Genomic DNA, 144,179 nt, shown 5'->3' on the forward strand with positions numbered 1-144,179 from the left:
GCCTTGGGGAAAGATCTGGCTTGGAGTCTGGGAGGTGGGGCTGGCACAGATCCTCTTTAAGACCTTGTTTTGATCCTAAAGGGGATTTGGACCAAAGATAGGATCAAAAGAAGATAGTCCTGTGTTGTAAAACCCAAAGTGCGGAGGCTGTACTGAGCCTTTCAATCAGAAACTTCTTGGACTGGAAACCAGTTGTCACCACAGCTGTGGTCAAGGCCACCATTAAATAAACTAAATGTTCATGCGCCCACCTCCCCTCCCCTCTGCTGTCTGGTGGTCTCACCGCAGGATGGCAAGGCTTTTCTGTTCCTGAGGGTTGTGTGAATCAGCTTGCGTTACAACAAATTCTCGGAGCCACTGGGTTGGGCGTCGGAAGACTTAGGAGAGACACAAAGACCTGGCCTGCCTTTAAGAAGCTCACACGTTAAAAATTAGAGGAGAGACAGAGAGAAGGAGGAAGGAAGGGAGGGAGGGAGGAGGAAAAGAAAGATGTTTTATGTTCATCTCTATGATTTCATGTGGTGTTTATCAGTAAACCCAACTCTGGATTTTACTTTTTTTTTTTAAATCAATAGTCACCAGTTAGTATCCTAATGCAATTTGATTTAGTTAATCCTAAATCAAATTGCTAGCCCAAGCTCATAACAGAAAGGGAAATTTAGGGACAGGAATTGTTTGTGTGAAGCCCATATGATCAGCAAGCTTGTGGCTGTAGGTCACTGTTCAACGTGGAGCAGAAAAGATCAAGTTGCCCATCTGAATCCATCAGAAAGAAGCCCATGAGGTTTCTCCCCCTCTGGCCACGTGGTTTGGGTGGGCCTGACCTAAACCCCCAGTTCGGGGAAAGCACAGAGCCCAGTACTGGCCAATGAGACTACAATCAGGGACCGTAGCTGGAACCAGTGACAAAGAGAAGACTTCTCTTTCTACTGGACTTGAAGCGAGGTACACTTGGGGACCATCGTGCAGGAAAATCTGCTTATGGGCGTGGCCGACAGAAGAGAGGGATGCCAAAAGACAAAGAGACACAAAGCACTACTGACAGCATTTGAGCTTCTCGATACACTTGTGCCTGAACTGAATTACCTCTGGAATTTTCCATTAAGTGAATTAATGACCCTCCCCTTCTGCACATAGACAGTTTTGCTTGTTTTCTGTTTTTTTTTTTTTTTTTTACTTATATCAGTTTAAATCGGGTTTCAGTCACTTGCAAACAAAGATCTCAATGGACACAGGACTCAGAATTTGTTTGTTTTCAGCAACCACTATGCTATCCATGCGGACCCCCTTCAGCAGCAGGGCTGCTGTTTCGACACACCTACTTGTGCCTGGACCACACTCTCCGTATGTACGGACAAGGCAAATCCCTTTCATGTGCCAGTACACAGGCCAACTTTCTTTGCCACCGGCTTGCCCTTCGTGATGCCTCCTCCTCTGTCCTGTAACAATCTGTACTCTGACCCACCCCCAGCAAGGATCTGCTCCACCCACCATCTTGCTGCTCCTCAACCATCCACTCAAATGCATCTTCAGCTCCAGGACAATAAGCTTGACACACTGGTCACAGTTTGGCACACCTCAAAGGCATTCCCAGCTCACCGGGGCTCTGGGGTCACGCTTATCTCCCGGTCCACTTCTCCTTGCTTTTCGTATTTCCAGTCCACACAGACATGAAGGATTTTAACTATTACAGCAATATGCTCATTAGCAGATGCAATAACCATTCTAAATGATGCTGTCACTTTCTCCCTACTTGCTAATCTGTAGGGAATAAAACCAGGCACCGTGGGAATCCTCACAGCACCACCCAACCGAAGTCCCTATTATCCCACTGGGTTTTTCTGGTGGTATTTGTAAAAATTTACAAAGAACTTTACCTAAAACCTCCCAGTGGAGAAGACAGATGTGCCAAAACCCCACTCAACGTCCTCTTGCGTGTCACCTCCCCTCCCCCACTGCTTCTCTTTGCTCCCTGACACTCCAAAACTTTTCAAGCAGGGAGGAACACGGACAAAAGGAAGTGGCTGGTCACGTGCCCTGGATGGGGCTTTATCCCTATGCTGCTCCCCAGGCTGATGTATCCTGGTCCCCAGTCAGGGAGGCTTAGTTCAAAAGGCATCCCTTAAAAAAAAAAAAAAAAAAGGCATCCCTTAATTTTTATTATAATGTGATTTCACCTAAAATCACATCTTCCTGGTGTTTGGCCAAGACTGAAGTCTGTTTTTCAGGAAATGTAGAGAGACATGCATATATACACAGCACAGTGGTTTACAAGGTGGCCTCTGGAGTCAGATTGCCCGAGTGTAAATCCCAGGTCAACCATTCGTACATAAGATTTAACACACTTTTCTTGTTTAATAGAGATAATAATAGAAGTAGCACCATAAGGTTGCTGGGAAGGTCAAAAATGATAATGGACACACAGCACTCAGCACAGTACTCAGCCTAGAGCAAATGCTAGAGGGGCGTTCGCTAAGTGGGATGCTCTTTCCAATTGATGAAGAAGCCTGGTGGGTCCTGGTGCTCTTGATGTCCAAATGCTCTCAGTGTCCAATTATCTCCAAATGTGTGCCTATGGGTCTCAAGGAGAAGCACCATCTATGGCACTGGTTCTCAGCTGGGGTCAATTTTACCCCTGGGGCTCAACTGACAGCGTCTGGAGACATTTTTGATTGCACCAATTGGGAGGTGGAGGTTTCCATTGGCATCTAGTGGGTAGAGGCCAAGGATGCTGCTGACCACCCTACAGGATAGCTCCCCACAACTAAGAATCATCAACCCAAATGTCAGTGATACCAAGGTTACGTAACTCTGGTCTATGGCTACATCTCTTGAAGTTTGGTTCGTGGGTTACCTGCACCAGAATTAGCTTGGAGTAATAGAAATGCAGATTTTGAAGCTGAACCCCAGACCTACTCGTTAGACCCTCTGGGGCAGGAGGACCACGGTTTCATGGGACTCCTTCCACACATCATGCCAGTCTTCGTGGACACCCCCAGACCCATAATCCTGCTTCTCTCTCGCTGTTTTCCTGACTCATTTAGGAAGATTGCAGAGAATTAACGCTGAAAGCTGCTTTAGGTACCGGGTTCCAGAATGTGCTGGGGGTGGTGAGTCAGGGGAGGGGCTGTAACTGACTTGAAAGTCGGAAGGGACCAGTGAGATCACCAGTCCAGCCCCTTCTTTTTCAAAGAAGAAAACTGACATCATTAAGGGAAAAAAAAAAATCCATACTTGGTCAAATTCCAGAGTGGGTCACTGTTTGGTTTTTTTCCTATTTTTTTCTCCACCTTAATCAAAATCATATAAAACGGAAGTGGAGGAGGAAAAGCTGCATGGCTGGAGGTGGAAAGTGACGGGACTGGTAGTTGGAAAGGTGAGAATAATGTGAGTTTTTCAGTAATGGAAGCGGAGGCAGCAAGAGAAGAGATTTCAGGCTCCGAGCTCCCAGCCAGTGTAAACGGTAAGCCCTTGACCCCTTCCTCTGCCATCTCAGAGTAGCTGTGGCTCCTGCATAGTGTGGGGGCCTGAGGTGCCTCCAGCTGACAAGGCCATCAGCTCTGAACCACCAGGAAAATATCACTGGCCATATTTTTCTATCCTTCCTTTTAGCAAAGGAAAAGCAAGAGTATTATCAGCCTTGGATTATCACATAAAAAGGCAAACACCTTTCACATGCTTTTTATTCAGCAAGACCACCATCCAGGGAAAAACTTTATGTTCTGCACATACATACACACACACACACACACGAACACACACATATGCACACAACAAAGACATATATAGACACACACATATACATGCACACAGAGAGACACATATGTATACACACACACACACAGAGACACACATACATATGCACACAGAGTCACAAATACATATACACAGACACACAAGCACACATATAGACATACATACACACAGAGACACAGACACACATACACACACTCATATACACATACATACATAAGATACACACACACACACGCAGTCTTAGTAAAGACAGCACATGGACAGCAAACCTACTTTTTCCCTCCTTCAAGCCTATCTGCTCAAAGAACGTTCAGAAATGGCATCTCTACTAAGCGATCCATATGGCTTACTGGAAATAGACATCACAGTCCCTGCCCTCAAGGGACTGTAACATGGGAAGAGGGCAGATGCAGCCGCCATGAACACGGACAAAGCCACATGAAGCAAAGTCGGCTACGACATTAGTGGGGTCAGTGTGTGTGTTAAAGGGACCACCTTCATTTGTGTCCACCCCTCCGGGCCTAGAGCAGCCTTCCTGCCCCCAGTCTGGACTCTGGGCGAGCCCCAGAGCCTCCTACCCCTGGCACAGTAAGGAGGTACTGACCTGCTATAAATCTCAGGGCCTCAAGGATTCCCGCGTCCTTGACCTCTGCTCCCCACATTCTCTGCCACAAATTCCTTCAAAGGGGGCGCCATCCTGGAATGCCATGGTTGGAGCCAGGATTACACTGTGATCCTCCTCATGGATGGGAATATCTGGTTCCCCTTCAGAGGAAGAAGCCCTGTCTCACTCCACAGGACCACCCTGCCAAAGTGGAACGGGCTGTTGGGAGACAAATTTCCCTGTCTCTGAAGGAACCCTGGCTTCACCAGGTGGACTGGGTGCCAGGAGGGCACATGGCAGAAGTGTCCACCCAGTGCTCAGAGCACAACTGGGAGAACATGGGCTCTGGGGTCAAGTAGAATCTAGTTCAAAACCTCTCACTGTCGCTTAAGAGCTGTAAAATTTATGCACATTATTGAAATGTACTGAAGCACAGGCTTACTTTCTTCATTTCTTGGTTTGCCTATGCATTGTCTCTTTCTTCTTCTCCAGGTAATGGAACCATCATTTTCCTTCAGGTAGAAGGTATCTAACTACCCCATCCCTAGCTCTAGAGGTGGGCATGTAGCCCAAGAGGTCAGTCAGCATATTCAAGCCTCTCAGCCACATGGATCGAATCAGCAGGACCTATGACCCAAGTTAGACCAAGGTGATTCAATCCTGGGATTTGGAGTTGGGACCTCTGAGAAGGAAATCTCTCTTTTTACTATATTTGAAACTGAGAAGTCATAAACCTGAAGTTTCTGAGGCTGTCACACCAAGTAAGCCCACCAACACAGCAGAGAGTAGAACCAAGACCGTGAAATGGAGTCCTGATGACATCACGGAGACCCTAGATCCAGCTATGCCTGAAGCCTTAGAATTTCTACTTACATGAATAAATTCCTCTCTATTTGCCTTACACCAATTAAAACTGGTTTCTTAACATATGCAACCACGGGTCCTCAGTAATACACCCTCCAAGCCTGTGTTTCTTCATATTATAATGGAGACAATATCAGTTTTAATCTTATATGGTTGTGGGGTTTAATCAAGATGTAGCAATAAACAGAAAGTGCTGGTCTTTAATGCTGGTTTCTCTTAGGTAAGAAACTCAACTAGATTAGATTAGAGGCTGTGGCAGAAATAATCATGTTCCTCAAACATTCCCAACCCCCCTGCATTTAAGTGAGGCTATATAACCAGTCCTGGGCAATGAGCAGTGACCAACATTGCAGATCTGGTGTTTGACCCTCCATCTCTCTCATCTCTTGCCCCAGTGACCCAGAAGCTTCACGAAGAGGTGAAGCACCTCTGCACCACAAGATCAAAGCAGTCAGAAGCACTGAGTTACTGCACGAAGGATAGCTGCCCTGGAGAGCTGCTAGACCCACGTCTGCTGTGTTAAGTCACTGAGATTTGGACAGCATTGGTTATCACGGCATAGCCCATCCCCTACTGACTAACAGAGTTGTCTTCCCAAGAAAGACTTCCACAGCCAGAGGGATGAATGCAGTGAACGTTCAAGCCTGCACGAAGGGCAACCCATCCAAGGAGGTGGACGCTCCACCCCCAAGACTAACTTCACACATGTCCTAATTTTGCAGAGGGGCTGCCCATCCCCTCTCCTGAGGCTCCACCTCAAACATGGCAAGTGCTAGGGCAGGCCAGGTTTAGGTATCAACCAGAGGGAATCCACGGCTGGGAGGAGGGACAGAGGTTGGCAACGCTTTGGCAATGTTCTGATGATTAAACGTTCAATACTAATTCCTTACTATGACTCAGAAAACCCATGACTCCATGCTGCAACTCATGCGTGGCCCCTCAGTCACCACACCCCCACCTCATTGACCTTGCAATGATTTCCGGAGTATCTGAGTCTCATTACCTCCTCAGGGTTTGTGCACAGGCTGTGGCCTCCTTCAAATGCTCTTCACATGGTTGGCTCCCTTTTATTTTCCAGGTCTGAACTTTTTTTTTTTTTTTGCCTTATGCGGGCCTCTCACCGCTGTGGCCTCTCCCATTGCGGAGCACAGGCTCCAGACGCGCAGGCTCAGTGGCCATGGCTCACGGGCCCAGACGCTCCGCGGCATATGGGATCCTCCCGGACCGGGGCACGAACCACTGTCTCCTGCATTGGCAGGCGGACTCTCAACCGCTGTGCCACCAGGGAAGCCCTCCAGGTCTAAACTTTTATGGCATGTCCTGAGCCAGGTCTTCTTGATCTCTCTCGGAAGCAAGCCCCTTCAATGTTGACCCTCTCAGCATCCTTCTTATTCTCTCCTCCACCCCCCGCACGCCTTCCTCTTCTTCATCAACATAACTAACATTGATTGGTTGTCTCCTATGCACTGGGTGGAACTCTAAGCTCTCTACATGGATTATCCCATTTCATCTAGCAACAACCCTATGTAACAACTGGGCATCGTGATTTCACCGATAGAAATGAAGCCTATTCAGGCCAAAAATACATTTACTGGAGGGGTACTGAGTAGCTCACAAAATCAGAGGGATGCCTGGAACCAAGCAAGCCTGGAAGGTCAGAATCCCAGCCTTGGTCAAACCATAGGCAGGAACTGGCTAAGAACAACTGCCACCAGTGCTCGACATGGGTCACCATGGTCGTCACCATCACCCCTGGATCTGGATATACCCACTGCTGCCTCAATCATCTCTAACTGTTCTTGCACCTCTGAGGCACTTCCTTGCTCGAGTCAAAAACTTAAGCAGGGGCTTCCCTGGTGGCGCAGTGGTTGAGAGTCCGCCTGCCGATGCAGGGGACACGGGTTCGTGCCCCGGTCTGGGAGGATCCCACATGCCGCGGAGCGGCTGGGCCCGTGAGCCATGGCCGCTGAGCCTGCGCGTCCGGAGCCTGTCCTCCGCAACGGGAGAGGCCACAACAGTGAGAGGCCCGCGTAACGCATAAAAAAAAAAAAAAAAAAAAAAAAAAAAAACAAAAACAAAAACTTAAGCAGAAGCATCCAATTTTCCAAGCTAAGACCAAGGCCCTTCCCAGGCTGCCCTGGGGCAGGATATCATCCGGCTGAGTCAGCCCACGTGAATGGCAGCAGGGCTGCCTACTGAGATGCACGGTGGGAGAGTCACAAAGCAGAAGAAGGCGCTTCGGATGCCGTCCATGCTCACTCCCCTCGAGGCAGACAGAACATTCAAGACACAGTTTTTTTGTTTTGTTTTGTTTTTTTGCGGTACTTGGGCCTCTCACTGTTGTGGCCTCTCCCGTTGCGGAGCACAGGCTCTGGACGCGCAGGCTCAGCAGCCGTGGCTCACGGGCCCAGCCGCTCCTACGGCATGTGGGATCTTCCCGGACCGGGGCAAGAACCCGTGTCCCCTGCATCGGCAGGCGCACTCCCAACCACTGCGCCACCAGGGAAGCCCCAAGACACAGTTTTTAAAAATCCTTGCCAACACCAGTGACAACCCTACTAAAAAAAAAAATATGATGAACAAACATTTAAAGACTATCCATTTGAAGAAGGGTCTAATTTTTAGCCTGACGAGGGCACCCACACTTTCCAGTCTCATTCTACTGATGAGGGCAGGCAGAGAGGTTTCCCGGATGGATGTCTGCAGCCTGAGTTTCTCATGGATGTGTAGCTTCTGACGGCAGAGCCAGACGGCTGAGACTTCCAGGTCTTGCTACACAACGTGTGGTCCAGAACCAGGAGCACCACCTGGGAGCTTGTGAGACATGTAGCCTCTCAGGTCCCACTGCAGCCTACTGAATCCGAATCTACATTTCAGCAAAATTGCCAGTGATTCATGAAAGTTTGGAATGTACTGTCATGGCCCAGTGATTCCCAACCTCACCCACATGTTGGAATCACACGGGCAATTTGTACAAAGTCATCGATGCCGAAACCCACTCCCAGAGATTCCACTGGGATTGTTCCCAGGTGTGACCTGGGCGTAGAAATTTTGAAAACTCCCTAGAGAACTCCAATGAAAATCAAAAGTCAAGAACTACTTAAAAAGACATGATTCCATCCAACCCAGAATAGCCCTGGATTAAAAAACAACAACGAAACACCCCACAAAAAACATTCTTCCAAAAGTCATGTCAACACAGGGAGTCACTTTTCAACCTCTCCCTCCTAAAGCTTCCCTGAGCGTCATCCCTCACCAGAGGTTCATTCCCAGAGAAGTAATTCTAAAAATCAGAGGGCTCTGATCGGTCACTGCCACTTTGAGCTAATGATTCTAGGCCTTGGTGCTTTAATTTTTTTTTCCTGCAAGTGTTCAAGTTTAATAAATCAGTAAAAGAAATCCCAGAGGTCACAGGGTCTAACCCTCTCATTTTATAAATGGGTAAACTGAGGCACAGAGAAAAGAAATTGAGTTTTGAAGCATAACCAAGGATCTGGACTCCACTCTTCCGATTTCCTAGGCAGCCCCCTTCCGCCACACACACTGCCTCTCCAGTGAAACGTACTTATGAGGAAGGATGTTTGATGAGTGCATGGTCAAAAGTTCATCACCAAAACATTTATTATTAATAATGAGGTTAAAAGCTTTGAAGCCAATCCAGCGCCAGTGGCTCCCATGAAAGCCATTTTTCAGTTTGTTCTCATCTAATTACTGGTAGGTACAGTAATTGGAAACAGGCTGCATCCGATGGGCAGGGTTTCAGGAAATGAAAATCTCTAATACAATTCTGCCTGGGAAGAGTCAGCTTCCACCATCACGTGCAGCTGAGACTCTCACAAGGCCTGCCCTGCGGAGAAGGAAAAGAGAGCACATTCCGGAAGCAGGAAAAACAGGCATAAAGACAAGATCGTTGAGGTCTGGAAGAGTTATGGTCCCACCAGGAAAGCCAAGTGTTGGGCTCCCGTGCTGTGGGGACTTTGTGCTGTGCCGATGCTCCAGGGACCGTTGCTACGTCCGGGGTTGTGCGTGGGTGTGGTTGGTTGTGTCTTGAAGTTACACTTACTGAGTAGGGGCTAGGGACTAGGTGCCAGGTACTGAACTAAGCACTCTGTTTATACTACCCCATTTAATCCTTGCACCCATTCCATGAGGTAGGTAACCCCTTTTGACAGAGGAGGAAACCGAGGCTTAAAGTGGTTTAGTCACTTGCTCATGGACCCGCAGGTAGGGGTGAGCCGGGACTGGGATCCAGAGTTCTGGCACCCACTCTGCTCCACCGTCCATCTCTCCTCATTGCAACACTCTCAGTTCCTAATCAGGACTGGCCTGGTTCTCGCAGGTGGAGGCAAGCAGAAGCACCAGGCTCCATCAGAGCCAAAGGGCAGAGGCTGGTCAGAGGAAAAGAAGAGGAAGGAAGAAAACGGCACCCACAGAGCGAACAGATGAGCCTCTCAAATGCTCCGGGAGCTCCGGCAACGTGAGATCGGCTGACCCGGGAGCTGTCGACCCCGGCATCTACCGCAGCGTGCGCTCACTGCACTGGGACCCCGGGACCACCCCCGCCTCTCGCGCCATCTGGCCCCCCAGCGTCAGAGATTCCTCCACCGTTTGCAGCTGAGCGTGAGCTGCGCAGGTCTCCAGCGGCTACCATTCAACAAGTTCATGGCTCGGTGCTTCCCGAGATGGGTTACTCGAAGCCGCCTGCTCGGGTGCCAGATTTTCCGCCAAGCCAGCTGCAGGTGGTTTCTTATGGCCGCCATCAGCCTCGTTAACAGGACCTGACCTGTAGATCATCGTCTTCCCATCTGGCGCCCACCATCTGGGCTGCTGTCAGCTTGGGGATTGATTTTTCAATCTCTCTCTCCCTCCCCCTCCCTCTCTGCATTTTCCTTCCAAACCAACTTTCTCAGCACTTTAAAACACCATACCTCACTTCATCCCATTTGGTGCTTGTTTTCAAGCCCAGATCTGCACAAGCTAGGTGAAAATACTCCTTTTGGTTTGAGCAAGCTGGTGGAATACTTTCAGCTAATTCAGGCCCACCCTCCTTATTCCCTGAGATTGCACAGAAGGTTCAGGAAGGCCTACGCAACGCTGAGGTTGGGTGGGGGAGGGAGAAGAAAGGCCACCTGGATGTTGCCGGCACCTGCCCATGCAGGACACTGCAGAGTCATCTCCACCCCTACCCCTGAAGCTGCTCTTGGCCTCGTGACCCCCTAGAATCATCCACTGCTCCTTTTTCATTTTAGGTTGAGGATACTCTGAAGCTATCAGGACACTGCTTATCAAAACTCCTCAGGAAACCATTTCTTCTCTGAGGTCCTGCGGGCTCAGGCAGGAGTGTCCTCTGCCCTCGGCTCCCACAAGCACATCTGCATGGTTGCTTCTCCAGGGCTCAGCCAAGCCCCTCGTGGGGTCTCTCCATGTCTACACCATCCCTGCATCCCCTCCAAGTCGCCTCTCTGCCTGCAGCCCTGAGAGTCTTCTTCTGGTCAGAGATAGAAATGGAGAGGGTCTTCCTTCCATATGCCTTATTTCCTCCAAAATATTTTTCCTCTGATATGAGTCCTTTCTGGTCCTCAAAGGGTCTAGGCTATTGAAACTTGAAAGCCAGGAAGAGGGTTCCTTTTCCTTCCCCTTACTGCCGTCACAGGGAGGGATATGGGGAAAGAGAAGACGCACCAATGAATGGAAGGGCCAAGACGGAAAAGGAAATAACAGTTAATATTTTCAAAATGTGAGCCTGTCATAGGGTGATATAGTCTCAGAGACATCAGGCCTATTGCCCAAAGACACAGAACACATGTGTGTGGAGGAACCTGAACCAGAAATTAGCATCGAAAAGATGAGATATGAGAATTCAGACACCTTTAATCCAGTGGGTCCAGCTGTGAGTCAGAATCACCTGGTCTCACACGGAGAATCTGACTTTAACAAGAGCCCCAGGAAACTGTTCAGCAGTAATTCTGTACTCATTTTTCCAGATAAAGACACTAAGGCCCAGAGAGAACAGGCTCTCACAGTTAGTTAGTTGTCATTTACAATCTACCTCTGCCCAAAAAAATGGAGGCCATTCGTGACAAGTTCACGGCGTCAAGGCTAGAACATGGTGCTCAGGGCTCCTTCTTCCAGAAGCTAGCCTGTCTCTCCTCCGTCCTGTCTACTCCTGGCAAGGGAAAAGTTTTATCCATTTTTAATAAGTTGTAGCCAATTTATTCTCCCAAATTATCCAGGAGGCCAACAGGTTTGGAAGAGAAATGGAAGAGCTTGTGTCCAGGTGCAACTGCTGTGAGCAAGAAGTGACATAAACACACAGTCGGCGCTCATCTGTCCTCCAGGGCTTATGTCCATGTGTTTGGGGTAAGTAGGCTAAAGATAATCCAAAAACGCTGATCTGACCAGTAACTAATTACTCGATTAGTCCTAGGAAACGACTGGGCCATGTCATCCTTTTTTTTTTTATTTTGGTGAACAAATAATTGAACTCTTCCTATATGCCCAACCCCGTGCTTGGACATACAGGTGTGAATATGTCCTATAAGGCCTCTATGCTCTGGGAATTTACATTTTTATGGGAAGACAGATCAAAAATAAAAGTAAACATGAAAATATATACATTGATTTTTTTAATAGTCTTTTTAATTTTTAAAAAAAGTTTTTAGATTTTATTTTGTTTACTTATTTTTGGCTGCATTGGGTCTTTGTTGCTGTGCGTGGGTTTTCTCTAGTTGCAGAGAGCGGGGGCTACTCTTCGTTGCGGTGCACGGGCTCTAGGCGCATGGGCTTCAGTGGTTGTGGCTCACGGGCTTAGTTGCTCTGTGGCATGTGGGATCTTCCCAGACCAGGGATCGAACCTGTGTCCCCTGCATTGGCAGGCAGATTCTTATCCACTGTGCCACCAGGGAAGACCATACATTGATTCTTATATGTGAAAAATGATATCAAGAAAGCAAATAAAAGGCTGAGCTACAACAGGAGTCGGCAAACTTTTCCTAGAAGGGACCAGATGGTAAATATTTTATGTTTTGTGGTCCATATGGTCTGTGTCGCAACAACTTGGCTCTGCCATTGTAACCCCAATGCGGCCAAAGTCAACAGGTGAAGGAACGGCCGGGGCCGTGATCCAATAAGCATTATTTACAAAAGCAGGCTGCCGTCAGATTTGCCACGGAGTTTGGTGACCCCTGAGTACTGTGCGTGGGGGGTAGAGGGTAGACCTGCAGGGTCTTGAGGAAAAGCAGCCACAGAAATTGAGGGGAGCGCCTCGGGCAGGGGAGCCCATGGCAGGGGCGGGGTGAGAGTAGGGGAGGCCTGGCAGCGAGATAGGGGGTCGAGGCTGGTCAGGAGCTGCAAGGCTGTAGGCATTGACAGGGACCCTATCTGTGAGCTGTGAAAGGAGTGGGAATTTTATTCCAAGTGCAAAAAATGCCATGGACAGTTTTAAGCAAAGAACTGACATAATTTGAGTGACTTTCCTCCTAAAAGCATCGCCCCTTTTAAAGCTGCTCTGTGAAACATGGAAGGTATGGGAGACATGGGTAGCAGGAAGCACCAGTGAAAAGGCTTCTCTCGGAGCAAGATGATGGTGGGGCCTTGGTGATGGAGAGCAGAGGGGCATTGGAGATGCAGTGCAGAGATAAAGCCACAGCTCCAGTGGGTGGGTTGCACGTGGAAGGGAGGAAAGGAAAGACTCAACGATGACTGCTAGGTCTCTGACCTGGACAGATGTGGCGGAGGTGGAGATGCACTGCATGGTCCTCTTAGCTCTGAGATGCTGCATTTCTATAAATGAGGGAGACCATGATGATGCAGCGGATGGGTAGTCACCAAAACAATCATCTCAGCTACCAGTACTCAGGGCTGTTCATGGCCTCAGTCAATCTTAATTAAGCACCAACTGTGTGCCCAGCACAAAGCTGGGTTTTTAGGCTCCACTTGGATGAGGTGGGCTGCTGCCAGGACAAGGAAACGAGACCACAGGCCTCCTCTGGCCTGTGCCTCTCTGCTCCCTCCACCCCCGTCCATCTCAGGTTCCCAGACATCAAAGAATCAAAATGGCAGCGAAGCCAGAAGCAGAGGCTGCAGAAGGACAGGAGTGACCTGTCAGCACTGGCTACGTTGGTGGAAAAGCTAAGAAGTTTTAAAAAGTTTAACTTTTAAATAAAACAGAACTGTTACTTTTACTATCTTTTCTTTTTTGTTTTTTTGCGGTACGCGGGCCTCTCACTGTTGCGGCCTCTCCCGTTGCGGAGCACAGGCTCTGGACGCGCAGGCTCAGCGGCCATGGCTCACGGGCCCAGCCGCTCCGCAGCATGTGGGATCTTCCCGGACCGGGGCACAAACCCGTATCCCCTGCATCGGCAGGCGGACTCTCAACCACTGAGCCACCAGGGAAGCCCTACCTTTATTATCTTTAAGTAAAAGCTGGGCCAGTTCAAGTGATTTAAATGCCAGCCCTCCAGAAAGCCTAAGGAGGGGTTCTCTGCTTGGTTTTTGCTGAGTTATTTTAAGGAAAGGCCATGGGGAGGAAGGACCAGCCTAGGGAGCCCTGGGTTCCAGTCCTGCGCTGCCCCAGAGAGGACACCTGCGTTTGATGCCGGGCTAGTCACGCGCCCTCTGGGGCCTCGGTGGATCCATCTGTAAACTTGGAGATGGAGCAGAGGATCCCCGAGGCCCCGGTGTCTTGCCTGTGCCGTAAACCTCCTCTGTCGGGTGATGTAATTGCCCACAGTCGCTTGGCCCAAATGGTCCGAGGCTCGTGTAAATCATGATCACCTGCCCTCTGTCTGGGGCCCATAAATCACAGCCCAGAAAGCTGAAAGGCCGTTGCTCCTCAGACCAGGCCATGCCTCACCAGCAAGCAGCGCCAACTTCTGTCCATTTGGCAGAGGGGGCTGGCACGTAGCGATGAGCCTCCCCGAGTTTACAATGAGACAGAAAGCTGACACGGGCCCTCTTTCATCAGTGTCTTCCCTGGGGACTGTGGATTGGATCATTTGGAAATCATTTCTGACCTCCCTCAAACTCACAGGCCTCTCCTCCTCTCCATGTCCCACTGACCCCGATTTGACCCTCCGCACAGTCTCATCCCATGAAATATTTTCACTTGTACATGTTGGGCTCATTTATTCAGCAAATATTTATGAAGCACCTACGATGTGCCAGACACACAGTATAAAGAGCTGGGAATCCAGGACCAACAAGACAGACACACGTGCCCACCAGGAGCCCACAGTCTGGTAAGGAAACAGCATCGCAGTCTATTCAAAATTACAACTTGTAAAAAGTGCTATGATGGAAGTTAAAAACAGAATATCAGGGAGACAGGGAAACATGAGGTGTGAGAAGAGCACAGGCCCTGGGTGGCAGGACAGAGGGGCCCAGGCCTTGCCGGGCCTGGTGGGACGTGCCCATGGTTTTGGATATTATTCTAGGTATAATTTTGAACGCCATTTATTAAGGGTTTGGTTTCCTAGGGCAGCCATAACAAACTGCATGGCTTAAAACTATAAAAATTTATTCTCTCACAGCTCCAGAAGGTAAAATCTGAAATCAAGGTGTTGGCAGGGGCCGTGCACACCCTGAAGGCTCCAGGGAAGAGTCCTTCCATGCTTCCTCCCAGCCTCTCCTGCCTGCTGGCGATCCTTGACCTTCCTTGGCTTCCATGCATCACTGCGGTCCGCCTCTGCCTTCACGTGGCTTTCTTCTCTCTGTGTCTTGCGATGTCCTCTTCTCATAAGGACACCAGTCACTGGGTTTAAGGCCCACCTTAATCTAGTGTAACCTCGTTTTAATTACATCTGCAAATAACTTATTTCTAAGTAAGGTCACATTTTGAGGTTCCAGATAGACATGAATTTGGGGGGAACACTATTCAACCCTCTACAGCATTTTAGCTGGAGGAGGATTATTATGGGATTTATGTTACAAAAACATGACTCTGGCTGCAGTGTAAGAATGGATTAAAGTGAGTAAGAGAGAAGGTAGGAGTTGATGGGAAGCAGTGGGGAGATGATGGAGAGAAGGGGACCAATTTAAAGTCTGTTCAGGGGACTTTCCTGGTCCAGTGGTTAGGACTCCACACTTTCACTGCCGAAGGCCTGGGTTCAGTCCCTGGTTGGGAAACTAAGATACCACAAGCTGTGCGGCACAGACAAAAAATAAAATAAAATCTGTTTTAAATGTTGAGCTGACACAGCCATGGATTGGATGTGAGGGACAAACAAGAGGGGTCAAGAATGCCTCCCGGGGGCTTCCCTGGTGGCACAGTGGTTGAGAGTCCGCCTGCCGATGCAGGGAACGCGGGTTCGTGCCCCGGTCCGGGAAGATCCCACATGCCGCGGAGCGGCTGGGCCCGTGAGCCATGGCCGCTGAGGCTGCGCGTCCGGAGCCTGTGGTCCGCAGCGGGAGAGGCCACAGCAGTGAGAGGCCCGCGTACCGCAAAAAAAAAAAAAAAAAGAATGCCTCCCTGTTCTTTGTACTCTTGGTCATCAGCTGGCCATCGGACCATAGGCATGTTGAGATGACCCTTTTCTCCCCCAGCACAGAAGAGGTGCTTAGGAAATACCCTTGCGTTGATGGATGGCTCCCAGAGCAAGCATTTCAGATGCCAGGACAGGCATCTTAGAAGCTGAGCACAAGGCCTCTTTCTCCACTCTGCAGCTGACACCTCCAGGCTCAGTCTTCCGCCTGGATGGTGGTTTTCACCCCGTAGGAGAGCAGACCTGTGCTTCCTGACCCTCCCCAGCTCTCCTCCTCGGTTTTCAGGGCAACCCCAGGGACCTCTGGCTGGGCATCTGGGTGATGGTTGTCGCTACAGTTTCCATGTCAGTCTGCCCCATCAGCCCACAGGACCTCCGGGGTAGAAGCAGAGGTTCGCGTCTAACTTCTCAGCTTCGGAAGAGAGCTGGGGCTGAACAAGAGGAGGGGGTGGGAAGAGGATGCTGGGTTCTCAGATCTTGTAGGGTCCCTGACAGGAAAGACCCTGAGTCAAAATATGGGCAACGGAAGGAGGCGGCAGGAGGAAACGGGTACCCAGCCATCAAAATAAATTCTGTCTCCAGTGAAGATGACTTGTCTGAGGCAGCATCCCAGGGGACCAGCTTTGAGAAAGGGAACACTTTGTATTTGTTCCTCGACAAGTAGCCTTGAAGCAGTTTTGTAGCCTTGAGAGGAGGCTGTGGCCATGGGAGAGCAGTGGCTTCTAGGAGGTGGCGGAAGGGAGGAGATAACAGCCCGTGGGTACCGGCACGCGCGCGCGCACACACACACACACACACACACACACACACACACTGCTCAGCAGCCTGCCTTTCGATCTTATGCTTTGAGAATGCTGGTGCTGCGAAAATTGAACCTAAATCAGATCAAGCCTCCAGATCTAAGTTCCAGATTACAGGAAATATGGGGGACAGAGGAACAGGCTGTACAGGACCTCAAAGATGCCAACAGCAGAGCTAGGTGTGGGGAGCCACAGAATAACTGACCAGATTGCTTAAACAAGTACGCTGCAGGGGGAAAAAGAGAGGGAGAGAAAACCTGCAGCTCAAAAGAAACTGAAAAGACTTTGCTTGCCACGCGTGGCTCTTACTTGGATCCCGACCACCAGTTAAAAAAAACTGAGGTAACTGAACACTGACTAGAGTGATAATGACGCACCTGGTATCAGGTGTGATAATGACGTTGTGATTACGGTCTTAAAGGGAACCGTTAGCCTTTAGAGCTACCTGCCGAAACAATTATGGATGAAATGATACGATGTCAGGGATCTGCTTTGAAATAATCCACAGGTGGGAGAGCAGAAAGGATACAGATGAAATGGCACCGGCCCTGGGGCTGGCGGTTGTTGAATGTAAGTGATGGGAGCGCGGGGCTTGTTGGCTACTCTCTCCACTCGTGTGCGTGTGTGAACTTTTCAGGATGCAGAAATCTGCCTTCCGAGGCTTGCTCTGTCTCTGCTTTGCTGTATGGCCCTGGGCAAGAATCTCAACCTCTCTGAGCCTCTCCTCATCTATAAAGTCATACTTACAGTCACACTGCCTTACAGAATGGATGTAAATCTGGCCACTGCCCACTGCCTCTTGTTTCCTCCCGCAACCTGCATTCACAACGCGACCCCCTATCATCCTCGCCTTCAGAAGCATCACCATCTCCAACCCGCCGGTCCTCCCTTTCATCGGATCCCCTCGTGTTCCACAAGGGCTCTGCAGGAGTCCTCGGGCTCCGGACAATTGCTTTCACTAAGACTCTCATTATGATGGAAATCATCTGCCAACGATTTTTAAAATTAGCATCACAAGCCCATTACACTACTGGCCCCATGAGGGATTACTTTCAGACTGGAGAAAGGGCTGCTGGAGACCAGCAAATAAGCAGAGTCCTCCGGATGCAGAGCAGAAGCTGTACCCACTGGGAGAAGAAACTGCAGCCTGGCCAGCGTGCCTATAACCCACGTTATTAAGGCAGGAAACCCACGCAAGAACTCGGTGCAGCCCCACGGCCTGCGATGCTCAGAGATGCCGGCGACGAGAACCGCACCAACCGACACCTCTGCAGACGTGACGCCCGCACCTGCAGCCCTCGGGGCCTCTGTGGATCCCGTGGGGCACACAGGCCCCAGTAGCCCAGGACAGTCCGTCTCCCTGGCTCCTCCAGAGAGCTCGGCCCCATGGTTGAAGGCCAGAGCAAAATAAGGATAACATCCCCCCTTGGTTCCCTGGCCCAGAGCAGCCTGGAGGTTAGAAGGCTCTGGAAGCCAGGAGCAGAGCCAGCTTCATGAGTTCGTTTCCAGATTCTTAAACAGAAGCAGCTGGCGTGGCCACTGGGCCAAACCTCCTCTGGATGGAGACCCCCCCGGAGGTCGGAACTCTCGCCCGGCTTCCAAGAGCAGCTCACTGCCCTCTTCCGCCCCCTCCCCCTCCCCCCTCCTCTTCTTACTGCTGTTTTCCCTCCCCCTCCCCCCTCACTGGGTACCCCAGCCTTTCAGCTGCTTCTGAGCCCCATCCTGCAGGACCACCACCTTCCCACCCACTCACTGTCTCCCAGGCAGCTGCTCGCCGGAAGCCAGCACCCAGTAGGCACCCGGGGCCAGTGGATGTGATGAGTTCCTACCGAGGGCAGGACCAGCTAGGCCCTGAAGGGCAGAGGTACAGGCAGAGGAACACTCCAAAGACAGAGTCTCTTTCCCAGGAGAGTCACCCCACAGGGAGGAGGCCGCAGGCACCCCCAGGCTCTTGGGCAGGCAGACCCAACTGCGCACACGGGGGCCAGCTCCGGGAGCCCCTCTGAGGTTCGTCACAGCAGCCCAAAGCCCCCAGGCACCGGCCAGGGGTCCCCACTCCCCGGGGCTCATGTTGGCAATGGTGTGGCCAGAGCTGATCTGTGAGATGCCCAAGCAAACAGCAGCCACATCTGAGCAGCAGATAGGAACAGAGGGCACAGGGGATACAAGGTCGCAGTTCCAGGCAAGGTGGCATCTCTGAGGGCCCCGAGACACCCGAAACCTCTCCCACAATCAGTGGCCTTTGAAGCTGCACCAGCAACTGCAGGGTGCTGGCGCCCTCTAGTGGACGGGGTGGGGGCGGGCTCCACCTGGACCTTCTTCCCTGACTCCGGGAAGAAAGTGAAGGTTCCCAGAGAGGTGCCGGCCCAGGGCAAAACTGTGATGTACAGGACACCAGCTTTCCAGCCTCAGCACTGCTCCCCTTGCCCCTCCTCAGCATCTCCCCGTCTTCCCACTGGTCCCAGACACAGTGTGCCTTCTCCCTACGGCCCTTCCCAGCTTGCTATGTGGATCTCAATTTTACTACGGTGCAAACCTTACACTGTACGACTGACTGTGAAGTCAGTTTAGAGCCGGCAAAGTCTTTGTTAGGAGTGAAGTTCCGATATGATTCAGGCATCCAGGAGGCATTTCTGGGAAGCATGGGAGGCACCCACTCTCCCCTTCGGCAAGGCAAGCCAGACTACAGGACTCCTGAAACCATCAGCACCCCACTTTTCAGAGGAGAAGTATGCAGGTGGACCCTGAAGGGGGAGGAAGAGGGATTGGAGCTCACTGCTTAAGCAATAGCAGCGAGGGCAGAAAGGGCTTGGAGTCCCAGGCACAGAGCCAAGGAGAAAAGCCCGCCCTGGCCCCGTCACTCTGTAGCCACACCAGGCATCCTCAGTGCTCCCAAGACAGTGGGTGGCAGGCAGCAAACGGGGCCCTGCTTCAGTCCCCTTAACACCAGCGTCTCCAACAGTATCAAATCTTTATGCTTGTTCTACCAAAGGAAGGCCGCCCAGGAAATGCTTCTCATGGTGGCAACAATTAATCAAGCGCACTTCCTGCCCTCAGGGAGTTTTGAGTCCATTCATCAAATGTCAGATCCACTGTCCCTGCCGCGTAGTGGTCCCCTGCACCTCCCTACAGCTGGCTGCTCAGTCAAGTCACTCTGCTGCCCAGACTGCACGTGCTCGGAGCCCCTCCCTCACAGGTCTTGGGAGGCAGTGACCACCCCCGCACACACCCCCACCCCCGCCCCAGCCCCAGCCACCAGAGCTGGTATTCAACTTGACCCTAGGTCCCATGCCTTTGTGACAGGGCACACCTGCCCATCAATCTCCAGAGCGTCCCCAAATCCACCAGTCCCAGACGCCATCCTCTCTCACTGCACCTGTGGTTTCATTTCCTCCCCTTTCTCCAGGTCATGTACACAGAGCAGCCACAATACTCTTTAAAGGGCTTGAACCTTGAAGTTCCCCTCCAGTGGCTTCCCTGCTCTGGCAGCCTCGTGGCTCAGGGGCTGCCCAGCCTCTCCCAGCTGCTCTGTGGTCCAGTAGGGCTCTGCTTATGCTGTTCCCTCTGAGGAAACGACCCACCCCTAAGCCCCCTTTGCAAAACCAGCTCTTTCTCAGCCTTAAGGCTCTCAGCTTAAATGTCAACTTGCTCAGAGGAGACTCCCCGAGCCCACACCCCACAATTACACTCTCCCACAGCACCCCAATGGTTTCATTCACTGCGCTCATTACAATCTGCATTTTATTTACACCTCTGTTTACTCCTTTTAGACCTTTCTCTCCAAGGAGAATGTGAGCTCCATGCGGGCGGAGATGTCAGTATTGTTCACCACTGCATCCCCAGTACCTTGCTGCATACAGCAGGTGCTCCATGAGGACTGGAATGAATGAATGAATGAAAGGGTCCAGCGCCATAGGAGAGATGCATCGAGGGTTCAGAAGAAGGAACAATCACTTCCAGGTGACCCAAGGGGGAAAAATAAGACTTGAACACGCAGAGGTGGTGACAAAGAAACTCAGAAGCAAAGGCGTGGAGGAGGGTAAGGACGGGTTGGGTTTGACTGTAGTGAAGAGTGAGGGTAAAGAAAGGAGAGGTGGTCTTGGAGAGCTCCGGGGGTATTAAAAGAGGAGCAGAAAGGCGCATGGAAGATGAACTGCAAGGCAGAGGTGGGCAGGGGACCGGAGAGAGTGACAAAGTGACCAGAGCCTGGACTAGCACAGAGCAACTGGCAGAGACAAGGCCATAGACGGAGAGCAGGGGCTGCAGGAACCACGCCCGCTGCTGCCCCTTATACCCCATCCGTCTCCGTTCCTGTCTCTTCCTGTCCCTTTCCTCCACTTGCAGGATCCATCCCGGAGTCTCATTTGCGGCAATCGGTGAGAAGCCCCACTGCTAAGGAGCACCGAAAGCCCACCCCCCAGGAAGCACACAGTCCAGTCCCAGGGTCTGGACGGCGGCGTCCTTCTTTCAGCCCCGGGTTAGGAGCCCAAGATGAAGTTCCAGCGCCACCTCGTGGACGGAACTGGAATGCGTGGCGCGGCCACACCCTGCATCCCTGCGTCCCAGATTCAAGCAAAGTCGCCTCTGAAACTTCCCGACCTCAGGAAGGCTGGAGGCTGGGAAAGCACAGAGCACTAGGGTCAGGACCACGGGTGGCTTGCACAGCGTCTACCCGAATATTCTGCGAACGCTGGCTGAGGGAGCGAGAGGGCAGGTGGAGGTAGAGAAAGCAGAGGCTCCCAGGAAAAATTTTCTGAGTCATCAGAAAAGGGGAGGCCTTTAACAGGGTTAACATTTATAAAGCATTTACTATGTGTGTGCCAGGCTTGGTATTAAATGCTTCGTGAATATTCATTACTCCCTCGTAAACCCAGTTAAGTGGAGACGGTTAATCAAGAAACAGGCGCCAGGTCGCGGGGCTGGTGAGCGCGGAACTGGGATCCGAACCCAGGGAGCCTTCGCCAGATTCTGGGCACAGAATCCCAAAGTTATAAACGCTTCGACCGCAGGCACATCACAGAGATAACCCGGAAGCCCCCAGACTACTGCGCGGGGATCCTACCTGTTCAGAACTCCAGTTGGTTGGCGGGTCGGAGCTCTGTACCCCCAAGAAAGCCGTGAAAACGGACTCGCCCGTGACTTCGCGGTCATGGCCTTCTTTTCACCCCCCCCCCCCGAGAAGCCCCACCCCTGCGATTGGCCCGCGCATCACGTTCCACGCCAGCCCTCTATCCCCCTCCTCAAACAGCTGCGGCCTCTTTGTCCTGGATTGGGCACGTTTAACTCCCAAGGCAAACGTGTGGGTCCTGGGAGGCGGGCTTTAAATTACGGGGAAATCATAAAGCCCCACATCTTAGTGCATCACCCTCCTTTTTCCTCCCACCACCCTCATCCCTAACCCACCCCCAAATGTGGTCACAGCGGGGACTTATCACACCCAGATCATGAAATCCAAACAGGAAGAAGCTCAAGGTCAAGGAAACTCCCGGATGCCATAGCAAGAACAAGGGTTTGAGCGGCAGGTTGGCCATGATTCCCTTAAGATTCTCTTAAGATGCCTGAAGCGCTTCCCGAGACTTCCGCGCCTCCACTTCCGGGCGTGTAAAATGGGGAGAAGCTAGTCGTGCCTGTAAAGCTGTTAGCGCAGCGACTGGCAATTCGCTTATGCCCAATACGCATTACTTTATTCTCCTCACACTCAAAGGGCTTTCTTTTTTTCATTTTAAATAAAGACGCGCATTTAGAGGCTCTGCTCTTTGCTTTGGAAAAATAAAATAAACTGCACAAGCCCAATGATTCAATGACCCCTGACCTCCGTGCAGCAGCCAATCCAGGAGGCGGAACTGTAACAAGCATACCCCCTGTGAATGACCTCTATTCATTATTAACCCATTGTTCCATGTGGAGTACAGACCCAGTGCTGCCAGATCTTCTAATAGTTTTAACACAAGCTAGAATTTTGCTACCATTTTAGAGAAATCTGATATCTTGAACTTTGACTCCATTTGTTTGACATTTCGAAATTACCAAACTAGGCAAGTCTGCAGGATGAATTAAGGCTATGTACACAGGTCTTGCACATGGACTTTAATATTAAGTTTACTCAAATTTAATTATCAGGTGAGGTTTTGAAAGGACTCGTGTTCCCACTGTCTGGTTCTTGCCCTTCTTCCCAGGCCCCATTAAAGACTGACTCTGCCATGTGACCCCTGTCACCACCCAGATCTCCCAGCAAGTTCTGTCTTTGCCTCGACCAACTACAATATTATTAGCTAACCTCTCTTGGGTAAGGTCCTGGGTCCCCTAGGAGACAGTGCGCTGCTCCCAGGTGAGCACATGCTTTACACGTGGCCTCCTCTCCCCTGCCTACCTCTAGACTCTGTCAGTGTTGGTTACACTCCCCGAATCTTTACCACCCTGAATTCTAATCTAACCACCACGTTGATCCTTCTCACTGGCAACCAGCAAAGGAGGCAGGACAGCGTTTACAGACCCACTCATCACCATCTTCAAACACGGACGTCAAACCGGGAATTAGAAATGCCACGTTCTCTCTGGCTCTACTTATCCTGTGTCGACAGCGCATGGGTGAGTCCAACTTAACAGACTTTGGAAACACTAGCTCTTGATATCACTGTGCTCAGCGTCTAGTCAATGAAAAGTCGTGAGGACTCTGCCTCCGTTTCGGTTCCCCTGAAAACAGCTCCTGAGACAGGATTCGGCTGCCAGTCCTTGACGAGTGAGCTGATGTCAGGAAGCACCAGTAACGGACAGGCAAAGGGAGACATGGAAGGGGGAGAAGGAATGATCACACCCCGAGAAAAGGGAATAATGAGTGGGTCACCGCTATGGCCAACTGGAGCTTAACCCCACTGAGGGCCCTCTGAACTGTTCCAATGAGGGGCTGTTTATCTTCTAGTTCCACAAACCCAAACCCCGCTGGATGACCATGACTGCTGGGGTATTGACTCACCAGCAACTTCCAGCAGGCTCTGGTGGCTCCACGTACTCCCAAGTCAGGGACGGCCCTCAGCAGGGAGATCCAGGCAGACAAAGGTGCAGGAATGTCCACAGGTGACCCGATGGTGGCCACGGGCACATAGGTAGGGTCTTACAGGATCCACTGCAAGAACTCTGCCTCAGGAAAACCCAGCACCAGAACAGAAGCCAGTCTTTACGTTTAGAGAATAAATTACACTTTCAAGGCATCACCCACTGGCTCAGGTGGTTTTCCCAACACTCCCGTGATAGACGTGCTAGATGTGGGGACGTTATTTTTTTGCCCTAACTTACGAATGGGAGAAATCAAGTGTTTGCCCAAAGTCATATAATCAGTTACTAACTCTCATTTGCAGACTTGACGAACTTCTTATAACTAAAGACCTTGCCAGCGGGGTTACTTTAAATAGCAAAGCATGTAATCCTTTAGAATTATTTTGCAATTTTAAAAATTGATTTCCTAACGGCTTTTTGGGAATTCATCTGATTCTCGGCGCTGTCTGTCTTTGTGTGCTTGTGCGGTGGGCTTTGCCGCAGTGACTCCCATATTCAGTGTCTGCAACTTTCTGGCCCCTCACAGTGTCCTGAGACTCAAACGCCCTTTCGGACAATTACTCTTTCAACCTCTGCATTTTACCTTTATTTATGTAAAGTTATTTTCTGGGCACTGACAAGACTCTACTGTTAATTAAATTGACTTAAAGCAGGAACCATGGATACACCACGCAAGCCTACCTCTTGGTTCAGCAGCTTAGGGAAGCACAATGAATTTTCATCAAGAACGACCTAAATGCACGCTGTTGCCAATGAACTTAAGTTTCATCCTGATCAAAGACAATGGCTGTGTTCTATCACCCAACTTAGACATACTTTCCAAATTAATGTGTCTGCTTTATGCCTGCATTGTGCCAACAAAAAGAACGTCATTCGCCATCTGGCTCTACAAGGATTAAGTCATTAGCCGCCGCCGTTGCTGACCTTTAACATACCCTGAAAGGAGATTGGGGAGAGATCAGGAATGAGGCACTCTGTGCTCTGGGAAAACTGGCAGAACAGGCCTTCAGAGAGTTGGATATTTTCAGGAGAAAATTTTATGAACCCAATGTCTTGCATCTTCTCATACAAGCACTAAAGTCATTAACTGAGATACCTGTTTCTCGTGGCCAGCAACAACCTTCTGTGGAGGTGTGTGTGTGATCTCACCTACCCCTTCTCCAAGATCACTCCCATGCTGACCTCTCTCCCCGCCTCTTCGGAGCAGTTCCTCAGAGCTATCTGAGAGTCTGTCTCCTGGGCTATAATCCTCAGTAAGTCCCCACCTAAACTGAAACTCACAGCTCTCGTATTGTGGGTTGTTATTTCAGTCGACTATTGGGAGGGAACATCCATGGGGAAAAGTGAATGAGGCTGTAAGACCTCGACAAAAGAGATTTTGTAAAAATTCCCAATCCAGAGATGGAAGCAGACTTTATGTAAAGAAAAAAAAAACGAGGCAGGAATGTACAGTGGAGAAAGGACAGCCTCTTCAATAAGTAGTGCTGGGAAAACTGGACAGGTACATGTAAAAGTATGAGATTAGAACACTCCCTAACACCATACACAAAAATAAGCTCAAAATGGATTAAAGACCTAAATGTAAGGCCAGAAACTATCAAACTCTTAGAGGAAAACATAGGCAGAGCACTCTGTGACATAAATCACAGCAAGTTCCTTTTTGACCCACCTCCTAGTGAAACGGAAATAAAACCAAAAATAAACAAATGGGACCTAATGAAACTTAAAAGCTTTTGCACAGCAAAGGAAAACATAAACAAGGCCAAAAGACAACCCTCAGAATGGGAGAAAATATTTGCAAATGAAGCAACTGACAAAGGATTAATCTCCAAAATTTACCAGCAGCTCATGCAGCTCAATAACAAAAAAACAAACAACCCAATCCAAAAATGGGCAGAAGACCTAAAGAGACATTTCTCCAAAGAAGACATACAGATTGCCAACAAACACATGAAAGGATGCTCAACATCACTAATCATTAGAGAAATGCAAATCAAAACTGCAATGAGGTATCACCTCACACCAGTCAGAATGGCCATCATCAAAAAATCTAGAAACAATAAATGCTGGAGAGGGTGTGGAGAAAGGGAACCCTCTTGCACTGTTGGTGGGAATGTAAATTGATACAGCCACTATGGAGAACAGTATGGAGGTTCCTTAAAAAACTACCAATAGAATTACCACATGACCCAGCAATCCCACTACTGGGCATATACCCTGAGAAACCCATAATTCAAAAAGAGTCATGTACCACAATGTTCACTGCAGCTCTATTTACAATAGCCAGAACATGGAAGCAACCTAAGTGTCCATCATCGGATGAATGGATAAAGAAAATGTGGCACACATATACAATGGAATATTAGCCATAAAAAGAAACGAAATTAAGCTTTTTGTAATGAGGTGGATAGACCTAGAGTCTTTCATACAGAGTGAAGTAAGTCAGAAAGAGAAAGACAAATACCGTAAGCTAACACATATATATGGAATTTAAGAAGAAAAATGTCATGAAGAACCTAGGGGTAAGACAGGAGTAAAGACACAGACCTACTAGAGAATGGACTTGAGGATATGGGGAGGGGGAAGGGTAAGCTGTGAGAAAGCGAGAGAGTGGCATGGACATATATAAACTACCAAACGTAAGGTAGATAGCTAGTGGGAAGCAGCCGCATAGCACAGGGAGATCAGCTCGGTGCTTTGTGACCACCTGGAGGGGTGGGATAGGGAGGGTGGGAGGGAGGGAGACGCAAGAGGGAAGAGATATGGGAACATATGTATATGTATAACTGATTCACTTTGTTATAAAGCAGAAACTAACACACCATTGTAAAGCAATTATACTCCAATAAAGATGTAAAAAAAAAAAAAAAGACTTGCAGTTTAGAGTCTTTAAAGCGTTATAAAACTGTGGCCCTGTTGATACCATTACTGTCTCAGGATTGCAGATTTAGAAGTGATTTATGCAGTGCCTGGGAGGGAAGGGCTATCTCCTGACCCCAAGTGGAGAGGCCAGGACTGCAGCCTGCAGCGTGGGAGGCCAGGGTGGAACTGCACAAGAGGCAGAGACTTTTCCAACTCAGTGAACACAGTGGAAGACTTCAGACCAGCCCGGCCAAAGCCTGCCTTGTGCTCAAAACCCCTCCTAAGTAAAAGCCACCTCCAGACTCTGTTCCAGTGTTATTTGTTCTCTCTTCCAGATATGACCCACTGGGGAGGCTGAGTGCCTCCAATGAGCCCTTGTAAAATGCAGTGTTGAAGATCAAGTTTGGAAAACAGCCCCACAGCCTGCCAGCAAGATGACCGTGAGAAATAGCTTACATTCAGTTTCCTCTTAGGGTCTTTAGGACCCCTACCTCATGATCAGCGTGGCGCCCGGCACACACGTTCATAAAAATACTATTACATTGTTGGTTTGCAAACTGGCCCCTGTTCACAGAGGGCAAGGAGAGAACAGAGGAAGAGGCAGACTGTTCCAGATTGGTAGTGGCAGGTTTAATAAGGGAACTTACCTGCGAGGATTGTCTTGGGCGGTGCCAGACGGTAGATCTCTGCCCCCATCAGCTAGAATCTTAAAAGTCTATGCAGAGGCCTTAACTGGGTTCAATCACGTATTCAGTCGAGTTGGTCTCGGCAACACCTTACTCGCTCAAGGCTGCATGCTTGAAATGGCTGTCAGCATGGGAATAGTGAGCAGCACGTACATTCCAAGGACAGAGGAGGGGGTGAGGAGTCTCCTGCTGCCCGGGTCCAACTCTCCAGTCAACCGATGGTCACTTCCTCTCCGTGATCCCCTCCAACACATATGCTAATCATTGCTGAATTTGGGCTCTGCATCATGACAAATCCACAGTAAGTGGCGACAAATTCTTCAACCTCAAAAGCTCTCCTTCTGCTTACCTCTGTGCAAAGGGCACGGTGTAGGAGGGCTTCTGAGAAATCCTGCGAGCTGGATACATCACCTTGGTGACACGGTTGCCCTCTGAATCATACAGGGACACCCTTAACAGTGGATTTTTCAAGAGGAAATTAGGTGAAGGGAAAGGATCCTTACGTCCTTTTCCGCCTGTCCTGATGAGACATACTGCTTTCTGCCTTATTCCTCTGTGCCTGTCAGTTGTTCCGGGACAAGGGCAGAACTTGCAAACCCAGAGAAAAGTGTGTCACCGTGATGGAGAGCAAATCTGCACTCTGCCTTGGCAGAAGCCTTCAGCAAACTGCTTCAGCCCTCAGTTTCATCAGTGGTAAGATGGGGCTAATAGTATTGTACCTACCCCCGGAGGACTGAGGTGATGCATAGAAAGTTCTTAGTGCAGTGCCCAACTCTGTACCCACAAAGAAGTCCCAGGTACCAGCATGTCAAGCGCATTGTTTTGCTGGAGCCAATAAACTTCCTTCCAGTTTCACAACCTTATGTACCTATAACTTGCCAAGGTCGACACCAAACACAAGGATGGTCCCTACTTCACTGGATGGGACTTGATCATTTTGCTTTCTTGTTCACCTTCCATTTGGCTGGTGGTCACTGAAGTGGGATTGAAGTGGGGTGGGATTGAGGGTCCAACGATGCTGCTTCTGTTCTAGATTCTATCATCACTTACTGTGCGAGCACCGGTGATGTCCTCTTCTGTAAAACTTGGGTGCCAAATACCTGGTGACTCCTAATTTCCCTTTCAGAGCTACATTTTCTTTCCTAAGTAGGAAATCGAGAAAACCAAATACCACACAGTTGTAACACTCTTAAGCTTACAAAACACTTCTGCATTCGTTCCACCTTATTTCATCTTCAGAAATCCACTGTTGTCCCCATACAACACAGAGGACACCCATGTATGTTCACTGGGGTGAGGTGACCAGCTCAATGTCTTCCAGCATGTGCACAAGAGAGCCAGACTCAATCCTAAGTTTTTTGCTCCTCAAACCCCATGCTCTCTCTGGTATATTCCTTTTCTTAAAAATAATAACAACAGATTTGAAAGGCTAAATAAAATCCACATACAGAACACAACTTGGATGAGGCCTCCTTTTCCTAGATTGAGGGCTGAGAAGCATCCTGATACCAAGCTTTGTGGGACAAGTCACACAATGCAGGAGCTACGCTGGCATCTAGAGACGGCTAAGCGGTAGCCGTTGTGCGGACATCACAGATGCTGTGGACAATTCAGAAAATGCCTATTTGTGCATCGGAATTTTGCTAGTTAGGTGTGTACCAGACAGACTGTAAGGTGTTTAAAAGGGGCATAACTGGGACTACAATTCGTAAATATAGGACTAAACATTAAAAGACTGGACTTCAAAATTAATACCCACTTAAAAACAAGTGGTTGTAAAAGTTAGAATTTTGCCTTGATGAACGGAAGGCAAGGTTAAGTCCACAATGCAGGAGCAAGAAAGTCGCTAATGCAAAGGAAAGAACGAATACACACAGTCGCGGCAACAGCATCCCAGAGGAAATCAAAGGCGCTAAAGTACAAAGTTCAGATCGAGAAGCTGGAGCAGAACACATGGGATGATCCTGGGTGTTGATCAGGTTCACAGCCCTGTCACGCACTGTCATGCACCCAAAGGGCATGGATGGCATCACCAGGCACCTGTTTAACACCCTTTCCAGGGGGCACACTTTTGAGAGAAGGCTGCATTTGAGCAGTTTCAAATCATCCACAGAAAACTGTGCTCTAGTAAAATACTTGTCTTACTTGTCAAAAAAAGTAAACTATTTTGAGCAACTATCATGAACTAGTGGGAAAAACCTAAGACTTCAGTTCATGCTTTTATAAACTTAAACATATTAAAATATATCAGAAGCACCACGTTTAAAGGAATATTTACAGAAACCCAAAGAATCTCTCTGTGATGTGAATATTTACTGAGAAGGCCAGTAGCCAAGCTGTAGATATCTACATCCCCAAATGCCTGATCAAATTTGAAGAGCTCTGGGTCAATAATAAAATCACACACTGCAGGTTCACAAATTTATGTAAGATTATTTCTTATAAGCATTTTAATAAAGGCCTATGTGAAGTCAAACAAGAACCGTTTGTACAATGAATTATGTAGGGAACTTTTAACTACAAATGCAAGACGTCAAGAATATATTCACTTTTCGGTTTATTAAAACAAAACTACACTTCTGTGCTTCTTACAATATACTGACAAGCATAAAAATCAATCAATGTTTCCAAATAAGTTTCACCCACAGCGTCACATGGTACTTGATAATAAATCTTTTTATAACAATCTGACACTTCTCTGTACAATGGGCAAATAGTTTAACACCTTCCATCAAGGCTTTTCAGAACGTTAGACGTTTAGAAATAAAGTCAAAAGTCTCTTTCAAATTCAATCATTAGCTTGTATTAAACTGAAATGCCAGATGCTAAGTCTCAAGTTCCTAAAATGTGTTTTAAAAGACAGATTTACATCCCAATTAAATCTTATACACCTCAGTGGTAAGTCCTCTCGTTTCTAAACACTAGAACTATCTGTGGATAAAAAGCTGCATTCGATTGTACAATATTTTCTTCTAGGTTTGAATTAAAATCTTAATTTTTTATCCCAATTAATCCTAGTGTTAACTTTGCTACTTTCAGTGAAAAACCCAGATACATTAAGGGCTGGTCTTTCATCCAAGAAAAGAGCTCTGACCACCTACACTATAGTTTTCTGTGCTTATTGTCTCCAGGGGAGGAAATATACATCCCTTAAATGCAACATTTGATTATACAAAATGCATGCAAATTCTGCCTCTGTGCCACATGGCAGTTCTTGTTTTGACCCCTTACAGAACTACCTAACATAGTGTTTCCCAAAATGTTTTCTATGACCCTAAGGAGAGGTCCATAGGTGGCCCAAAGGGGGAAAAGGCCCTGGGATCACACAGATTGGGAAATGCTGGGTTAAACAGGCTTGGTACTGGCAGGCCCTGAGCCCTTACTGCACTAAAGTGCACTGTGAGTTTCTAGGAAAGAGGGTCCGTGTGCAAATTTATTTTACCAGCAACACTTTTTCTATATACAAAACACCTATGAACATCTCACAGAGCACTCATATACGTGGAGAACTTTGGGGAATGCTTTTCCCCTTGAGATTGGAAATTCCACAGTCTTATATTCATTGCAATCCCTGATGTTTCCTCCACTCACTCTTGTGGCTTTGTGAGACTTAATAGATCTGAACAGATCTGAGAAGACTCACAGTCCTAACTGTTACTAGTTCTACACACTTCATGCTAGTTCTTTCCCTTTGTTTTTCTTTAAATTTTGAGAGTGAAAATTCCTTCTCCTCTTTTGAATTTCTTAGGATTTTCTCATTTTCAAAGAGTGCATTTTCACATTGCTTATTATTGGGTCTTTTTGTTTGCTTTTTAACTTGAGTCACAGCTTGTCTTCCCCTGGAGGACATGCATTTCAGTTTTATAGAAATGCAATAGAGTAAACTGTAGTAAATTATTTACAAGCACCTAGTTTGTTTAATCTTACATGAAAGCCATTCGCTTTTGGAAAACAAGAATAAATCTTCGAGCAAACAGTGCTATCTGGAAGCCTTATTGGGATGATGGATGTTCGTTCAGTAACGAGGCACTCAAGAATGAGCTGTGCTAAAATTAACTCGAGGGTGAGCTTGTCTGGATGAGCAGAACTTTGGTTGAGATTTGTCTTCCTTAAAAAAGGTTTTCAAAGCACCAGTTAATTACGGAAAGCATGCATATTTATTCTCACAGTGAGTTAAGTGGCGAGAGAGCTAGCAAATCATATATTGCATTCCCCAAAGCATCTGAGTAGATTTCTAGAAAACAAACCAACTGAAAGGGAAAAATAAAGCCAGAGAAGCCATTGTTCCCTGCTCAGGCTGGTGCAGCAGTAGCTCTTAGCAGAAGTCACAGGCGGGGCAGCAGAATCCACTGGGAGGTCAGTCCCAACCTTGACTTAAAGGGTCTGAGTAATCCTTGGTCTATAATTTAGTGGATGAGTAAAAGAGACTAGTGAAATATTTGCTCGCCTAGACAAGGAACACACAAGGGGATAAATAAGCCTCCCTGGCTGTTCCCCCAAACACAGAGCTCCACCCTACTTAGGAAAAAGGAATGCTACATGGGGAAGACCCCACTTCACACCAGAGACGCTGCAACACTGACAACTGCTTAATAGTACATGAACGCCTATAAAGAAAACATATATTTTAAATGCGGAATTTGAGAAGAGTGGAAGAAAATCACAAAAGCATGGCATTATTGCTCTGAGTTTCAAAAGCTTCATACAATGTGAAATACCAATTAGTACCTTTCCTTCTCGCAACACACACAGAATATTCATGAGATATTATTAGTGTTTAAAATCCAAGCTGATGAAAGCACAAACTTAATTCTCAGTACTTTTCGATTAAATTCAACGATTACCTGCAATACTCATCATGAAAAATTCCTATTCCATAATACCATGGAGAGAAGAGAAGGAACAGTAAGCTGTTAGAAAACATTTAATATCACATGATTTTTAAATCACTATAATTACCACAATTAGCTAACAATTATGATCCCTGCTCACAAAAAGGCACCTACATGTTATGAACAATTTTTCATAATTATTTGCCACTATGTGGCATCGGGGTTTAGGAAAATAACCCACACACATTTTTAAAGAACCATGGTTTTTTTCTTCCTCAAAGCTAAAAAAACGTATAAACGCCTCCGACCATTTGCCAGTCCGCAGGGCTATCACATATACTGTCCAGGTTGTACTCTGCCCAACGTGAGTGGGTACCAGCCACCCAGAAGACGTGTAGTGCATGACCTGTCTGAATGGCATGAGAGGACTGGGTCAGTAGCCTGAAGCCAGGGCACTTTAACACAGGCTATCAGGCCAAGCTAATAAGTTAGTACAGTTGCTCTCTCTAAGAAACAGCTGTACCTGTGATAGGCAGGTACTACCTGAGGGGTGGGAAGGTATACAGACATAAAATAGGAGTTGTTCCTAAATACTTGCTGGTCATTTAAAACTCAATGGCACTTTTTCACATGAACAAACGTTTTCAAAGTCAGTTTTCTGGCCAGGTTTATCTTGAATTTCGCCAGCCAAATTTATTTCCTGGTGTTAGCTGTTTGGTCACATTATCTCTATTCCTGACCTAAACTAATACTGTGTCTTCACTTAGCTCCTAAAACACTTTTTGTATCTGACTGCAACAGACAGCACAGTGATACCTGGGTGTGATGTACATTAGCCCATTCATTTGTAAAGCACTTTAAGATGAAAAGTGTTCCCACTTAAAATTTAGCTACGATTGACAAGGATAAAACAAAAAAAACAAAAACCAACCAAAAAAATCCAGGGAATGGATGACGCAATTATTTTTAAAGGAAGCATTAACGATTAATCAGAAAATACGCCAACAAATTACCTGACAGCGTTAAGTATACTATCTATACAAGATTCAGTTCTAGAATCAACTACATTTTTGTGTCCATCACAGTAATTAGTCCTTAACAGTTATACTTAAAATGTAAATCTTTAATAAACTCCAAAATAATCGTTTGCGATTTCATTTTGTAATCTACTGATTATGAACTGTGAACGGAGGCTGAGGGCCCCCAAAGTGTGATCTGTAGGTGGCTGTGTCATCTCAGAGTCCGATGATCACAGATCATGGAGGGGAGAAGGCACTTGTCTTCCAGGAGGTCACATCAGGACAGGTCAGGCCCGACCACACGATGGCACCTTCCACTCTCGAGCCACAGGCAGGAGCCTACGAGGGACTCGTCCCACACTCGTCACTGGCCAGATGTGCCAGGAGTTACCTACAGCACCACAAAACTCAGAATATATTCTAGGAGTTTTTGCCGGTTGCACTGAGGTAGAAAAGTGCTGCTGAGTTCTAAAACAGACACTCTCTTTTGTTTGGTCTCTTTGAAAACCTAGAGAGAAAGTTTAGATTAAATTAAAGACAAACCAAAAAGGGTCGGCGAGGGCGGGGTGGAATTTCTATCACCAACCCTGCTCTGTGTCCTAGACCAGAAAATGCAGTAAGGCACGCAGAGCCATATGCGGGCTTGAAGTAAACGTCCATGTAGGCGTGTGCGAGTGTGGGGTGGGGAGGTTATGGGGGCAGGTGTGGGGTTTTGGGGGTGGAGTTCAACCAGTGTACTATATTTTTAAATTTATGTTGGAATAAAGTCACAAATATTCCCTTACAAAGGTCACTAGTACCTTCATGGAACTCATGTTCCAAATGATATGTGAAGATAAGGGATACATGAGGATACTTCTAGAAATATTGGTAAAAGCACAAGAAAATAACTGAAGGGACTTCCCTGGTGGTCCAGTGGTTAAGACTCCACACTCCCAATGCAGGGGGCATGGGTTCGAATCCCTGGTTGGGGAGCTAAGGTCCCGCATGCCGCATGGCGCAGCCAAGAAAAAAAAGAGAAAATAACTGAAAATCATATGGCATAATTAACATCCCCACCAAAACCGTAGTAGAATTTTGAAACACACTGACACCTTCGTTTGGAATGAAGATGAAAACCAGGAAAATTCTGAAACATTCAAATAAATCTGTGCTGATGGACCTCACCTTCAACGTGCCCCTTCTTCTCCCAACCCCCAGAAATGCCTGCATGATTAATCCAGCAGAAACTGCTTCTCCCAGGGTTCAGCCCAACACAAAGGTGCCTCACATAGACTAGATCTAAATGGAAAGAAGACAGACGTGAACACACTCTTTTATACCATAAGCAGGGGACACTCACCCCAATATCCTTAAACATTTTCACAGCATTCTTCACAAGACAATAGGTGGCACTCTCAGCTGTGAAGAAAGAAAAAGCCCCTGTCAAACGTTTAGGCCCAGCAACAAAGTAAACCCCAACACCCACAGTCAGAGCGCGGGAGGGAGGGAGAGGGTCAGAGCAAGTCCCAGGACTGGGTCAAGCTCCCTTTGGCTACCGGCAACCTGTGAGGCCTCAAAGGATTTGCCGTTCCTTTAAAGCTACTTTGTCATCTTTTAAGGAAAAAAGAGAAGGAGAGAGGGATAAGGAGAGAAACAGGGAGGGAAGAAGAGAGGGAGGCAGGGAAGGACAGAGAGAAGAGAAAGGGAAAGAGAAACACCCAAAACACCCATCTTGAAGGAATTTTGTAAGACTCAAGACAGTGTGTAGAAATTCTTTTAAACTCACAGTGATGCATACATGACTACTACACCAGTGGGACCAGAAAGAGCACAAGTCTAGAGGTTGGGAAAAAAGAATTCTAAACCCAGGTTGCCCTTTAACTAGCTATGTGATCTGGAATAGTGTCCTCATCGATAAAGTGAGGTGATTCTAGCTCTAGATAGCGATCTAGAGAGATATCTAGGGATATATCTACACATCTATGTATCTATCTATCTATAGAAAGAGAGCTCTAGATACCTCTAATAACTATAACTAGATATCTCTAGATCCCTCACGGCTCTAAAAATTATTGATTCAAAGTAGTTTCAGTCCTAAACCGTAACTGTATAAAATGCTACTCCCACCCCAATCACACCTCTTCTATAGCAGACAGTACCAAGTGCCGGCCAGTATGGGGGGCAAATGAAACACCCACTGCTACTAGGCGTGCAAACTGGTTCAGCACTTAAGAACCGCTCGGCAGTACCCACTAAAGCTGAACCCACCACACCCTGTGACTAGGCAATTCTCCTACACAGCCCAGCATAAATGAGTCCCTGTGTTCACCCAAAGGCACATTCAAACATGTTCACAGCAGCGCTATTCAGAGCAGCTCTGAACTGCAACACCCAAATATCCATCAGTGATGGATGTGAACAAATAAAATGTGCTAAATACTCATACAGTGGAATACTACAAAGCAACAAGAAGAGACAACTACATGCAACGACATGTATGAATCTCACTTACAAAGTTAAATGAAAAAAGCCAGACATAAGAATATCTATCTGTATCAGTCAATTTATATAACACACCCAAACAGGTAGTAGTAGCAATCTACGGAGTTAGAGGTCAGGATGATTTTGCATTCTCTTTTCCAATTGTCTACAATGAGCAGATTCCTAGAGTCAAAACGTGTAGCTTTTCAAAGAAGCCAAAATGGGCTCACACGTACCGTACACTGCAACGCTTCTCTCTGTCCTGGTTAGCAGGTATTTGTGCAGCTTCTGCAGATACTCAGGCTCTGCAACGGGACCGCTGAAGTTGTGAATGAAGATGGCAGCAGAGCTGTAGGCCTCCAGCAAAGGCCCAAGGAGCCTCTGCAGGAAGGTGATGAACTGCTGGTGCTCCTTGGACTGGCTCACCTGGGAGGGGAGGGGCGGGAGACCCAGTCACTGGGGGACACAGGAACCTCCTCAGAGCACCAGCGGCTCGAGAAGACGGCCTCTCACCGCCTCCACACAGAAGCGGCCTACTGCCCCGTGTGCGCAGAATCGCCCCTGGAAATGACTACTGGTTTTGACGTGCGTTCTTTATTGTAACCACTGACATTCAAAGTACTTGAGGTTTGCACTCGTTGAACAGCTGCCTAGGAGAAACTGTCATACTTGAGAAATTATGCCATACTGTCATCACTGAAAATAGCTGCTCCCGAGGCCGGACCCTCCAGACTTTGAAGCCTGGCTCGACGGTCACTCAAGTGTGCAAAAAGGCCACATGCCGAGACCCCTGAGATCATCTCAGTCCCTCTCATCCCTCACTGCCTGCCATCCCCACGTGGCTTCGGGCCCACAGTCCGGCACAGCGGGGAATGGTGGTGGTGATGACGGGGTGCTTTGGGCAGGAGGCGCTCTCATTGCACCCCTCCCCCAAAACATGCACGTTCAGACGAGCCTCTCTGGAGTGTGGAAGCAAGATCACTGCCCCATCTCGAAACTAATAATACCCAACATGGAAAGCCTCCAAAAGTCATTTGGACTCTCCTGTGTGTGTGTGTGTGTGTGTGTGTGTGTGTGTGTGTGTGTGTGTGTGTAAACTAGGGGTATTATCCCGCTGCAAAGAGAGTAATCCACTTAGGGTATTCAGAAAAGAAGGGTCATTATTACTAATTTCTAAATTTACAAATTAGACAAAATTGCTTTTTCTAAAGCAGGGCCAATCTTTTAAAAATCAAATTTTCTCCTGTGATAGGATTTGTCTTAATTGAAGGCAAAGAGCTTGATGTAGGAAATTTTGGGAGAGATGGCAAGACTGAGCATGGCTCAAAAAGAGCACCCAGGCCAGTGGCAGCTGAATATTAATTCTCTCCCATACCTGGTACGGTCCTGCCTTGCTTCAGTGATGACTGAACAAAACCACTCTGCCTCTTTAGGAGTGAGTGCAGGTGTGGGTAAACAGGTGTGCACCTGTGCATTCTGATGAGAGGGTCATGAAAGGTATCACCTATGATGTTCATCTTCCCGAATTTTCAGACTCTTGTCTCTTTTTCCATTTATCTATACCCAAACTGAACAATTTAAGGTATTAATTCAATTCAAACAGTTTCAGTATCCTAACTGAGCAGAAAGCACCCCAGATAGTTTGTGGGTGCTCTGAACGTGAATTAGTCACCAGAGTCCCAGTTTATAAGAACCTCATAGGGCTTCCCTGGTGGCGCAGTAGTTGAGAGTCCGCCTGCCAATGCAGGGGACACGGGTTCGTGCCCCAGTCCAGGAAGATCCCACATGCCGCAGAGTGGCTGGGCCTGTGAGCCATGGCCGCTGAGCCTGCGTGTCCGGAGCCTGTGCTCCGCAACGGGAGAGACCACAGCAGTGAGAGGCCCACGTACCGCAAAAAAAAAAAAAAGAACCTTACAACTTGTGGCAACATAAGCCTCAACTCATTACTGTCACGTCCACCAGAACTCCTCACCCAAGTACCTTCAGGTAGCAATCTCGCTGCTCCTCACCAAAATCGCTGTCTTCATCTTCTTCATCACTTCTCCAAGACAAAGGTTCAGGAAGCTTCTTGTCCCACTGCTGCTCAGCAACACCAGGACTAATATCTTCCTGATCATCTGGCTATGCCAGGGAGATGACCAAGAGTAAACAAACATGCACAGGCACGCAAACACCTGCCCGGCTGGACCCCAGACAAAGCAGTCCTCTCTCATTCCCTCCCCTACTCTGCTCTGTTTAGCCATTCACAACATCAATCCACTGCCCTCTCCAAACTCAAGATCACTCGGAAGACAGCAGGGGAGGGAAAAAAGAAAGAGTGAGGGCGAAAGCTACCAGACAGATCAAATAAAATACCCTTCCCTCTCCTAAATTGGTACCTATTTTCTCAGGCCATACCCTCTACACTAAAGGTGCCAAAATTAAAACAAAATCTCAAAAAAGAAAAATGCACATGTGCAAGCTACAAGCACACAGATATGCAGAAGAGCTGATCTTGGAAGGCAGACTTCTGGATGTCAGGGAATCTAGTCAAGATACGTCTTACACAACACCCATTACACAAAAGGAGCCAAAATATTAAGCAGTCCCAAAGGACATTTATTCTCCCCATTCTTATTTTTCTCTTCATCTCATCTGGACTCGACTATGTATCAAGTGGAATTATTGGTTCAGGTGGCTGGTAGGGAAGATACTGAAGAGCAAGAAACTAAATAAAGGCAAACAAAGGCAAGCATGTGCTCTTACCTCCGCCACTGTAAGAATGCCATACTGGATAAACCTGCCTACTGTTTCATGGCAAATTTGGTAAAACGTCTGGCAGGGCTAAAAAGAAAAGGCATTTCAATGTAAATGTCACTGTCCTCCACTTATTTTTTTAAAGACAGAAAATAGCATACAAGGTAGCTGCTGGATACTTCCCCAGTATCACCTGCCTCCCTCCACTGGGCAAGCCCTAAGAGTTCCGGCGCCCGCCCTCTTGATGAGTGCATGTCGTGGACAAAAGAAGAGACCTTGTAACCTGACTGGCAGAGCACCCAATGCAGCACCACCTGCAGAGGGGGCTCCTGAGCTGTGTCTCCCCGAGTGGAGCAAGGCCTTAGAAGGGCTGCTTGTCAGGACCCTACACCTGTTTCTTCCTTTGTAAGACAATTTCTCTGCAAAAGCTATCTTACAGTAAATGTTGTACACAAAGGTGGTGGATGAGGAAACACAACATGTATTCAAATAACTCAAAGAAGACCCAAGTGAAAGACAAGGTCAAACTTGAGAGCCTGATCTACCCTGTCCCCTCCCGCCCTGCCCCCAAGATTCATGCAAAACAGATTCCCCAACAGGACCACAAACATAACATATATAAAGAACGCTGTGGAGGAGAGCTGTACTCACAATACCTGTGCTCATAAATGTCCCAGGGCACATTCATATAAGTGGAAAAGAACAGACTTTAAAATATAAATTCTATTTGTTGATGATTTTGAGGAAAAAATCTCTCTACTGCTTAATATGTATGCCTCATTATAAATGTCTAGAAGTATTTAAATATAATATAAATGCTCATTAGTTCCGCTGGGCCTTGCTTTCCCCATTTGTAAAGGAGAAGGGGTTGAGCAGATGAGTTTTAAGACTGTTTCTGACTCTTATCTTCTACGGTTCTATCATCCACGAGTGGGCATGTTAATTATTTACAAAGCCCTGACCCAGTGGCTTAAGCACAGTAAGAGCTCAATACCTCTGGATCGCAGTGATAGAGGACGCTGAGCCATCTGTCCTATCACACCACACAGCACGCAAAGGGTTCGCTGGAGCACTGACCCCTGACCCCAAGAGCAAACCAAGATAGTAATGACATAATGGTCTGGTGGTCATGGAGACCCAGGAGCAGGATATAAAGCTTCAATAATGGGCCAAAAGCTCTCTAAAAGGAAAGCATTTTATGATTTCACAAAGACGCTCAAGAAAAAGAGAAGAAGCAACACTAAAGAGGCGTCACTTACGAGCGAGATGGTGCCTTCGTTGGAGAGCAGGTAGCACAGGCTGGCGGCCTTGCGCACCAGCTGTTCCTGGCTGATCAAGCTGGGAGACACAGGCGCTCCCGGGCCCCTCTTCTTCAGAACTGCGTAAAGGCTGCAGGCTGAGAAGTAAAAGCTCAATGAAGCCGGCAGCCTTGGGTCTCCAAGAACAACTTCAACTGGCTCAGATTAGCTGGATCACCTCAACAGATTATTAACACATCAAAGGTAATTATCTGCATTCACTGGAGAAATTTAAGTAAACCCCTTCAGAATTTTCTTCTTGTGATTCCATGTGATCCCAACCCTATCAAACCTTCCTCAGAAGCTTCCATCCCGTCCGCTCTCCGTCTCCTCTGTTGCCTCCACTCACTTCACTGTCGTGTATGTCTCATCTCACTTAGATTTTCAGCTCATGAACAGCAAGACATCTTACCTCTCCTCCCTAGTAAAACGTGTAATACTATGCATACAGTAATCCAGTTACTGCTTGTTGAACAATAAATGTAAGAATAAGCGATAAACAGTGACATAGCAGATGACACTTTTGTTTGAAAACTAAAACTATAGCAACACATTCCCTCAAACAAGGGGCTATCATCCAAACTGAAGTAGACACCACCATGTGCTTTTGGCCATTTTACTTGCCACGAAAATATTTCGGGGTCCGACATACCTATGATGGCCTCCATGATAAAGACGTGGAGCAGCCCATTGCTGTAGAAGTTGAGTTCAAAGACTGATGGGACAGTTGTGCTGGGAGTAATAAAAAATTCCTCATTCCTGCTGGCGTGTGTGATTGTGATGCAATTTCCCAGCAGCTGTATGGCATGCATGACTACATCTTCTGAATTTCCTGAGAAACCCAGGTCAAAATCGCGAGCCAGGACTTCCTCCTTCATCACAAAGAAGTCCTCCACCAGTGTGGAGAGATCAATTCCCTAGAGAAACAGACAGAAGTGGTCTCTTGAGAACAGAAAAACTCCTTCCCAAAAGAGGAAGAGACCGTTCCAAGGATTTTTTTTCTTGCCTTGGCTTTCCTGCAGCTCGCTGTTGGCACACACAGAAAAAGAGCCAAAACACCGTGTAAAGAAAGTCAGAAGACTGGTTAAAAAGCTGTCCCCCAGGAATGTCAAGGTACTCCACATCCAGAGACTACTCTAGCCACAACACGTGATACGAGCACGTAAGATCACAAAAGGGAGAAGCCACCATCTGAAAGTGAGAAGTACTTATTTTTTAGCAAGAACTTCCCTCATTCTAAATATTTATCTGACAAATATTTATTTGGTGTCTATATACTGGCACTATGTTTGGTGTTGAGAACATGAATGTGAGAGAGACAGACAGACAGACACAGTCTTTCCCATCACAGGGCTTAGACAAGTGTATTGTGGGAAGGCAGAGTGCAGGTCCAAAATACAAATCAAATAGCTTGGAAACCATTAACTATCAGAATACTTTCCGCATGTTGATGAGATACGCCTTATTTACATTAACTGCATTACTCAAAGAATGTCTTACTGTCATATAAAACAGTCTGAGGTTTTTTTATGTAGATTTCTTCCTCCATCAGGTGTAAGCTCCTGTCGGCAGAGTCCTTAGCTTATTTTACTGTTTATCTCACAGGACTAGCTGGAAGGGGGCCAAATCTATCAGTGGACAAGTATTTGAAGAGCTGACAAAGCATTTTCGTGCTTTCTATTGAACTCCAGGTGACACTGCAGACATACCTGCCTGTGTCTGTAGAGGAGCAGGCAGGCCACGATGTGTGTTGACATAATGGCACAGGACTTGCTAGCGGCTGGAAGGCAAACACAGATCTTTAGTTGCACTTTTTTTTTTTAATATAGCTAAAACTTTTTAAAAGTACCCAAATCTTAATCAAGAGTATTTAAGGGCTTCCCTGGTGGCGCAGTGGTTGAGAGTCCGCCTGCCGATGCAGGGGACACGGGTTCGTGCCCCAGTCCGGGAGCATCCCACGTGCCGCGGAGCGGCTGGGCCCGTGAGCCATGGCCGCTGAGCCTGTGCGTCCGGAGCCTGTGCTCCGCAACGGGGGAGGCCACAACAGTGAGAGGCCCGCGTACCAAAAAAAAAAAAAAAAAAAAAAAAAAAAGAGTATTTAAAATTATAAAAGTCCTCTGCCACATTTCCTATAACCCATTTACCAAAGGGAAGTTACAACATTATACCATGTTCTGGGCCAATGGAACCTCATTAGAGATCATTATTCATCACATAATAGACTTCAGTCTAAGACAGGTCCACTCTCAGTCCAAACCAATGGAAGTTAGTTACTCAGTGACCAAGAGACATCTTTATGGAAATACCAAGACCCAAAGCATGAGCCTATTCTAAGAGCTCTACAGGATATCGTACTTCAGTGTTTCTTGACTTGTTCCTGACCTCAGGCTACTACACCTGCAACTCTACTTCACTCCTCCTGCAGGTATTCACCACCACATTACAACAAAGTTGGGGCGGGGGGGGAAGGGGATGGGGACAGGTAGTTAAAGTCAGGAATCTGGGGTCAAATCCTAACTTCTACACTAATTTCATGACTTGGGGGAAATGTCTTAAATTCCCAAGCCTCAGCTTCCCTTTGGTACCATAAGCATCCACCTGGTTCACTGGGCTGTGTAAGCACGAGATGACTGACCTGGCACAGGACGCATAGTAATGGGTGCTCAATACATTTTAATTTCCTCTTTTCAACCTGGCCCAGAGGCAGGTCAGAGGTAGGAAGGAAGGGGACAGAAATACATCTGAGAATGACTATAGTCCATAACTCAATATTCTAAATTTGTAGAAAATTATTAATCATACGAATCAAATATGAGAACATCTACGGAATAATCTAAAATAAGATACCATCTGTGCGTTTTCTAAGATGGTAATGAATTCATGAATAAATACTTCATTCACAATTGATGTTGTCTCCAGTGTTTAAGAAACAAAAAAGTACCGAGTACCATATATATTTGGCCTTTAAAAAGGATATTTAAAAGGTTTTTTTTAATTATTTGCGTTATAAATGGAAAATAGCACAATACAAAACGGTAAAAAATATTTTTATAGACTAGACAGCAACACATCTGGTTATTTGGGTAGTGAGTTTTACCTTTGTTTTACAACTTTACAACATTTAAGGATGAATTCTTTTTAGCATCCAGAATTTAAGCAAGGGAGAGACACAATCCAATGTGCTCCAGAAAGACTACCCTGGCCCAGCGTAAAGCAGGAGTAGAGGCAGCTAGAGTGAAAGGAGCGGGAGAGGTGAGGAAGCCTCCACACTGGTGTCGGCAGGAAATGCTGAGAGTCTGACCTGACGGGGAGGAGGCACAGGGATGGCGAGGAGAGCGCGCCTGGTAAACCTAGATGTTGTACCACAAGTCAGTTCAAAGAGACTAATTCATAAGCAAAAGAAGCAACAAACCATTTTGGCAATTTTTTTAAATGCCTAAGAACTACCACGTGAGCACCTGCTAATTATTAGGCACGGTGTGAGATGTTTCACTGGGTTACCTCAAATCCTCTCAGCACCACTTTCTTTCTAATAACTTACCTATCAGCCCCTGTGTGTTAGTACTAGAACCAGAAGTGGACTCTAACTTTGGCAGATTCCAAAACCTGTATGGTTCGTACTGCATCACACCGTATCTGAATTATGGAATTAAAGACTGGAATTCTACTTACTGAAGAGAATGTGCTCAGCCAGATTTGCAATCAGTTTTCTTCGGAAGGATTCATCTGCTGCATTTCTGGACTCGTTAATGGACGTGTCTGTACCTTCAGCAGCAGCATCATTGGGTCTAAAAAGGTTTTGTTTTCGTTTTTTTAATTAGACTTCTATAACCCCGCTCTTTCACAAAGCATACTACATGGGCTTAAGATACAATGTATCAGACACTTTAAATTTCTACATATTCTAAATTTAAGCCACAGACAGATTATTTCTATGGGTTGTTTTACTCCATAATATACCTTATTAAGTTTAATACACTCTCTTGACCAAAACGTGTTACTTAATTATGACTAAATAGTCTGTTGGTACATCACTTCCAGAACTCACCGGCAGAAAGAATGCATAAAGCAAGACGCCTCATTTTAAAACATTTTCAAAAATTCAATACTTGAACATATTTTAAAGGAAGGGCTTAATATTCTATTTCTCTAAGTGACAATTCGATTTGAATTCTGGAAAATTCACATAGGAAAACTCTTTCATATGTTGCATGAACATGCAATATGCATAGCCTAAGTTACTACCAAAAAGAACATTTCAAACATTCAAAAATATAAATCAAATAAGAACTCTTACATGATTCACAAAATCAAAAAGATTTTATGATGCAAGTAATCAAAAACCTTCAAACTAATATGGAAACACATAATTTCAAGATCCTTTATCAGACCAAGAGAAAAGTTACTCAAGTGAGGAAGTAAAAACAAGAACATGAATGCCCTTAATAAAGTTAACAAATTCTTCCATGCAATAGAAGAAATAACAGATATTTGACGGGTCAGTATAAAAAATTTCCATGAACCTTACCTTGAAGGAAGTATAGCTGGTAACAACGCTTGCTCCAGAGAAAGTGGAGAAGAAACAGGTTTCTGACTTTGGCTTTCTAAATATTCCTGGAAAAATAAAATAAAATATTATCATTTACTCCCACTGTCTCACTTTCATAAACATATATAAAATATAATTTCACCTTCAAAAAGTAAAAAGGGAGATGTTAATAAAATGAGCCGTATAACATAACATGAGAAATACTTTCTATATCCTAAACTGTCTTCAGAATGGCAGAATAACTTATAGAATGTTGTTAAGCATGAAATCTAAGAACAGAAACTCCAAAAAATAGGATGATGCTTAAGTAAAATCATTTAAAAATTAAGGGGAAAATTTAACTTTTCTCATATCTTCATGAAATTATTTGGCATTCCCAATATTACTAACAGTGATAAGTCATCAACCATACCTTCTAAAGGAAATCTGACAACCTGAAGGTCACGTTATACTCAAAAGAACCTCAATTCAAAAGCAAATCATAAACAAGAGAAGCTGTGCAATATTAACAACAACAAAAAGTGATAAGAAATGATGAGGTCCCTAAGAGTCAAAAGCACTTAAGGCCAGAAAGCATTCATCTAGCATAGCAGTTTGACTCTTTCAAAGTAAAACCAAAACGTGGAACAGAAGGAGAAGCAGGACATCTCTGCACCTTATCTTTAGGTTCCCAACTCCCTATCCTTCTCTTCTCCTTTACCAATCTGAAAATCTTAAGAATTTAAAACTGCAGGACCTCAGGGACCCACCAGCCCCAGGCTTCTCCATGAGGATGGCACTATTCCTCTGACTATGTAGGTATTAGACTCCACTCAGTAGAATACGGCATCATCCTAGACTATCAATGTTACCCAGCTGTGAGATACGTTTTGAAAAATTTCTCTTAAGGGCAATTTTAAAACATCACATAGGGCTTCCCTGGTGGCACAGTGGTTGAGAGTCCGCCTGCCGACGCAGGGGACGCGGGTTCGTGCCCCGGTCCGGGAAGATCCCACATGCTACGAAGCAGCTGGGCCTGTGAGCCATGGCCGCTGAGCCTGCACGTCTGGAGCCTGTGCTCCGCAACGGGAGAGGCCACAACAGTGAGAGGCCCGCGTACCACAAAAAAAAAAAAGAAAAGAAAAAAAAATCATATAAAATACTGATATAGATAAAGCAACATGCAAAATTCTCATGAATTAAAAAAAAACAGCAATACATTTTGAGACTGATATCTCCCAAACATAGACATTTAGGCTCCTTTGTCAACAGGCACATTTCGGTGGAATAATTTAGGAAACACTATCCTTGTCAGAGTCCCCATTCTATAAGAGAAGAAAGTGAGGCCCAAACTCACATGGAGAGGAGGCATCAGAGGCCGGACTAGAGCCCAGATCTTGTGACACTGAGCTACACCAAGGCTGACACAGCTTCATTGCAACAGACACTCACCTTTAAGGAAAATGGTTGTGCAAAATCCACTCTGACACATCCATAGTTTTTTCGTAACATTCTGATAACGCCTCTTGCTATGCTCCAGAGGCTCTCATTCTTCTTAGGTTTTCCCTAATTTGCAATTTTGAAAGAATAGCATAGTAAGAAATAAAGCTAACAAATACACAAACATCATTATCCAAAGAATAAAGTTTATTAATTTTTTTATGGAAACCAATGATTTGTCTGGAAAAAGATAATAACGAATGAAGGAAAATAAGTATTCATTGACTGAGACCTGTCAGAAAATGTTTAGCACTCCAAGATGCTAAAAGATGTAATCACGCACTGGGGAGGGAATTTGGCCATTGAAAAAGGAAACATTTAACACAACTTCATTTAGTGCATTGTTTACATCATTCACAAAAATAGAATTGCAAACTACTGAAGGACAAAAATGATGTAACAGCCTGAAAAACTGTTCTGCAGTTCTCAGATAAAAATAAGATGTCGAAGAGGCACCTTATTGTGGTCTGATGATCACGATGGTCCAAGTATGTAACATTAGGCAACCAAATGCCAAATTCAGCCCCAGAGTGGCCTTTGAGCCAATTATTCATTCAGTAAGTGTTTCCTGAATATTTAACACACATAAGGCACAATGTCAGTTGTATAAGGGACACAGGACTCAGATATGATGTCATGAGACGCAGTCAGGGTGAGTGGAGCATATGTTCAGAATTGACACAGGCAACACAAGGAGGGGTCTCACAAGAGATAATAATAATAATCCAGGTCTATCACTTTATTTCTAAAGCCCCCAATTATTAGGAGTCCTTGAGCTTCTGATATGTTTTGGGCAATAAGCTCGAAACAAGTACCATGACCAAGACTTCCACACTAAATAAGAACAAAACTAAACTCCTCTGGAACTTGCACACTGCCGGGAGGAATAGTGAGTTGGTAAAACCATTTTGGAGAACTGTTTGGCAGCATCTACAAAGCTGAACATACATATACTTTATGATCCACTGATTCCACTCCCAGGCACATACCCAACAAAATGCATACATATGGTCATCAAGAGAAATGTACAAGAATGATCACAGCTGAAACCAGGAAACCAAACTTTTTTTCAGCAGTAGAATAGACAAATCGTATATTCATACACTGCAATACTGTACAACTATGACAATGAACAAATTGTAACTACCTGTAACAACAAACAGGTGTTGCTTGTGCAAAGGAAACCAGAGATAAAAAGTCCACACACTACATTATTCCATTTATATCATGTTCAAAAATGGGCAAACTAATCTATTCGGTAAGAAGTCAAGATAGGTGGTTACCCTTGAGGGGAAAACAATGAGAGAGGGATAAGGGAGGTTTCTAGGGTCCTTGACCTGGGTCCTGGTTATGTAGGTGTATTCATTTTGTGCTAATTCAAGCTACATGCGTATGATGGGTGCATTCTTCTGTAACTATTTACTTCAGTAAAAAAGTTCACTAAAAAAATTACTGCAGTCTCAAAATTAATTTGCAGTTGCTTTGCCAACATGATCCCACCAGTTCTTCAGGTTTAACTTAAACTCTACACATAAGCAATAAGCCCTGGGGAGACCGAGCCATGTATACCCTCCCCAGGGCAGAGGTGGCAACTCAGTACCAAGTATTCTTCCACTTCCCGACCCCACGACCAAGGCATGATTAATCTAATCATGCCACTTCCTCCAAATGCAGGAAATTACCACATCATCACTACCAATCAGGCTGCCATACGGGATGAAAGCCCACCCTACCAAGTTTCCTACAGTGTTATAAAATTAGAGAGTAACAAAAATATTCTCAACTAATTCTAAAAGCACTTATCTAAAAGCAAAAGACTGGAAAAGCAAAGATGACTTTTGTGCAGGTGGTCCTCTTACCAGTTGTTCGCCATTGTAATGACCCTCAATAATACGATCGTAGGAGATCCCAACAGGTATTATCAAGATGTCTGGGATGGTATTGGTAGACAGAGTATCTACTACAACTGACAAAAGTCCTGCCCGAGCACAGGAGATTTTTCCACTCCTAGAGCGTGTGCCTTCCAGAAAAATCTCTAAGAACTGCTGCTGTCGAAGTAGTTCAACTATATGCTGGAATATAAGGAGAAAGTAAAACATGAACTCATGAACTCAAGATCACCCAACTTAGAATAAGCTCAGCAAAGTTAAACCTAAAAAAACAAAACAAACAAACAAACAAAACCTATAACTTCTGACAAAATATTTTGCTCAATAGATAATATCAAAAGAGCTTCTCCAATGTTATATTTTGGTGATCACAAAAAGTAATCATCAAACCCATATCCAAGCAATAATCACTAAAATAATTACTCAGACAACTGTTTTTTAAAAATCTCAATCAAGGGGCTTCCCTGGTGGAGCAGTGGTTGAGAGTCCACCTGCCGATGCAGGGGACACAGGTTTGTGCCCCGGTCCGGGAAGATCCCACATGCCGCGGAGCGGCTAGGCCCATGAGCCATGGCCGTTGAGCCTGCGCGTCCGGAGCCTGTGCTCCGCAACGGGAGAGGCCACAGCAGTGAGAGGCCCGCGTACCGAAAAAAAAAAAAAGTCTGAATCAAGTCTCATTTTCTTCTACTGTGATAGCTACCATAATGACTTTAAGAGTAATTAGAGATCACACGTACCCCATGGAGCAAAGCTCTATAGAGAATATCTTTCCGTCCATCCGGCGTCTCATCTAGCCTCCGTCGTATGAAAAAGCCCCCAAGCTTATGGATCAGGGTACTATAAATTTAAGAACGCATTAATTTTTTAAAAAGAAAAATTTAAAAAGAGAACTCAAATTCCAAGTTATTCGAAACGTGTCATTTGCATATAAACCTCATGTATTGTTTGAGTTGCTGATTGTGAAAATGTGGACATTTTTCCATTTTCCATATATTGATGTGTTTCAGTCATTTACATTATTCATTAGCCTTCAGAATATCACTGTGTATAATGAAGCTCTGTTACATCTGTTCTAAGCCAAAAGGAGCTTACATGATATATTATCCCGCAAAGGTGCTGGTACAGACTTTAAGAGGATTATAAAATACTGCTAAATTTAAAAACCCTGTCCACGGTCTTAAGATACTGACCTTTAGACATCCCAAAATTTTCCTATGGCACGTTTACTACAAGATGAATGTGATGTTACAAAAGCTCCTTTGGGGAAACCTTCTCAAGTAAGTATTTCTTAGACAGTATCCCAGTAAGACAAGAGTAACTTTATCAAACTGGAACCAAGCATAACCATCCTCCCAAAACATGAAACCAAAATTTGCTTCATTTACACATACATAAGAATAAAACAATTCGCACAACCCCACATCTCTGTCTACAGCACTGATGAATTATTTTGATATGAGGCTGACACTTTCCAAAACTTAAGTCAACTTTTCCAAACTCAGAGCCGCCTCCTATTCTGTTCAAACAGAGTGATATTAATATAAATATTAATATATAGTTTTGGAATCTTCTACAGTCAGCATAAGGAGGCCACAGTAAGATATATCCAGAACTTAATGTCACTCTTTGAAAGTAAAACTCTGCAGAATAAATTCTTAATAAATGAGATGAACCATCCACAAAAATAAGCCCCCTTGAAAAGTGGTTTGTGAATGTACAGACTGGCATGTAACAAAAGAGCACTGCAAATAAACAGGCCAGGTTATCGAGATTCTGTCACGTCTGAAGGAATGATAAGCTGAGCAATGACTAGCATAGAGGTGGTGAAAAGGGAAGTTGGCTTATGAGAAATTATCAATGTTTATTAAGTACTTCCCCAGAGATCCACCTTGAGAACCAATCCAACCTGGAGGGAATGAGTACATGAGTTGTTCTGATTACAGAAGAGGCAAACTATTATGGGGCAAGGCTTCTCTAAGAGCCCAGCTGGAACAGTCTTCTTCACGCTTAAGCACCTTTCTGATGACTTTCTAATTCAACTTTCCAGGCTCCTTGACGCTGGGAAGAGGTACCCATGAGAGAAAACACAGATATTCTGATACTTGGAAAAGCATGTCTGCCCTGTAGGGTCATATCACGCTGGATTAGAGCTAGCTGTTTGCCTACATTCCCCATTATTTTATGAGCTATTTGAAAGTAAGGACTATGTGTCTTGTTCTCCCTTGTCTAGAGCACATTTGGGTAAGTACTGGCTTACTGCATGAATGAATGGCTTCTCTTCAGTCATCCACATGCATGCATCAGATTAGCTGCAGAACTCTGCGCCAAGGGATTAGGAAGGAGCTCCTCGTACTGCGAGGCTGAGGATCAGGTTTCATGGCACGCAAAGCAGTGACTGCCCCCTTGTGAAGCGCCACCTGCACAGCCCGCTTCCCTTCCGGTCGCTCCACATTCATCCTCCTCGTGCTCTCTACTACTCACAGAGCTGACCTGAGAGATGCTTTGTACTTTGAAGTATGAAACTAAATGCTTCTCAAATCTGTGACCTCTTCTCCAAGAGCACTATTATACTTTTATTTAAGCCTTCATTACCTTTTATCTGAACTACTGCGATAGAGTCAGAATTGATCTAACTCCCTCTAATCCAGAATGACTTTTCAAAATGCGAATCTGAACGTATCATTTCTCAAGTACGGGATACACTCTAAACTCTTGGCTTAGAAATTGTTTTGACCTAACTCTCACCACCTATGCAGTCACCACCTCCAGCCTCTGAACCCTGCTAACGCACCCTACATTCTAACCCTAGAGTCTAAGAATTGTCTGCTGGTTCATGACCATATCATGCTTTTAAATCACTCTGTCTTTTCACATACTATTCCCTCTGAATGGAATGCACTGCATTCCCCTGAAAACCTCTAAAACATACCTTTTATGTTACACTGTAATTATTATGTTTCTAGCTCTACTAAATTATGAGGTCAAAGTAACAGGTAAGGTTCTTTCTTACCTTTATACCATTACCACCTGCCTACCACCACCCTGACCCCACCTAAGCACTGCCAAGTCAGATATAGTAATTTGCTATCTTATCTTTCTAATTGCCTTTTATATGTTTGATAAATACTGCTGATAAGTTTAGCTATTCACAGTTCACCAAATATCCCATATAAAACACAGAAATGATGATGACAGTCTTTTGTTGTTGTTGTTGTTTTATTGGAGTATGGTTGCTTTACAATCTTGTGTTAGTTTCTGCTGTACAGCAGGGTGAATCAGCCACATGTATAAATATATCCCCTTTGTATTTCCTTCCCATTTAGGTCATGACAGAGCACTGGGTAGAGTTCCCTGTGCTATACAGTCAGTTCTCATTAGTTATCTATTTTATACACAGTAGTGTATATATGTCAATCCCAGTCTCCCAATTCATCCCACCCACCCCTTCCCCCGTCTGTTCTCTACCTCTGTGTCTCTATTTCTGCTTTGCAAATAAGTTCAAATGATGATGGTCTTAATGCTTTTTTGTACTTTCCAAATTTTCTGCAATACGCGTGCATTACTTTTATAATAAAAATAAAAAAGTTAATGTCCTCATTACAATAAATGTATCAAAAGGTATAATAAAAAAGGAAAAATTCAAAATATAATCTTCATACCTTAACTTTCAAAATAAGCTGATCTTACCTGAAGATGGGGATGTTGAGATTATTGCCTGAAGCAATGTATGGCGCTTTGATGTTATGGCAGAAGAGAATGAAAGTGAGCAGGAGATAGTCAATATGTGATCTATGAACTGGTAGAAATATAAGTGGCAAATTCATCTAGCAAAAGGAAAAACACCAAATTTAAAATTCAGATGGAAAGTTCAATTACAGTTTGCAACTTCACATTTGGTTAAAGTCATTCAAACACTAGCTACTTAGTGACTCATTCTTTAAAAACATTTTTCCGTAATAAGAACTTCTTTCAATTTGATATCATCCAGCTAAAAACAACTACACCAACAGAAAAGAATCAGGGAAGGAGGAGAACAATCAAGAGTTCAAGTTGACTATATATCTTCTGAAAGGAAGCCCTAATCATATAAAAAGAACATAGTTTTTGGCCACAAGCTTGGTTTGGTTTGAAATCCTGGGCAAGTGACTTACTGGCTGTGACTTGGGACAATTTCTTAATCTATACGTGCCTTTATTTCCTCATGTATAAAATAAGGATTGTTCTACCTGATTTTCAGAGTTATTGCAAGATAACTTACAGAAGGAATCCTGCATATTGCTGGAAGGTGCTCCTTTACCCCACTTATCTCCCACAAATACATAACTACTGTAGTTATCTTACACGGGGGAAAATCTTGCAAATGTGTAGGAATGCACAACAGTATACAAGAAAACATTTGAAAAAGAATTCCAAAATCACTCTGCAAATGTGGAGAATACAGAATGACAGATTCGCATAATTCTTGCCTCAGTTGCAGCTTTAACCATCTCAAGTTGACCCTTGTGAATCTGAATATTCCAAAAGAAGCTGTTGAACAGTTTCAGCAGCACCCATCCGGTCAGTCTGAAAGGAAGTTAAAACATTTTTTAATGTATATACATATATTTATATATATAAACATATATATTTGACATTTGTCTACCTAAAGTTTTGAACCTACAACGTGAGTGATTGTAATTGACTTTTTATGAGCACGTGTGCATGTATGTGTGTATGTGTACATCTGAATTGTGAACTTAAATAACTGACCTTACACATACTACTTATAGAAGCATCCATTTATTATGTACTAAAATCTTACATTTCATTCTAATTGCACACTTTATACTTCAGAAGCTAATGATCAAGCAAATATTTAGGTGAGTAGAGTGAGCCCGCTCCTGCATACAAATCCCTCCACGACATGGGCATGTGCAGATTCCTCAAGAAGAAAAGAGAGAGGGCCCAAATAAATAAAATCAGAAATGAAAAAGGAGAAGTTACAACCAATACTACAGAAATACAAAGGTTCATACAAGATTACTACAAACAATTATATGCAAATAAAACGGATAACCTAGAAGAAATGGACAAATTCCTAGAAATGTACAATCTCCCAAGACTGAACCAGGAAGAAATAGAAAATATGAACAGACCAATTACCAGTAATGAAACTGAGTCAGTAATAAAAAAAAAGAAACTCCTAGCAAACAAAGTCCAGAACCAGACGGCTTCACAGGTGAACTCTACCAAATATTTGGCGAAGAGTTAACACATATCTTCTCAAACCATTCCAAAAAATTGCAGAGGAGGGAACACTTCTGCATTCTGCTCATCTTATGAGGCCAGCATCACGCTGATAGCAAAACCAAAGACATCACAAAAAAAGAAAATCACAGGCCAGTATCACAGTATCATTGTTGAACATAGATGCAAAAATCCTTAACAAAATATGAGCAAACCAAATTCAACAATACAGTACATTAAAAGTATCATGCACCATGATCAAGTGGAATTTATCCCAGGATGCAAAGATAGTTCAATATCCACAAATCAATCAATGTGATACATCACATTAACAAATTGAAGAATAAAAATCATATGATTCTCTCAAAAGATGCAGGAAAAGCTCTTGACAAAATCCAACATCCATTTATGATAAAAACTCTCAACAAAGTGAATATAGAGGGAACATACCTAAACATAAGAAAGGCCATAAATGACAAACCCACAGCTAACATCAGACTCAATGGTGAAAAGCTAAAAGCATTTCCTCTAAGATCAGGAACATGTCAAGGATGCCCTTTCTTGCCACTTTTATTAAACACAGAATTGAAAGTCCTCACCACAGCAAACAGACAAGAAAAAGAAATAAAAAGAATCCAAAGTGGAAATGAAAAAGTGAAACTATCACTGTATATACATGGCATGATACTATACTTAGAAAATCCTAAAGAGGTCATCAAAAACTACTAGAACTCATCAATGAATCTGGTAAAGTTGCAAGATACAAAATTAATATACAGAAATCAGATGCATTTCTATACACTAACAATGAACTATCTGAAGGGAAATTAAGAAAAGAATTTCATTTATAAATGCATCAAAAAGAATAAAATACCTAGGAATAAATCTACATAAGCAAATAAAATACCTGTACTTGGAAAAATGTAAGACACTCATGAAAGAAACTGAAGATGACACAAGCAGATGGAAGGATATACTGTGTTCATGGACTGGAAGAATTAATATTGTTAAAATGACCATATACCCAAGGTAATCTACAGATTCAATGTAATCCCTATAAAATACCAATGGCATTTTTCACAGAACTAGAATAAATACTTCTAAAATTTGTATGGAAACACAAGACCCCAAATAGCCAAAACAATCTTAAGAAGAACAAAGGTGGAGGTATCAGGCTCCCTGATTTCAAATTATCTTACAAAGCTACAGTAATCAAGACAGCACGTACTGGCACAAAAACAGACACATAGATCAGTGGAACGGAACAGAGAACCCAGAAAGGAACCCACACTTATAAGGTCAATTAATCTATGACAATGGAGGCAAGTATACACAATGGGGAAAAGAGTCTCTATAATAAATGGTGCTGAGAAAACTGGACAGCTACATGCAAAAAACTCAAACTGGACTACTCTCTCACACCATGCATGAAAATAAATTCAAAATGGATTAAAGACTTAAATCTAAGACCTGAAACCATAAAACTTCTAGAAGAAAACATGGGCAATATACACTTTGACATCAGTCTTAGTAATATTTTTTTTGGATATGTCTCCTCAGGTAAGGGAAACAAAAGCAAAAGTAAACAAATGGGACTAAATCAAATTAAAAAGCTTTTTCAGACTGAAGAAACTATCAACAAAACAAAAAGGCCACCTACTGAATGGGAGAAGATGTTTGAAAAGGATACATCTGATAAGGGGCTTATACCCTAAATGTACAAAAAACTCAAACAACTCAACATCAAAAAACAAACAATCCAATTAAAAAATGCGCAGAGGGGGCTTCCCTGGTGGCGCAGTGGTTGAGAGTTCGCCTGCTGATGCAGGGGACACGGGTTCGTGCCGCAGTCTGGGAAGATCCCACATGCCGCAGAGTGGCTAGGCCTGTGAGCCATGGCCGCTGAGCCTGCGCGTCCGGAGCCTGTGCTCCGCAATGGGAGAGGCCACAACAGTGAGAGGCCCATGTAGAGCAAAAAAAAAAAAAATGCGCAGAGGATCTGAATAGACATTTTTTCCAAAGAAGACATACAGATGGCCAACAGGCACATGAAAAGATGCTCCACATCACAAATCATTGGGGGAACACAAATCAAAACCACAATGAGGGCTTCCCTGGTGGCACAGTGGTTGAGAGTCCACCTGCCTATGCAGGGGACACGGGTTCGTGCCCCGGTCCGGGAAGATCCCACATGCCGCGGAGGGGCTGGGCCCGTGAGCCATGGCCGCTGAGCCTGCGCGTCCGGAGCCTGTGCTCCGCAACGGGAGAGGCCACACCGGTGAGAGGCCTGCGTACCGCAAAAAAAACAACAACAACAACAACAAAAAAAAACCCACAATGATTGCACTGGTTCAAGATGACAGAGTAGAAGGACGTGCTCTCACTCCCTCTTGCAAGAGCCCAGGAATCACAACTAACTGCTGAACGATCATCGACAGGAAGACACTGGAACTCACCAAAAAAGACACCCCACATCCAAAGACAAAGGAGAAGCCACAATGAGACTGTAGGAGGGGTGCAAGGACAATAAAATCAAATCCCATAGCTGCTGGGTGGTGACTCACAAACTGGAGAACACTTACACCACAGAAGTCCACCAACTGGAGTGAAGGTTCTGAGCCCCACGTCAGGTTTCCCTACCTGGGAGTCCGGCAATGGGAGGAAGAATTCCTAGAGAATCAGACATGGAGGCTAGCGGGATTTGATTGCAGGACTTTGACAGGACTGGGGGAAACAGAGACTCCACTCTTGGAGGGCACACACAAAGTAGTGTGCGCATCGGGACCCAGGGGAAGGAACAGTGACCCCAAGGGAGACTGAACCAGACCTACCTGCTAGTGTTGGAGGGTCTTCTGCAGAGGCGGGGGGTGGCTGTGTCTCACCAATGAGGACAAGGACACTGGCAGCAGAAGTTCTGGGAAGAGTCCGCCATCACCCCCACCAAAGAGCCCAGGTAGGTTCCAGTGTTGGGTCGCCTCAGGCCAAACAACCAACAGGGAGGGAACCTAGCCCCGCCCATCAGCAGACAAGTGGATTAAAGTTTTACTGAGCTCTGCCCACCAGAGCAACAGCCCGCTCTACCCACCACCAGTCCCTCCCATCAGGAAACTTGCACAAGCCTCTTAGATAGCCTCATCCACCAGACGGCAGACAGCAGAAGCAAGAAGAACTATAATCCTGCAGCCTGTGGAACAAAAACCACATTCACGGAAAGACAGACAAGATGAAAAGGCAGAAGGCTATGTACCAGATGAAGAAACAAGATAAAACCCCAGGAAAAGCAACTAAGTGAAGTGGAAATAGGCGACCTTCCAGAAAAAGAATTCAGAATAATGATAGTGAAGATGATCCAGGACCTTGGAAAAAGAATGGAGGCAAAGATCGAGAAGATGCAAGAAATGTTTAACAAATACCTTGAAGAATTAAAGTACAAACAAACAGAGATGAACAATACAATCACTGAAATGAAAACTACACTAGAAGGAATCAATAGCAGAATAACTGAGGCAGAGGAATGGATAAGTGACCTGGAAGACAGAATGGTGGAATTCACTGCTGCAGAACAGAATAAAGAAAGAAGAATGAAAAGAAATAGACAGCCTAAGAGACCTCTGGGACAACATTAAATGCAACCGTATTCACATTATAGGGGTCCCAGAAAGAGAAGAGAGAGAAAGGACCCGAGAAAATATGTGAAGAGATTATAGTCGAAAACTTCCCTAACATGAGAAAGGAAATAGCCACCCAAGTCCAGGAAGCACAGAGAGTCCCATACAGGATAAAACGAAGGAGAAACACACTGAGACACATAGTAATCAAATTGGCAAAAATTAAAGACAAAGAAAAATTACTGAAATCAGCAAGGGAAAAACAACAAATAATGTACAAGGCAACTCCCATAAGGTTAACGGCTGATTTCTCAGCAGAAACTCTACAAGCCAGAAGGGAGTGGCATGACATATTTAAAGTGATGCCAGGGAAAAATCTACAGCCAAGATCTACCTGGCAACGATCTCATTCAGATTTGATGGAGAAATCAAAAGCTTTACAGACAAGCAAAAGCTAAGAGAATTCAGCACCACCAAACCGGCTCTACAACAAATGTTAAAGGAACTTTTCTAACTGGGAAACATAAGAGAAGAAAAGGACCTACAAAAACAAACCCAAAACAATTAAGAAAATGATAATAGGAAGATACATATAGATGATTACCTTAAACATAAATGGATTAAATGCTCCAAGCAAAAGACACAGACTCACTGAATGGATACAAAAACAAGACCCATATATATGCTGTCTACAAGAGACCCACTTCAGACCTAGGGACACAAACAGACTGAAGGTGAGGGGATGGAAAAAGATATTCCATGCAAATGGAAATCAAAAGAAAGCTGGAGTAGCAATACTCATATCAGATAAAATAGACTTTAAAATAAAGAATGTTACAAGAGACAAAGAAGGACACTACATAATGATCAAGGGATCAATCCAAGAAGAAGATATAACAATTATAAATATATATGCACCCAGCATAGGAGCACCTCGATACATAAGGCAACTGCTAACAGCTATAAAAGATGAAATCCACAGTAACACAATAATAGTGGGGGACTTTAACACCTCACTTACACCAATGGACAGATCATCCAAACAGAAAATTAAGAAAGACAAGCTTTAAATGACACAAGTAGATTCAATTGATATTTATAGGACATTCCATTCAAAAACAGCAGATTACACTTTCTGCTCAAGTGCGCACAGGATAGATCACATCTTGGGTCACAAATCAAGCCTCAGTAAACTTAAGAAAACTGAAATCATATAAAGGATCTTTTCTGACCACAACACTATGAGATTAGAAATCTATTACAGGGAAAAAAACGTAAAAAACACAAACACATGGAGGCTAAACAATACGTTACTAAATAACCAAGAGATCACTAAGGAAATCAAAAAATACCTAGAGACAAATGACAAGGAAAACACAACGATCCAAAACCTATGGGATGCAGCAAAAGCAGCTCTAAGAGGGAAGTTTATAGCAATACAATCCTATCTCAAGAAACAACAAACATCTCAAATAAACAACCTAACCTTACACCTAAAGGAACTATAGAAAGAAGAACAAAACCCAAAGTTAGTAGAAGGAAAGAAATCATAAAGATAAGAGCAGAAATAAATGAAATAGAAGCAAAGAAGACAACAGCAAAGATCATTAAAACTAAAAGCTGGTTCTTTGAGAAGATAAACAAAATTGATAAACCATTAGCCAGACTCATCAAGAAAAAGAGGGAGAGGACGCAAATCAATAAAATTAGAAATGAAAAAGTAGAAGTTACAACAGACATCACAGAAGTACAAAGTATCCTAAGAGATTACTACAAGCAACTCTATGCCAATAAAATGGACAACCTGGAAGAAATGGACAAATTCTTAGAAAGGTATAACCTTCCAAGACTGAAACAGGAAGAAATAGAAAATATGAACAGACCAATCACAAGTAATGAAATTGAAACTGTGATTAAAAATCTTCCAACAAACAAAAGTCCAGGACCAGATGGCTTCACGGGTGAATTCTAACAAATTCTATCAAACATTTAGGGAAGAGTGAACACCCATCCTTCTCAAACTTCCAAAAAATTGAAGAGGAAGGAACACTCCCAAACTCATTCTATGAGGCCACCATAACCCTGATACCAAAACCAGACAAAGATACTACAAAAAAAGAAAATTACAGACCAATATCACTGATGAATATAGATGTAAAAATCCTCAACAAAATACTAGCAAACAGAATCCAACACATTGAAAGGATCGTACACCATGATCAAGTGGGATTTATCCCAGTGATGCAAGGATTCTTCAATATACGCAAATCAATGTGTACACCATATTAACAAACTGAAGAAGAAAAACCATATGATCATCTCAATAAATGCAGAAAAAGCTTTTGACAAAATTCAACACCCATTTATGATAAAAACTCTCAGACAGTGGGCATAGAGGGAACCTCAACATAATAAAGGCCATATACGACAAGCCCAGAGCAAACATCATTCTCAATGTTGAAAAGCTGAAAGCATTTCCTCTAAGATCAGGAACAAGACAAGGATGTCCACTCTCACCACTATTATTCAACATAGTTTTGGAAGTTGTAGCCACAGCAATCAAAGAAGAAAAAGAAATAAAAGGAATCCAAATAGGAAAAGAAGAAGTAAAACTATCACTGTTTGCAGACAACATCATACTATACATAGAGAATCCTAAAGATGCCACCAGAAAACTACTAGAGCTAATCAATGAATTTGGTAAAGTTGCAGGATACAAAATTAATGCACAGAACTCTCTTGAATTCCCATACCCTAATGATGAAAAATCTGGAAGAGAAATTAAGGAAACACTCCCATGTACCACTGCAACAAAAAGAATAAAATACCTAGGAATAAACCTACCTAGGGAGACAAAAGACCTGTATACAGAAAACGATAAGACACTGCTGAAAGAAATTAAAGATGATATAAACAGATGGAGAGATATACCATGTTTTTGGATTGGAAGAATCAATATTGTGAAAATGACTAGAGTATCCAAAGCAATCTATTCAGTGCAATACCTACCAATGGCATTTTTTACAGAACTAGAACAAAAAATCTTAAGATTTGTATGGAGACACAAAAGATCCCGAATAGCCAAAGCAGTCTTGAGGGAAAAAAACGGAGCTGGAGGAATCAGGCTCCCAGACTTCAGACTATACTACAAAGCTACAGTAATCAAGACAATATGGTACTGGCACAAAAACAGAAATACAGATCAATGGAACAGGATAGAAAGTCCAGAGATAAACCCACGCATCTATGGTCAATGGAGGCCATAATCTATGACAAAGGAGGCAAGGACATACAATGCAGAAAAGACAATTTCTTCAATAAGTGGTGCTGGGAAGACTGGGCAGATACATGTAAAAGAATGAAATTAGAGCACTCCCTAACACCATGCACAAAAATAAACTCAAAATGGGTTAGAGACCCAAATGCAATACCAGACACTATAAAATTCTTAGAGGAAAATACAGGAAGAACACTCTTTGGCATAAATCACAGCAAGATCTTTTTTGATCCACCTCCTAGAGTAATGGAAATAAAAACAAAAATAAACAAATGGGACCTAATGAAACTTAAAAGCTTTTGCAAAGCAAAGTAAACTACAAACAAGATGAAAAGACTACCCTCAGAATGCGATAAAATATTTGCAAATGAATCAACGGGCAAAGGATTAATCTTCAAAATATATAAACAGCTCATGCAGCTCAATTTTATAAAAAAGAAAAACCCAATCCAAAAATGGGCAGAAGACCTAAATAGACATTTCTCCAAAGAGAACATACAGATGGCCAAGCAGCACATGAAAAGCTGGTCAACATCACTATTAGAGAAATGCAAATCAAAACTACAATGAGGTATCACCTCACACCAGTTAGAATGGCCATCATCAGAAAATCTACAAACAACAAATGCTGGAGAGGGTGTTGAGAAAAGCGAACCCTCCTGCACTGTTGGTGGGAATGTAAATTGATACAGCCACTATGGAGAACAGTATGGAGGTTCTTTAAAGAACTAAAAATAGAATTACCGTATGATCCAGCAATCCCATTACACGGCATATACCCTGATAAAACCATAATTCAGAAAGAGACATGCACCCCAATGTTAACTGCAGCACTATTTACAATAGCCAGGAAATGGAAGCAACCTAAATGCCCATCGACAAACGAATGGATAAAGAAGATATGGCACATATATACAATGGAATGTTACTCAGCCATAAAAAGGAATGAAATTGGGTAATTTGTAGAGATGTGGCTGGATCTAGAGACTGTCATACAGAGTGAAGTCAGTCAGAAAGAGAAAAACAAATATCGTATATTAACGCATATATGTGGAACGTAGAAAAATGGTAGAGATGAACCAGTCTACAGGGCAGAAATTGAGACACAGATGTAGAGAACAAACGTATGGACACCAAGGGGGGAAAGTGGCGGGGGGGTGGTGGTGTGATGAATTGGGAGATTGGGATTGACATGTATACACTAATATGTATAAAATGGATAACTATAAAAACCTGCTGTATAAAAAAAAAAAACCATAATGAGATATGACCTCACCCCTGTCAGAATAGCTATTATCAAAAAGACAACAAATAACAAGTGTTGGGGAGAATGTAGAGGAAAGGGAACCCTTGTACATTGTTGGTAGGAATGTACATTAGGGTAACCACTATGGAAAAGAATATGGAGATTCCTCAAAAAATTAAAAATACAACTACCATATAATGCAACAATTCCACTCCTGGGTATTTATCTGAAGAAAACGAAAACACTAATTAGAAGCCATATATGCACCCCTATGTTCACTGCAGCATTATTTATAATAGCTAAGATATGGAAGCAACCTAAGTGCCCATCAATAGATGAATGGATAAAGAAGATGTGGTATGTACACACATATACCCAAAAACACACAATGGAATATTACTCAGCCATAAAAAAAGAATGAAATTTTGCCGTATGTGACAACATGGATGGACCTAGAGGACATTATGCTAAGTGAAGAAAGTCAGACAGAGAAAGACAAATACTGTATGATATCACTTATACAGTATGGAATCTAAAAATCAACACAACATAATAAAACAGTTATAGATACAGAAAAAAACCAGGTAGTCGCTAGAGGAGAGGCAGGTGGGAATGTAAGAAATAGGTGAGGGAGATTAAGAGGTACAAACTTCAGTTGTAAAATAAATGAGTCACAAGTATGAAATGTAACATGGGGAATACAGTTCATAACTATGTAATATCTTCGTGTGTTGACAGATCATAACTAAACTTATAGTGGTGATCATTTTGAAATGTACAGAAATATTGAATCACTATGTCATATAACAGGAACTAATATAGTGTTGTAGATCAATTATACTTCCAAAACAAACAAACTCAAAAAAAGAGATCAGATTTGTGGTTACCAGAGGTGGCGGGGGAAGGGGGAATTGGATGAAGGTAGTCAAAAGATACAGACTTCCAGTTATAAGATAAATAAGTGCTAGGGATGTAACATACAACACAATAAATATAATTAACACTGCTGTATGTTATATATGAAAACTGTTAAGAGTAAATCCTAAGAGTTCTCACCACAAGAAAAAAAAATTTCATTCTATATCTTTGATTTTGTATCTATATGAGATGATGAATGTTCAGTAAACTCAGTGTGGTAATCATTTCATGGCATATGTAAGTCAAATCATTATGCTGTACACCTTCAATTTATACAGTGCTGTATGTCCGTTATATCTCAATAAAACTGAAAGAAAACAAAAAGACATGGGCACATGAAACCCAGCTCACAACTAGTCTAGAAGATGTCAGCAGTAATACGATGGCTGGTAACAGCTGACAGAGATTAATGCACCTTGAAGCCTCCCAAGTGCTACTTCTCATGACAGTTAAAGAATAAAAAGGGCTTCCCTGGTGGCGCAGTGGTTGAGAGTCCGCCTGCCAATGCAGGGGACACGGGTTCGTGCCCCGGTCCGGGAAGATCCCACATGCCGTGGAGCGGCTGGGCCCGTGAGCCATGGCCGCTGAGCCTGCGCGCCTGGAGCCTGTGCTCCGCAACGGGAGAGGCCACAACAGTGAGAGGCCCACGCACCACAAAGAAAAAAAGAATAAAAAGAGGAGTTGGTTTTTAACATCAGAATATGATAAAACCTCTTTTGGACCAAGAGCATTGTGCTAGGAAAGTGCAACGGTTCAGTCCTGTCTGCTCAAAACAGGATGACTCTTGCTGAAAGTTTTCTGCTTTGCTTTTTATACCTGATCAGGGCCGGTGAGACAGTGGCAACCATTTCTTGAAGGATCTTTCTGGCTTTCTTTTTCACTTTATTGACAGCTTTTGATTGCTGCTGAGCAGAACCATCAGGGTTTAATTCAGCAGCCACTTCGGCAATTGCCTCTTGTACTCTGATTTCAAAGTGGAAGACAGACAATGTAACTGGCTCTATGCTACATTCTGTATTATTTTCTAAACTACAGATAACAAATCACAAAACAAAATATACTTTCTCTTTTATGTGATGACACAAGAGAATAAGCTCAAGTTAGAAGTGCTTTCCTTGGCTGTCTATTAAATATTAAGGATATTATATTCCTAAATCAATGAATTCCTGAGGAAGCTGGAAGGCAGATTTGAAAATTTAATTCAAATTCACTGGGTAGCAACTATGTGAATTTGAATGTTCCAGTTATGCTGTGAGGGACACAAAGTTACACTGTGGCAGAAAGGAAGAAAAGGAAGATTATCCCTTTAGGCATATAATTCAGAGGTATCCCAAGCCCACTTGCCCAAGTAATGTGTGATTTTTCTTTTGAATACCAAATTTATTATTCATTTACATTGTGGCTTATTAGTGGAACTATTTGTAAAACTCTCTAGGAGGGATCAAAGGTGGACATAAATATTTACAAGTATTTTCCAAATCAAACCAGTAATTTTAAAAAGGCACAGCTCTAGATTTAAATAGCACAGACCAGTAAGCAGTAAGGTAAAAGGGAAGATTTAACCCAGTCTTGTAAATCTTCCACATGACTTAGGGAAGAACAAATGAGGTTTAAACCTCCTTAAATCACTTCTAAAATCCTAGTTATTACTCAAAATATCTGGATGGAATGAAACATACTTGAGGGGCTTTACCTAGAAAACAGAATATATAATAATCCAAGGGAGTTTCAAATAATTGTTTTTTTCTCCCAGTGTTGCTGATTTTAGGCTAGTGTACAGCAAAACTCCATAGAGCCCCATCATTCGTTACTACAGAAAGATCAACTCCACATGACAGTTATGCACCATCCCTAATTCTATTCCATGAATAGCATTTATTTCAATGCAGCCAGGAATGTTTTCACAAGTAATTCATGTAATTATTATATCTCCATTATCAACTATTCACTCATTTATTCAATAAATATAAAAGTACCTACTACATGCCACTACTATTCAGCCCTTAACAACCATACCACTGGGCTTGCATTTCTAAGCATCTTTCAATCCACTCTGGTCTCCAGCTTCCCAAATCCAGGTAGGTGTCTAACACAGGCCACAACAATGAGGTGGAATAGAAACCAACCTTCACCCAAACTCCCATAGTCTAATGGCTGAGCTTCATAACGATTTCCCCAATCCTTTTGAGTTCAAGTCAGTCTCTTCCATTTTTAAGCAAGATCCTCTGAGGGCAAGGACACTTATCTCATTCTCTTAAAATTTCTAATAATGACTTTCTAATACAAGAATTTGTGCCCAGGTACTAACAATTATTTGACAGAAATATCAAACTCCCTTCTCTTCTGGCTATAAAATAGGAAATGCATTGTCCCAAACATTCATATTACAGAACACTTAACAGAGAACTCTGAAAATATGTGCATATCTGAACTCCAACCCGCCTTTCATTTATTAGAAGCCCATTCAATTACTAATGCATGAAACAAGACTGCTATTCCCACATGGCACCAAAACCATCTGTTCTCTTGCCTTCCCTTGCTTTCTTCTGGAGCTTGAACATTGACCGTTTGGAAACACAAACACCTCTTGAGACAGAGTCCCAGAGAAACTAAAGGTTGATAAAGGAAATTACTTCCCCACACCCACCGCCCATCCCTACATTTCCCCTTTACAGCAGCGTCCCACCCTTACCTACTGCTGTTCAGTACGTTTTCAGTCACATTGGTGGCAAACATGCCTTTATGGACATCTCGCTCTTGAACGAAAAGCACGTAAGAAAGACGTCTTGCCAGCCATCCTCGATGCCTGCAACGTGAAAATGATTTAGCAGAGAAGTACTCTAGGAATACCTAAAGCAAGTTGCTTAAACTACACAGGTTCCCCTCCTGTAAAAACAAATCCTCATTTCATCTATTCCAGAGATTTAGGGTTCTCCTGTAGCAAATTCTCCTTAGTAAGTAGTTCAGGATGCTATGCAGACAGTTTTATTTCTAATTTCCTTCATGTACTCTCAGCTAAAACTTAAACTTGGAATTTATGTATTAATGCTTGAATAGTGTTACTCCGCAAACTAGTAATCCAAATATAAAAACAAAAGAAATAAAAGCATCTCACTTTAATACCATTTGAAAAACCAAATATGTTGAATGCTTTATATATAAGCTATATAGCTTATATCTACAGCTATGGGCCATAAAAAATAATTTGGGAGTCTTCTCCTACCACGAAGGGCTACTTTGTTGTTATTACAGTAATTCTTCTAAGGTGATCACTGACTGTCAAATTGAATTGACAAAGTTGATCAGTTGAGAGAAGTCAAGGAAACTAGACAGTGGTCTGAATATTTGTGCTCTGCGCTTATGAAGCCAGAAGTTCTTACTTTTTGGGTAGCTTTTTTGAAAACACATTCAGCATACCTAGGGAATAGGACATACTCCCATCAGGGACAGTGACTATGTGTTATCTGGATGGGGGTTAAGGACAGGGATCTAGAATAAGAATGCTACAAACTTCCATTATGTGGTGATTTGAAACCATTTGTAATGATTAGATAATGCCTCATTATCATGTCCTCCATAATAAGCATATAAACAGCAGAAGATTTCAATTATAAAGTAATTCTGGAAAGATCCAAAAAGACTTCAGTTGAGGAAAAGTAATTTGAGGGGGCTTCCCTTGTGGCGCAGTGGTTGAGAGTCCGCCTGCCGATGCAGGGGACACGGGTTTGTGCCCTGGTCCGGGAAGATCCCACATGCCATGGAGCGGCTGGACCCGTGAGCCATGGCCGCTGAGCCTGCGCGTCCGGAGCCTGTGCTCCGCTACGGGAGAGGCCACAGTGGTGAGAGGCCCGTGTACCGCAAAAAAAAAAAAAAAAAAAAAAGTTCCTTCATCTCTCCTTCCTGACATTCTTTTTCTTCCTCCTTTCCTTTGTCTCATTTCTCTGAAAACTTAGCCCAATATGTTAAGTGTTTAATTCTAAACTCTTCTATCAGTGAACATTGTCAAAATTATTACAGGAATGTACAAAGTCCAAACTCTTGATGAAATCCCTTCACAATGGACTGAAAGCAGTGTGTGTGTGTGTGTGTGTGTGTAAAAATGTTTAGGCTATGCTTCATGCAACACACAGAAGAGCTAAATAGCCAACTCACTTGCACAGGTAGCTTATTACACTGAATAGTTCCACACTGCCTGGTCAATACAACATACGCTAAAAAGTGTGTGTGTGTGTATGTGTATCTCATATGCTTTTTTTTCTTAACTGCCTCCAACTGAGGACCACAAATGAACTCCTCGGTTTTGTATGTAAAATATCTACTTACATGAAGAAAAGAATCAATGGGATTCTTTTGCTTAGGATCTTAATCATGTCAACCAAAGGAAAAAAAATTTCTTCTCTTTCCTTTAAACTTGAGAGCAAGAGAGAGAGAGAAGAAAGGGTAGCATGGAAATTGGAAAAAACACATCCCTTGACTTTAGTTCTATTTTAAAAAAAACTTAATATATACCCAAATATTATCATGCTCACTTAAATATCATCATCAAAATATGAGTAGTAAAATCAGAAAGACTTAAAATTTAAGTATTTGACTTCTTGGATCAGTTTTTTAATGGAATTTTGTGTATTTCTCATCACCTGAGTCTACTACTTACCTACTCCAGGTATTTAATCTTAGAATTATAAGGACTGGTAGCATTTTTAGCTGCCGTTTCTCTCTTGTCTCGCAGACATTCCCCCTCTTTCCTCATCCTCTAGACTAAATTCACTTAGAACAAAGCCTCTTTTCTCCCACTCTGATGCCTAACAGCCTATACCCATATGCCTGGAATTTGGAAGTAAGAATTCTAAGAAAAGTCTTAAGCTAATAATAAATCAAAGAACATCTGTTCAATAGAGAAAAATATCTTCCAAATCTCTGTAGATAGGCAGATTTCAAAAAGTTACACTTTCTTTGAGGTATAAAATAATAATAGATCATAAGACATTCAAACCTACACCTCTCCTCACACATATCTCTGTCACATTTTGGCACATTTCAGCTGCAGCATCAATATTTGAATAAGGTAAAGAAAGCCGTAAGTGATATATACATGCTCATGAAAATATTATATAATTACAGCAGGAAATAGCAATAGGTCTTCTCAGGTTCCAATTTTTAGATAAAGCCTTTTGTGTCAGAAGTTAGTATCTTATTAACTCTAAAAAAAATAAAGAGATTCATCTTAAAGTGTGTTAACTAGTTATTATGGAATTTTTCTCTTGACATGCATTAGAAGTATAAGAAATGTCTTTTTACCTTGTGTGAGTTTCATTGATATAAATAACATTCCGCAAACCCAAAGATGGGATACTGGGGTTGAAAAATTTATCCTACATAAAACAAAATAAAATTAGACATAAATATATGACTGGATTGCTGGTGAAGGACTCACATTATTAGTTCTTGATATAATTCAAGCATAAAGTAAGGCATTGCTTCAAAAATCTGAGATGAAGAAAAATGGTGTTTTATTGAAAACTACTTTTTAGCCTTCTAAGAAGGTCACAAACTCAAAACTAATCATCAGCAGCTTTCAAAGGAACTACTGTCTCTCACTTTCCTGCCCTACTCCCAACCCCCAACCAAAAAGAGTTAAAGCCAGAGACAGCTTAAGTCATTGACAGGAATACTGGAGATTTCAGTGTTTTCAAAATACAAAAATATTATGCTAAGTATCATGTAGTTATTGTGAGATTACTAAATCTCCCAATAATCCTGACACATAAGAATTATCATCCCCATTTTATAGACAGGAAAACTGAGGCTTGCAGAAGTTTAGGATTCAATCCCAGATCTTGCTTCAAAGAATGTGGTCTTTCTATTCCCCTAAAATGACTGTCTACTTAATGAGAAAACATATGGCTAAAGGTCACCCTCTTTACAGGTAATCTTGAAAGATAATCCAGAAATAGCTCTGCTAAAAAGAGAAAGGCCATAACTTTAACAATGTGGGCAAAAAGGTAAACTTTCCACAAATAAATGCTGAGAAAGCACAATGTACCCTCAACAAAAGATGTCAAAATACTTAAGTGATATCTCCTTAGAGAAAAGGAAAATAGGATTTCATAGAAAAGGTAGCAAATGTCAAAAACTTACTACAAAAATACTGTCAAACAAATTATTTTAGAAAAACATGCCATGGAAGAATATAAGATCAAGTTTAGCTCTATCAGGTACTATATGTAGGCAAAAATCAATTATCTGTTATACTACTCACCTATCCCCACCCCAGACCATCACCACCACCAAATAATTTCTTACACTCTCTTCTGACTGAAGAGCACATTAGAGTTAAGGTATTGTTTTGATCTTTTAAGCATTCAAAATTAGAATTAGATGAGATGCCAGATCTAAGGAGAAAAGCCACATGATCTATTTAAATCTTTATTTCTACTGGCCTATTAATCTGAACTGGCCTTACTCCTAGACTAGAAATGGCCATGATCCTTCACTTCCACCATAATCTTGCGTCAAGGCACTTGTGATTTAAGAGGAACAATATCTCTATCAAGATATTCTTGAGCAGACCTGAATATTTAACATAAACTGCTTGGGTGTCACACAAATCTCTCTCAGATTAGCAAATTCCTTATACAAGACTTTCTGCCAAGCCAAACCTGAGTGGAGAATTCTCACAGCACTGTTAGCTATTCACACAGGTTATAAGCAACTTCTATAGATTGCAGGGTTAATAAATGGCACTTAAATGTCCTGGTAACTGGCCCATCCCAGAGAGAGCTTACCATCCAGTTATACGTTTTAAAAGGTAAGTCTACTGCCTTAGAACACAGCCACATTAGCGTCTACATTCCTGTGCTAACTCATCCCTCTGGCAAAATGCCCTCAGAAGCATACTTCTCATCCAATCGACTCTTCCCAAACACTACACTCTAATGTGGAAGATTTTGTATGGCTTGTGTTTTTCCATCAAATACGAACAATAAGCGCCTGCACACTCCTTCTTAAATCTTCATCATAACATTCTAGTGACCATCCTTCCCTATCACAGAGTCAGCCAAAACCCCTCACTCCCTCCACCGCGGGAACAGACACTTAGCAAAAGGGCAAAGCCACTGCTTTAATTTCTTATTCTGTCCTGCTCCACGCTCAGGTGTGAGCTCTCTCTCACACACGCGCGCACGCTCTCTCTCTCTCTCTCTCTCTCTCTCATCCATCTTGCTAGGATTTTAACTTTCAGTGCTAAATTGCAACATCTTGAAGTTACATGAAGGTTCCCACCAACTCTTTGGAAGGGTTATCTTAAAGTAAGATCTACTCTCCCTCTAAAGTCATACTAAAATGAAAAAACAAAACAAAATATAGCCTGGCATCAACTACTAGACCAACATTCACTGAATAAATGAATGGAAAGAAAAACTGAGTCAACATCTTTACTTGGAATATCTGGTTTATAAAGATGGGCCTAAGTTCTAAAAATGCATTCAGTCCATTAAGACTACACAATAATAAAATTCACACAAAGTAGGAAATCTATGTCACATATTTCACTCTGTTTATTAAAGGTCAACAACGGTATTAAAGGTAGCATTCTTACCCAGCTCTGGGGAGTACAGGAATAACAACACCTTCCTACAAAGGGCCTTTTCCGGCTCATTAGGCTTTCTTTCCACTTCAAGGTTGCAGATCTGAAGACAGTCGGTCTGAAACCACACTCACCCTAATAAATATTAAGAAAAAATAGTGTGTCAGTAACAAGAAAATTATACTTGTCCACTTGATCTCTAAGCTACTTCAGATAGAAGAGAAACTTCTGACATATTTTCTTTTTGGTGGCATGTGTTTCTCAGAGTGATTTTTCATTCAAGGTGCTCCCTCTATGACCAACACTTGGAACATAAGCAAAAATTGAGCACCTAAGAATAGCAATAGCTGGCAACACTGAAAGCAGCATTCAAAGGTTTAAAAACTAAGTTATAAAAGGTCAGATAGCCTTCTGACAGTAGCAGAAGGAATAAAGTCAGACTCCTGGAGTCCTATGCTAACAATTCAGCTCTCTCCCTCTTAAATCACACACGCCCACAAAAGAACTACAAAGGCCTTACTCAGAGAGTAAACAAGTTGTTATAATACGGCTTAAAATATTTTACTTTAAATGAAAAACAAGGTAAACTTATATAATATTCCTTTATCCTAACAATAGAGTTTAAAGTCTGGAATTTAAATTATAGCCATACTATCCAATTAGGGTCAAACTCTGCTCTTCTGTTTTAAATAATTTTCTCTTAACTTTGAGTTCATCAGTTGCTCAAATCCCACTGATATCACATTCTCAAAAGTAAACCAAAAAACCACCCAAAACTCCAACATCATTTTTTATCTAAAGCAGATAGTGTTCAGGAAACATTTAAAACATACCATGTTATATTGACATAGGGAAAACAATACAAAAAAAAAAAAAAAGCATGCCCTTTGGATTGAGATACATACTAAAATCTCCTATTTTCAATTTTTGAAATAAAGTTTACTTCCATTACAAAATTCACACTTGTGAAATGCAATCATGGAAAACAGATATGAAAAGAAAAAAAAAATCTCTTTATAATTACACCACCCAAAACAACTAATAGGTTTTTTTTCCTATTGCTTTTTAACATAATCACTGTACTTAAATTTCCTACCCAATTTTCTCTTCCCAATAACATAATACCATAAGAATTTTTAAATATTAGACTTCATAAACAAATCTTCTAACAGCTGGAGGTAGTTTCTGTAGCTATTAACCTCTATTTGAATTTCTGTTGCTTCCAGTGTTTCCACCTTCATACACACTGAAATGAACATCTTTAGGCTGAATGCTTTTAACCTGTATCTTAAACTTACCCATTCCTCGCTTGCATGCTTACATCGACCAATACTGTATTCAGATGAATTTGGCAAATAAGAAACATCTATCATGCCAAGCATCAGTGCAGATTCATCCATGTCACAAAGCGTAATTCCCAAATCATGCGCTAAAAAAAATGTATACCATATAAGTTAACGAGGGATCCAGAGAGCAAATACTGGAACTCAAAATTCTGATTTCTATATTATTTTGCCCCATGATAGGATGTCAAATGAACTATGGAGGACTTCCCCATGTTTAGTCAATGTGTGAAAAAGGACTTTGATATGTATATATGAATCCAGGCCATCCTGATTTTAAAAAAAACAACATTCGTTATCTTTGGACTTCATGAACAAAACAGCTGTGAATTCACGAGGGTAAATAACAGCTGATTTCAGGTATGTGACAAATAATTATTTCACCTGTGTCACTGAATAGTTCCTGGAAGTATGAAGATACGCATTTATTAAATTAAAGTTACATGTATGCACACAAGTAGATAATTATGAACAATTATGTGCTGGGAATTTTTCGTCATACACACTATGCAGTGTAAAACGGGTAACGGTAATAAGGGCACCTCTCAAGTTTCCCACTTAAACTGAACTAAGCTCTGAATTTTCTTGTGCTGCCTTAAATGAAATGATGTTGGCAATTTTAATACATCTACACAGCTCTAAGACAAAAGTACACTGTTCTAAAATATCTGATTTATAAGTTTTCATATCTTTTCAATAAGCCTTTTCCTACCCTAGGAAAAAATGTTCACTAACAGTGAACTGCTAAAGAAAATAGATATTAACTTAAAATATAAGAATTTTCTAACATAATTCTCAAATTATTTTAGCATTTGACTATTTCTCACCTGGCCTTAAATTAGTCCTTTAAAACCTTGAAAGGTCATGTCCAAGTTAACAGTGTTCCTTGGAGGGCAGATGCCGATTTCTTTACAATCCCCATGTGGATTTACAGTGGTAACTGTTATCCTCAGCATGACTATACACATTCTTAACAATTTTATGTGAGTAACAATCTACCATAATAGGCGAGGGGAGGGAATAGTAAAGCAATGCACCTGGCATGAAAGCTCTTCTGTATTATAAAATAAAACTCAGCTATCAGTTTCAGGTGCAGAATGTAGCTACAACCGGCGGAGGCAGCTGTTGCCTGGGAGAATGAAGACTCGTCTGGCCCCTGTGACGAGGGCGGGACGAGAGGTGGAAACAGTTTTGTGCCAATAGTAAGTCCACGCTTCATCCCTCCCTCCCCACGTTTGTCCAAGGTTGAAAAGTACACCCCCCCGTAAAAAAAAAAAAAAAGAGAATCCTGGAGGCGCCACGCTGTGGGCTGAGGGGAGCCAACTGTGGGTTTTAAAAGCGACAGAGGCAGGAGGGCCAGCTCTGAAGCCAAACAGATCAGAGTTCGAATCCCCCCTGCTTACCATCTGTGTCACTTTGGACGAGTCGGTTAACTTCCATGCCTTGGTTTCCCCATCTGGAAAATGGGCATGATATGATAAATCTTACCTCCTAGGCTGCTGGGAGGACTGGATAATACCCCTAAGACGCCTGGCACAGTGTCTGACGCACAGTGAGTGCTCAGTTCAATCAGTGGTCCTCTGTCAACGGACTGTCCCCAGCACCAGCTGCTCCCAGAGCACGCTTGCTGCCTCAACGCCAAAGCCAATGACTCCACGTGCCCTTCGGGTGCGCGAGGGACTGAGCCCACAGGGACTTCCCTCTCGCCCAGGGGAAGCCTGCCGCAGCCGGGTCTCCCGGGGAGAGAAAAAGCCCGACCCCCACGCCGGCACGAGCCGGGCCCATCTCTCAGGGGGAACCCGGGAGCTCGAGGGAGAGGGCCGGGGGGAGCGGACCGCCCGGCAGCTTGCTGGAGTAGCGCCGGGCCCGGTGAGAGGGCGACCACGCACCTGTCCCGGCGCTCCCGGCGCGAGCAGCCTCCCGCAGCCCGCTCCCGCCCTGGCCGCTCGCACCCTCGGCTCCGCCGGCTTCACCTCTGCAGCTGTCTGCACTTCAAGCCTCCGCCGGCGCTGCTGCAACGTCGCGCCATGATGACGCAACCGGCGCCTGGGGTGACGAGCGCAGCCCGGAGCCAGCCACTTCCGGGAGGGCCAGGGCTGGGGCTAGGCGCCAGGGCCCACCGGCCGGGGCTGTGCGCGGCTCGTGGCCTCGTGCACTGGGGATAGGTCCAAGAGTAGAAGGTGTCCCGCAAGTGTGTCTGTGTGGCCAGGTACGGCGTGTGCTGCCTAAACACGCGGTGATTCTGCCTGGGCGCTGAGTCACGTGAGTGTGGGTGCATCTGTCTGCGTTGTGTGAGCTATGTTCCTCTAGAAGTTTGTATCTCCGCCCGGCTCTCCTGGGAGCCTGCACGTGGGCTGTCTTTTTATGAGATTTGTAAGACTGCAGAATTTATTGGGCATGAGGGAGGGAGGTAGGGATTGGGAATGACCCTGTTGTGTAGTTTTCCAAACAGTGGCTGAGTGCCTTTTCCTAAAGGAAGACTATAAGGAATTAAAAGAGAAATAAATAAGGTTTGGACGAGCCTGAGTCCAAATTTCTCTGCCTTTGGTCCTTGAAACAAATTAACAAGGAGCACAAAGAGTTTCTTTCACAGTATTTGTTGTACCATTGACAAGGCCAGTGGTTATCAAGAGATTAGCAATTTAGAAGGGAAAAGATAACCTTTTACATGCACTTAAGCAACAAGCATTAACTATGAACTAGCAGAAGGTACAAAGATCGTTAAGGCATAATCCCTGCCCTCACGCCTCTGCCACCAGCCCTCATCTCCTCTGCACACATGAACCCTAATCCTCTCTTCCAAACAATCTCTGCCCATGTCCATCCATCAAAAACCATCCACAGCTCCCACAGTCCAAATGCCTGAGCCTGGCATCTAAGGCTTACACAGAGAGGCCTCTACTTTTCCCACTGTTCTCCATCAAGAGCCCCTGCTTCAGCCTCTCCCATCGTCCCTTGTCAAGCCCTGGGCCCTCATACTCCTAACTGTGCTCACACCTCTCTCAGCTAAACTTGACAAGTTCTGTGTTGAACTAGGACTCCAAGCCTTCCCTGATGTCTCCAGCCCTCCATAAACACACTGTCATTTAAGTCTTTACTAAATTTGTTACAATATCGCTTCTGTTTTACATTTGGGGTTTGGGGCCACAAGGCACATGGGATCTTAGCTCCCCCACCAGGGATCCAACCCACACCCCCTGCATTGGAAGGCAAAGCCTTAACCACTGGACGGCCAGGGAAGTCCCAGTGCCTGTTTCTTAGGTATCACTATGATACTTTGTTATAGTAAATACACAACAGTAAACACAGTAACTACTTGTTGAAGCTAAGGAACAAGAAGTAAAACAAGAGTTCTTTCTCTGGCACTTCCTACTTCTGTTTGTAAATCCATCCCCAAACAATTCAAAACAGCAGGAATTGTTATTCATTTAAAAAAGATTTTGAGCTTCTTGAAGTCAAGGACCCTGTCTTTATTCAACCCCCCCTCACACAACTTAGCTCTAAGCACACACCTAAGTATTTAAGGCCTATGATGACTAGAATAAGATGAATTCTCATCCCAAAATATCATGAAATTTGTGTACAGATTACTGACCCCTGACATTAAAAAAAAAAGAAAGAAAATGAAAAGGAGGGGAGAAAATACAGGAAAGTCACAGGATTTGAAGTCACTGTTAAAGTAATGAGAAATGATGTAGAGCACCACAGGAATTAAAGTGTAAGCCAGAGGGGAAAATTAGGTTCTTATATAAACTTCATTTGTAGGCAACTCTTCTGCAACACCCACTGCACAAGAGTTTACAGTACTTGGAGGAGATGTGGACTGCAGTGCACAGATTACTAAATGAGAACTGTTTTGGAAGCAAGTGACACCCTTGGCAGTCTTTTATCAACAGAACCACAATAACTTATAGTAATCCAGATCCAATCTAGTCAGCCAAGGTGGAGCAACAAGGACTGAAGGATTGAATTTACTCTCCTGCTAAGATGACAACAACAAAAAAATTTTTTTAAAAAAGCAAAATATATAAAACAGCAAGCAGTGCAGGACTGTGGTCCATAAGAGAAAGGAAGTGAATGAGGTTAAGCACTATGATTGCCTCAGCCCACTGCCTAGAAAGAGTTGCCAGGCTATAGTGCAGACAGGGGTAATCCAGGAAGAGCTAGGTAGACTTTCTGAGTTGAGAAGCTAGAACTGGGAGACCAGGAAGGCCAAAACAGCTGGAATTGGGAGTAGAGTACCAGAGAGGTGTGCCTCTTCCCACAAGGCAGAGTGAAAAGATAACCAGTGAACATATGGGACCAGGAATAAGGCCTGGAAAATCCCATAATTCGCAACTCAAAAAGTCTTGCCTCAGTAGTGGGGTAAAATTAACCGTAGAGTAAAACTTCTCTGGGCCTACATAACAAATCTTAAAAGGCAGCCCCCAAAGGATCAAACTTCAGAAGAACAAAATATCCCAAAACAAAGTACAAGAATACTTAAAGGATATCAAAAATATCTAGCACCCAACAACGTAAAATTCACAATGTTACTCTTCCAATCAAAAATCATCAGGGATGGGCTTCCCTGGTGGCGCAGCGGTTGAGAGTCTGCCTGCCGATGCAGGGGACACGGGTTTGTGCCCCGGTCCGGGAAGATCCCACATGCTGCAGAGCGGCTGGGCCTGTGAGCCATGGCCACTGAGCCTGGGCGTCCGGAGCCTGTGCTCCACAACAGGAGAGGCCACAACAGTGAGAGGTGCGCATACAACAAAAAAAAAAAAAAAAAAAAAACATCAGGGATGCAAAAGGAAGCAGGAAAGAATGAACCACAATGGGGAGAAAAATTAATTAACTGAAAGAGTCCCAGAAATGACAGAGATGATAGAATTGGTAAATAAGGACACTAAAACATACTTACAACTATATTCTGTAAGTCCAAGAAAGTAGAGGAAAGATTGAGTTAAGTAGAGATGTGGAAAACTTAAAAAAGACCCAAATCAAACATTAGATATTATAAAACCATTGTCTGAGATTTTTAACACACACACATGCACACATCACTTGTACAGGATGAACAGCAAGTTAGACGTTTCTGGAAAAAAAAAAAAATTAACCAGAAAATGTTGCAATAGAAACTATCCAAAATGAAACACAAATAGAAAAAAGTAAAGACTGAAACTAGAAAGGAACAGAGTATCAGTGAGCTTAATATATATGCAACTGGCATCCCTGAAGAAAAGGAGAAATATCAGAAATACATATCTGAAAAAATAATGGCTGAAAACTTCCCATATTTGATTAAAACTATAAATTCACAAATCCAAGAAGCTCAACAAACTCTAAGTAGAAACAAGGAGAAAACTATACCAAAGAACGTCTCAATTAAATTGCTTACAACCAGTGATGAAGTGAAAAATCTTAAAAACAGAGGGAAAAAGACACGTGACAGTGCAGAGGAACAAAGATCAGAATGTCAGGAGGCTTCTCATCAGGAATATGCAAATGAGGAGACAATGAAGCAGCATCTTTAAATACTCAAAAAGAAAACTGTCCGTTTAGGATTCTTTCCCCAAACGTGTATTTCAAACACAAGACAAAATAAAGACATATCTGACACACAAAAGCTGAAAGAATTCACCACCAGCAGACACTACAAGAAATGTTAAAAGAAACTCCTTCAGGTAGAAAGAAAATACAGCCAGATGGAATTTTGAATCTACATAAAGGAATTAAGCGCTCAAGAAATCATAAATCTGTAGGTAAATAATTTTTTTCCCTTTTAAAACTCTTTTAAAAGATAATAGCTTAATGCAAAAATAAAAACAATATTGGGGGGGTTATAATATATGTAGAAATAAAATGTATGATGACAGCACAACATCCAGAAAGGGGGAAGTATCTGTTGTTGTAATATTCTTATATTAAGCATAACGTGGTGTAATATACTTGAAGGTAAACTGTGATAAGTTAAAGATGTATACTCCAAAAAATATATATAAAATAAAATAAAAAGATTTATACTCCAACTCTTAAAACAACTGCCATGAAAGTAAAACAAAGAGTTGTAGCTAATACATCAACGAAGAAAATAAAGCAGAATCATTAAAAAAAAAAAGTCACTCGAATCCAAAAGAAGGCAGTAAATGAGGAGAAAGGAAAGAAAAATGGATTGAGAAAGAAAAAACACATAGCAAGATGGTAGATTTAAATTCGTGCATATAAGTAATCACCCCAGTTAAAAGGCAAAGATTGTCAGACTGGAGAAAAAAGCAAGAACCAACTGTATGCCATGTATAAAAAGAAAAAAAAAATCACTTTAAATATAAAGACAAATAAGTTAAACGATTGAAAAACAATGTACCATGCTAATGATAATCAGAAGAAATATGGGTGGTTATATTAATATCATACAAAGTAGATTTCAATACAAAGAATATTACCAGAAATAAAGAGGATCATTTCATAATGATAAAGGAGTCAATCCATCAAGGGGAAAAAACAATTCTAAATATTCATGCATCTAGTACAAAGCTTCCAAATATATGAATCAAAAACGGACAGACTTTCAAGGAGAAATAGAAAAATCCATGATTATAAACAGTAATTTCAGCACCTCTGTTTCCATAACTGAGCAATTAGGCAGAAAATCAGTAAAGATATACAAGGCTTGTACAATACTGTCAACCAACTTGGCCTAAGTGACATTTATAGAACACTACACGCATAGATAGAATATCATTTTTTCAAGTGAATACGGAACGTGTCTTGGTAAAACCTGCCATAAAACAAGTCTCAATAGATTTATAAGGATTCAAATCACATAAAACATACTCTGACCACAATGGAAATTAGAAATCATTAACTTAGAGGTATCTGGAAAATCCCCAAATATTTGGAAACTGACATGCTTCTAAAAAACAAACAGAATAAACACCCCACCGTTTAAAGAATAAATAAATCAGAATGAAAATTAGAAAGTACTCTGAACTGAATGATGGTGAAAACACACCTTATAAAGGCTGGGACTCAACACCTTGAAATACCACCCTGAGATCAGTGATTTGAGTTGAGACCTGTCTTCTTTTCTAATACAAACATATTAGTGCTATAAACTTCTCACTAAGTTTTGCTTCAGCTACATCCGTCAAATTGTGACGTGTGCTTTTTTTTGTCTGCAAGAATATTATGAGGAACAGTGTCAACTGACATGCCGAAATCCAATGACAAAATATCTATGACACACCCTGATCTCAAATACAACAATTACTCCGTCAAAAACTTTTAAAGGATATAAAGTTTGGCCTGACTTACTCTTACTGAATCTATGCTGTGCTCATCATCCACTTTCCTCTAGATTTGTTTTCTTCGTTCATTTATTTAATAAATATGTATAGAACACCTACCGCCCGCCAGGGAGCATAAGATAAGATAGCCTGGGAGACTTACACACAACTGTTTGATAATTGTGTCCCAAAAGATTCAAAAATCAGCACCAAGTTCAGTAGCCTGTGGCTTCTACAACTCAGTTGATTTGGGGCAGGCAATGAGACCTGTCTGTCCAATACCCATTCCTTGTGGGGTCCGGGCTATTAGAAGCCTCATTTTATTGAGAGTGATCTCTTGCCCAGCCCCGAGAAAAGAGTGAATCAAAGTATCTGAGTTAATTATGATAATCTTGTTCTCTAATAGTCTGTCCCCCACAGCCAAGATGGTCTTATGACCCAGTTCTGGGCAATGACACCTAAGAGAAAATCAGACTTGAGGATTTCTGGAGAAGTGTTTCTTTCCTAGTAAAAGGGAACAGACACAGCTGGCACTGCTTCTTTTTCACTTTTTGCCCCCATTTGCTCTGTAATTTAATGTCCAAACCCCACATTACCAATCACACACCTCTGGATTTTAAGCCACTGAAACCTTTTTTTCTGTTACAGACAAATTGCATTCCTGACTCATATTTAATTTTTAAGCACAGTGATTCCGGCTGCTAGAATAACTCAAACATATGGGAGAAAAAGAGCATTGAGAAATAGTCCCTGCCAGTATATCACGCTGGGGGATGGCAATGGACGTGACCTTGGAGCCTGCCATTTAGAACGTACCTTAGGCCAGAATAGAATGGAATCCCCTCTGACTCACTTTTACCACGTGTGTGACAGAACAGGTACTTCAATTTGACTGAAAACTGCTTCATAGTAGATTAAGCCAAAAACTTCAAATAAGCCGAGCAGGAGGCAGTCATGCTTCTGGGAGAGCTGGCTTGGCATCTTCTACTGTGTGGGCTGCAGGACAAAGCTGATGCACCCACCCCAGGAAGCAAGGCCAGTGGGAGCTAGGTAGGGTTCCAGGCTTTCAGCCACAAGCAGGGCCTCAGGGCAGGGCACCAGCTCTAGAGTTGGAAGCAGGGCACTGAATCAGTAACTGCTAGAGCAGTAATTAAGAAATTAGCTTCCAAGTCAAGTTCTTTTGTTTACAACTGTTCGTTTATTCTTAAAAAGGAAAGTTATTTTTCCTTCTCCCAGGAGTATAGCCAGGCTCTGTGGTTTAAGTCCTGAGGTTCTGTCGAAAGAGGCTAAGTCATTGCCATTAGCAGCCTTTTTGTTACTGAAAGACAAAAATGAGAAACTATTGACTGTCTTTGGTCACCAGAGGAGACAAAACCTGAACGGGCCTTCGCTTTCTCTGTGGAATCAAGCTGGATTGTGTGACAGGGAGAGGTTGTCTGAGGCAGTAGAGGCCAGGAAGGCCCAGGTGCTGAGAAGGGGCTCAGGATGGAGGACTCTGCTGATGGATCTGATTGGAGATGGCTCCAATGTAGGCCCTAGAGGTGGCAGATCTTCAGAAGGAGGGTGAAAGTGGAAGCACTATGGAGAGAATAGAGAGTCTTGGGAGCCTCGGTGAAGGTCCCGGTGGCTGAGCACGTTGGGAAAACAGAGCTCCACGCACCGTGCAGGGTGTAGGCAGGGAACAGTGGTGAAGAGGGCCAGCCTGAACAGAGCCAGGGCCTCTGGCTCACAACACATGTGCCAGGGAAAGGGAGAGGAGGGGAGTCCCAACACTGGTCACCATTGGACTTCTAGGGACCCTTGACACGAGCAGTTTGGAGACAGATTAATTCAACATCGATTCATGCATAACACATTGACGGACAGCCCACTTTGTGCCAAGCATCTTTTTCAGGCACCGAGGATACACAGATGAGGCTGTCACACATAGATCCTGCCCTCACGGAATTAATAGTCTAACAGCCTATGGAATGTTGGGAGGGAGACAGTAGGGAGAGTAATAAACAAGCAAACAAATAAAATCATGACAAGTTTTGGAAACTGCAGTGAAGATCCAACAGCATCTGTCACAGAGAATAACAGAGGTGACCAACATTAGATAAGGTGATGGGAAGGGCCTCTCTAAGGGAGGAGCAGCTACCTTGAGGCTGGGGTGTGAGAAGGATATGAAAGGAGACCAGGAAAGATCTTTCCAAAAAGAGGGAACTACACCTGCCAAAGCCCTGAAGGAGGACAGAGCTTGGCAGACAGAAGTGAACAAAGGCCGGTGCAGGCTGGAGGGAGTGAAGGGGATGTGTCAGAGGGAGGGGTTGGGAAGACAGAAGGGGCCAGATAGAGCAGGGCTTTTTAAGCCGTAGTAAGAAGTTTGAAAAATGAGAAATAAAATGGTGACATGTCATACATGTCGTGGCGGAATCCACATGCCCTTTACCTTATAAAGAGTAGAAAAGAATGCATCAAAACAAACCCAGGTCTGTGGACCTGGACAGCCCAGGAGGAGGAGAAATGGGCATTGATTCAGGAGCTATGATGTGGGCAGGGGCCTACCTGCTGCAAACTGGCCTCAGAGAACCTAGGCAAGAGGTAAGTACATTTTGTAAGCTACCACTTATTGGGCACTTACTGTGTGCCAGGCACTGTTCTAGTACTCCATAGGCATTATCTCAGGCAATCCTTTGTATCAGGCATGGTGCTGTGTGAGAAAGAACCTGTGCCAGACAGCCGCTGGTGGACTTTAATACAGAACTCTACATAGAAAGGTCTTAGAAGGACTGAGAGGACAAAAGGGGATAGTGAGGCAGCCTGGAGATTAGCAACAATGGAAGATTACTACCCTCCCTAGGGCTGGAGTGACAAAGCCAGGTGCTAACAGAGACCCTAGGCAACAGCTGGGACCAAGGAGAGAGGGGCTGCCTAGGGGGAGCCGAAATCACAGAGCTGCCACCGCTGGAGATGCCCCCTGAGAAAGAGGGGGATACCCTCCCTGGCTTTTGCCTCTTTCTGGCCTCGTCTGCCAGCCCTCCTACTGGCTGAAGCAAACTGCAGGGGAATCTAAGGAATGAATTTGCAGGAGGCTACCTCACCCACCCACCCAGCCCCTCCCCAGACATAAAGTAGAGCAGAGAAGGATGGGGATTGGATCTGAGAGCAAATAGGCAAATAAGGTACCCATCGTCCCAGCAGCCCCATGAGCTAGGAACTATTATTACCCTGATTTTCCATATGGGAAAACTGAGGCACAGGGAGAGGTTAGGTGAATTTGGTATGTGGAAGAACCCTGATTTGAATTCAGATCCATCTGATTCTAGAGCCCAAACATGTAACTGATAGCGTTACTCAGCCAGCATAGGTGAGAGCCTGGGAGTTAGGACTGGGCCACTAGATCCCAGGTCTGAAAAGCTTATCTTTATGTTAAACCCCACTCCATGAAGGAGCTGAGGGTAGTGATACTAAGAGGTGGTTGGCTTACAAACTGAGCTGCTGCTAGTTGGGACATCAGTGGACTAACCCTCAGTCCTTCCAGCAGAATGTCTGAGAGTTGTGACAGGGCTCTGGAGCCCGACAACCTGGGTTTCAATCATGGTCTGCCATCTACCAGCTGTGTGACCCTGAGAAAGTTATTTAACCTCTCTGAGCCCCAAAATTCTCTCATTTTATAAGTGGATTTGCTAATGTTCACTTACTGGGTTATTTTAAGGTAAAATGGAATCATGTATCCAGATAATTAGCAGATTGCCTGCCACGTGGTGAGATTTACTAGATAGTAGCTATTATTTTGATGGTTGTTAGTCTCCTCTTGCGTAGACTCTGAAGACAAAAGAGAGGTCCTATTCCTTTGCGCTTGAATCCTAGTGAAGAATTTATCCTAAAATCTTTGGAACTCATATCAACCATTAACTTTACTTTGTTCTGGGAAGAATGTCTCTGTATCAGTCAGGATGGGCTAGGTTATGACTCAGTAACAAATGTCTCAGAGCCTTGAGACAACAAAGTTCATTTGTCTATGCTACATGGAAACTGCAGGTTATTACAGGGGCTCTGCTTATAAGGTCACTAAGGGAGGCTCCATCTTGACACTTGCTTCCTTGATTGCTGAGGCTGGGACCAGAGAGTATAGTGAACCATGCACTGGCTCTTAATCCACACATCACTTCTGTTCCCATTTCATTAGCTAAAGCATCATATAAAGCAAGAGAGTGAAGCAAGAGGTGGTGTAATCCCACCATGTGCCCAAAACAAGGTAACTAAACATTTAGGAACAACCCTAATGACTATCAGAACAACCTCAGTGAAACTTCTGGTTGGGCTGGATAAAGCAAAGGCCCCGATCTGGAATGAAGGGATTCAGGAGCCTCTAACAGGCCAGACTACCCTATATGACATCACAAAAGTTTGTCCTTGTTGTGCCTAGAATTGCATCTCCGAAGACATTGTCTTTTAGGAAAAACTTTTCTTCCTAAATATTGCTTAAGACCACTTCTCTGAAAACCGCTGTTGGTTCTTGGAACATATGATCCAACATGGTTTGTGGAGCTGAGATGCTGACTGTAAACAAAGCATCTTGTCTTCTGGGAGAGGGATCCTAATGTAGGCTAGATTCTTCATGCCCAGACTTACCCGGGACCTTTCTTCCACTGTTATATAACCTGATGTCAGATTACTGCGTACTTATGGCTCGTGGAGCAAGTTCAAGCTCTGGGTGTAAGCCTTTCCTCAGCTTTCACAACCCCACGTCCTGCTGGATTTCTTTCTACCTACCTGAATGTTCTTTCTTGGCATCTTTTGCTGGTTTAAAGCCCTCCTTCACTCTCATTCCACACTCTGTCCTTAGCAGACCAGGAACCTAGGAGTCATTCTTAACTGCTTCCCACATCCAATCGAATACTAACTTCTGGCAACTTTACCTTCTAGATAGCTTTAAACTCATCATCTTTTTATCGTCCTCTCTACTTGAACTGTCTTATTCCAGGCCACCACCATCTTCCCTGGGCGGCACAGCAGCTTACTACCTGGACTCCTCATGTCTGCTTTCTATACACCACCCTCCCAAACACCCCACATATCAGCCAGGATGAACATTTGAAAGTACAACACTGACGATGTCAAACACCCCCATTTCTCTGCCTGATCCCCACTCCAACTGATTAAAATCTTTTCAATTATTCCTTATAGTTTTTAGAACTGCCAATGCCTGGCACATTCCACCCTTGTTAATCTCACCACCCTCATCTCCTCCCACTTGCCCTCTTTTTCTCCAACTTCAGTCACCCTTTCTTTCTTTCAGTCCCCAGGAAAAACGGGCTTTACTCTTCCATTGCACAAACTGCTTTCTCTGCCAGCAGAGAGAGCACAGCCCTTTTTTCTCTCCAACTCATACTTCATAACGTAGCTCAGATCTCACCTCCTCGTGAAAAACTTTTTGACCCTCAGACTAAGGCAGGCCCCATATCATATGCTTCTTCCCCAAGGGACTTATCACAATTATAATTGAATATTAATTAATTGTAGAATTAGCCATTTAAGATCTGCCTCTCCCTCTTGAATGTCCATCTTGATTTCTCCCATTCCTTTCCTTTGTATTCCTAGCATCTAACAGTACCTTGTACAATACAGATTCTTAAGATCTATTTGTCAAATATCTAAATACAACAATACTAACAAAGGAAGGTGTGAATGGCTATGACAACTGTCAAGAGTCCTGGACAAGGGTAGCTCTAGGAACAGGAGTATTCAAGGAGAGATATATGAACCTAGAGTTTTGGGGGCTCAGGACTCACGGGTCTTGGGGAAGACATGTATCCAAGCTTGACAGGGAGATAGGAAGCAGATTTCCCATTCCTCTCCCACCCCAACTTCCTGAGCCAGAGTAGGCGGAAGAACATAATACAAGGGAGAACAGGGGCCCAACTCTCCAGTGGTAACCAGCAACACAGTGGGAGGTGGTCCACAATGGATAAGAACACCACAATTAAGTACAAGGCAGGGCTTCCCTGATGGCGCAGTCGTTGGGAGTCCGCCTGCCGATGCGGGGGACACGGGTTCGTGCCCCGGTCCGGGAGAATCCCACATGCCGCGGAGCGGCTGGGCCCATGAGCCATGGGCACTGAGCCTGTGCGTCCGGAGCCTGTGCTCCGCAACGGGAGAGACCACAACAGTGAAAGGCCCGCGTACCACCAAAAAAAAAAAAAAAGAAAGAAAGAACAAGGCAAAGCACACTAGTGCCCAATACACTTGAAGGAAGGAATTTGAAGATACTTGAGAGGAAAGCTAGACATGGCTGTAGACAGACTAATTTTTATTTTTCTTCCCTCAGAATCAGTCTTTGTCAAAAAAGAAAAAAAGTTTCATGAAGGGGACAAGGAGAAACAGGACTACTCTGCATTTATTCTTTTTCTAATGAGTTCAAAGTAAGCTAGAAACTTACTTATTAAGTCTAATTGAAAGGAAGATCAATTGAAGTTCAGCTGAGGCTCATGTTTAGAATACTTTTAAATAAATTTACTTTCATTACTTTTGGGGACATAGAAGCTCTAAGATCTTCTTCTGGAAAATTATTCTCCTGGGTATTCTAAACATACTCCTTAAAACTGTATCTGGCTTTTAACTTACAGATTTCCCAAAAGAACATTTTTCCAAAGTAAAGAGTGTTATCAACCCAGTTTCCAATGATCTAAATTGCCTGATATAAAGTGAAACCTGAATAAGCGTGATGCAGCTGACTGCGGTCTTAACCAGATATTTTCTGACGGTCATCATCATATTATTCCTTAAAATATTTGAAATTTATTACAAGGATGACCTCCAACATGAAGGTAAGATATTAGAAAACAGGCTTTCCATAGTTGAGGGTCACAGGGTGCAATCCTCTCTCCCAGCCCCGCTTTGTTATTCCGCTGTCTTGGGAGGGGATTAAGTCTGACCCTTCACTCTGTTAGGATGACTTACACCTCATCTGTTCCTGTTGCACATCCAATTCTGCTTAGGAGATGGCAAAACCTTTTCCCCTTTATCAAATTATTTTACAGTTACTTTTTCCAGAGGCTTTCTGTTCTGGTCCAGGGTTCCTGCTTCACCTCTATCTATAAATTTAGCCCACATACATGAATTGTAGAATTCCTAGTAACCACTATAGGCTACGGGTGGAATCACACAAACCTTAATACCCACAATGTTGGTTTTTCTATAGATTATTTATAAGTGATTTTCTTAGAGAATAGTCTGTCTACATTTCTAGGCCACCTGCTCATTAACTGCTGATGATATTGGGCTGTCCAAAAAGTGTCTTCGGTTTTTAAGTAAAAATAAAAGACACATTTTTCATTTTCACCAAGAACGTTATTGAACAACATATTCACCCTTTTGTTCGACTACCTTCTGCCACTTTTCAGGCAACTTCATAACTCCACCTTCCCAAAATTTTTTATCTTTTTTGAGCAAAGAACTGTTCCAGGTACCTTTTACAGTCCTCCAGGGAATGGAATTTTTTTCCATTAAGAGAACTTGGTAAAGACTGAAATAAATGGAAATCCAAAGGTACAATGTCTGGTGAATATGGCGGATGAATCAGAACTTCCCAGGCAAGCTGTAACAGCTTTTGCCTGGTCATCAAAGGAAAATGCGGTCTTGCATTATCCTGCTGGAAGATCATGCGTTTTCTGTTGACTAATTCTGGACGCTCTTCGTCGAGTGCCAATTTCACTTGGTCTAATTGGGAGTGGTACTTGTTGGAATTAATCATTTGGTTTTCCGGAAGGAGCTCATGATAGAGGACTCCCTTCCAATCCCAACATATACACAACATCACCATCTGTGGATGAAGACCAGCCTTTGGTGTGGTTGGTGGTGGTTCATTTCGCTTGCCCCACGATCTCTTCCGTTCCACATTATTGTACAGTATCCACTTTTCATTGCCCGTCACAATTTGATTTTTTGTTTGGTTGGTTGGTTTAACATCTTTATTAGAGTATAATTGCTTTACAATGGTGTGTTAGTTTCTGCTTTATAACAAAGTGAATCAGCTATAACACGTGGAAAGGTCAAGGAATGGACAACAATGTATTTGGGAGATACTTGAGCTGAGACCTCAGCCATCTCATCCTTGGATTTTTTTTTTTTAATGCTTTACAGAGAAGCATATACTTTTTTTTAACAGTGCAGCAATATCTGTAATGACTGAGAGGATCTGCCAAAAGAATAAAGCCTCCGACCACCCAGCCCCCCCCCGAAAATACTACTCTTAAAACAAATTGTGTGGATGGACCTAGAGTCTGTCATACAGAGTGAAGTAAGTCAGAAAGAGAAAGACAACATATGCTAACACTTATATATGGAATCTAAAAAACAACAAACAAAAAAATGGTTCTGAAGAACCTAGGGGCAGGACAGAAATAAAGATGCAGATGTAGAGAATGGACTTGAGGACATGGGGAGGGGGAAGGGTAAGCTGGGATGAATTGAGAGAGTCGCATGGACATATATGCACTACCAAACGTGAAATAGATAGCTAGTGGGAAGCAGCCGCATCACACAGGGAGATCAGCTCGGTGCTTTGTGTCCACCTAGAGGGGTGGGATAGGGAGGGTGGGAGGGAGATGCAAGAGGGAGGAGATATGGGGATATATGTATATGTATAGCTGATTCACTTTGTTATAAAGCAGAAAGTAACACACCATTGTAAAGCAATTACACTCCAATACAGATGTTAAAAAAAATAATAGTTACAATAATAAAATTATCTACTTGGTCAATAACCTCACTTTATAAACCACGGTGACTCTTAGCCAAATTCAAATTAAGTAGAGTAGTCAGCTGGCTCTCCTCTGCATGTGACATGCAATCTGTTCTTATTCACAAAACCAAAGGTGGCACAAATAGGAATCCTGTCATTAACCAGGCATGTGCTTCACGGTTTTACAACATGGCTGCCATTCAGACACATCCAAAATGATAATTATTCTGAGCCATTAATTACAGCTGGGCAAACTGTATTATGCAGACCTGTGAAGGGTCTTGGAATGTTGAGTATAAAGCTCATTCTATGGTTTTAATCTGTGTGTGCCCTATTTTCCTCATCTGCAAAACAAGTCTAATAATAGTACATACTTTATAGGGTTAATGTGAGGATTAAGAGTTAAAATATATAAGGCTCTAGGACAGTGCCTGGTGCATAGTGGGAACTATATAATGTTTGCAGTCATGATAAGAATCCCCAGGAGAATGTGTAGTCCTCTAAAAGAAAGGCTGCATTTGACCCAACAACCATCAATCCCCCTTGCTTTCACAGGTCATAAGTGATAAATGTGGTCTTTGAGAATCACAGGCTTGCCCAGCTCCAGCTCAACAAATGTTCCTTTTTCAGATAGAAAATGTCTAGGATTTTCCTTTGATAACCATGTTATAGATTGAGTCAGTAAAGTCTTTAAAGCAGTATTTCCTAACTTTTTAGAATCAGGGAACACTTTGAGAGTGTAATGAAACTCTAGACTTCCTCCTGATTAAAAAAAAAAAGCGTACATGTAAAAGTTTGCATTCCATTTCAGGGGGCTCATAACTGCCCCCTGCCATGATCATTCATGGACCCCAGATTAAGAATCAGTGTTCGAAAGCATGGCTTGGAAGAGAGCCACCTTTGGATCTTGTTCTTTTAAGGATGTCTGAAACAAAATGAGACAGAAACACATACTTGCACATTGTAAAGGAAGTATTAACTACTGTTAGCCAAGGGGGTTGATAAATAAGGGGTTCTGGTGAGGATAAAGGTGATGAAAGAGGAGGAGAATGAAGAGGAGAACACGAGGGGGAGGGGGAGTCACCCCAAATGGATCCAAGTTGATAAACTAAATGTACACTTTTACCTTTAAGCGAGCCAAGTATGCACACTGCTTGGAACTGGAACGTACTGTATGGCTGTAATTATTGGCAACAGTGGAGGCAGTTTATCTGATTGTATCAAAGCTTTCTTTTAAACCTCAAACAGGTAAAATATTATCACTGGGGCTCTTCACCCCCTGTTCAATGACTGAGATACAAAAGAAATGCTAATTATGGGAATTGAGCTGTGAATTTTGAGTGACCCTAGGGACAAAATGATTATCTGGTTGTCTTAAGTTGCGGGGAAATTTATTAGGGGGTTTTAAGATTACATTAACTGATTTTTACCTTAAGTGCTCCACCTGGAGAAGCATTAAAGTCTCCTGATAAGGAATGATTTCAAAGAGGTAATGGCATTGGCCAGAAGACTTTTTTTTTTGGTGAGTCAGGGGTACTGTAAGGAGAAAGCCCAAGTGAGGTGGATGTGTCCTGCTGGGGCCATGTGATGGGCTTGGCACTTCGACTAGGGCTCACTAGAGCCCCTAATCATCTCCTATTTCTGACAGTGATGAATGCCAGAGACCAAAGAGGAAGAATAATATATTTACAACAAAGGTCATAGAATGAGGCCAAGGACCCAGTTACATTTCTGCCCCATTATGACCTTAGATTGCATCCCTGCCTCTAAAAGCCAAACATCTTCTTAGGATCTGTGAGCGATGACTTGCTCTTACCTGTGCTGACCTCTGTTGCCTTGTCTTCTACCGTCTCCCCTACCCCAAAACCTCCACTTTGCCCCAGTCCCCAAGGCCATCTCTTTGTTCTTGGACCATCCCAAGCTCACCCCTGGCTCAGGGCTTCTGTATTTATTGTCCTCTCTGCCAGGAACATTCCTTCTCTAGATATTTGCATGGCTGACTCATTCTCATGTTTCAGTCTGAGCTCAGTTAGCAACTTTCTGTCCCCTGCTTTGGCACTTTCCTTCATACTGTCCTATTTTATTTATAGCACTTATCACTGTCTGAAAGTAATCTCTTGATTTATTTTCTTCATATTGTCAGTCTTCCCCATTAGACTGTGAGCTCCATGAGAGCGGGGATCGTCTATGTCTTGATCACTGCTGCAGCCCCCCAGGCTTAGCAGAGAGAAAGCACCAGAAATACACTTGGTGGGTAAAGGAATGAATGATCATCATAATAGCTACATTTATTGAGCTTTTCGTCTGTACCAGGCACAGGGCCGCAAATACTCTCTCACTGAATTCTCACAGCAACCCTCCAAGGTAGGTATTTCTTATCCCACGGTACAGATTAGGTTTCAGAGAGTTTATGTGGCTTTTCCAATGTCAAAGCAAGCAAGTAACTAAGACCTGATTTGAACCGAGGTATGTTTAACTCCCGCGTTACACTCTAAATCAGGAGTCAGCACGCTTTTTTCCATAAAGGGCCAGAGAGTAAATATTTAAGGCTTTATGAGCCATATGGTCTCCGTTGCAACTCCTCACCTCCGTTGCAGAAACAACCACGACTATACATATACAAAGGGGCGTGGCAGTGTGCCAGTACAACTCTATTTACAAGCCGTGGGCAGGATTTGGCCCAGGGACCATAATTTGCAGATCCCTCCTTTAAATCATCATTCTATCTGTGCTTTGCTAGAAGGGGGTTAAGCAAAAGAGGAGGAGGAAAGTAAAAGAAAAGCATTAAAATGCGTGCCCTTCAAATAAGAAAGACAGCAGGTGGATAGACTTAAGTTTTAAAAGGCAAAATAGGCAATGGAGTTCCGGTAAGAGTTATGACTCTACTTCTTCAACTTCTCAACTAACTTATAACCATCACTGAGACCACAGGAGAGTTTGACGCAAATACGGTACTCTGTTTGAACCAAGTTTCCATTCATATTGTAATTATCCGTGATTTCACCTGCCAACACCCTAATAGACCACACATACCCTCCATCCCAAGCAGACCCGAGATAGGCAAGATTGAAGGATAAAGTATCCCAAGGCACTGTGACGATTAAAACTCTTCCTCTCTCAACCACTGAGCCTGAAAACTTCAGTCTTTTCTTCTCAAGCGAAGGTATGAGTTTGTTGGCAAAAGGTGAAAGACAAGATATGAATCACAGGTCAGAGCCAGCCCAGAGAAATGTCCCGCAGCCTCGTCGAGAAGGTGAACATATTGGTGCCCAGGGGTTTAATCAGAGTGGCTCTCGAGACTGAATATCAGCATTAACGTGAAAGACCAACTCACCAGTCCCTTGAGCCTGGGCTGCAGGGTAAGGGCTGAACTTTGGGAAGGTGGGAGGTAGGGACAAAGGTGGTTTCTATAGAGCTTGGCTATGCCGGAGCCTTGGGGGCAAGGCCTCCTCTCTGCCCTGTTTTTCTCTCAGGCAGCCCTAGGGCATTAGAAACACTGTAGACAAAATACTCATTTCTCTCTTACCCTGAAGAAAGTGTCCCTCTGGAAACAGCACGTGGCTCTTAAACCAAGAGGTGCATTTTCCTCAATCTGTGTGCAATTTTCTAAACATGGGCTTTAAATGTTTGAATAGTGACAAACATTCAAACCTTAGTCAGGCTCCTGAAGCTTTTCCGAGGCCCATGTGTGTGCTTTCTTGTAAAATCCAGTTTTTCTAAGAACGCTGCTAAGTCAGTTTCACCAGAGCCCCCATCTTCGATATCTGATTGGGTTCCTTATCCTCTGCCATCCCCCAGGTGATATCTGACACCCGAGACTACAGCAAAGAATCCTGTTGGGTCAGTTTACCGAGAATCCCCCTCACCCATGATGTTTCTTCTTGGTAATTTTCCACCCACTGACCCCCAACCTGCCCCTTAGCTGTAAATCCTCACTTGCCCAGGCTGTACTTGGAGTTGAGCCCAATCTCTCACCCCCACTGTAAAATCCCATTGCAGTGGTCCCAAGTAAAGCCTGCCTTGCCACCTTTAACAAGTGTTGTTAATTTTTTCCCCTCTAACACAGGAAGGCAGCCCCAGCATGGTAGAACCAGCATCTAGAGATGCAACATCTGACCCAGCTCTGCATTAACCAGCAGTGATGTCCTGGGTACCCCTTGGCACTCGCTTCCTTTTTCTGAGCCTATTTTGTTATCAGTAACACAATGAGTCAATTTCATACCTTTTCATCCACCCAGAAGTCCATCTTTTTGTTGTCTGTTTAACATCTACTATATTTGTTGTTTTTAATAGCCACTATTTCAGATCATTTATATTATTAATAAAAATTGATTTCTATTGAACATTTAGTATTTACCAGAATTGTGCCATGTGCTTTCCATGTGTTCTAATATTTAATTCCTCATGAGGAGGAACCCTTGTGATTGCAGACTCATAGATATGACAGCTGAAGTTAAGGAAGGTGACATAAATTTCCCAAGGTCAATCAGAGAGTAAGTGGCAAAGCTGGGATTTGAGCCTGAACCTTTTTTTTTTTTTTTTCTGAGAACTACACTGCTTTCGTGAGCCCTGTAGCCCCTGGTCAGAGTCTGACCAGAGAGGAAAATGCAGATTCAAACTCCCTAGCTCTGGGCTTCCCTGGTGGCGCAGTGGTTGAGAGTCTGCCTGCCTATGCAGGGGACACGGGTTCGTGCCCCGGCCCGGGAAGATCCCACATGCCGCGGAGCGGCTGGGCCCGTGAGCCATGGCCGCTGAGCCTGCACGTCCGGAGCCTGTGCTCCGCAACGGGAGAGGCCACAACAGTGAGAGGCCTGCATACCGCAAAAAACAAACAAACTCCCTTGCCCTAACTTTTTTTTTTTAATATTTATTTATTTATTTATTTTTGGCTGTGTTGGGTCTTCACTGCTGCATGCAGGATTTCTCTAGTTGCGGTCAGCAGGGGCTACTCTTCGTTGCATTGTGCAGGCTTCTCATTGTGGTGGCTTCTCTTGTTGCGGACCACAGGCTCTAGGCACGCGGGCTTCAGTAGTTGTGGCACGCAGGCTTCAGTAGTTGTGGCTCGCGGGCTTAGTTGCTCCGCGGCACGTGGGATCTTCGTGGACCAGGGCTCGAACCCGGGTTCCCTGCATTGGCAGGCGTATTCTACTTTTTTTTTTTTTACGATACGCGGGCCTCTCACTGTTGTGGCCTCTCCCGTTGCGGAGCACAGGCTCCGGACGCGCAGGCTCAGCGGCCATGGCTCACGGGCCCAGCCGCTCCACTGCATGTGGGATCTTGCCGGACCGGGGCACGAACCCGCGTCCCCTGCATCAGCAGGCAGACCCCCAACCACTGCACCACCAGGGAAGCCCTGGCAGGCGGATTCTTCACCACTCTGCCACCAGGGAAGTCCCTGCCCTAACTTTTTATTACTATACCATGATGGTTTTCACTGGGTCAGGCTACAAAATACCAAGATGTTTTGCCTGGAGGAGATAGTGTAGGACCTGCCATGGATGTTCAATGCATGGTCTTTGCCCTTGAGACACTTAGAACCCAGGAGAGATGATAAAACCCACAGCCCGATCCATGCCCCAGGAGGAGCAGTGCTGATAACCCACAAAGTGGGAGTTCCCTCAGCCTCAATTCCTTATTGTCATTTTTGTGCTCAAGCCAACATGAAACAGTGGCATCTACAAATCTCCGCTTATTGGAGAATCTTTTTCTTTGCTAGGGAGAGGCAGTCCGTTTAAGGATGGCCCAATTCAACGATCCGGTGGTACAAGAGATCTGGGGCTCTCCTCGAAACAGACGGTTGAAGATTTGTTTTTGAGATGACATATCAGTGTCGGCTTGACAGGGAGGAGGTTGTGGGCACGTGGTGGGATAAGGATAGATGCCCAGAAACAGCAGAGCAAGGCTGGCAAAGTAACTGGTTTGTGCAGATCTGATTCTCTCGGGGTTGGGGGAGAGAAAAGGGGAATGAGTTTACTTACTGAGTGTCCACTGTGATCTATGCGCTTTTATGTACACTGAGCATTAGGTCCTCACAACAGTGTGTAACGTTGCTGTTTTACAGATGACGCCAGCAAGAATCCAAACAGGAATTCTAGCTCTTCCTTCCACGCTTTGCCTCAATGCGTGTGTAGATACCGTCCTACTCTAATTCAGCTTTTCATGAAGTAGATGGCACTTTCTCAATAGACTATCTGTAAAAAATATTTAGGCTGTAAAACCTAACACAGTGCACCACGCATAGTGGGAGCGCAACAAAATAGGACAAACGAACAACTCCTAATGTGGTTTCTCAAACATAGATATCATCGGATCCAACAGCTCTCAACTGGGGATGATTTTGCTCCCCGGGGGGCCATTTGGAAATGTCTGGAGAAATGCTTTGTTGTCACAAAAGGGGAGGAGTGCCACTGGTATCCAGTGGGTAGAGGCCAGTATGTTGTTAATCATTGTACGAGGCACAGGACAGCACCACAGCAAAGAATTATGACCCATAATGTGCTGAGGTCGAGAAATTCTGATCTAATCCAGCATGTTTCACGAGGAAGCCATGACCCAGAGAGACAAGGAGACTTGCCCAGGTTCACACATCAACAACTGGTTGATGACATCCCCCGGAGCCTTCTACAACGGTTCTTGCCAGACCTCAAGGCTAGCCAGCCAGAAGGCTGCCTGCCATAAGAGGGATGGGTTCAATGGGAAGGAAAGACCATGTTGGCATAATGGTCCAGGCAAACCAAACACAATTCCACAGGTTCAAAATGACCAAGACTGTCGCTCTTCCATCTGGATCATGCCCTGAATAAGCAGCCAAGGGAGGTTCTGGAACTAGGAGACCAAGACCCAGAACACAGAGTGCTCACCTAGAGGCCTTTGCTGCCACCAGCGTCACACTCCCACTCCCTCCTTTCCTTAGGGTTGCAAACCAAACACAAGGATCAAGTCCAAGAAAGAATTTTCTTTTAATAATTAAATAGGCAAGATAAAAATATTAATGATTGGGTGGTCATATGAGGTCAAGTAGATATTGCCAGAAACTGATTCTCTCTCAAACATATGAGTCCTTTGCATTGTCATTGTCGCCACCAACAATTTTTTGGCCTCTTATGTGCCAAGAGATGTGTTGGGTCCCAGGGGAGAGATGGGCAGCAGGAGAAGAGGTGTCCACTAACATCACACATAAGTTATATCCTTGACCCCAAGAAGTACTCAGTGCAAACATGAGGGTCTCCTTTGCAACCGCCTTCACAGAGCAAAGCCAACGTTGCAAAATGGGTAAAACAAAACCCTCCTTACAGCTAAATAGCGAAGCCCAGTACGATTCACTCATTTTAAACAGCTTTTAACACAGACACTCAACTTCAGCCCAAGAATTTGGACTTTACCACTTGTGTCATCGGGATTTGGTTTGCCTGGGGGACATTTTCTTCTATCCATCAAGCTTCATGGGGGACTTCCAATGCCCTAGATCACACCTAGAATGACAGGGTAACCAGATGCAATATGGACTTCACTTAACCAGAGGAGATGCTTTGACCCCGAGGTCCCCTAACCCAAGAAGGTAGACAGAGGGCCCCCAAAAGGCTACCCTGAGCTCGGGTACTGGCATCTTCTCCAGCAGTCTCTAAGCTGCCTCTCAGTGGAAGCTGGAGATCTCAGTTAACACAACTCTGAAGATGGACTTTTATCTTGAAATTTCCATGAAAAATTAAACATCCTGGTTACACTGAGTACTAATGGCTTTTATTTCCATTGCAACTGCTTTCTGAGACAGATAATTCCCCTTTAGATTTTCATGAGTTTGGCCCAGAAATCGGATATTCAAGGCATTAAACATACAGGAGCCTGGGATGCCAAGAAAACGGTAGTGTCTATTTAACGATTTGGCTGCCACAGGCAGCTAAGTGTCTTGGGGAAGTGAGTGGAATTTGAATATATCAGCTCTGCCACTCTGCTGCAGACTGGAAAATCAGATACTAAGAAAGACACCCCAGGGGCTCCTGCTTGGGTCCGGACATGGGTGCTAATTGCAGGGATGAGCAGCTTGAAGGGCAATGATTCCCAGACCTTGAGCTATCACTTTTTTATTCTGCCCAGTCATAATATTAAAATTAAACTGAACAGAAGTTGACAATCTACAAACAACATCATTTAATAAAGAAAGAATGTTTTAACAACCCAACAAGCAGGATGGACAGACTCTCAGAGCAAGGGGAAATTTCTCAGATTGAATACCCATAGCCATCTTAAAGACGTGCTACTTTGTCCTTAGTTCACATGTCACCAGAGACTGGAAAAACCTCATAGACCAGCACCTCTCTGCGGTGTAGAATCTGGGTACTGTGAGTAGCCACTGGAGTTGTGTGGAGAAGAATTAGACTTGAGACCCAGCTTGAATGGAGAAGATATCCCAGGCCAAGGATAGGGAGGGGGAGGGGTAGAAATGGGGGCACAGGAGTTGCCCTGAGAATAAACCACCGCTCTACGGAGGCACCCTCTACGCTGTAATGCTACAGAACATTGCTTGTTTAATCACCCGTCTCTTCCACTGTGCTTTAAGTTCCTTGAGAGTAGTGTCTGTACCTTGTTGCCCTGAGTCACAGAGCTAATTAGATGTGGTAGTATAGCAAGCGGGCCTTTGAAGGAGCAATGGCAAAGCACAAGGGACACACGGTGCTGCTTCCAGGACCCACACGATCTGAGGATTAGAAGGCACATTTTCTATTATCTAACCATGCACACAGTTTCTGCCTGGTGTAGTGGAAGGGGGCTCCACCTCCATCCTACCTGGCAGGCTCACCCTGAGCATCAGCCCACAAGATAATTAAAGTGCACCCCAAGGGGAGCTTGATGGGAGCTCGGACTGTTGCTGCCCCAGGAAGGTGCCAGGGGACCGCTGAGCGAAGGCTCAGCTCTGCTGCCTGCGTCTGAGCAGCTGTCCGAACGGAAGCAGGGCCGAGGGTGTGGGGCAGCCAGCCTCCTGCCTGTTTGCTGCCTGATCTTCCCGTCTCCCCATAGCCAAGTCTGAGGAGAGTTCTCAGTCCCGAGGTTTTCACTTTCCCCAGGCCCTCGTTCCTCATAATCACTTTCTGGAATTGACTCAAAGAAAACATCACCGACACAGTTACCAGGAGACACCAGGCTTCAGTTCCACAACAAGTACCCCTTCCCTGCAGAGAAAGTCCAGCCCACGGGGAACTGGATGTTGCTTTCTTTCAAGACTCATTTTGGGTGTCTTTTTTTTTCTTGAGCCCATCTGATTTTTGGCAGGATGTTGAAGCACAATAGAGCAAACCTCAGCTAGACATCCTGCCATCCCCACCGGGCACTGGGTGGAGGCCAAATGCAAAGCTTACCAAGCAGGTGCGCTGAGGCAAGGGGAGGATGGGGTGGGGAGAGGACTCAGGAGCCCAGGGGTGATGATGGAGCATTTTCATTAGCCAGCTCAGTGTGACAACCAGAGCCCCACTAAACATCTGAAATGCAGCTCGGCAGGTGGAGAACTGAGCTCCACCTTGGTGGGATTAGCAAGGCTGTGGGTTCTGGGAACTGAACGGTGAGAGTGAGTTTCCCATTGCAAATATCCTGCCATTTTCCTCTTACGACCTATTGGGGAGAATTTGCTTTGGGGTACTCCTCGCTATTCAAAGTCTTGTTGGAGGGCTTCCCTGGTAGCGCAGCGGTTGAGAGTCCGCCTGCTGATGCAGGGGACACGGGTTCGTGCCCCGGTCCGGGAAGATCCCACATGCCGCGGAGCGGCTGGGCCCGTGAGCCATGGCCACTGAGCCTGCGCGTCCGGAGCCTGTGCTCCGCAACGGGAGAGGCCACAACAGTGAGAGGCCCGCGTACCGCAAAAAAAAAAAAGTCTTGTTGGAAATGGTCTTGCGTCGCGTATTATTTATGGCATGGCATCTCTGTTCCTTTCTCACCATCCAATCCTCTGTGACTCTCCCACCAAACAGAGGATTTTAAATCCTGAATTCAGCTGAAGACAGTTATCTGCCTTGAGGTATCAATCCTACTGCCTGTCCTCCCACCATGACGGCTCCCTTCAGGCATCACTGGCTAAAACACTGATGACCCTGGGAGGTCCTACTAAGCCTTACTGTGGCGAGCAAGCAACAGGTGGGGGCTGGCTAGCAGACAGCTGAAGGCAAAAGAGTGAGGCCCCAGCTAAGGAAGAGGAGACGAAGGGAGAATTGATATGCCTCTGAGGGTCACGGGGACAGGGTCCCTCACGGGGAAGGTGGGAGAGAATTGAAGATGCTGACGCTGTTCTTTCAGGAGCCTGAGACTGACCATTTCCTTTCATCACTCTCTGCAGGTTTAGCCTCCCCATCACCTCTCAGAACTGGCTTTGTCTGGAAAAAATGCTAACCAGCTCCTTACAAGAGCCGTCACTGAAGCCCCTGCCAGAAGGCTCACAATAGACACCATGTACAGTGCGAAAGGAACACGGCGCTCCTCGGAGGCTGAGTGGGTGAGGAAGGGGCAGCCTTGGGCACACTCATGGACAGCCAGAGAAGATGATGGGCCCACCCCCAAATCCTCAGCTCCCTGCTCTCCTCCCAGCCTGCTTGTGCATGGAATTTCACCACCAGAGATGACCGCCCCAGGTGGGTTAGTCATCCAGGATGGACGTGTAGGAACCTGGGGGAGAAAGACACAAAGAGCCTCTTATCTGGCCCCTCCCACCCCAGCATCCCTGGGAAGGGGTTAGGGATTTTCATCTGATAGAAAAGATCCCAGGGGAGTGAGGATACTGGGCTCCAGCTGGGGAGTGGGAAGGAGGTGCTGGAGAAAAGGGATTCTAGGAGACAGAATCTGCCAATTCTTCCTCCTACCCTCCCTGAGTTTGGGCCCAGCCTCTCTCCAGCAGTGGAGGCCGCTGGGTAGAAGAGCACTGGACAGGGAGTCAGGAAGCTCCCGTTTGATCTGGCTCTATCCTGCTGTGGGTCAAGGAATCATAAAACACCAGCGAGCAGCGACTCAGTCTTAGGAATCATTCAGTTCTTCAAAGAGGGCTTTCTTGACTAGCTTTCCACCCCCATCCAGATCAGGTCCTTTGTTCTTTCTCTCATCACAGATGGGGATGACCTATTTATTTGTGTGATATTTTTACTGCCTATCACCTCCCACCCCATTTACCTGTAACCTCCAGGAGAGCAGGGAGCTTCCTCTGCCTCATTCTCCACTATATCCCAACGCCTCGCGCACAGCAGGCACACACCGCTATTAATGAAAGCAGAATCTCTATTCGCAAAGTAACCCCATGAGAGAAGTAATATACCTATTTTACAGATGAGGAACTTGGGGCTTAGACAATTTAAATAACAAGTTGAAAAAGCAAACTTCAGCAGTGGATCTGAATGACCCTTCCCCCATGCTGTACTACTCTTCTAACCAAGATTAGCAGACTAGGGAGATTCCCTTAACCTGCGGGCCTTGGCTTAGGTTCTGGGGGCTGTGATGTTCTAGAACCAGATGCCCAAGACATCTGGGAGAGAGGAGGAACAGGAGAGGGATGGCTCTAGAACAGAGGACAGCTCAGAGCTGGTGTCCCCGGGCAGGTGCCCGGTCTTACCAAGCCTGGTGCTAGATCAGGGTCCAGGAAGCATAACCCTGTGTACTGGGCTTATCCTCTACCTCTTGATATTTCTCTTGAAATTATGAGGGGGAAGCAGGATTCACTTGGATGAACTTCTCAGACCAATTACTCTGAAGAGTCTCAAGAAATACAATAGGGCCTCAGTAGAGAAAACTCCCCGGGAACCACGAAGCAGTCAGCAAGAAGAACGATGTTTTGAGCCCAAGCCTTGATAGCATCCTGCCGCAGCTGACAAAGCAGGGGCAATCCGTACACAAACGCTCAAGAGTTAAGACAACACAGATGGAAACATCTGGAGATTAAGACAGCCCCCAAGACTAGAGAAAGGAAACGCAGTTGGCATGGCTATCTCTTAACCTAAAATGCATAGGGAAAAATCAGTTTTAAGAATTGCCATTCAGCGTAAAAGTATTCTTTTCCAGTTAATGCCAAAATAAAATCGTTTTTCTTATTTTTGTATCATATCCTCCCCTCCTCAACCACCTCCAGCTAAACCTAACAATTAGAGAGGACGGAATCCATACTGTCATCTCCCTTTCACCTTCATTCCAAGTGACTAAGTCCCTGCTGGCACCGCAAGGAGCCCAGCTTCCATCCGTAGCAAGGAAGTCCTTTGACGTCAAGCTCTGTCTGCCCACCTCAAGCTCAAGAAACACCACCGAGGTGGGACTATAATGAGGATGAGAATGGACAAGGCACATCAGGTGCAGATCCCAGACAAAGCGGGAGACAAGTTCTCCTAAACAAGGAGCTTGGTCCCACTCTTCCTTCTCTGATGCCAACATCACGAGGATTGGTACCACCAAGTAGGGCTTCGAGGATCAGATTTGACAACGTTTCAAGCTGAAGCAACCGGATTTCTCATAAAGTGTGCAGAACCCTCTCAGGACTTTGGGGTTCTGAGCCAGCAGGAAGGATGACAAGGAGGCCAAGGGGGCAGCTAGACCTGGGGAAGGATTTCATGGGGGCAAAACACGCAAACCCGAACGATACCTCACGATTGCGCTTACAGCTCTCTCCAGCTGCAGACAGCACATCCCTTGGCTCTGCCGTTCTGTAGAATTCCAAGATTCTGAGTTCTCTTTCCTTCCACTTCCTTCCTCCACTTTCTCTGCCTTTCCTGCTTTCCATTTTACTGCCCCAGCCCTTTCCCCACCCCCATCTCTAATGTCTTGACATCCTAAGAAATTAGACCAACAGCCCCAGAAAAAAACATTTTTTTTAATACCTGTATCCTTGACTCTGTGCTGTTTGAGGAATTATTTCCAGCCAGTTGATTAGCAAAGCTGATGGAGACTCTGGAGAAAACAGCCCCAGCCTGAGTGTGGGGCTGAATGAAAATCTCTTCGGGGTGCTTGTTTGTACGGCAAAAGACTGAAGGACTTTGGGTGCTCGGTAGTAACCTCAGAAAAAGTCCCCAGGCAGCAGCAACTCTCCCAGCACAGTTTCGAAACACCACAGAAGGAGGAAGCCCTCTTTAATCAAATAATAACCAGTCAGAGATAAGGCCTTCTAGGCCGAGCTCAGCCAGCCAATCACACGCTTCCTCCTGACCCGCAAAGGCAAACAGACCCAGGGCTGAGTCTGAGTTTCAGGGCTTGTATAATTTAATGATGCTGCCGCTGGTGTCTTCTTGGCTTTGCCCGGCGGGATTTTCTGACTGGGAAGTGAAGCCCCAAGCTCGGGAACCTCATTGTCAGTGGAAGCACCTGGCCCAGGGGCTGCAGCTGAGGCCCCTGAGTGACCACGTGGCACCCAGCTCCCCGCACAGATGCCTCCACATCACCAAGAGGACCCTTGCTGCTGCTGGGAAGCAGGCTTGGGTCAGCAGGGGGTGAGCATATTTGACATCAGCTGTGCAACTCACTGACTGTGACCCTGAAGAGGTGGTGGAGACCCCAGTGACTCGCCCTCACGTGTTGGAGATGCTCCACATGCATTTCCTAGGGGTCCTTGATTAGCGGTGACTTTGAGCTTTTCTTTATTCTTCAGCCTTCCCAATCACCCTCCCCTTCCAGTGCTATCCGTGCTCTATTAGGCCACAGCGGTATCATAAAGAGGGTGGGTTCTGGAAGCTTAGCAGGCCTGGGAGTGAATAATGGCCCTCCATCTCTCCAGCCCTGAGCACGCCTCTTAGCCCCTTCCTCGTTGCTGCAAGGATTAAATGAGAGAACTTTGCCACTTCCCGTGAGGTTGTTACGGGCCCTGAGGAGGTGTAAACAAACCCTAAAGAGGTATTGATATATTAGAGGTCAATATCTAAAGGAACTTAAGGAGAACCCCTTTGTTAGGTGAATAGCACTGAGCATCGGCAGAATCCATTTTAGGGCATTTCATCACCCCCGCCTGTTAGCAGTCATGCCCCCTCCCCATACCCCAACCTCCCCATCAGCCATTCACTCAACTATATTTATTTGGCGTCTCTCACTGGGGGAGCACCAAGGTGAGTTCCCCACCCTCACGAAACAATGTTACAGCAGAGGAGGCAGGAGTTTTATTAGAGTCCTCAGTGCATGGAGTCAACGGCAGGACAGTGAAGGGGGCTTTGTCACGGGGGATTTGGTCCCATCCAAAGGGGACAAGGGAGAAACCAGCAACGGCGCACGGGAAATGGACTCAAGTCGGGGGGCCAAGTGTAGCCAAACTTTCTCCAAGGGAACTCCCTACGGGTATCAGACCAGGGGATAAAAGGGGAAAAGCAGAGTTGTATCGCCACTCCTTTTAAAAAAATATGTAACAGCCTCATGAAGATTAATTCCCATACCATACAATTCTCCCATTGAAAGTACACCACTCAGTGATTGCTAGTGTATTCACACAGCTGTACAGAATGAATTTCAGAACATTTCATCACCCCACAAAGAAACTCCTTCTCATTAGCAGTCATTCCGCATCCCCTGCCCTCCATTCCCACCTCTGCCAGCTCTTGGCAACCACCAATCTACTTTGTCTCCCACGACTTGCCTATTCTGAACATTTCACATAAATGGAATCATACACTATTTGACTTTTGTGACTGGCTTCTTTCACTTGCCATAATGTTTTCAAGGTTCATTTCATTGCTTTTTATTGCTGAATAATATTCCAGTGTAAGAATATACAACAATTTGTTTTTCCATTCATCCATTGATGGACATTTGGATGGTTTCCACTTTTTTGCTGTTACAAATAATGCTGCTATGGACATTCTCCACTCCCTTTTATCCACAAATTCACAATCTCATAGCAGGGAAATAAGAAGGAAACAAAGCAGGTGAGAGAAGTAGCTTTTGAAGGACATCTCTCTAGCCAGAAGAGAGAATATCACGACAGTAGCTACGTGTGATATTTGCACAAATTTTCACAACACATAAAGCACTGTCATACATTCCCTCTCGTGTAATCCTCCCCTCAAGCCTAGGGATGAGAGAGGTATTATTTTTATTGCCATTTTAAAGATAAGATCATAAATAAGAAGAAAGTTTGGGTAACTGGCCAAAAGTCACCCAGCCAAGAACTGAGCCAGAATTAAGTTCTACGTTCTTTGTACTGCAGCTCTTCACACACAAAACGAGCTTTATTCTTCTCTTACATACTCAGACTTGGCTTCCAGGAAGCGTAGTCCAAGGGAAAAAAAAAGAAGAAGAAGAAAGAAAGAAAGAGATTTGACATTATTTATGGAGAAAGTGGTAATTAGGCCAACAAATAGTTGTTACTGTCTGCATTTTAAAAATTTGTACTTAAGGCTCAGAAAGATTAAATATCTTATAAGGCACAGAGTTAGTGAGCCAGGCATTGCTGATTTAAAGGCAGCTAGGTGATCCGCAAACACAGGCTAGATCACCTTGCTTTCTTCCTAACATCTAACCAAGAGCAGTAACATGGCTGTTCAGATGGAAGGAACGGTAGCTTTGGAGGGGGCACTGCAGATGAGGTGGGCCTGGGTGAAGAAGATGCCATCCACAACATGGGGTGTGGAAGGGGATAAGGGAACATGCGAGTCTGAAGATGCAGAGACAGCTATGAAGACAAGAGCAGGAGGAAAGAAACAGAGAACGTGGGGAGAGTCCAGCTGAAAGGCTGGCCAAGTCCCCAGGCTGTCCCATGGCCAGGAATGTTTCATCGAAACCCTTATGGCCACTTGACAAACAATATGAACAGATGTTCTGAGTGGAATGGTGTGGGAAAGATATCAACCAGAGACAGAGCTAGAGAATCCATCCAGCTTCTTATCACCTGTCCAGGCCCAACCAAAGAGCACAGTCCTGTACCACGGGAGAGGGATCCTCCCAGAAACAGGAGGCCAAAGGTCTCCATGGGGGGAGATGAGGCCAAGCAGGCCAGGTGAGCACAGGAGATGAGCACAGACACAGCTCACCTCCCAGGTGGAGATTCCAGGGCAAAATACTTCTTACCTGGGAGTAGGGATCACAGCGTGAACAGCAGGAGTGTGGGCATGCCGGAGATCTGGAACCAGCCAGGTGTCTCATGGCTCTGGGTCTTGATTCATTGCGCCAAGGCCATGCCAACTTTATTGGGTTTCCTTGGGCCCGTTACTTGTAGAATTCAGTACACAGCAGGCAAAACACTGTCAGAAAAATTCAGTTCGAAAATCTCTCTAAGGTTAGGAAGCAGACCCAAGCTAGTCCCAGGCTCCTCAAAACTCTGAGCCATCTATAAGATCCACTTCTGGAAAATGAAAGGCTCCCTTTAGATCTCCTCCTGCATTGGAGCACCAGGGATTATTGGGCACCAGGATACAGAACGAGGCAAGCACTTATCAGTACGTTCATCTTCGTGGAAAAAAACACAATATTTTTTGGCACCTACCAGATAGGTGACCAGGTCCCAGACAGATGCCTTCCCTGTCACATTTTCTCTTCACAAAAACCTGTAGGGTAGGAATACTTATACCCATTTCACGGGATGAAAGAGTAGAACTCAGAGAGGTCAACCAGCTCGCTTGAGGTCACACAGTTAATATGTGGCAGAGCAGGAACTTGAGGCTAAGATCATCTGACTCCAAAGCCCATGACCTTTCTGTTATTTCACGTTACCACTTTCTTCTTAGATTCATTTTTTCTGTTTCTGATAAGCTGACACTTATTCCCATTCTTCCTTCAGTGACTTTTCTAGCACTCCCAAAATCATTTGTGTGCATGTGTGCATATATAATATGTATGCATATGCTCCTACATATCTGTGAGAATACATATCTGTTTACATATATTCACATGTAAGCCTCCTTGCTTTTAGGTACGTGCGTTCTGTTGCCTTCAGAGAAGGGTACAAGTGCCGTTTCTTTTAACTCCCTTGAGGCTGTCCGTCCTGAGATGGTTGATGGCACGATTGTGTGTCAGCTACTGAGCAGAGAATTTGGCTCCTGTGACCAGGGTTATTTCCCTACTGCAGGCATCTTCTGAGGACCTGGTCCTGGAATGGGGCTTTCCTAAGTGTCCCTGAACGGGACGCTCAGGCTTAAGATTCTCAAAAATAGAATTTTCAACAAGTAAGAGGAGATCAGAGAATTATGGCCCAAACCTAGAACCAGCAAAAGGCAAACGCTGGTGCACTTTGGAATGGTTCTACCTGCTTTCCAAAATCCTCTCCTATTTATTTTCATCGTGACAAACCTTTCAGAGCCAGCAATCGTCAACTGGATTTCACATAAAGGGATTAAAACTCCAGCAATCTTGCTTGGATATGACTCTCCTGATTTCTGTACCACCATTAGCTGTGTGGTCTTGGGCAGGTCCCTTAAGCACTCCACCCTTCTACTCATCTTTATTTGTTTATTTATTTTTGGCCTGCATGGCACGGCTTGCGAAAGCTTAGTTTCCCAACCAGGGATCGAACCTGGGCCCGCAGCAGTGCAAGTGCAGAGTCCTTACCACTGGACCACCAGAGAATTCCCCTATCTCCTCGTCGTTAAAACGGAAGTGCTCCGTAGGGTTGCTCTAAGCATTGGCTGTGTTAAGATATGTAAACTCTTAGAACAGAGCGCGGCACATGCCGAGCTCACAATAAATGTCGGCAATGTACCCTCTCAGTCCTGGTGTCCACTGGAGGTGCCCGACAGCTCTGCGGCCCACAGAGCTTCAAGCCCTGGCTTCCCGCTTCTCAAGACAATCCATCTAGTAGTAGTCGGTCCAGGCTTTTTGTTCACACAAGCGAGTGTGCTCTATGATCTTAGCCTCTTCTCATTTCAACAGTTGATCGTTGAATATTCAAGGCAATCCTGCCTTGAATATTAACTTTCAATGCCTCCTCAGTTTGTCTGTGTACTGGGATTAGGTCCCTGAAACCACAGACTCTGGAGCCAGAGGGCCTGTCTTCAAATCGCAGCTCTGCCACTTACAGGCTATGTGACCATGGTCACATCACTCTACCGTTTCGTGCCTTAGCTTTCACATCTGTAAAATGGGGATAATAATGGTGCTCACAGGGTCATTGTAAGGATCAAATGAGTTAACTTACGTAAAGTTCTAAAAACAGCTCCTGGATGGGACTTCCCTGGTGGTCCAGTGAGTAAGACTCAATGCTCCCAATGCAGGAGGCCTGGGTTCCATCCCTGGTCTGGGAACTAGATCCCGCGTGCATGCTGCAACTAAGGAGCCTGCATGCCACAACTAAGATCCCGAGTGCTGCAACTAAGACCCAATAAAACCAAAAAAAAAAACCACCCAAAAGTAAAAGCCAGCTCCTGGTGTATTGAAGTCTGTATTACTATTAGCATCATGACTCATTTTTACTACAGATTTTAAAAAATTTTAATTACGGTTAAATACATATAGCATAACATTTACCATTATTACTATTTAAATAAAATTTTATTGAAATATAGTTGATGCACAATATCACATAAGTTATAGGTGTACCATATATAATTCACAATTTATAGTTACTATAAAATAGTGGCTACATTCCCTGCATTGTACAATATATCCTTAGAGCTTATTTTACACATAATAGTTTGTACCTCTTAATCTCCTACCCTTATATTGCCCCTCCCCCTTTCCCTTCATCATCATCATTTTTTTGTTTATTTGTTTTTTGGGAGGGGTTTTTTGTTTGTTTTTTACATCTTTGTTGGAGTATAATTGCTTTACAATATTGTGTTAGTTGCTGCTGTATAACAAAGTGAATCAGCTATATGTATACATACATCCCCATATCCCCTCCCTCTTGCATCTCCCTCCCAACCCCCTATCCCACCCCTCTAGGTGGTCACAAAGCACAGAGCTGATCTTCCTGTGCTATGCAGATGCTTCCCACTAGCTATCTATTTTACATTTGGTAGTGTATATATGTCCATGCTACTCTTTCTCTTTGTCCCAGCCTCCCCTTCCCCCCCACTGTGTCCTCAAGTCCGTTCTCTACATCTGCGTCTTTATTCCTACCCTGCCACTCGGTTCATCAGTACTATTTTTCTAGATTCCATATATATGTGTTAGCATCCGGTATTTGTTTTTCTCTTTCTGACTTACTTCACTCTGTGTGACAGACTCTAGGTCCACCCACCTCACTACAAATAACTCAATTTCATTCCTTTTATGGCTGAGTAATATTCCATTGTATGCATGTGCCACATCTTCTTATCCATTCATCTGTCAATGGACATTTAGGTTGCTTCCATGTCCTGGCTATTGTAAATAGAGCAGCAATGAACATGTCTCTTTTTGAATTATGGTTTTCTCAGGGTATATGCCCAGTAGTGGGATTGCTGGGTCCTATGGTAGTTCTATTTGTAGTTTTTTAAAGAACCTCCATAGTGGCTGTATCAATTCACATTCCCACCAGCAGTGCAGGAGGGCTCCCTCTTCTCCACGCCCTCTCCAGCATTTATCATCATCATCAGTTTTAGTGCACAGTTCAGTGGCATTAAGTACATTCACATTATTGTGCAAACATCACCACCATCATCCACAGAACATTTTCCATCTTGCAAAATTCAAACTCTGTACCCATTAAACAACAGCTCCTCGTTTCCCCGCCTCCCAAGCCCTAGAAACCATTGTGCTACTTTCTGTCTCTGTGAGTTTGACTACTCTAGGTACCTCACGTAAGTGGAATTATATACAGTATTTGTTGTTTTGTAACTGGCTTATTTCCCTTAGCATTAATGTCTTCAAGGTGCCTTCATGTTGTAGCCTGAGTCAGAATTTCCTTCCTTTTTAAGGCTGTACAATATTGTATGTATATACCACATTGTGTTTATACATTCATCCGTCCATGGACACTTGGATTGCTTCCATCTTTTGGCTGTTGTGAATAATGTTGCTATGAACATGGGTGTACAATATCTCACTGAGTCCCTGATTTCAGTTCTTTTGGGTATATACGCAGAAGTGGAATTGCTGGATCATGTCATAATTCTATGTTTAGTTTTTTGAGGAACTGCCATACTGTTTTCCGTACCATTTTACATTCCCACTAACAGCGTTCAAGGGTTCCAATTTCTCTACATTCTCCCAAACACTTGTTATCTTCTGGGATTTTTTTGTTTGTCTGTTTTGTTTTGGTTTTTTCATAGTAGCCATCCTGATGGGTAAGAGACGGTATCTCATTGTGGTTTTGATTTGCATTGTCCTAATGATTAGCGATGCTGGGCATCCGTTCATGTGCTTATTGGCCATTTGTACATCTTCTTGGGAGAAATGTCTATTCAAGCCCTTTGCCCATTTTAAAATCAGGTTGTTTGGTTTTTTGTTGTTGAGTTTTCATCACGATTCCTAAGCACTGACCCCTGTAATTTATATTATTTGGAGCTTGGTATCACTCAGAAAATAAAAATTGCTCATTTTCCAAATGGCTTACAAGGAAAAAACCAACTGAAAATTGCTGACAGAAAATAAAAGGAAAGGCCAAGCTATTGAATTCAGTGCCTTTTCTTCTTTGCACTTGTACAAACCCTGAGACACAAGGGGATTAGCATGAAATAGTGTTTGCTACCAGAATAAAAACACTTCCTGCTGCTGAATAATCATCCAGGGAATTTTATATGAATGGCCAGTACTCTGAGGGAATTAATACAGATCTTGAGACATAAAGACCATTAGTAATAATATGAACTGATAAGACTGACAAAATTCAACTCAAAAGGTCAGTAATTGGAAATTATAAAAGCTACCACACCACCAAGTCAAAAGTGTATAAAAAAAGATGCAAGACCTGTGTGTGTGCAAGACAGATTTTATATGTTTGTGTGATGTTATGTGTAGATTGTGTAAGAAAGAAAGAATATATGTGTTAAGTGTTAAAAAAATTAAGGTAATGTAATTTAATTCTATTCAAAAGAAGAATAATTGGGCAATTCAAGAATTGGGATTCTGTTTGGTCCTTTGTTACCGAGACTAATTATTTAGGTAAGCATTTCTCCCTTGGTATAGATCCTGAACATATGAAAATGTCCCTGCATTTCATGGCAGAAAACCAAATTCACTAAATATCATTTCCCGTGCAAAGTGGCCTGTGAAAGCAGAACTAACACACACAACTAATATGTTTCTTAGTTTTTCTAATTAGACTGGAAAGACTGGGGTCAGAAATCACGCTTTGGGGTTCTTTTATTTTCCTCCACATTGCCTAGCAAAGATCATACACATTATAATATGAACATGACTGTGGTTAGCTACTAGACTAAGCACTCTATATAAAACTCTAACAGCTCTGCAGGATAGATATCATTATGCCCATTTGACAGATAAGAAAATTGAGGTTCAGGAAATTAAATGCATGATACTAGTATTGTGGATATGTTTTAAAAGAAGAAACAGCATCCTTATTCTTCAGAGACATATACTAAAATATTCACCAGTGAAATTATATGATGTTGGGGATTTGCTCCAAAATAATACAAGATGGTGGAGCTAGATGAGGCTAAAGGTGAAACAATATTTGCCGTGAGCCGATAATTGTTGAAGCTGGTTGATGTGTGTGTTCATGGTCTATTATATGATTTGTTATTCTAATTTTTTTTTTTTTTTAATTTTTTTTTTTTTTTTTGCGGTATGCGGGCCTCTCACTGTTGTGGCCTCTCCCATTGTGGAGCACAGGCTCCGGACGCGCAGGCTCAGCGGCCATGACTCACGGGCCCAGCCGCTCCGCGGCATGTGGGATCTTCCCGAACCGGGGCACGAACCCGTGTCCCCTGCATCGGCAGGCAGACTCTCAACCACTGCGCCACCAGGGAAGCCCTGTTATTCTATTTTTACATGTTTTTTCTATTTTTTTTTTTATGATGAATGGAAAGAAAAGACTTCCTACTACCACATCGTGCTTTACAGAGCTTAACAGGTATATGGTAATGAAGTGAATGGCTTTGCCATTGCTGTGCCTCACCATGGATATAAGCAGGACTTCCGTTGTTAGGAGCCCCACACAAAGTCACACATACTTCTACAGGTTTGTTTTTTGAAATGACTCATCAGACTACAAGGCCCTTCAATATTGTAAGCTTGTTGATGACTCACATGCTTACTGTTCCTGACATGGCGCCTCATGGTTGGTAGGTACTTGGTGAATGTCAAATGGATGGAGGCATCACGTGGGCATGGGGAAGGCTGAAATGATGCAGAACACCTGGCACACATGCCTGTCATATTGCCTAATGGGAACATCCCAAGCTTTCTTCCAGGGATCCCTCTTTGAACCACCAGCACACATCGCTCCCCACTGCTCCATTTCAAACTGCTCCATCACTCACCTGTTATTATTACCTTTGCTATTATTTAACACACATTCCCTCACTCAGGTGTGCATGTTTGGTCTTCCCAGCTGGACCATGAGCTCCCTGAGGGATGGGAACAATGTTCCTCAGATCTCTGTAGCCTCCAGGCCAAGCATGGAACCTGACACAGGGTGTGCAGGCAAACATTGCACGTTGTGGCAGCCACAGAGGTGCACAGCTCAGCTTCACCTTCAAGAGAACCTGCTGCAGGAGCATGGTTGACTGACAGCCTCTAGGTGCGCCCCTTTGGACCACCGCACATTCCCACCAAGGCCACACTTCCCCCAGGCTGCTGCTGGCTAGTGGCTGGACACAACGGGGGCCCTAGAGCCAGTCCTTTCCTGCCCCCCGGGGCATTCCTCCATCAGTCCAGCAGAGACGTTCCAGAGCTGCACTGTGGTCTGAGGCTCTTCCTACCCAATGCTCCCTTCCCTCTCTCCTTTCACAGGATTCAGACCTGCATCCTGGTCCAAGGCCTGCCTATACTTCTGCTCACTCTCCCTTTATCCTTCGGAAGCATCACCCCCGATAAATCTCGTCCACATCTACTCCTTTAGCACCTGTTTCTCCGAGGACCCCAACAATTAAAGTGCCTGAGCTCCACCAACGCCTAGGGACTTCCATACTTCCTTACACATGAAAAAGATGCTACTGACCTCCCAGTTTACATTGGAAGCAATGTAAAGAAATTAAATAAATTCTGCCCCACACTAAGCTGTTCTCTTCTATTCTGAAGCCACAAGCTACAGTAGAGTCAATCAGGGCCCCCATTCAGTTACATATGACAATTGTGACCTTGAGCAAGGCGGCTTTCCTTCATGGTGCCTCATATTCTTTATTCTTTAAATGGGGCTAATAAAAACTTCCTTACGTTGAAATAAATTTCTAGGCCCAAGATGGAGACACTCCTGTCTGGAGTGTCATGGTCAGCAAACTGAATCTTAGATGATGTTCATTTCCCTGTAAATGCTCTGCTTGTATAACCACTCACCCAATCCCCAAGCACCAAGCACCTCTGAGCTCTATACTTATTTCTTTTTCCCTTATTAAGGAAGGTCATCAATGGGCAGAGGATGGGAGGGGAAGGAAAAGGGATTTGCAGAGCACAGAAATTAGAATCCAGAGGCTGAAGGGGAGTGGGGAGCCGTTCCCACTGGAAATATAAAAGGAGGCTTGGAAGATATGTGGAAAAGGATTACCAGGCCCGGCATAAAAAAGCCAGGTTGCACCCTGAACCCGTATGACCTTGGGCACGCCACTCTCCCTCCCTTGAGCGTTTCCATAAAAGGCAGTTGGTAGCCTAAATGACCTCCAATCCCTTTATGTGCAGACATCCATGATCCTTTCTAACCCCAGCCAGCATCTTCCTCCTTTACTTCTTGTGGACCCTCTCCTGATGCCTCTATAAGAAAATGGACTTAGGGTGTTTCCGTAAATGTGGTCTCTGCATAAAGGAGAGTCCGTTAAACATGCACTTTTACTTCTTAAGGACAATTAGTTTGGGGGATGAAGGAGCACGACAGAATTTGTTTCTCTGTTCTGTGCTTTCCGACTAAGCCCTGAGGCCTCTCTCCTGCTTCACCCTCCCCTGGCACCTCGCCTTCCTGGATCCCAGCCATTGGCTGTCCTTGTTCTCTTGCTCAATTGATTCACCTAATGGGCTGTGAGGCCAAAGCCCCTTCGGCTCCTACAGTTACCAACTGGCCTTGGCTTTTAGCTCTCTGACCTCCCACCAGGGAGAAGCCAACAAGACTAACCTCTCAAGTGATATCTTCCTTGTTGTGCTGGTCCCCATGGCTAAAGAAGATGGATTGAGCCAGGCAAACAAGACACGAACTGAAGATACTCATTGAACAGTTGGCTCTCATCCTGCTGCTGCAAGCGGACAGGCAGAGGTCAAGGTTCCCACCCCCACTCCCAACCATTGCCCAATGACACACCAAGGACAGCTACATGGTGACTTTTGGAAGCACAAACAGTTCAGATCAATTTGTTCTGAAGACTTATTGGGCAACCACACTACCCTCTTCCCTCTTTGTCTGCCTTGCCGTGGGGCTCCCTGCTGACCCCACCGCCTGCTCAGACAGGCAAGAACACCAGACCCTCAATTACAAGAGACCATATGACCGAGCATAGCTCAACAAATTGACCACCTCCCATTTGTTATCAGGAGAAGACTTGAGCAGTAACATAGCTGCCTCACTAATCATTTCCAGATCTTTTCAAAACAGAACCTTTCGTTCAAAGGTTAATCTTACCACTGGACTGAGATATATTGCTGGTAATAATTAAATGATGGATGATGGGCGGCTGGAAATATTCCTTAAACAAAAGAGTACAGTAGGGTCATTTTGACCACTCTGCTTAGCATTTTAAAAAACAAACATCGTTTTGTGTTCCTGCATTCTGTAAAGATGTCTAAATCAATAGTCTCAGCAATTCTTACACATTCTGTAACCAAGAAATCAGAGAATTAAAATCAGACAATCAAACCACTCATTTATTGAGTACCTCCCTTTCACAAAGCACTGTGCTATGGGTTGGTACACAGAAATATACAGCTCAGCTCTTGACTTGGGATGGTAAGTTGGTCACTGAAGGGGGTTTGAAGACAGAAAAATTACAAAGCTACATAAAAATAATTGAGTGAAGATAGCCAGATGTTATGAACTCCCACTGAAATGAACAGTTGACGTAGGTACCTTCCTGGATTAAGCATATTATTGTGACCGTGGCCCCACCAAGTTCGAATATGAGAGTTGGTCATTTTGCATGGAGAGATAAAGGGCAGACTTGTATAATGCTGGATTTTATACACATCTCAAATCAGTTAGGAGAGCAATCACAGATAGTAACAGTAAAACTCACAAATAGTGGTTTAAACAAGAATGGAGCATATTTTTCTCACTCCAGTTCAGAGCTAGAGAAGTTATCATGAAAACCATCAACAGTTTCTACTATTTTCCTGCTATACTGTCCTTTGCTTGTGGATTTTGTCCTCGTATTTTCAAAATGGCTGCTGCATTCTAGGCATCACGTCCACATTCCAAGAAGGAAAAAGAAATGGTAGTGTAAAAAAAAAGAAAAAAGAAAAAAAGAAATGATAGTGTAAATGGCAAAAAGTCTTCTCTTTTTAAGTTATTGTCTTTTTATTTGGGAAGAGAAGGCTTTCTCAGGTAACTGCCTTTGTCCTATTGATCAGAATAAATAACGTGACCACCCTCAGCAACAAGGGAAGCTGAGTATTTTTCACTTTTTAGGCTCCATAGTAGAGAAAAGCAAGGGAGAAGGTGATTTAAATAAGTTTCACTGGAGCTACTGCCACATTCCTTCACATAATAATCATGTTGTATATGAAATGTACTTGATTTTAAATGGTCATATTATGAGAGACTATTTCTCTGGCCTCACTGAACACACCACATGGCTCAATTTTAATCCTTTTAAGAATAGCTTTTAGATATAATTATATTTTATATACATTAGGAATATGCTTTTAAAGAATAGTTAGGTACATATTGTATAGTGATTACCTCTGAATTGTGAAATTACAGATTTTTCAAATGTCTCTGTGCTATCTGGGTTTTTTTGTTCATTTCATTTTATTTTTTTAGTTCTCTATGGCAAAAGTGTATTATTTTGTAATAAGAAAGCAAAAACAATTTCTCTTCAGTAAGAATGTTCATGATGGTTTATGACATACTGTCAAATGAGAAAGCAGGATATATGACATGTTCCCAAATTTCATAAGCATATATGAGAGAAGCAAAAGCCTGGAGGTTTGCCTCTGACTGCTGGGAATATAGATTGTTTTAATTTCCTTAAAATTCTGCTTTTTGGTATTTTCCAAACTTATCACAGTAAAAAATATTAGAAACAAACAGCTATCTCAGGTTAAGAAGTTCTCTGCCTGGTCCTGGAGGAAAGACAGCCTTTGAGCATCACTGAACAGGCTTTGAGAATAAACTGCAGAAAAAAAAGCAACGCATTCTCCGGAGGAACAGGCCTGGTTTGTTAAGACCAAAAAGGATACAGGAAAATGCTTCCCTCCCTCCCTGTTTCCTTTCTCCAAAAGCACTTTCAGCTGGGAAATATTAAACTCCCTTAACATCTTCAGGGGATTCTCAAGTCCTAGGCTCAGAGCCCGTCAGAGGGGTATTTGTTCCTTTCTGGTGCATCAGCTGTGAAACGTGGCTTATTGTTTTTCAGCAAATATGGCCACCGGAAGGGACACTTTCCCAGCCTCCTTTCTTTCCAGGAGTGGGAGAAGCTGGGGAGCAGAACAGTGGCTGAAGGCTCCTTTGCCTTTCAGGTGGCCCAGTGCACATTCAAATCCAGCAACCATTTCCTTCTCTCTCTCTCTCTCCTTCTGTCTCTTTCTCTTTTCTTTCTGTCCACTGCTTTCTCCCAGAAGGCAAGAGGCCATCTACAATTCTCCTGAATGTGCAGAGCCAGATGCTGTAATTCCAAAGGCCTGGGAAATTAGCAGTCTGGTAAAAGATGCCCCCCTACTGGATCAGTCTCAATGACAGACAGCCCATTCCTCAGGCGTTCGCTCATTCGTTCATTCATTCATTCACTCACTCATCCAACCATTCAGCCACAGTGACTTGTCTGGGGATACAGTGAGAACAAGACGGACAAAATGTGGGAGTTTATATCTGGAGGGCATGGGGGTGGGGGAGCCAGACAATAAGAAAAAAGGAAACACAGCAAAAGAAGACACATGGTCTAAAAAACGTAACGCAGGGTAACTTTCTAGAGAGTCATAAAGGAGCAGAACAGTCAGGAAAGGGTCTTCCAGGAGGTGACATCTGAAATTAACTTGAACAGTGGGAAGTGGGGGAACCATGAGAAGCTCAAGCATGACACAGACAGGCTATAGCAGGAGATGAGATCAGAGCACTGAGAGCTCGGGGTCTTAGGGCCTGTGGGGAAGAGGACACATGACCATCGACAGGGTACTGGGGAGCCAGAGGCAAGGGCTGCAAGCAGCCATCCAGCTGTCAGCAACTATTTTCCAGCCCTGCTGGATGGGGAACAGAGAAGACTCCATTAGAAGTTTCTTATTTCCTAGGAGCATCCAGCCTCAGGAGACAGAAATGATGCCTAACGCAATTATGGAAGAATTCAGGGCTAGCTCTGTGGCTTTGATTCTACACAAAGGCATTTGGAGAAGGTGAGATCAGTGTCAGCAGAAGCAGTCAGAGGATTTCATGGGGGGGGGGAGGGAGCTAGACATAGGCAAGGGTAAGGGTCATATCAGGTGGTGAAGTCTTAACTACACACACACACCCCTCCTTCCATTGCAAATGCCTTCAACCATTCACAGCTCTCTTTCTCACTCACTTTGGTCTCCAAAACCTTCTCAGACTAGCATTCCAGGCAGATGCCTCCAGTTAATCTGTTAGCACAGGAGGAGAAATCTCAGCCCAAGCCAGAGAGAGTAGATCGGGGAAACTGCGGGGAGAAAGTGCCTCCCAAATGGAGAGGCCCAAGGATCAAGTGGGAGTTCCCCGAGTGAAGATGGGAAAGATGCTGGTTCCAAACAGAAGCACAGCACGTGTGAGGGATAGATGTGGGAAAGGGGGCAAGTGATTCCACGTGGCCAGGGTTATAAAGTGCAGTGGGCAGAAGGGCTGCAGAGATGAACACAGAAGGCGGTGAGAGTTATAGGAAGAACTGGGACTTTATAGGAGAGCGGTGGAGAGGCTTTGAAGAGCTTAAGCAGCTGGAGCGGTAGAGGGGGGCGGTGACCCTAGTCTAGCTCCAACCATCACTCTAGCTGCTCTGCAAACCAGGGAGGACACAGGATAGGGGGCTATTGCAGGAGGGCGTCGGGTGGGGTGGAGAGTTGGGTCAGGGTGGTATCCAGGGGAATGGAGACAAGTGGGTGGCTTGGAAGCAATTTAGGACAGGGAATTGCTCCGAACTGGTGATTAGATGTGTGTAGAGAAGAAGGTCAAGGATGGAGTCTGGCTTCCTCACACGAGTCCTCCGATCCTGCCACCAACAAGGGAGAAATGGAAACCGACAAATCCAACTGAGCTGGGCATTCAGATGTAAAACACCGACAGGAAGCCATCGGTGCCTGAAGCTTTGCAGAAGATGTTCACATCTCTACTGAGAACTGGACACACCAGATATTCAGCTGTTTCTCACTTCCGCTTTAGGTCTCAGGCAAATTGTACACAAAGGCTTTTACATCTCAGGCATCTCCTTGTAAAGGCACTGAGCAGTAGCCTAGCCTTTGAAAACCACTTGATATTGTAATTTGCCAGTGGATGATCTTTGCAGAGGATCAGCCTAAGGCTCAGAGAGGCTGGGAATGTCATTCAAGGTCACACAGCAAGCTGGAGGTGAGTAGAGAGAACAAACCAGTCCCAATTTATTAGACCACTTGCTGCTCAGTCCCCAAACAAACCCAACATCTTCAGTTATGCTGTTGCCTGCCTTAGCACATTTAAGCAGCCGTGTCAAGTGTAAAAGAAAAGGACAAAGCCCTCGTCCTCTATGTGTTGTGTCAACACCTCTACTGGACCCCCTTGCACGTTGTAAACAACCCTCAGGGTTTGCCCTGTAGAGATAGATGGGTGGGCAGGGATCTACAACATCTATGCATATACCGATTCCTTCAGATTCTACTTCTCCCTTCCTTGATGAGCTTTTAAAACCTAAAAGAAGGTGGAGTGGAGTGTGTTCAGATTCCGAAACATGACATTTGAACGGTACCTCACTCCCGGGATGGAGCTGTGAGCTGAGGTAACACCTCTGAATCTCAGCTTTCGTAGTGGCTCCTCTCAGCAAGCGTCTGAGCGCCTACCGCGGACGGGACTGCCATGTGCTGCACGCTTGTTACCATCGCACTGACGTTCGGGCAGGCCTCTGCACTTTGTGCAGACAGGAAAAAAAAAAAAAGGTTTTTTAAAGTTTGCCTTTTCCGGAACTCTAGGCGGTTTGTGGCTGCCCTCCTCATGTGGGGCATGCAAATTCAAAGGATCTGATGAGACATCTAAAGACCTGGGGGTGGGAAGATGCAGGGGAGGAGGAAACTGGTTTCTCAGAGGCTGGGAAATCCCCACTGGGGTTGGGACCAGAAAGCAGACAGTGAATATGACAAGCCAGACAATATAGACTTTCCCCATTCCCCACATCATTCATTCATTCATTCATTCACTGATTCAACAAATATTTTCACAACATCTTTTTTTTTTTGCGGTACGGGGGCCTCTCACTGCTGTGGCCTCTCCCATCGCGGAGCACAGGCTCCGGATGCGCAGGCTCAGCGGGCATGGCTCACGGGCCCAGCCACTCCGTGGCATGTGGGATCTTCGCGGACCGGGGCACGAACCCGTGTCCCCTGCATCGGCAGGAGGACTCTCAACCACTGCGCCACCAGGGAAGCCCCACAACATCTTGCAAACGCAGTTTCCCCGATCTACTCTCTCTGGGTGCTGGGGCTACACTAGCAAACTCAACTGATCAAAATCTGTTCTCCTGTAGCTGACATTATGGTGGGGAAGACACATGATGAAGAAGGATGGCAGATGTTAGGTAGTGGTACAAGCTGGGGGCAAACCTAGGTCAAGGGTGGGTGGTATGTGAGGGGGAAGAGGAGTGGTGTTGAGGCAGGCCAGGAAGTCTTCCAGCAAGAAGTGAGTTTTCATCAAAAACTAAGGGAAATGAGGGAGCTAGCCCTGCTGGTGTCTAGGAGAAGAGCATTCCAGGCAGAGAAACAGAAAACACAAAGATTCTGGAATGGGAACATGCTTGGAGCATTAGAGAAATGCTGAGTCGACCGTGAAGGCTGAAGTAGAGTGAGTGGGGGTGAGGATAGGAGTAGGCAGGGTGGTGATCATCCAAAGTACAAAACTGCTTCGTTTTTATGTTGAGGTCAGAACAGCCTCACCACATAGGGACAAGAGGGCCAGTAGACTTTGGGGGGACCTAGGCATTATACTGTTTACCCCCATAACACTACCAGTAAGGAAAGTGAGGCTCAGGAGAGGGAAAGGAATTGTCCAAGATCATACAGCTAGGTTGATAAGAACCTGAATTTGAACTTGTGGCTATTGGATCAAGCCTCTGCTCTTCCCACTACAGCTAGCTAAAAAAGCGGGCAGTCGGGGGATGAGAACGAGAGTCAAGTACTGGGAACAATCCAATTGTCCTCTGTCAGTCTGCAACACCTGGGTAGGTTGCAGGACTCCAGAGAAGGAGCCACCAGCTGTGTGTCCAGGCAGAGAGGATCTCAGACAGCCTCACAGCTATCCCTCAGCCTTGCCTGGCAGCGACCCCTGCACACTGGGAGGCAGGGAAGTTTCAAGGAGAATCCCTGCTGGAAAAGGAGATAAGCTAGCTGCCTCCTGCCTGATGGACTCCTATACCTGCAATCTTGGGGAATGAGGCTGTCTCAGAAGATGCCAGTGTGGGTAGGGGATGATCCTGGAGACAGATGTATTCTCAGGCGAGGAGACCCCAAATTGCACACGATGGTTCTCAAAATAGGAATTTAACTTAGTTATAGAGAAATAAAGAAACGTATACCTCTTTCACAGCTTAGTTTTTGGACTAAGTTTCATTCCTACTGTGAGATCTCTCACCGATTACTCATTCATATATCTCATATATATTTATCCACCAGTTTTTGTGGCAGGCACTGTTCTAGGTGTTAGGAGTACTACAGTGAAGAAAAGAGACAATCAAAAAGTAATAGAGAGTAGCTGGAGCAGCCGGGGCCCCAGAGGAACCAAATCGGCAGCGGGCGGCGGACGCTTTCTAGGGGCTAAGATGGAGCTTGTACTCAAGGCTGCCGATTATTATTTTTTTACACCGTACATATATCCAGCCACATGGCCAGAGGACAGCATCTTCCGACAAGCTGTCAGTCTCCTGATTATAACAAATCTCGGTGCTTATATCCTTTGTTTCTTTTTTTTTTTTTAAAGGAACTCCTTCCTTCCTTCCTTCCTTCCTTCCTTCCTTCCTTCCTTCCTTCCTTCCTCCCTCCCTCCCTCCCTCCCTCCCTTCCTTCCTTCCTGTGTTGGGTCTTCGTTTCTGTGTGAGGGCTTTCTCTAGTTGCAGCTAGTGGGGGCCACTCTTCATCGCGGTGTACGGGCCTCTCACTATCGCGGCCTCTCTTGGTGCGGAGCACAGGCTCCAGACGCGCAGGCTCAGTAGTTGTGACTCACGGGCCTAGTCGCTCCGCGGCATGTGGGATCTTCCCAGACCAGGGCTCGAACCCATGTCCCCTGAATTGGCAGGCAGATTCTCAACCACTGAGCCACCAGGGAAGCCCAACACCCACAATTTTTAAAGAACCAAGTCTGTCAAGAGATTATGCATTCTGTCCAGTCAATGCCACAGATAAGCATCCCCACGGTCTCAGTGCTCCTGCTAGAGGTGAGAGGTTACAGCAAACTACGTGACAGCATAGAGGAGTTTCCATACGGCTGGCTTTGATTCATTGCTCGTGTACTGTCCTTTCTCTTTTTCACTGACATGCCGATCTACTGGATTCACAGAGCCCTTCATCATAGACTTGTATATAAGCGCTTACACAAACCTCATCATATCTGGAAGATCCCAACTCCATTTGCAAGTCATGCTTTTCATCCTCTGGATGGCTTCCTTCAGGGTCTACCTTACCACATATACCCATTTATCTTCCCATTACACAAGGTAGTTCATTTAGGTTTGTACGTCTTGGTCAATATCTGGACAATTTCTATTCATGATGGTGACTTTCGTGCTCCCCGTATTTTCAGGCCATTTATTAATGGCTCAGCTCATCACACAGACCACCACATGCCCTTTGACTATAACTATGGACAGTATTTCACATTGTGGGATAGAATTGGAGGCTCATTCAAAAATCCCTCCTCCTTTGAAGGGAACAGACCACTTAATCATGTGAAGAAGATGACAGAAGAAAACCGCAACAGCCATGCGGTAAGTGGTTGTAAAAATGAAAAATTATTCAATGGAGAGCTTACAAAGACTGAGGAGATTATTGCCCAATTATTAAATATTTTTAAACAAGGAAAATAATCTACAGCCAGGACGCATAGCAAGTGAACAGTATCGTTTGAAAATCAGTATTGTGGGTACAGGTGAGGAACGACCACAATGGTAGAACAAGGGAACCTGCCGTGAACACCATGACTTTAACCTCGTGCTCAAAATACTGAATGTTGGTCTAAGGGAGAAGCTGTGTCTTTCCAGCCAGTAAATCTGTAATTTGTATAGCCTCAACAACAGTTTTTTAAAAGGTAGAGGATAAATTATTGAGGGGACTAGGTTATGTCCTTTTGCCTTAATTCATCCATATTCATTAAGTAAAATTCATTGTGCTTAATGATATCAAACTAAACACCATAACAAAGAAGTACGAATATGAAGATGGTTCCTTGTTTCAGGAATGATTAAGTACTCGGAATTGGTATGATAACAACTACTTGTACTTTGTTGAAGTGGAAAAATCAGTGTGAAAATAAATCGTGATATAATGTATTAGTAGCTCAGCGACCTGATTAATAGCAGGTGTTACATAAGATTATCGTCTTCCTACACATAGAAAACTTATTCTCTGGAGACATTGTCAACTGTTACATTTTACTGATGGAATTTTAGAAAATATTAATACTACCATGATTTAATCCAGATTTGGGATTATTTAAAGATTTTGATGGTTATTGTTTTCAACCATTATTTAGTAAGTGTAAAATCGTATGACCCTGATTATATTTAGAAAGGGAAATTTGATGCCCAAAGAATATATTAGACACACTGGTTTTTTAATTAAATTGATGCACTGTACTTTTGGGATGTTTCAAAGTTACAATCCGGTGATTTTCTATAAAAGGAAACAATTGCCAAATATTTAGGCCTATCACTGAAGATTAGTTTTGAAATCTTATTTCCCCTCCTCTTTCTTCATTTTCCCCCACTCCCTCTGCAAAAAGATTTAACAAATACTTTCATAAAGAAATGTCGTGTGTTGTAACATAAATATGTTGGGAAAACATGGTTTCCAAAGGCATCCTCTAAGCTGTTTATGTAAAATCAATAAAAGTTGATTATGACGATTAAAAAAAAAGTAATAGATACATGGTACGTCCATACAATAAAATGTTATTTGGTAATAAAAAGAAATCAAATACTGATACGCGCTACAACTTCGATGAACCTTGATAATACTCTACAGAGAAAAAGAAGCCAAACACAAATGACCACAAATGATTCTGTTTGTATGAATTGTCCAGAGTAGGCAAATCCATGGAGATAGAAAATAGATTAGTGGTTGCCCGGGGTTGGGGGGGGCGGGGATGTTTGGGAGAAGGAAGGAAGGACTGCTAATGGATAAAGGATTATTTTGGGTGATGATGAAAATCTTCTAAAACTGACTGTGGTGATGGCTGAACAGCTCTGTAAATTTACTAAAAACCATTGAATTGTACACTTCAAATGGGTGAATTGTATGGTATGTGAGTTACATCTTAAGAAGGCTGTTAAAAAAGAAATTAAAATTTAAATATTACATTTAAATTTCTAATAAAAATTACTAGAAGTTGAAATAGAACATTTAAGATTAATGGAACAAGTTGCTCACTAAATGACAACTGTCATTATTTTCATGTATTTGTTATGATGCGATTAATTAATACTTCTCGCTGTGAGTCCTCCAGAACGCAAAAGAATGTCAGGCATGAATCAACCTGGCCCGAACTCAGACTCAAACTGAGACGGCTGCCCAAAATCAACATATAGTGTGGATTCTCTGGGTTTTCCTTGTCCCCGCCTTTTGAGTTTTCATTAGTCCAGGGAAGTGAGAGCCAGCAAGCAGGTGGGATGGAATTTCCTTAACTGGGAGCTGTTGAGAAAAGTTACCTGAGCCTATTTAGGTGCTGGCCTGACTTCAAATGGTTCCCTGGAAGTAAAGCCTGAAAGAAGCACTTGGGAGCAAGTAATTTCTTGGGAAAAGATCCCAGGAAGCCGGATGAGGGACATAGGAAAGTGAGACCAGCAGGGAGAAAGTCAGTTAAGGGTACATTATGGAGCTGGTTACCGCCTTGGGAAACGGAGCCCAGTCCCCCCCAGGGACGTTATAGGATGTGAGTCTGAAGGACTGGAGACTGAGGCATTTACCTGTCAGCCACTCTCCTCATGGTTGAGGGTTTCTCCAGCGACACTAAGGGCCCCCAGCTCCAGGCTATACCTACACGTGGGCTGAGCAGGCTTCCTCAGCTACAGAGAAAGCCCTGACACTGACAATGGGCAAAGAAGTGTCCACCACCACCGCCCAAAGCTGGGGGGCCGGGCAAGGAGTTGTGACGTGGGGCACAAAGAGAGGTTGCTTCGTGGTGCAAGGGGCCCTGGGTGCTCACTGTCTAAAAAGGATGCAGGTGTGAGGAAGTGGGGGGCGGGGGGCTGCCGTAGCTAGGTGAGCATCTTCTGAACATGACCAAGCCACTGTGGAAAGGGAGAGGGCCTTGTTCTAGACACTCGCCAGGCAGTGACTCATTCTTTGCCTGCAACCGATCGGAGAGATGCTCTTCCATTTCAGGAGAGGAGACAGCTTGGAGCAATTAAATAAGCTGCCCAAAGTGACCCCAGGAAGGTAAAGCAGGGCTGAGATTCAAACTGAGGACCCCACCCGATCACAAAAGCTCATCTAATGTTTCTCTAACTTCTTTGAGATAACACATTACGAAATATATTTTACATAAGGACTCAGGTCACACTCAACACACACATACACTGTATAACTGAAAGTTTCACAACCTCTCTTCCTATGGACAATGCCTCTGATGTTTGATGCTATTCCATTTTATTTTTAAAATGCCAGTTGCAGCCACCAAATTGATTTCACAATTCACTGCTGTGCCACAGCCCATGGTATGGAAAGAACACTGGGTTACTTATTTATCTGATTACTTATCAGACACTTACACTGAATCCCACCCAAGTCACTCCCTCATTCCTAATAATTATCATATTATTTTGAGGCATCCCTCTCCCTCAATCTTGGCCAGTTCCCGGTTCAATGTTCTTAAAACTGGGTCAGTTTTCTTCAGAGCACCAACCTCAGTTTGTACTTAACCACATCCATTTGTGTGGTTATTGGATTCGTGTCTGTCTTCCATGGACTGCAGGTCCACTCTGACCGAGTCTACTTGGGCTCACATGTCTTCTAGCACAACAGAGAGTCTAATATACAGCAGGTGCTTGGTATTTGTTTAATGACTTTATTGTCATAAGAACCATTGGCTTGAGGCCACTACTCCCCGGTGTATTCTATAACTCCTTTCCTCTTCACAGTAACCCCATGAGTGGACAGACCTGGGAGTCAGCTGCCTAGGTTCAAACCCTGCCTCCAAATCCTTCAAGTTGTGTGATCTTCAGCAAGTTTCCTATCTGCAAAAGAGAGATGATAATGGCCCACCTCAAGGAATTTGTGTGAGGATTAATTGATAAAATCTTAATGAACGACAGCAAAAAAAAGCTAGTTTACTGTAAAAAGCCCTGACAGGAAATATAATCAAATGAGGCTGGTGTTATGGGTAGAAGTGTGTTGTGTCCCCCCACCACCGCCGGCAAAGATATGTTGAAGTCCTAACGATTTCTGGTACATTAAAATGAGACCTTATCAGGAAATAGGGGTGTTGCAGATGTAATTAGTTAGGATGAGGTCCTACTCGAGTAGGGTGGGCTATTAATCCAAGATGACAGGTGTCCTATTGCAAGACAGCCACGTGAAGACAGAGACACAGGGAGAACACCATGTGACAACAAAGGCAGAGATCTGAGTGGGGCAACCGCAAGCCAAGGAATGCCAAGGACCTCTGGCAAACCATCAGAAGCCAGAAAGAAGCGAACTCGTACTCCCCTACAAGTGTCACAGGGAGCGTGGCTCCGCTGACACCTTGATTATGGAATTCTAGCCTCCAGAACTGGGAGACAATAAAGTTCTGTTGTTTAAAGTCAAAAAAGAAAAAGGAAAGGAAAAGAGAAATAAAAAAGAAAATTCAAAGAACAATAGTCATTATTATCATCTTTCTGCAGATGAGGGCAAAGCAGCATCCTTCAGGCCCAAGTGAATTAACTAATATTTATCCTAAGAACAGGGCTGCCTCCTGGGCTAGCCCTTTCACATATTTCAATAAAGCCTATGTCCCTGACCCTGACCCGGAACAAGAACGATTTCCCCTAGTGATTTGCTCCCCTTGGGGCTTCTTACACAATCTCGTATTGCAGCTATTTCTTTACTTTTCTTATCGCTTCATCTTCATGGTGAGCGCTTCAGAGTTGTGCTGTATTTACCTTGAATGTTAAAAGCACACATCACATATTTGTTAACTAAAACGGCGTTGGATGATATGTTTAAAATACATTCCGTATCACACCATCTCTCCCCACCGAGCTGCTGTCACTGTGGTCCAGCCCTAAGTCCCTGCCATGCTCTGGCCCCTGGTACCAACCACTCTGACCTCGTGTCCTACGACTTCTCCCTAACGCACTGATCCAGCCACACTGGCCTCTGTGCTAGTTCTCCATCTCCCAGGAAGGCTCCTGTCTCTAGAACTTTGTGCTTCTTCTTCCCTCTGGCCGAAACAACTCCTCCCCAGTCACTGCTGTGGCTCATTCTCCGGCCTCCTGCAAGTCTTCGTTCAAATGTCCCTTTCTCAGTGAGGCCTACTCTGAACTCCCCATCTCCAGAAATTCCTGTCACCTTCTCCTTATCACTATTATGTATTTTACTTAGTCATTTATGATCCTCTCCCTCCATGAGGAAGGTCTACAGAAGAGCTTAGCAAGCGTAAGTGCGGGTGCTCCATAAACATGTGCTGAACAAATAATCAGTGTGTCTCGTCCACAGCTCACTGTATCTCTACTGCATTTTACTGCTCTGACTATCAGTTCCAAGTTTAACTCAAGGTCTGAGACCAGACAGCATTTTTCAAAACTAATAACGTTCAAGTAGCAAAGTGTAGTTGTAGTAAAGCATTCTTAGCTCATGTGAATGCCAAGGGTCCCAGAGCCAACCTGCCCTGCTTACACAAGACCCAGAAAGACAAGTTACGGACATAAAAGCAACCTGCCAAGTGTTACCGACAATCATCTCAGCAATGCCGCAATGTCTAATGTGTTTTCAGCGAATCCCTGAGCCTCTCACTTGAGTGATACTCTCAAAAGAGATTTTTCTCTCCAGGTTTTTCCTTTCCTAGTCAGACACACAGGCACACACAGAAGTATGGAGTAATGGGGCAATGGAGCAAGGCTGGATTCAGGGCCCAGAGGGTTAAATTATAGTCTAACCCCCTCTGCTCTGCAGCCATGAGTTTGGGCAAGTCCCCTACAGGTTCTGAACCTCACCTTACAAAAGAGAATCTAACCTAGATCATCTCCATATGCTCCTTTCTAGCTCTGAAATGTTAGTATTCTGCGAAATGCTAAGTCTTTGTAAAGAGGATGCCAGAAAGATTCAGGATTGCATCTTCTCTCCTCTTCCACTTGACCTGTCTTTGATCTCCATTTTTTCCCTCTGAACGAACCATCTTCTGTTACACTCAAGGGCAATCCTGATTACAAGTTTCTTGAAAGGGTCTCCTAAGCTTCAGTTGCATCATCTCTGAAATGCAATAAGCATGCTGACCTCGGGATGAAATAAGCTCATTTATATAAAGCACCTCCCTCGGTGCCTGGCATAGAGCAGGCTCTGGGCAAACATGCATTCTCTCCCTTTCAAGGCCCCCTTGTGGTTCTGTTTTGATGAGCCCAAGGAAAGAGAATACACCAAATCATTAGCCCCAGGCTCCATCTGATCTCTTTTTCCATCTTCTCTTCAGAGAGGACAAGCCAGGCGACCTTGCCTTGGTCCCTACTCTTCCTCCCGGACTCAGTGAGATCATTATGGTGTCAACAGGCATTTTTGTGGATCACTCACAATGGCTTGATTTTTTGCAACATGTAGTCTCTCACTTAATCTTCACATATCATATCCCCGTTTTACAGATGAGGAAACTGAGGAACAGGTGTTAAGTAGCTACTCACAAACTGGTGAGTGAGGGGACTGGGACTGAACTTCCAGTTTCCAGATGTCCTGCTCCTTCCCAAAGCTGTCTGGTGAAATAGGTTGGGAGGAATGAGTGGCTGCCTGGGAAGTTGGGCAGACGTGACAACTTGGAGGAGTTGATAAGGGGCCACGTCAGAGGAGCTAACATCACCCTGGCTCCTGACTTACTAGGGGGTGAAAACTAACACACCTTAACCTGTTAGGCAGCCAATATATACTGTATTATGTCTTATTTCTAATTTTTTTCAGTAACCTTATGAGGAAATGGGGCCTCAGAGAAATTAAGGAACTGGCCTGAGGACACCCAGGCAGTGACTGGTAGAGTCAGGATTCCTATCCAGGTCCCCCGGCTCCATGATACCCACCCCCACTCTGCAATTATTTCCAGTAATATTGGATGTTGGGCTCTAGGGGTGAGATTTAACAGCCACATTATCTGAGTACTTACCCTGCATGGAACCCCGCTCTGAGTCTCCATCACAGGAACTGCAGAGATTTGGCCTCAGCAGAGATTTGGCCTCAGCTTCCCCTCCTCTCACCTGAGCCCACCAGGCACCCTCCCTGCTAATCAGCTGTCCCACTCACCAGACCTTGAAATTGCTATGTTTCGGTATCACTGTCCATACTTCCTAGGAGATAAAGGACTCCTCGGGGGCAGAGACTGTGTGGGGTATGTCTTTGTGCCCCCATGGTACTTGGCATGAAGCCTTTCTCTTAAAGCTTGAACATGAATGGCTTTCCTCTCAGTGCCGTGAGAATTGTAATGAGAAACATATTTTACTTCATTACCAGATCGTGCTTGTCAATCCTGAAATGAAATGGGCTGAGAAATTCGTGGTTAAGCGGTAACTACCCAGGTTACGAGTGACTCGAGAACAGAAACTGTCTGATTCAAGGTTGAGCCCTTAGATCAAGGGCTCTTCACCTGGGGTCTATGACCTCAATGCGCAGACTTCAGCAGGTCCAATAACCCTCTAAAAACGTCTGTAAATATTTTTGAGGATGTTCATTTGTCTGCCACAAGGACAGCTTTCAACAGATCCCTAAAGTGGGTGAAGACCCCCTCCCTAAGTACACAGTAGATGTTCAGTCATACATCTGGAAAGTATTTAACGAGGGCTTCCCTGGTTGCACAGTGGTTAAGAATCCGCCTGCCAATGCAGGGCACACGGGTTCGAGCCCTGGTCCGGGAAGATCCCACATGCCGTGGAGCAACTAAGCCCGTGCGCCACAACTACTGAGCCGTGTGCCACAACTACTGAAGCCCGCGTGCCTAGAGCCTGTGCTCTGCAACAAGAGAAGCCACCGCAGTGAGAAGCCCTCACACTGCAATGAAGAGTAGCCCCTGCTTGCCGCAACTAGAGAAAGCCCGTGCACAGCAACGAAGACCCAATGCAGCCAAAAATAAATAAATAAATAAAATTTAAAAAAATAGTATTTAACAAGCATTTCCTCAATAACCATTTGCTACGTGGATTAATGGCTTAAGGAAGAAACATGTGCAAAGTGCAGACCTTTAAGGTTGGGTCTGTTTATTTCACTGGTCCTAGGTAAAGCCTTTGGGGTTCTCTGAGGTGGCCAAATTCTTCTTCTCAGTTAAAGTATCATGTAAGTCAACACTCACAGGTCAAATCTTAAAAGTGGCAATGTTACACAAGTTTTGGACTGGAAAATGGGAAACCTGAATTGTGATTCCCCCAAAGCACGGTGGTTTGTCACAGTTCTTAAACTGTATTCTGCCACAGCCGAATGACAGATGACTTTCCCACTGGAAAACAGGTGTGTGTCTTTTTTAATGCATAGGAAAGTAAAATATGACAATAATTCCTAAACACTCAGCATGTATTAACAGCATGTTCCAGAACATTCTTCATGACACCACACACCTGCAACCCTCCATGCCTCTATATTCCTCACCCACTCCTGTCCTTCCTTTCATTTCTACCCAAGAAAGCATATGAGCAGGTGAGTGACAGAACTTCCTCCCAATTTATTTTAAAAGGTAACTGTTTCCAGACATGAGCACTCTGATAAATGTATGTTACAAACTCCTATGACATACCTCCAGGAAGATGGTGAGCATGTAGAGCTAAAGAGCCACAACATGGGTGGAGAGATGCCTGGCTTTCCAGTCAAGTCAGTTGGAGAGAAGGTCTCAGCTTTGCTCATGGTCTACGTGACTTTAGGAAGTTAAATGACTTCTCTGAGCCTCCATTTTTTCATCTGAAAAGTGGAGATGATACCCCTTCCTCACAGAGTTGTGAAGATTAATGAGGCATGGTGTGGAAAGGACTATGCAGTCCTGTGCTCAGCCCCTGGTAATGAATTTTAGTGCCTGTCTCCTCCTAACTTCCCTCTCTGGACCTCAGCTTCGTGGTCATCAGGATGAGAAGTTTAAATTAGATCTATGTCAGAAGGACCTATTTTGGTCTCCCTCACTTCCTGCCTCTAGCATGGCTCCCGACTACTTTGGGAGGGAATCCTTACTAAAATGGAGAAAAGAGACAGAAATCCTATCAGCAAAATAATGCATCAAAGATTTGCTATATAAAAATTGGCCAATATTGTTAAGTGAAACTTCTTTGCAGATACTTCTTTCTGAAGGATAGGAAAGGTCTGTCTTCCTCTCTCTAACAACCGCAAAGGGAACACTGAAGGGAGTGGCCTGTCCAGGTCTTCTACACCCTACAGGTAGAATTTAGTAGCTCCAAACCCTTGTTTCTCATATCGAGGGACCATTATCCTTGCAGGAATATGGCAGGAGCTAGGGACACCCAAAGGCACAGGGCAAGCAACCCATCCTTCCCGAGACACCAGTTTTATTCTCGTTTATTTTTTTAACTTTAATTTTTATTTTCCCTGCTAAGTTTTTAGGGCGGCAATATAAAACCTTATTTTTGCTTTTATTAAAACACACACAGAAATATTACAGCATCACAAAGTTTTTATGGATGTTTAAGACCAGGAAGGAGGCATAATCCACTTACATATGCTACTGTAAGGGAGAAAATTTGAGAAACACAGGACAGAATGATCTCCCTAAAATCTCAGGTGGTCGTGTATCTGTGTCAGCTCCAAGCCTGCCTCAGACTGTCAGAGCTTACCCAAAACAAATAAATTCGTTAAAATATAAAGCTGGTGGCAGAGGTAGAGAGTAGGAGTGAGGATGGGGGCCGATTCAAGTTTACCTTGAAAAGAATTAGCTCCAAAAGCAAGCAAGGCAGGGACAGCTGACAAACTAAGGGCTCCCGGGCACCGGGTTGCAGGGCTGCAGGATCCTGGGGGAACATTTGCATTTTGTGTCCAGGATGAAACGCTTTCATGGACATCCCATGGACTGAGGCGGGTGCCCTTATAATGTTGAAGGCAGATAGGGAATAGGTCCATCACTCTTATGGTGTGTGAAGGGAAACCCAGAACCTATAAATGCTCCCATGGAAAGAAAGCTCACAAAGCCTCAAGGATGACAAAATTCTTAACATTTCCGGGCACTGCTTACATTGCGAGAGCAATTCATTTCATTGTATAAGATTGGGGAAGTACAGGAAAGCACAAACTGGAAGTAAACATCACCCATAATCCCTGTTTTCGTCAGTTTGGGCTGCTGTAACAGAATACCAGAGACTGGGTGGGTTATAAATGACAGAAGCTTATTTCTAACAGTTCGGGAGCCTGCGAAGTCGAAGGTCAAGGCACTAGCAGATTCGATATCAGGTGATGGGCGACTTCCTGGTTCACAGAAGGCCGTCTTGCTGTGTCCTCCCATGGTGGAAGGGGGCGAGGTCTCTGGGCACTAATCCCATTCATGAGGGTTAAACCCCCATGACCCAATCACCTCCCAAAGGGCCCACCTCCTAATTCCATCACATTGGTGGGGTTAGGATTTCAACATATGAATTTTAGGAGGACAAAAACATTCAGTCCATAACAGTTTCTTCTCCCAGAGATAATAACTGTTAGCACATACACATACACACACATGCACACACATGTACACCTGTATGTTTATGTATTAATATAATCTAAATTTGGGATCATACTATACCTAATGTTTTATAACCTATTTTTTCACTAAACATTAAATTATGAGCAATTATCCATGTAATTATTCTGCCTTCTCAAGGGTCTCCAGAAATATCCAGCCATAGTCTGCTTTCAGAAAAAAAGGTTTGGTTTTATTTCTAACTAGTAAGAGAAAGAGACTCTTCTCTCAGATATTTTCAAACCCCTGAAATTTACCATCCCAGGGAGGGCACCACCTTCCTTGAGGCCCCAGGGCTTTACCCAGATGGTGCCTCAGGGAAGTGACATTCATAAGAGATGAGAAGGCAGCAGGCTCAGCGCCCAGTGGGGCTTTCCCGGAGGACAGCACCCCAGCTGCCGAACCAACTCACAATTTCCCTGCATCTTTCAATCACTCGCAACCTCCCTGAAAATGTGGAAGCAGCCCGTGTAGAGGAGGCTCTGAAACCAGCCAAGAGGAAATGCTCACCCTGTTCCATCAGCCCTGCATCCACGCCACCTCCACCCTCTACTGCTTTCACAAATCTGATAAAAATCGCATTTTCCTTCCTTCCAGTTGCTCATGTTTTCTTCTAACACAGGAGGTTGTTTCAGAAGTTGGAAAACGGCCACTCTTACCCCGAAGCTACCCTGCCCTCCCACCCGTCCCTGAAAAGAGCTTTTCTGTTTGAAGCCAATGCAGACCTTTCTCTCTTTTGGCCTTGAGACAGAGGGGAGGGGGGTGGCCAAAGTGGGACAAGGGAACAGGCCAAGCCTGTGAGCTTCTCCCTCAGGACCCTCCCTTTAACCCACCACTTTTGGAGGTTAAAAGGGGGCTTTTTGAAAGGCAGAAGAAAGCGACAAAAAGCCTCTTGGAACAATGCTTTAACTGTTACCAGATCCCTCTAATAGTAGTGGGACAGGAGCCCGGTGACACCAGAATGGAATGTTCCATATGTTCTCACACATTCCCCCACCCCAAAGTGTATCCATTTGCAAGGAGAAAAGAAAAACACCCAAAAGTATTACTGTTCACCACACTTCCTGGTCCTCAGTCCCCCAACCCTAGGCAGATAGGATAGGCTTGCAGAAAACCAGATTGCTTCCCACGCAAAACACTGCAGGGGGAATAAAGACACAGACGTAGAGAATGGACTTGAGGACACGGGGAGACGGAAGGGTAAGCTGGGACGAAGTGAGAGAGTGGCGTGGACATATATACACTACCAAACGTAAAACAGATAGCTAGTGGGAAGCAGCCGCATAGCACAGGGAGATCAGCTCGGTGCTTTGTGACCACCTAGAGGGGTGGGATAGGGAGGGTGGGAGGGAGACGCAAGAGGGAGGAGATATGGGGATATATGTATATATCTAGCTGATTCACTTTGTTATACAGCAGAAACTAACACACTATTGTAAAGCAATTATGCTCCAATAAAGATGTAAAAAACAAAACAAAACACTGCAGGGCTTTGTTGTTGTTTATGTTTGCTTTAGCGCAGACTCCTCAATAGGTAGACTTTTAAAAACAAAACAAAGCACCAGATTTATTTGTGAAGTGATAAAATGTCGACTCTATGAAGTGTTTTTAGAGAAACTTTATTCCAAACTCTTTGTTTTGCAAACGGAGACACCAGGGAGACGTGACTTGTTTCAGGGTCAGATATGGATGCGGTGACCAAGAAAGGGAGGTGACTCCTCACCAGGTGTGGGGGAGGCCAGGGCTGTGATAATGACCTTGGCAAAGCACAAGCATCCTCCATCACCGCACCACCCTGGGAGAGAGTTCTGAAAGAATTTGTTATTTTATATTTCCAAAAGAGCATTAAAAATTCAAAACTACGTTGGATTCTTGATACCTATTTTGCTGTTTAGTATTTCTATTTGAATTACAAATAGGACAGGGGGTGACATGAGCTTTTGAGGGCTTAGGGCCCTGCAGTGCTTAACACAGCCTGTTCTTCACCCCTTCTCCAGCCCCGACAGCCCCGGCTCTTATTTCAAACATCTGCCTCCTGCCCCACACACTCACATTCACCACCCACTCGGGGCGGGGCGGTGGGGGGGGGCATGCCGACTTTCTGTGACATTTTCCTCTTTCAAGAGGCTGCCTGTGATATTCCCATTGACTTTCAGCTGTGGAAAGTACTGGAAGCTGACGGCTGCGGGAGAAGAGGAAGGTGCATAGGGATTTCCCCTGTCGCCCTGAGTGGGAGGGTTTAGAATTAATTCTACACAGAGAGAAAGGCAGGTGGCATCAGGATCCCTGAACTCCATTCTCCCACCGCACAGGTGAGGGAACTGAAACCCAAGGGAGGACTCAGATTACCTGGAGGCAGAGTCAAAACTCAGTCTAGGACTCTCCAGTCCTGGACTAGTGTTGTATTCACCTCATATCCCAGGCATTTTAAAAGAACATCTGCCCCATGGACCTTAGTGCCTTTTAAAGGGTGAGTACTGGAGTTAAATAAAATTTTTTTTAAAAAAAGTTATTTATTTTTGGCTGTGTTGGGTCTTCGTTTCTGTGCGAGGGCTTTCTCTAGTTGGAGCGAGCGGAGGCCACTCTTCATCGCAGTGCGTGGGCCTCTCACGGTCGCGGAGCACAGGCTCCAGACGCGCAGGTTCAGTAGTTGTGGCTCACGGGCCTAGTCGCTCCGCGGCATGTGGGATCCTCCCAGACCAGGGCTCGAACCCGTGCCCCCTGCATTAGCAGGCAGATTCTCAACCATTGTGCCACCAGGGAAGCCCTGGAGTTATTTTAAAGGAATGGCTCTTGGGGAGAAATTCTAGACTCCAACAGACGGAAAGAGAGAAATTAAGAGGGCGTCCACAAGAATTATCTGGGGCTCTTCCAAAGGAAGCCTGCGTTACCATCTATTCCACCACATCCCCTCCGAACCTCCCTAAGTGGGGAGAGAAAGTTGCCACCTCGGCTCTGATACATAAAACCGCTTCCGGGCTTCCCTGGTGGCGCAGTGGTTGAGAGCATCGTACACGGGTTTGTGCCCCTGTCCGGGAGGATCCCACATGCCGTGGAGCGGCTGGGCCCGTGAGCTGTGGCCACTGAGCCTGCATGTCCGGAGCCTGTGCTCTGCAACAGGAGAGGCCACAGCAGTGAGAGGCCCGCGTACAGCAAAAAAAAAAAAAACACAAAACAAAACAAATCGCTTCCTCCAGGCGTGCTGGTGAGAATCCACAGTAAGCACCCCCCTAGTCCCTTCCTGCTTCTCCCCCACACCCCATGATGCTCTCTGAAGGCATCTTGTGAACAAAGCCACCAGAAAAGGCCATCCAGGAGAATGCCTGAAAAGATGTGTCCTGAGGCCTCTTGAAGGTTGTCACACCCACGAGGCAAGTCACAGGCTAAAGTACCAGCCTTTGAGTGAGGCCCGCTCTTCAGGACTCTGGGCCATGGCTGCCTCTGAGATGTCAAGACCTGGAGCCTCTGCGTTTGAGCTTTTATGAAGACGAGGGCAGGAAGCAGAGGGAGGTGAAGGGGTGAGACCCCCAAAATGGGGACAGCTATTGGCTAACAGTGGTTGGATACAAGGTATAACAACGAAATGACTTCCCTTAAATAAAAACCAGAAACCTCCTGGCTTGAGCAGGAGCAAAAGGAAGGAGGGTCTCAGAACACAAGCAGCCTCGCCCACAGCTCTGGGCTCCCAACGCCTGTGTCATCCCTGCCCCCAGCACCAGCAGGGGCCTCCCCCTTTTAACTCTCAGGCCAAGAGTTGTCAAAAAAAGGTTAGTTCTCTTTAGTTCCTTTCAGCACAGCCAAAACACATGGCATTTTCACTTAAAAAGAAAACAAATATGGGCTTCCCTGGTGGCGCAGTGGTTGACGGTCCACCTGTCAATGCAGGGGACACGGGTTTGTGCCCCAGTCCGGGAAGATCCCACATGCTGCAGAGCGGCTGGGCCTGTGAGCCATGGCCGCTGAGCCTGTGCATCTGGGGCCTGTGCTCCGCAACGGGAGAGGCCACAACAGTGAGAGGCCCGCATACCGCAAAAAAAAAGAAAAAGAAAACAAATAAAAACCTTTGGGGGAGTTCCCTGGTGGTCCCGTGGGTAAGACTCCACGCTCCCAATGCAGGGGGCCCGGGTTCAATCCCCAGTCGGGGAACTAGATACCACGTGCATGCTGCAACTAAGAGTCCGTGTGCCGCAACTAAACATCCCACATGCCACAATGAAGATCCCGCGTGCTGCAGCTAAGACCCAGCGCGGCCAAAATAAATAAATAAATATTTTTAAATGTTTTTTTTTAAAAAACTTTGGAATCCTAAGGAAAAACAAAAAAAGAAAGAAGTACAAAAAATGCAGAGTAACTGTCATCACATTCTATAGTAAAATGTTCTGTCTCCACAGAGGTCATGAAGTACTTTGCTGACAACAAAATACACTCACTCACCCAAGGATACAAACGTGTGGCATGCATTTCGCTACTTCCAATTCAATGCTCTTAGTAGACATCACTAATCAATCACAGCATTTTATCCAAATGTTGAGCCCACTATCTGAGAATCTTTCTCAACACAGCTTTCTAGACAGCCAGTACCAATCAGTCGGCACAGGCATAAAGATAAAGCTTGTCTGCCATCTCTGCTTTTGCCAAGAGGGCTGAAAAGAACAAGGGAACACCTTGTCCAGTTTCTTCCCTTTTAGTTCCATTTGTCTTTTGACCAAGAAAAGCCTCCAGTCATCATCTTGATTTCTTGTTGCCCAGGACATGGTATAACAGTCACTTTGAATGAAAGTCCAGTGCCTCCCTCACTGAAGTACAACCTTGTCCATTGTTACAACAGACCATGGAACCTAGGGCCGGCCCTTCATTAGGTCTCCTTCTAGGCTGGACAAATCTTGTCCACACTGGGCACCACCCTGGAGCCCTCTCTGTTTCCACATTCCCCGTCTCACCCTCACAGTCTGCCCACATATGTGCTCATGGGCCTCAACCAGAATGGGGAGATTTAGACTTTCACCAGATCACAACCTAGACATCCCCTCCAGCTCTGCAATGTCATGTTCTAGGCAGCATGTTCATGTGTTGAGTAGCGCTTTAGAAGACTTCCTGAGTGTGTCTTAATTATTTTTAAATTGTTATTGTTTCATTTAAAGCAGGAATTGCAAATACGAATGCCTACAGAGTCCAGACAGGGAATATGAATGCGAGAAGCAGAAGCAAGTGGAAGCACAGGTACAGATTGTCAGTGAGTGGCAGGGACTGGGACAGCTGGAGAGTCTGTGACCTGTCAACAGGGGCCAGGAGCTTCTCTGCAACCACAGCTACCACCGTGCACAAACGTGGGCACGGTATTGCAAGCGTATCATTCTTCAAGTTAAGTCAAAAGGTAGGTTGTTATGTAAAATCTCCTCGTTTTTAAAATGTTGGCTCAGGCTTCCCTGGTGGCGCAGTGGTTTAGTCCGCCTGCCGATGCAGGGGACACGGGTTCGTGCCCCGGTCCGGGAAGATCCCACATGCCGCGGAGCGGCTGGGCCCATGAGCCATGGCCGCTGAGCCTGCGCGTCCGGAGCCTGTGCTCCACAATGGGAGAGGCCACAACAGTGAGAGGCCCGCGTACCGCAAAATAAATAAATAAAAATTAAAAAAAAAAAAGTTGGCTCAAATTCATAAAGCCCTATGAAGAGCCAAACAAGTCATGTAACCTGCTGGTTGAATCAGCCAACAGCCTGCCTGTTCATAACCTCTGATCTAAGGGAATGCTCTTTTGTTAACAGTTACAGATTAGGTAAACAGTGGGAAGTGACCCTGAAAAGAAAATAGAGAAGCCACTACCGGCAGAGTGGAAGCACTTGAGCAAGAGTTGGGAGGTGTTAGTCAGTGGCACACAGTGGCAGGACTGTGTAATCTACTAAGAGGGATGGAGAAAAAGGAAATAAAACCGGAAGCATAAATTAAGGGCAGTCATGGAGGGATCAAAATATTGAATATTGATATCTGGAGATTTGATGTGATCCTGGAAATTAACAAGGAGCCATGTTTGAGCAAGAGAGTGACTGACACTTTCCTGCGGAAAGATTTTGGAAAATCTGGCCATCCCTAGAATCTCTTTTTCTGAAGGATGAGACTGCCTCCCTCCCTTCAATTAAACCAGTAGACTGTAATCAGAGGAAAGCAGTGGAGGCCACGGTCCTTTCTGTGATACGGGGACTCCTGAAACCCAAGCCCAAACTTACTGATTTGACTTTGCTCTTTTTTCCCTAAAGCCACTTTCATGTCATTCTCTCACTTGCAATGTGTAAGCCGCCTCTACAGGGCCACCTAGGAGTTACTTAATATGGACTCCAAAAGGCCTGAGACAATGGGGGATGACGCTATCAGCTCCCTCGAAACCACAAATGTAGAAAAACAGGGATCACCCAGGAGGATAATGGTTTCAATGTGTTCAGAAAAGGAGGCCCTGGCGTGAAGTCATGCGCTTGAGTGATGGAAGGAGACAATTCTGATTCCACTCAGGATAAGCTCAAGGGCACAGGGGAGAGGTCACCATTTGCATTTTTCCAGTGACCATTTGATAAGGAACCTCTACTGGGCCCTGATGAGAGATTCAGGTGTGTAGTTTACAGTCACGGTGCTGTTATCCCCACCTCAACCCCTTTCACCAGCTGGAAAATAATGACTTGTGCTGTGGGTTCCCCCTCCCTGGATGGCCATGAGGCTAAGTGAGGTGATTCTCCAAGGCTCCAATTCTCCCAACTCCACCTGGGAGAAGATGAGAAACTTGAACTGCCCCTCCTATGCAACGGTGTGGGGATCAGGGCACCCTTGACGGTCACAGTGGAATATCTGAGGTTAAAACTGTTCACAAGTGATCCTGAAAGCCCAAGACATAGAGTCATTTGTTCTTTCTGGTCATGTGAATTGGAGTTTCAAGTAGCGGGGGGACTAGGTCATGGGATCTGATTCCATAGTTAGCGGTGGAGCCCCGTCAACAGGCCACAGTACAATGCAGTTCCTGTCACGTGTGTGCTAGTTCATGCAAAGTAGTAGAAAGTAACCCTGAACAGATAGTCAACAGCTGCTGAAATAGAGCGAGAAGTTTTATTGGGGAAATCATACTCTCTACAAGTATTACCAAAATGGGGATTCAAGAAGGTCCTGAGATCCACCCCTAAAGATCATCAAGGTTCTACTATGGTAGAGTCAGAAATAAGGATGAGCGGGATACCAAAATTTCATAAACAGTAGGCTCTCAATGATGTTTTCAAAATGCATAGTTTAAAAACAGTAACAACAGGGCTTCCCTGGTGGCGCAGTGGTTGAGAGTCCACCTGCCGATGCAGGGGACACGGGTTCGTGCCCCGGTCCGGGAAGATCCCACGTGCCACGGAGCGGCTGGGCCCGTAAGCCATGGCCGCTGAGCCTGCAGGTCCAGAGCCTGTGCTCCGCAACGGGAGAGGCCACAACAGTGAGAGGCCCGCGTACGGCAAAAAAAAAAAAACAAAACAAAAACAAAAAACCAGTAACGACAACAACAAAAGGAAGAAAATAGCAAATAGTCTAGGGGTTGCCTCAAGGGGATGGAATTATGCATTTTTCTCTGTTTCTTTAATATTTTATGAACTTTCTAGATATTCTGCAAAGAGCAAGTGTTACTTCTATAGGAAGAACAAATTAAAAAAAGAAACCGAAGGGGAGGGAGAATGAGGATAAGAAACATGAAAGAAGAGGATGGTAAGAGCCATGTCTTAACCTAAACTAACCTAACCTTAACCTTAACCTAACCCAGGCGTGCAAGCTCCAGCTCAGAGTCACCACTCAAGCCTTATCTCCACTAGCATATTCAGTAAATCGTAGTGGGCAAAACAGTCTAGGCTTTCCTCAAGATAAAAACACCACCAGCCACAAGGCCAGCTTCACTGTTAGAAGTGGTGATCTCTGCAGTGTCTTGCGCTTGTGTGTGACCTTATAGTTTTGAAAATGCTTTTACAACCTCCACTTACCTGTCTGTCTCTCTGCTTAGTAGCAAGAGATGTTTTATATATATATATACAGTTTTTTGCATAATCCTTATATGTAATTATATAATTTGATAAACAAATTCTAACTTTTCTAAATATTTTTGAATACCTCTCCTCTGTCCGTCATCACAACCTTGTAAGGAGCTTGGTGGAAATGAACGACCAGAGAAATGGAGCCATTTGCCCAAGGTTGCACAGTGAGTTCAGGGCAGAACCAAACTGACAGCGGGGAGGGGGTTGGAGAAATCTAAGGCTTCCCAAGCCCAAGGGCAGACCACGTTGTGCGGTGGTTATCTCGGAGTGTGCACAGAGCCGCAAATGGATTTCCTATCAGTTTTAACCATCATTTAAGTCCACTGGGGAGGATAGATTTCCACAGCTTCTTAATCCAACTGTAAGAGAACAGAGTTGGTTTCAAACCCAAAACTAACGCTATGTAAATAGTCTGAGGTAACTAGTGAAGGTCACAGTGTGCAAAGGTCAGGGCCGGAAACCACAGAACTATTCAGCATTTGCAATACTTGAAAAAAAATTGCAGGCCTGACCGTGCAACTGTCCAGATTGCTCAAATTCAACTTACTGGGCTACTCCTTTGTTTTCAAAAAAAAAAAATATATATATATATATGTATCATTGCACTACATTCTCCCATAAAATATCTCACAGCTGGGGAAATATTCAGTGACCACAAAGATCACTAAATCAGTTGGCTCTGTAAAGACAGCTGATGACAATAAAAGCAAATGGGAAGGAAACCAGAAAGACAGCTCACGGGTGTCCCAGTCCTGCAGATGAAAGTTTGTAGGGGGTTGACCTAAATTTCTCCTGTAAGTTCTAAGCCTGCCTGTTCTTCTGCTTTGACCCGATTGCCCAGCCAATAAGGAGATGTGGGGCTGACAAGACAGAAGTGGTGGACAAATGGTCCCCTAGGATGAGATTTAAAAGCAAACTTAGTGTCAGAAAGACTGGGCTGGGGGCCAGAAGTACCTGGAGACTTGAAGCCCCCAGACTGTTGAAGGCAACGGTGTGGGCAGTGTGAAAAAAGGGGCCCTCAGCTCCACATACATGGGAAGTCTCTGAGTCTCTCCAGCAGAAGCCCCGAGGGCTCAGAAGAAAGATGTCCTTTAAATGAAGGGAACAGAACCCCATAAAAGAATGCGCCGGAGAAACTGCCCTCCTACAGGGACTTGGAGAAATGGTGATAAGATGATAGCAATACTGCCATTTATTGAGCGCTTACTGGGTGCCCAGTGCTTTATCTGCCTTCTCTCATTTCGTCCTTACAACACTCCTTGGAAGCAGGTGTTGGGATTACCGCCTTTTTCCAAATGAGGGAAGTGGGGGGAAAGAGAGGTTAAGAAACTGATCTGCAGACACATAGCTGGTCTCTCTCATTTTTGTGCCCTGGCTCTAACCACCACACACACCTTCCTACCACCATGCCCCCTCCCCGTCACTACTGTAACAGAGACATCACGCTCAGGTACCAAGGCTGGGATGCTTTCTCCCAGTCCAGATGACACTCAGACAGCGGTCATTGCATTTTATGTCACCATCTAACAAAAATTCAGTTCGCTGAATTCTGGACACCAGACGGTGGAAATTCAGCAGCAAATAATCCAGACAGGTCCCTGCCCTCCCAGCACTTCCAGTGGGAGACACAAGCATTCAACAAGAAATAATGACGTGATTGTGAAAGCAAACAGCTGATAGCTTCAAAGTGCTTAGGAAATGATGATGCAAGGGATTTTTTTTTTTTTTTTCCCAAGCCCTTTCGAACTCCCAAGACCCTTTCTGGGAGTCAGTGAGGTGAAAACCATTTTCGTAACAATACTAAGGCATTAGTTACCTTTTTCACTGAGCTTGCATTTGCAAAAACAATGTTGGGTAAAACTGTTGGTGTCTCAGCAAGACTCAAGGCGGTAGCACTGAAAGTCTTTGTAATTGTCAATGCAGGTCACTCCCAGCTTTGCAAAAAGCCATTTTCACTAAAGAATATCCTCGATGAAGCAGTAAAAATTATTAATTTACGTAAATCCCAACCCTTGAGTACATAACTTTTTAATGTTAAGTTAATATTGCACGTAACAGAATGGGAAGCATGCATAAAGCCCTTCTGCTACATACCAAAGTGTAATGATTGTCTTGAGGGAAAGCACTCAGAAGGTTGTTTAAACTAAGGGATACATTAGCCGCTTTGTCAGGGAAGAGCACTTTTACTTGAGTGAACAATAAGCAGACAAACTGTGGTTATTCAAACTTGGATCTTTGGCAGATATTTTCTCTAAAACAAACTAAGTGAGCTTGACACTATAAGAAAGTAACTGGTGGTATTTGTTGCCAATGATAAAAGCTGAACTTCTGCTAGGAAAGTAGGATTTCCAAAATCTACTCTCCACCACCATGATCTTAACAGCGTCTCAATACTCACTGAATTTTCTGAAGAGATGTTGGTGGTCTTAATAAATGTGATATTTTAAATACTTATCATGAACATGTCAACCTTTAGAAAATCTGCAAAACTCAATGAACTAATATTTTCTAAAAGACCAACGCAAAATATTATAAATCATGCAAAGATCTATTAAAGTGTAAGATAGACCAATGAATTTCGCGTTGCAGAGTACAAAAATTTCATTGATAGGTTTCAGATTCCGTGTTGCTACTAACTTGTAAGAAATTACCATTTGTTGAGTTTTGGTGTTGTATCAGAAACGAACATCCATAATTATCTAAAGAGTCTATTAAAACACTCTTTTCTAACTATAAATCTGTATGAAGTCAGATTTTCTTCTTATACATGAAGCAAAACAACATATCACAAATGACTGAATGCAGGGGCTTCCCTGGTGGCGCAGTGGTTAAGAATCCGCCTGCCAATGCAGGGGACACGGGTTCGAGCCCTGGCCCGGGCATATCCCACATGCCGCGGAGCAGCTAAGCCCGTGAGCCACAGCTACTGAAGCCCGCGCACCGTGCTCTGCAATAAGAGAAGCCCACGCACCGCAACGAAGACCCGACGCAGCCAAAAATAAAAATTAATAAATTTATAAAAAAAAAAAGACTGAATGCAAAAGCAGATATGAGAATGCAGCTTTCTTCTATGAACCTAGATGTTAAAGAGATTTGTGACAATCTGAAACGGCACTGTTATGAAATTGTTTTCTTTTGGAAAATATAGTTATTTTTCATTTAAAACTACGCTATTTATGCTAACATTTAATGTTCGTATTGTTATGTTTAAATAAATTTTAAAATATTTTTTAAATTTCTCAGCTTTAATTTCTAATATATTTAAATACTAATGGACAAAACCCACAAAACCAAAGCCCTTCCACAGTTTTTAAGAGCATAAAGGAATCCTGACCGAAAGTTTTGAGAACTGATGACTTCGATCTCTGTGCTCAATAATAAGATTATTAAAGAGATGAAAAACCACTTGAATACTTAGGTGTCGTCATTCCAAGGCTTCTATGTGTTTTGTTCATTTTTCCCATTTTATTCATATAATATTTATTAGCTGCCAGATATGATCATTATTAGCTAGTACTTCTGTTAATAAGACCTATGGAACTTTTTTTGAGTTTCTTTTAAATTTATTTATACAGCAGGTTCTTATCAGTTATCTATTTCATACAAATTAGTGTGTGTATGTCAATCCCAATATCCCAGTCCATCCCACCCTGCCCCCCCAGCTTTCCCCCCTTGGTGTCCGTCCATACGTTTGTTCTCTACATCTGTAAGGCCTACAGAACTTTTTACTTTCCTTTTCATTTTATAAATTGAATTGAATTCATAAGCACTCGAGTTAATGCAGACCCCAGAGCCCCACACATGGGGTCATAGTTAGGCCTTCATTATTAGCTGTGAGATGTAGGCATGATTCTTAACCTCTCTGTGTCTCAACAGCCTCACTTGTACGTTGGAGATAACCGTACCTACCCACCTCATAGGGCTGTTGCAAAGAATAAACTTGTCAACACGTGAAAAGTGTTTATGATAGTGCTAAACATCCTTAATGTGGCTTATCTATCAGCTGGAATCATATTACATGTAGCTTACTGACTATCATTGTCATTCAACTTTGAAAAATCCCTTTCAACAACATGTTTACTTTGAAGATAAGGAAGCTAGTCATTAAAGGGCCTGTTTGAACGTCCTGGACATAGCAATCTGAGTGCCTCCCATTTATAAACCTCTTGCGAAGGAAAGGGAAGCCAAAATTCTCTTATGCCTGATCACCATACTTTAACCAATTTGAACTCGACTGTCTAATCTCAGCTGATTGGATCAGGGATCCCTCGCTCTCTAGGCTGGTTTGCAACCACTGGGGTAGCTGGCTTGGCAAAAGAGCTCCACCAATAAGGTACTAGCTGACCAATCATATCTCCTCCTGGGATTGACCAGGAATCTACAGAGGGGCTCAGCAAGCGGTGGGGTGGGTGGGCAGATTGTGTGTCCTGGGTACTAGAAGGAGGTGCAGCAGCCTGGTGCTAAGATCGACGACGGTGCTGGCCAGTTAGTCACCAGAACCCTTTCCAGGTCTGATAGCCACTGAAACATCCAGCCCAGGTCCCCAAGTTCTTCTGTCCCCACAAGGCCAGAGCTCACCACCCTGTACTGTGAGGCCTGAGGCTTGCCTGCTTTGGGTCAGAAGGCCTGGCCACTCTGAAATGTGTAAAGTCTTTCTACTGAATCCTGTTCCCGTTATCTCTGCAGTGTCTGCTCTTTAGATTTCAGCAGTGGAGGATCAAAAAGGGAGAATAAACCCTTTCCTGTTTGTTTGTTTGATGTTTTTTCCCACACGGTCGGCTGCCATCAAAGAAACCATCACACTGTCTGCAGTTCTTCTGCTGGGCCAGAACGCAGGAGGTGGCAGCCAGTGGGCACTTCTAATGCAACTGGGATTGACAGGCATAACCTTGCAATGTTGCCAAAGGGAGCAGAGGTGGGAGGAGGGGATGAAGGAGGGGCAGAGAATCTCAGCATCGCATCTATTTCCTGGACACTAGTACAAAAAAATAGAGAGGATTGGGGGACCTCAGCGTATTTATAATCCACATCTACCATTTTAATCTTCAATATGAACAACTGAGATTTTTCAGTCTTATGTAAGATATCCTTAATCACTGAAACATCCCATTTACCAACTACGTTGTTGCCTTAAATCCTTTCCTCATAGAAAATCTGCTGCCACCGTTGTGCATCAACTAGTTCTTCCAGATACATCACTGGGTTCACTAAGCAGAGCCCCTACACAAGCTCAGGAACCTTCTGTGACTCTTTCCCTGCACACAACCAGTGTAAAGGCTGGTATTCATGGAGTATGTACAGAGGAGTGGATTCAAGAACGGTGTGTCATTGTCCAAAGGTGATTTCTTCTCTTGCTCTCTCTCTGCCAAAGACAGAGGCCTAAGTGGCTAAACCTGAAGGTTTTCGGGGAGTAAGATACCTAAACCTTCCTAGAATGAGATCAGGAAAGAACTTATTCTTTAACAACCCAGAATCAATGCTTCTGAAAACAGCCTTCTCTAAGGCTTACCCCTAGAGTGTTAGGACAGTCTAAGACCCAGTGCACACTCTCAAATTGCTTCCAGATAATTCTCTAATCGGGGGCCTTGAACCCAGTCCAAGGCCTTTGCTTTGTATTAGGGAGTCCGTTAACAAATATTTACTGAGCATTTATTAAAGATTTCAGGTCACGAATTGATACGGTTGGAGCTGCCTTTTAAGGAGATTGATCTGTCACTAATTTGCCTGGTTGACTGACATCAAGCTGAACACAGCTGAGGCTATTCTAGCAGTTAAGTTAGGACACCGTGAGGCATGAATAAGAATGGTGACAGGGGAAATAGAGAACAATGTAATGGTAGAATAAGTCAGGTTAATAAGCAAATACAGTGTGGTAGCCGTAAAACCAGACAATCGTGGGTCACATTCAAGCACCTGCACTTACCCCGGCAAGTGACTTAATCTTCCCAGGTTCCAGTTTTCTTACCTGTAAAATGAGAATAATAAAATCCACTTAGATAGATAGATCGATAGATGATAGAAAAATAGGTAGGTAGGTAGATAGGCAGGCAGACAGGTATACACACACACACACACACACACACACACACACACACACTCTTCCCAAAGGTAGCTCTATATATTTGACTGCTATCTGTTCACCAAAACCCATTTTCTCTTCTCCCTGGGCAGACAGCTGAAGTTAAATGTTGCCACATGACTGAGTTCTAGCCAATGAACTGTAAGTAGAAATGATGTGTACTCTTTCCAGGCCTGGCCTTTTCAGATTCCCCATTGGAGATCCTCCATACTCTTTCTCCATCTGTTGGCTCAATACAGAGACGTCTGAGGACTCAGAGAACAGAGCTATGAGACACAAGAAGCCCAGTTCTGTGGATAATCATGGGAGGATTACCAACCAACTGGGAATAACTGCTGGAAACTTCACATGAGTGAGAAATGAATTTCTATCGTATTAAACCACTAAGATTTGGGGCTTTATATCTATCTTTCTATTCTTGTACAGAGCCTGACATCATAATCCTTTAATAAATGAGCATTATGACTTTATTTGGTTGTTTTAATACAAAGACCTACAAGTTCTCATTTTAAGAAGACAAGACAAGCACAGCAGCACACACTAGAAGCCATATACGTGATGCAGAGAACAGAAGTTCAAAAAGTTCAAAGTCCCCAGGAGTTAGGAAATCTGAGACAGCCTCACGTAGCAGGTAGCGTTCAGTTTGTCTTTGAAGACTGGGTATGAATTGTCTGGATAATGGAGACTGCATTCATTCACCAACATTCTTAAAATATCAACAAAAAATTACCCATAATCCAGTATCTACCCCCGTAGTCTGTAAACACTTCAGCTCTTACCCAATATTTCTCTATTGCTCATGTCTGCTGCCAATGATGTCCAGTGTGGTCTGGCCCTGGTTACCATGTCAGCCACCTGCAACCTTCTGAAATCACCTAACTTCCACTTTCCATCCCCAAAGCTCTGACCCGAGAAAGGAAGGACATGCAGCTCCAGAATTTTTGATATCCTTCCCCTTGGGCCCATCAGAGCCCTGAGTTTGTGGCTTTAAGAAAACCACTTGTCAAGGAAACTATGTGTGTACCTTGCTCCAGCCTTTTGCTTTGCTCCCTGCAGCTATTGATCAATAAATCCATTTTCATTACCATTTCCCTCTGGCTGTACAAGCAAAAACCTTCATT

The 144,179-nt window shown here is 44.4% G+C and overlaps 1 protein-coding gene and 1 pseudogene across 7 annotated transcripts; one reads left to right on the top strand and one right to left on the bottom strand.

Moving 5' to 3' along the window:
- Positions 1-29,646: 29,646 nt before the first annotated feature.
- On the bottom strand, positions 29,647-99,620 carry GPAM (glycerol-3-phosphate acyltransferase, mitochondrial). Of its 7 annotated transcripts, none has more exons than XR_004346229.1 (22): positions 72,464-72,609; positions 71,978-72,030; positions 70,530-70,660; positions 69,244-69,366; positions 66,945-67,018; positions 64,339-64,452; positions 62,463-62,609; positions 51,838-51,934; positions 51,059-51,195; positions 48,109-48,208; positions 47,342-47,554; positions 45,435-45,548; positions 43,983-44,068; positions 43,127-43,242; positions 41,164-41,234; positions 40,107-40,371; positions 39,416-39,552; positions 38,166-38,243; positions 37,430-37,541; positions 35,657-35,846; positions 34,300-34,358; positions 29,647-33,465 (listed from the first exon to the last, which is right to left on the bottom strand). XR_004346229.1 is itself a non-coding variant. In XM_032608570.1 (22 exons), the coding sequence occupies exons 2-22, from the start codon at positions 72,012-72,014 to the stop codon at positions 33,349-33,351; spliced, it is 2,547 nt and encodes an 848-aa protein (XP_032464461.1). In that variant the 5' UTR covers positions 72,015-72,030; positions 72,464-72,600; the 3' UTR covers positions 29,647-33,348. The 7 variants fall into 7 exon arrangements, 6 of the variants coding, with proteins under 6 accessions (XP_032464461.1, XP_032464462.1, XP_032464465.1 ...); XM_032608570.1 differs by having other exon boundaries at positions 37,401-37,541; positions 72,464-72,600; XM_032608571.1 differs by having other exon boundaries at positions 37,401-37,541; positions 72,548-72,595.
- An 18,053-nt stretch (positions 99,621-117,673) lies between these two features.
- Positions 117,674-118,662, top strand: LOC116741331 (annotated as a pseudogene).
- The last annotated feature ends 25,517 nt before the right edge of the window (positions 118,663-144,179 follow it).

The sequence above is a fragment of the Phocoena sinus genome, chromosome 16 (genome assembly GCF_008692025.1).
Source record: "Phocoena sinus isolate mPhoSin1 chromosome 16, mPhoSin1.pri, whole genome shotgun sequence".
NCBI classification, from domain to species: domain Eukaryota; kingdom Metazoa; phylum Chordata; class Mammalia; order Artiodactyla; family Phocoenidae; genus Phocoena; species Phocoena sinus.

What these genes read in the sequence shown, in the direction of transcription:
- GPAM (XM_032608570.1), bottom strand. Translation starts at nt 72,014, where the DNA reads ATGGAAGTTAACCGACTCGTCCAAAGTGACACAGATG. An exon ending in GTCTCACCGGCCCTGATCAG is followed by an intron (nt 51,935 to 62,462) that starts GTATAAAAAGCA and finishes ACTTCCTTTCAG; the next exon opens with ACTGACCGGATGGGTGCTGC. An exon ending in ATAGAGCTTTGCTCCATGGG is followed by an intron (nt 47,555 to 48,108) that starts GTACGTGTGATC and finishes CTTATATTCCAG; the next exon opens with CATATAGTTGAACTACTTCG.